The sequence below is a fragment of the Vulpes vulpes genome, chromosome 5 (genome assembly GCF_048418805.1).
Source record: "Vulpes vulpes isolate BD-2025 chromosome 5, VulVul3, whole genome shotgun sequence".
NCBI lineage: Eukaryota > Metazoa > Chordata > Mammalia > Carnivora > Canidae > Vulpes > Vulpes vulpes.
Window position 1 is genome coordinate 83,545,806 of NC_132784.1, and position 144,179 is coordinate 83,689,984.

The 144,179-nt window shown below is 39.0% G+C and overlaps 2 protein-coding genes across 3 annotated transcripts; one reads left to right on the top strand and one right to left on the bottom strand.

Annotated features, from left to right (window-relative positions):
- Positions 1 to 6,761: 6,761 nt before the first annotated feature.
- Positions 6,762 to 28,092, bottom strand: APIP (APAF1 interacting protein). Of its 2 annotated transcripts, XM_072759110.1 has the most exons (7): positions 27,825 to 28,033; positions 18,435 to 18,535; positions 13,855 to 13,903; positions 12,560 to 12,677; positions 10,453 to 10,588; positions 7,677 to 7,844; positions 6,762 to 7,079 (listed from the first exon to the last, which is right to left on the bottom strand). In XM_072759110.1, the coding sequence occupies exons 1-7, from the start codon at positions 27,879 to 27,881 to the stop codon at positions 6,980 to 6,982; spliced, it is 729 nt and encodes a 242-aa protein (XP_072615211.1). In that variant the 5' UTR covers positions 27,882 to 28,033; the 3' UTR covers positions 6,762 to 6,979. The 2 variants fall into 2 exon arrangements, with proteins under 2 accessions (XP_072615211.1, XP_072615210.1); XM_072759109.1 differs by lacking the exon at positions 18,435 to 18,535 and having other exon boundaries at positions 27,825 to 28,092.
- Positions 28,093 to 28,374: 282 nt separating this feature from the next.
- Positions 28,375 to 92,793, top strand: PDHX (pyruvate dehydrogenase complex component X). Its single transcript, XM_026012753.2, has 11 exons — positions 28,375 to 28,620; positions 43,695 to 43,775; positions 55,610 to 55,710; positions 61,616 to 61,815; positions 64,575 to 64,673; positions 72,495 to 72,669; positions 74,430 to 74,577; positions 81,118 to 81,176; positions 84,710 to 84,868; positions 88,955 to 89,019; positions 91,656 to 92,793. Exons 1-11 carry the CDS (start codon positions 28,461 to 28,463, stop codon positions 91,912 to 91,914), a joined length of 1,506 nt encoding a protein of 501 aa, XP_025868538.1. The 5' UTR covers positions 28,375 to 28,460; the 3' UTR covers positions 91,915 to 92,793.
- The last annotated feature ends 51,386 nt before the right edge of the window (positions 92,794 to 144,179 follow it).

The following is a 144,179-nucleotide window of genomic DNA, read 5'->3' on the forward strand; positions in this document are numbered from 1 at the left end:
AGGGTAGTGAGAAATTGAAAATATGCTATAATAAATTCATCTATACAAATTAAAATTTGTTGAATCATGAAAAAATAAAATAAAATGATGGTCCTTACCACAGTGCTTAGACTCCTAAAAATACAAACTGCTATGATTACTACAATTGCACCTGGCTATTCTAATGACATGAATACATTCATTTTATCCTCACAACCTTTACTTGTAAATGAGGATGCTTCAAGAATAATTATTCAGGAAATTAACATAGTATTTATGATAAGAATTTCCCTGCTTATTCTCTGGCTTCTACAAGTCTAATAATGAAAATCCCATAGAATTTTAAATAAAGAGACAGTGTTAAATAGAAAACCACAGGCCCCATAACCAAATGATGTGACTTAGGCCAAGTCATCAAAGTGGGCTTAATACCTACCTAACCTAATTTCAGTTTCAACCTCCCCAGAAATATAGTCTTAACTACATGAGTCAGGAATGTTCTGACCAACATCAGCGAGGCAATCTGTCACTTGGACCCTCTCAACCTTGCCTGATAAAACCTATTGCCCTTCTCCCTAAGCAAAGATGATCTTACCTGAAACAATCTTTTCCTTTGGCTAATAGCTTCTTGCCTATCCTTCCAATATAAACCTGCTTTTTCATACAACTCCTGAACTTCTCTCTACTTGCTAGATGCGATGTTGCCCAATTCATGAATCGATTAAGAAAGCCATTAAGTTAGTCCTTGAAATTTACTTGATTGAATTTTTATAATTTAACAGTAGTAAATGGTGGAAAACTGTATTTCTTTTTTAAGCCAAGTTTATTGAATTTTCAGAAAATATACTTTCCAACAACACAAAATTCCAAAATTATACAATCAGAACTGTGACAGTGTAAGAGGTGAACACTGCTTATAACTTATAGCCACATAAAAGGATACTTATTTCAGTGATTATCACTGAAAATGTGATGATTCGATGATTTTAGATTATAGATCAATGAAATAAAACTAAATTCTCTTTCTCTTTCTGTTTTAAAGGACCTTGGAGGGAGAATTCTAATTGTTTTTCAAAAAATGCTGCCAATTGTGAGTCCCATATCTGACCACTTTGACTAGAATTGCTGATGAAATATGTTTTCTTCATCTAAGGCGGAGTATTTGAGCAAACTGAAATACAAGATGAAAACTCTCGTTTAGGCAATAACTTTACCTTTCTACTTGTTTGGGACATTCTCTGGGGAACTATATTATTTTGAGGTACTTCTCACAAAAGAGAGCTGGGTGGGACAAAACAGCTCTAAAATCAGTTGAAAAACAAAATGACATACTTTTGATGAAAATATGTTAATCCCTTATTCAATCTGAGAGCCAATGGAATGTCCTGCACTTAATGAAATAAAAGTGTTTGATCTAGATCTCTTACAAGTTTAATCCTTCATTCATAACTAACCTTTTCCCTCCTTATTTAAAGAAGTAGGAATAATAGAGAGAACACTAGTCACAAGGGCATTTGAAGAATGCCTGTTGCCCCTGTGCACAAATATTCACTCAACACCCATGTGTCAGATGCTGAGAATAAGCTCCCCCAGAGCTGTATTTGTATTTACTTTTGGACCTCAGCTCCTAGCAATCCACATTATAGGGATCTTAAAAAAAAAAAAAAATCAACTGGGTGATACAGATTTCCACCAGCTATTTCTCAGCCTCAAAATCAGGTTTTGCAAATCTTTTCTGCACTTCCAGTGATAAGAAACATACAGTGGGAGAGGTGCTACAGTGTAGTAGGACTTCAATGACTTCCTTGTATTACAATTACCGGGAGGATAGCTAAGTGAGGGCTGTTCAGGAGACAGATTTTATAGTTTGAGTTAAATGCCTTGGGTGCATTTATAGTTTGAGGCACTGTGGTAAGACATTGATATACTTTTTCTTATATTCTATGTATTTATTTTTCCTATCTGAGCTTCCATTTCCTCATCAAAAAAAAAAGGGGGGGGACAATACTTCCCTCAAAACACTCTTATGAGAACTAAATGGGACTTACAGAAAGAAGGATAATTAATATTTATTGAAGTATTGAATACCTACTAAAGGTCAAACACTGTGGTTTGCTCTTTAATGTACTTTATCTCATTCATTAGCTTCATTTTAAAAATGAGGAAAATGATATTAAGCTGAAGTAACCAAAAACTATAAAACCTAGGACCCAGAAAATGAATAGTTACTGGGGGCTTAACATGTGTTAGGCATTTTCCTTGGTTGTAGTGAAAAAGACAGGTCTGCCTCAAAGAGTTCTTTAGCATAAGCATCCAGAAAATGTTTGGGGGTGGGTAGGGAGGGTGATGACTTATAGGGAAGAAAATCAATAGCACTGTTTTGGGCCATGATGGGCTGAAGATACTTGTTAGACATCTAAGGGGTAAGGAGTAGGAGGTGGAGACAAGTCTGGAATGTAAAGGAGAGGTCTGGGCTGGAGATAGAATACTGAGTCATCAGCATGTAGGTAATATTTAAAGCTGTGGAGCTGACTGAGATTTCCCAGGAAAAAAAGTAAAGATAAAGAGCATGGTTAAGGGCAGACAGCCCTGGGGCCCTCCAACACTGTGGTCTGATAGAGGAGAAATACTGAAGAAAAGAACCACAGACCTGGCTAATGAGGTGAGTATAAAATCACGCAAGTTGCAAATCCCAGGGTCATGGAAGCCTAGAGGAAAACGTTTCAAGGAGCAAATAATCACTAGGAATTTGCAACTGTAAAGTCAGACAAAATACAGAGAACTGATCATGGGTATTGGCAAAAAGTTGGTAACTCTTAGTCAACAAATATTTATTTAGTACCAACTCTATAGTCGATCCTGCTCAAGGGACCAGTAAACAAAACAGATGAAAATCCCTATCCTCCATGGGGTTCATATTCTGGTGAGGGGGGAAAGGTGAACAATTAAATCACAGTGTTGACCATAAAAGTAAAAGCTACCAGTTATTTTACCTGCAAGAGATAGGTTTACTCCAGGGTGAAGAAACACAATTGCAATCTGGGACAAACAAGCTGCAGCAAAACCATAGGCAAGGGGGCAGGGATACAAAGGAGAGACATGCTTGTTTGAGGAGAAAAGGGGTAATTCAGAAGGGATGTTAGCAACTAAAAGTCCATTGGAGTAAACTGGGAGTCTAAAGTGTGGTGGCTCCTCATTGGCTGAGCTGTTGCTGGGGGGACAAGGAAAGCTTATCCTCTCCCAGCTGGAGCAGTAGAGTAGTATTCACGTGTAAGGTCAAGTCCATTGCTTCCTGTTGGGTCTGCAGTTGACTACCAAGTGGTAGGGTGTGATCACTCCCCCTGTGGAAACCTCCTGACTTTTTTTTTTTAGTGAGGGTCCCCCTTATTAATTTTTACAAAAACACGCTAGTTGGTTATAAGTGCTTTACAACTAAAACTAAAGCAGGGAAGAAGAGTTCGAGATGAGGTGGGTAGGGCAGGGGGTTGTGATTAAAATAGGGTGGTGGGTGGGTGTGGGGAACCACACAGGTGACATTTGAAGACCTGACTGAGCAGAGGGTGTGAATGAGCTACGCAGATGTCTGGAGGAAGAGCATTGAAAGGGGGAAGTCACCTGCCAAAGAAATTACCTGTAAAGTTTAGACTCACTAGGATACCAATGTGGCTGGAGCAGAGTTAAGTGAGGAGGGTAATTGAATGAGGCAATGGAGACATGGGGGAGACTGGGTGGAGCCTTCACTGTGAGACAGGAAGCCAGGGTTTTGGGCAGAGGAGTGACACTGGCTGACTTCCATGTTGACAGGATTGTGCAGGCTGCCGTGTTGAGAGTAGACTATCGGGGACAGGAGTGGGGTGCCGAGCAAAGGTTGAAGTAGGAAGGTGGTTAAGAGGCAACTGCGATCGTTTAGGTGAGAAATGGTGTTCCAGGCAGCCTGGGTGGCTCAGCGATTTAGCGCCTGCCTTTGGCCCAGGACGTGATCCTGGAGACCCGGGATCGAGTCCCACATCTGGCTCCCTGCATGGAGCCTGCTTCTCCCTCTGCCTGTGTCTCTGCCTCCCTCTCTCTCTCTCTCTCTCTCTCTGTGTCTCTCATGAATAAACAAATAAGATCTTTAAAAAAAAAAAAAAAGAAATGGTGTTCCTTGGGCACCATTAACAGTGGTGAACAGTGAACCCGGTGAGAAGTTGAGAGATTCTGGCTGGAGCCTCTGGAGACACGTCCAGTCGTGGCTTGACAGCTTTCATTTGCGGTGCCCTCGCAGAGCCGACGGGGGGTGTGGGTTCAAACGTGAGCTATCGGTCAGGTTCAGGTTCTGTGACCTGCACTTCTTCAAACGGGTTCAGGGAGCAGCCCTGTCCAAAGACAACGGCCACAGTATCCTTCTCAGATCGTTTCCCTAGGTCTTCGTCAGGCCCTGGCTGGTCCTCCCTCGGTTTGACTTTGAGAGAGTCTGAATCTAACGCACATAGGATTTGATTAGCTAGATGGATAGCATGTCAAACAAACTACCATAGCAAGATTATGAGCCTGAGCAACTGGAAGGATGGCTTTACCATTAACTGCTTGGGAGGACTTCAGGCAGTTGGAAATTCTGTTGTGGGTATTGTCCTTACTTGTGAAGGAGGTGGAGATCTCTTTAAGTGAAGAGGCTAGCCTTAGTGGGAAGCATGGACAGCTCATCATCAGAGTCCAGGCAGACAGGTACAAGCCCATGCAAGCTCTTCTGTGTAATTGATTTTTTTTTTTTTAAATAGAAGTATAGTTGACATACTGTTACATTAGTTTCAGGTGTACAACTTAGTAATTTGACAGCTCTATATATTATGCTATGCCCTCTCATGATGACTTCTATTTTTTTTTCAATGAATAGCACTCAGGGTCATAGGCCAAGAGTGAATATGCAGGGAGGAAGTGTTTAAAGTTTGAAGAGACCTTTGTCAAGGAGAGTGGGGGATGAGTGGATGAGGATAGGGAAGTAAAATTCCCCGGGCAGCATTAAAAGCCCACTGGACCTTAACATGGTTAAGTGTTTTCCTTCAGCCACCTTAAGGCACACAGGTGCAGATGTGTAGTTGGAATTAGCTGTGACTAAAGGTTTGCTGAGTATGATGGAATGAAAGAAGGGGAAAGACATTTCACATTCAAGAAATTCACTTATCTCACCCTAGGAGTAGAGGAAGTGGGAAGTAACACCCTTTGAAAGGAGAGCCTCAGGGGAAGCTGGGTCTTAGGGAAGAGACAGGTTTCATTCAGAGCAAAGAAGTAAAGGAAGCTTTCAAAGAGGCTGAGGATATGGTGGTGGTGGGTGGGTGGGGTTGTTACTCCTGGTAAATCTGTTTCAGTGGAGTGCTGTGGCCTGGTTGGAGGGAGTGGGTCAAGGAACAAGTGAGAGAACAGTTGATAGAAAAATGGACAACTCTTTACAAAATTTTTGCTCTGAAGGTGCTGGATGAGCTGAAGGTTGAAGGCAAAGTTTGTGTGTGTTTTAAGATAGATATTTTAGTATGTTTTTATACCAAGAAAAAAAATCCTGTTAAGAGGGTAAACAATTGCCAATACAAAAGTGGGATAAATGTGGTGATCCTTGCAGAAGCAAAGCCCCTGAGAAGGTCAGAGGGCACTGGTCCGAAGGCCTAAGTGGAAGAACTGGCTTTATTTATTTATTTATTTTTTTTAAGAACTGGCTTTAGAACCAACTCTGTACAAGGGAAGTGGCAAAGAAGGCTGCAGGCAGGAAGTTTGGTGGGAACGTGAGCTGGAAAGATTAGTTCTCTTTGGAATGACTCTCTTTTTATCTTTTCAAGTATGAGAGGTTGTCATCTGGTGGAGGAGGAGAATGCTGGAGAGCTGATGAAAGGGTTAGGAGGAACAGTCATGAGGTTGGAAAAATGAATTTACTAAGGAATTACAGAAAGTTTGTTTGGCAGGATCGAGTGCCTGAGATTTGTGGTTCTAAATCTGAAGTGAGATCAGTCAACAGAATTGTGTAATGTTTCTCTATCAAGCCTTGCTGCACAGGTACAGGTGCCAAGCACGCGGCTTCACAAGGGCTGAGGGCTGTCCAGGTGAGGGAGCAAGGTACAAGGGGGTTAGGATGTTTGTGGTAAAGTGGTGCCAATGTGGGGCTGCCATCCAGGCTTCATAAGGGAGGAAGCAAGGACAGGAACGGGGTTCTGGATAATGACAAAGGGTATGATCAAGAGGCTGGAGTGAAAGAACCAGTGTAAATGAACTCAAAGGGTAGAGGACTGGGAACGGAGAGGGGGTGTATGAGATTAAGATTGTGGACATGGTGCATTACTGATTTTTCTCCCTCAAGTGAAAAAAGCCTTAACCAAGTGAAACTTTTATGATCAAGGTGATGTTGCTTTTGGCTACCCTAAAGAAAGCACTTTCTGATTATATCACTGGTTTAGTCAGGCTTTGTTTGGCTACGAGAGTTAGTGGGAACTTCACAATTGATTCCAATATAATGAGTGCTTTATGTTTTATCACAGGGAAGCACTAGATCATACAGGGGAAATCTATAAATTGTTTTGACATCAATACTGAGAGATACATTTGGCTTTAACTTTCCACCTAAGTGTTACGATGCCAATACTAAAATATGAAAATGCTTATTTCATAACGAATGGAAGTTTTCTCATTAATTCTCTATTATCAGTAACTTTAAAGAGTAAAGCAGAGTTCTCTGGGAGTGTACATAAAAAAGGAATTAGTTTAAATGATACTGTTTCACTGTTAAGGATTTAAAAGGAAAAGTAAAAAAAAAAAACCCATTCATTATGAAATTCTTTATTTCACTGCATTGTCATTTAAAATTACAAGAATATAAGCAAATATCATCCAATGTCAGAAGAGAGTCAGGGTGGTCATCTTCATTAGTGACAAGTTAGTAGTATCATGGAAATGTTCAATTCATTAAAAATAATAGTCAAGTTTCATTTGAGTAATAATTAAGATCAACTTTGTGTATATCATTAAACTTTCATTTGGCTTATACAATTCCATTTTCTCCAACTGGAAGTTGTGTAGGATCCAGCCCTACTTTCTTCATTGATATGGCAATATCAAACAAATAGTCGTAACACTCACACCTATAAAGAAAAGGCAAAGATCTGAAGGTCTCACAGAAACAGAGTTCTCCAATCCTATCAATCACATTTCTCCTGTCCATCAAGACAACTTTGTTCCTCGTGCATTTTTTTTTCTCGCTTCCAGGCCAAATTCTTCTCATTTTGCCTCCAGCATTAAAACATAGAAAGAATCATACTGAACCATGCAATAATATTACATGCTTCTCAGGAAATAAAAAATATACTACTTAGATAAGTTAAATTTTTTTTGCCACGTGTCCCTTTTTGAAATTAGTGAAGCAAATCATTATATAACTTGGGTTAAGTTTATTCTTCCTTCTAGCCCTAAACTTGGAGAATGAGATCTGTGTTTACTTCTTTGTCAAGTGCATAGCACCTTGCCAAATACTAGCTTGTCCAATAAATATTTCTTAATAAATGAATACACAATTCAAGTCAGGTGTCTAGAAATAGTAAGCTTTTAAAATTTAAACCTATTTGACCAATAACACACAACCAAAAATCATACTTCCTTTAAAATCATAAAACAGACTTCATTCCCTTTCACATTTAGAGTATGTGACTTGTCGTCCCAAGTATCCTATGTTTGATACTTACATGGTTTTAGCCTTCTCCCAGGTTTCTCCCCAGACATACACCCCATGACGCCTGACCAGGACCGCACAGGAGTCTGGGTATTCATTTATCGCACGAGCCATTCGTTCTTTGAGGTCTTTCTCCTCAGGTGTATTCTCAATAATGGGTACCACTAACATATCATCATACCTATGGGGCAAAACAAGCAATTTCTTCTCCATTAAAACAAATAAAGGTATTCATATGTAAAGTTTATAATTTTTTTCAAGTAAACAGACATTCTCTTTATATCTGAAAGCCACTCCAAATTATGGACAAGATGTTGCATGTTACTCTGTATATCTTGCATAAACAGCTGTATCAAAAGACGCCTTGGGAATTTGGCAGGTATTATTCCAATTCTAAGTATAAGTGGCAGAAATTTGTATAGGATACCAAAACCTAACAAAGAAATTATCAAGATCATACAAGTATTTCCTTGAAGCAATGACAATATTTTCAATAGGAGAGGAGAAATGATAGATCCAAGAACCAAAAGCATAGAAAGGATTAACAATTTAACTACTTATTAAGTATGAATTTCCCCAAAGATACAAAATCATTTTATCTCTGCAAGACCCCAAAGTGTCTCAGGCAAAAAAAATAAATAAATACAGGTGTAGTTTGTGGCACTGGGATAGCAAGAACCTTCTGGAAATAACTATTAAAAGTATGGTATTTTCAGAACATTCTCAAGTTTATGGCATTAGAACTTATTTTGTTTCCACCTTGTTTTCAGGAAATACATGTGATAAAATTGGCATATGCATTTCCTTTCTGTTTGTTTAAGAATATCTAAGTGAGTAACTTAGTTACTGGTAAAATTAAGTCCATCTTCGAGGTTGTTTATACCCAGTCAAACTCGGACATGTTTTCCCTTTTACATGAATTGCCTCTTTAATACAACATATGCCTTTTTCACTACCTCTGTAATGGCCAAACTTAATAAAAAAAAAAGGTCTACATAGAGTTTTATCAAAAGTTGCAACTGTAGGACAGGTATAGGTTAAGTAGCTGTCATATGATAAATAACTTGGCCAACTACTGTCGTTAACAGTATGGAGATTTTATTTCATTTAACTAAAACAGAGGTAATCAAAAAAAATTCTTAAATATGGATATGAATTGCTAATCCCAAATCTTTCCTAATATTGGCCAAGAGAATCACAAACATATGTTTTCCTTGGGTCTATACTGAATAATCAGATATCTTTTCGGGGATAAAATCATATCGCAGCAAATAAGACCTGCGATCCAATCCAAACCACCCACTTTACAGAGAGAACACTGATCCTTCTGAATTGAATGAGGAACAGAGCCAGGATGGTCCTTTGATCATTACACGGTGAACTTTTCACACCACCATAGGTGTGCTGCTGCCAGAAGCAAGGACAACTACACTTATATATGGGAACCTCCCCTGAGAATTAGGTATGTATTTGAAAGTTTTATTTTTCAAGATGGACTGAAAAAAAAAAGAACTAGCTCTGTGCCCTGAGTGGTGATAATGACCAGCCAGGCTCAAATAGAATTGCAAAGGATATCTCAAAAAAGTTTGTATTCTTTAAATTCTGAAACATTTAGACTAATCTATGAAATGTGTATGTTATGGTGCATAAGCAATGGCATCTTTTCCTTCATGACATTCTTTTCCCCACAGAATTCTAAAGGCGGTGGAATTCTACTGTGCTGTTCCTCTAGGCACCCTTTCATACCTCCTTCTGACCTACTTTTCTTTCTTTACCAAAGCCATCAAATGCTGAGGACGTAAATAGCACACATAATGCTTCCTTCGAGACCAGGAATGGAAAGGCAATCTGGGGTTATACTTTCTTTAGTATGTACACTTTCACAATTTAAACATTTAACTTTTGTAAATAGGTATTCGACAGTGCTAAGGAATGCTGTAGGCATACAATAAATATTAACCAAAATCAAACCATATTAAGTTCTCGGCATACTAGTTTAAACTTGTACATTCTGCTACGTGGAGTAACAATAAGATATTGCTGTTAGAACACTTTAGAAAAACTGGCACCCATTTCCTCTAAGCAAGATAAGGTCCTTTAGCAAATTAAAAAGCTCAGAAGTAAGAGTGCCAATACATTCAAGTGAACTACTTAGCTTGTACCTGAGCACTGAGGACACGTTTCTTCCCATCTCTATATTCTAGATTGGTGAATAATTGCTACATTTTGGTAGACTGGTGGATTTATTTGATTTTATCTAGAAGGTTCCATACCATCTATGTCACTTTCCATACTGAAAAATTATAAAAATATAGAGATCTACATAATTGAAATAATTGTACGACTTGAATAAATACGAAAATATTCTAGAAATACTAAATTAAACAAAATGAAGCAGAAACTTCAGTCAGGGCTGAAGCTTCACGGATACCAAGTGAAGGTGAGGGGATCTTGCTCTCTGGGTGCTTCCTTACAGAACATAATCTTTCCGTCTCTATAGAAAGCTCAGCCAAGGGTTTTTCACTGTACTCTGACAAATATTTCATTATTCATGTTGCTAATAATTTACCAAGGTTGGGGTTGGGACTGGGGTAGGGGAGGAGGAGGAGAGGCATCCGATTTGTGTCACTGAGAAGAAGAGATGTATATAATACTATAATAGTAAATGGGCTACTATTTAACGTAGATTCCACAATATCTCATTAAAGGCATGAAAAGATCAATAGCCTCTTTATCAAAAGATATAAAAATACTTTACAAATTACTTAAGCAAAAGTAGAAAAAAATACCTATAATACCCTCCCGAAGTACATTTCCTTATTCCTTTGATCATCTCTTGATGTGTAATTTTAAACTCTCGTCCTGGAAAGAGAAGGGTGGCCATGACAGCAGCTTTAGAGTGAGTATGAATCACTGCACCTGCTCCTGGAGGAAGAAGAAAAAAGTTACATGATCAGTGAAAACTAAATGATACCTTTTAAAGAAAAAAAAATCTATATATAATACACATATATTTATTTGTATATAATTTGGAACTTGTTTTTCTTGGCATGGAATCGTAAGTTGGCAGTAGGCAGGAGGGTAGGAAGGGAGGGAGGAAGAGAGAAATAGTAAGAGAAGAGCTGCAAAGCAAAAGGCGTTTTAAGATTTATCTGCATCAGGGTAATGCCCGGTACTTTACACGAGCTCAAGATGTAGCTTTAGGTGGTCTGAAGTACAGCTATAATAATCATGGAGATCAGGGTGCCTGGGTGGCTCGGTCTGTGAAGCGTCTGCCTTCAGCTCAGGTCATGATCCCAGACGGAGCTCTGCATTGGGCTCTTTGCTTAGCATGGTGTCTCCTTCTCCCTCTCCCTCTCTGCTGCTCCCCATCCTTGTGCTTTCTCTCTCTTCTCTCTCTCAAAAAACAAACAAAAAAAAACTTAAAAAAATCACGGAGATCATAGTGAAAATGTTACCATTTAATTAGGGGTTCCTCTGTGCCAGGCACTGCACAAATCCCCTTTATATGTTACTTCTTGATCTTGAGTCATCACAACAATCAGAGAGGTAGATTCTATCTCCCCGCCTTAATGGTCAAGGAAGTGGGGAGCTCAGAGATGTGAAATAACTGTCCATGGTTCACAGACAGTAGTGGCAGCACTTGGATTTGAACCGAGGTCAATGTGACCCATAATCATCAAGTCAGGCTTCTTAGTGCAGACCACGTCCTGGTAGCATAAGGGGTGGTAGAGATTTTAAGTTTAAGTGTAATGGATTTACCTGAAAAGGATTTGTATGCTATAAAATTCAGTAATGGCCATTTTTGCAATTGGATGTTTATTTAGCTTTTTGCTGGGAAAGGTGCTTCATGATGTTAGAATCTGTCCCTGAGGTTGTACCCTCTTAGGAGCAATTGACAAAGTCCAGGAACAGAATATAGCATGATCACATACTCAATTCATTCAGTGGCTATATTAAAGCATGGTTCTTATGGCTTTATTGCTATGGTTGAACCAGTTGTAATTTTCTATTTTCACACTGTCCTCTAGGTTTGACCTTTCCAGACTGATTTTCTACCAAAAATTCTGGGAATTAAAATAAGGCTCCTACTTTTATTGTATAGTACATTTTTAATTTATTTTTTAAAATATTTTTATATATTTATGTATTCATGAGAGATACAGATAGACAGAGTCTCTGTCTTAGGCAGAGGGAGAAGTAGGCTTCCTACAAGGGCGGACCCTGGGATCATGGCCTGAGCTGAAGGTAGACACTCAACCACCCAGACGTCCCTGTACAGTACATTTTTAAAAAAGATTTTTTATTTATTCATTTGAGAGAGAGAGAGATAGAGGGAGAGCATGAGCAGGAGGAGGGTCAGAGGCAGAGGGAGAAGCAGATTCCATGCTGAGCAGGGAGCCCCACATGGGGTTCGATCCCAGGAACCTGGGATGGTAACCTGAGCCGAAAGCAGATGCTTACCTAAGCCACCCAGGTGCCTCTTGTACAGTACATTTCTAAGAAAGAGAGGGCCAGTCCCACTAAAGGCTACAATATCCCCTCATTTGTAATTTGGCTTACTTCTACTATAAGTTCCCAGAGGTATAACTTCAAACTAGAAGGGGGAATCTGATTATAAATACAGTATTTAATCAATCAGACAATCTAGTGGAGTCATACTAGGTTGGAATTCTGGCACTCATGAGCTATTTATTTTAGGAAAATCTCCCAGTATATGAAACTGAGTAACAATGGACCTTCCACAAGGCTGATTTTGAGGTCTGAATGTGTTAATATATTTAAAATTCTTATGCATAGTAGGTATTCAAGAAATGTTAAATACAACAATAATTACAATTTAGGGAACCTACTCTGTAGCAAATATTCTTTACATTGAATCCATTTTCTGCCTACCTCTCATTGTGTAAGCATTCATGAAAAGAGGAGTACACTGGCTTTTTTTAAGATTCTTAGATGGTGGAGGTCCACTTATGTCCTGTTCATTGATGTCACAAACAAACATGTCTTCAGGCTGTTTATAGAGGGGGGAAAAGAAAAAAAAAAGGCTTATACATTATCAGTTAGAAGTGTCCCCTTTCTTGTGTGTGCTAACATATATGTATACATATTTAACTCATATTTTAAATATCTATAATTTCTCTTTCAAAATGTTTTAGCCATTTTGAGAAATAAAATGTTTTCTGATAAAAATAATCTCGAGAGAGTTAAAAGTCTTCCTTTAGAATTTGAAGAAACAATTGATATGGAAAATTTCATATGTATGTAATGATATTGCTGTTACTTCGTTAATGTAGCTTCTTAGATTCTTCCCTACATTTTCACAACTATTATTTCAGAGAAGCTATACAAAGAAATCATCATTCTGAGATGGGTGCTACAGTTCTTGTTCATATTTCATGATATGAGGAAAAATATAGAGTAGAATTTCTAATCTCCTGAGAAATTTAACTGGCACTTAGAAATGTTCACCTCAATAAGGTATATTATTTTAAAGTTCAAGCAGTTAAGTATATCCACAGATTTTTCTTAGTAGGGCATGCATGCTTCCGACTTGTGACTTTCCTTTGCCAGGGTTTGTTACAAACTAGAATATATATATTTCATTAGTGAAGAATTATGCCTTAGATCAAAATTAAGTGTTATATGTCTGTTTTAACTAGATTTTGAGTCTTCTAAGCATTAATATGGAATGAGACTTCTCAAAAATTTGAAATGTCTTTATAATTTTAGATTGGAATAGTTTTGCTATTATTAAAAATGAGCCAGTTCGGTCCATTTGAGACTATCAATGTGATTACCCTACTAGCCTGATACAGATGGTGTTACAATTGCTGCAAAATTATAATAACTGTGTAAAGATTGCTATTCACTTGTGCCCTCTAGAGGCCGAATGAGAATTCAAAACATTAGTTTCATGGAGGTTACTTAATCACCTTAAAATTTTTTTAATAGTTAACGGATGTTTATCGATTAGTTACTTAAATTATAACAATATTACCCCCCTCAAAACTTTTTTAAAAATTAATTTGATTTCACAAAACAACAGTCAAGTAGAGAAGAAAAGATACTTGGGGTCAACAATATTACCCCCCCCCCCTTAAAACTTCTTTTAAAATTCAATTTCACAAAACAATAGTCATGTAGAGAAGAAAAGATATTTGGGGTCAAGAAGCATCCCTTTAACATACCTGAATCCGTTCCTTTTGCACTCCTGAAGGAGCAATGTAGATTTCATCGCTGGTAACACAAAATACAGAAATTGCATTTATTTAGCTCTACTGTTCTGCTTTTGACCAAAGGCAAGTATATTCTTGCAGTCCAATCATCAATATTCTTTTTTTTTAAAGATTTAATTTATTTATTCATGAGAGACACACAGAGAGAGGCAGAGACACAGGCAGAGGGAGAAGCAGGCTTCATGCAGGGAGCCCGATGTGGGACTCGATCCCGGGACTACGGGATCACGCCCTGAGCTGAAGGCAGACGCTCAACTGCCGAGCCACCCAGGCGTCCCAATCATCAATTTTCTTTATAAATCAAGTCATAGAGAGAGCTGCTTGATTTAATTAACAGTATAGGCTGTATAGAAAGAATACCAAATTACTGTAATGTCTTTATAATGCTGGTGGCACAGTAAAATGTTGATAGTTTTCACATGTATTTCTTTTTACAGGGCAAAATCAATGGTCACCAGACTTACCTGGTGAGGGGAAATAAGCAACTCTGAAAACACAGGTCTTTATCATCTTTAAGCATGAGTAGCAGTTTATCCTATTAAATGTGGAATAGTTATTATAAAATCCAATCAGAAGAAAATATGCTCGTGAGGAGTAGATCTCTGTCTTGCAGGGGATCAAGTTTAATTTTATTGCTTGAAATGCTCTTCTTATAAAACATGAAGTTCAGGGACCCCTGCTGGACAGTTTATTAAATTACAGCATCAACACAGGGCTACTTTTTGGGTGGAACAAACGCTTCCTCTTTGAAAAGCCCATCTTTCTTGTAAAAATATTTGGTAATGAAGCTAAAACAACTGCGGAAAGTTAAAAATATAAAAGCCATGTTACATCTGGAGATCTCTGTTACAGAATACCGTGCTAAGGGAGATCTATAATGTACCATTTATCAGACAGTACTCTCAAATAGGATTTGGAAATTAACTTCAAAATCTTCTCTAAATTCTCTCCACCCTCAATAAAGGTCCTTTGGCTTCTTTATCAGTTTCAGTTGCTGCCAGAGGGTATTAAGAAGCCGCCACATACATGCCAATGAAGGAAATCTCAGCACCTGCAAACTCCAGCTTCTGCCACTGAGGCATGGATATAGGGACAACTGAATATTAACTGTTTCTTAGTGAAAATGAGGATGATGGCTTATATTGAATCAAGCTATCAATCCAGTTGGGGTTATTATTAAACCTAGACTTGTGACTGATAAAAACGAAAGTTCCTTTAAGGGTCCACTTGTAAACTAAAGTCTACAAAACAAATGCCTGATAATGGGAATGAAATCCAAAGCATAGCCAGCTACGTTCAGTCATTTTTTTTCAGGATGTAGCTTGCTTTAGAGCTTTGTCGCCTAAGAAAACCATGAAGTGACATTCCTCTGTAAACAGTGGAGTTGGTAGCGATCATACTGTTAAAAAGGGCCCTGTCCAAATACCAGGTATCCACATCTTTTGTCCTTGGGTAATGTGGAAGAAATTCGAGAATCATGTGTGGTATGAAGTGAGTGGACTTGTGGGATAAGTCTCTTCTTGTGTGGGGAGAGATTTATGCAATCCTAGGAACAGACCCACATAAAGCTCAACACAGACTGTTGGTAAATAAAATCCATCCACAAAGTGGAAAAACCCAGGATATTCTGTTCATTCAACTGATTTGGTAATCAAAAATGTTTTTATTGCTGCCTTTGTGAAAACAGAAATCAGTTTAGACTGATTTGGGTAATTAAAAGATTAGCTAAATAAATAAATAGGTTGTGGAAAAAGTATTTTCACACCTACAAAAGAGATATCTGGATAAAAATAAGAAGGCGATAAAGCCTTTATTTTAGGAGGGAAACATGCCAAAGACTAAAAGTCTTTACTTGGTGCTGTAAGAGGCAAATACAAAGCACTTTGAATTTGAAGGCATTAAGTTTTGGAATTTGTCTATACTCCCTGCTCTTTCACTCATTGGTAAGGAGGGGGACACATGAACAAGAGTTCATAATATATCGGTGGTCAGTTGCTTCTATTTTTATTGACTGTCTAGTTATTTAAAAAAATTTAAATCTTAACTATACCTCAATTATCTTGTCTACAGTATATGTTTATTAATTTTAGTTCTGACAGCATGCCACATGATTAGTGTCTGACACATGCTGATATCATACCATGAAAACAGGAAATACTAAATGTGAATGTCAGTGACCAACCTAAACACAATGGCTACTGAGTATCCTGGAATTGCTTATGATTACTGTCATTTTCCTGGCCTTCCATTTCTTCCTTCTGATTTAACCCTCATATGTATCTTAAGCTTTTATATACATCTTTTGGGACTAGTAGCATAATCTAGAATGGTCTGGGCCAAACCTTGGAATCAGTAAATAATTTTCTATGCCCAAACATAATCTACTGGGTTGATCCTTCATTCCAAAATAGTTTGCTTTAAGCATCAGACAAAGAAAACCAGAGTTTCACTAACAGTATGAAAATAACATAGGGAATAAAGTTAATGATGTGGGTTTATGAAGTCATTTAAATATTAGGGAAAGAATTAGACATTTTACTACAAATTACCCATCTTACTCTGTAGAGCACAAATTTAAGGATTCCAAACCATGCCATAAAATTGTGGCTGTTTCCACCCGTGACCTCCAGGAGGAGCTCCTCACCCATTAAGAATCTAAGTAAGGGCAAAGCATTTTAGCTTATGCAATGTCCCCATAAATTTATTGTAGTGTTGTAAAACCATTTCATTTTAAAAGGTACCAGTGAGTGTTTTAGAGTGACCACACACAATTTCAGTGCATGGGTTAGCAAAATTCTAGAAAGAACACAGTCTTTTATGTCTTCATGATTAAAAAAAATAAATCCCTTTCCAGATTTGCAATAACCTCTTATCTAGATTCCATTTTTAAAAGACCTACTTAGCAAATGGTTATAGTAACTCAGTTTGGTAGAAGGCTCTATTTTGTACCTACATAAACTTTCTGTATATGCAAATAAAAAGCAATTATCTAAAGACAATGTTCAGAGTATGATTTATCACAAATACAGCTGAGAAACCAAATTATTAGGAACTCAACTACATGGATAAATGAAACAACAAAGACAAATGCTGTTACCATAGGGCTTTGCTCTGAACAAGTCAACTTGGAAGTTTTGGCAGCATCGCCTGAAAACCTGTGAAGTGCTGACTTGACAAAGGAGCACTGGGTTGATGGTGAGAGAGGAGGCACGGAGGGATGTACGATGTCCCATGAGGAACATGCTTCTTCTAGATGGAGTGCATCCCTACATACGTAACTGCCACAGTTAAGGCCGCTACCGGTGTTGTCCACAGATAAGCATATATTCCAGGAGTTACTTGTTAATTTGAAAAAGATGAAATTTCATTTGGGGAATATAAAAAATAGTGAAAGGGATTATAGGGGAAAGGAGAGAAAAATGAGTGGGAAATATCTGAGAGGGAGACAGAACATGAGAGACTCCTAACTCTGGGAAATGAACAAGGGGTAGTAGAAGGGGAGGTGGGTGGGAGGTTGGGGTGAATGGGTGACGGGCACTGAAGAGGGTACTTGACGGGATGAGCACTGGGTGTTATACTACATGTTGGCAAATTGAACTCTAATAAAATATACAAAAAAAAAAAAGATGAAATTTCACTGGCATCATCTTGTGGTATGCTGGAAAAAACCCTTTTGTTTTAGACGTTCTGATTAAATTTTGCATTCCGTTCCTTTCTGGGAAATGCAGCCTCCTAGGGGCTGTTACTTATATATGTTCAATATTAGATCAGTGTTAACAGTAATTCAATTTTGTTAAAGAAAGTGAATTAGGGCAAAAAAATAAATCAAGTTACTCAGTTTAACATTCAGCCTTCAGACAATACTATTCCTAAAACATTTCAGGAGAAAAAAAAATCATCCTCTTCCAGAAACACTGCGAAGAATGAGATTCCATAACCTGCATTTTCATTGTCAGTAGATTACATACTACTTCCCCTTGGAGGAAAAATACTAGATGTAGCTCATGAGCAATCAGATGCTATTCATTCCTGGTTTTGTCCTCTAAGCAACAAAGGCCAGCAGGTGCTATCTATTAATGATGACAGATGATGCATGTAGAAAGGCATATTGCTTTTTGACAATAAAATGTATTGTTTAATATTTTTGATGGTTCATAATCTATATTTAAGTGACTTTAAAATATGTATTTGAACCTTTACAACAAATCCTGTCTACCTAGAGGGGACCTTTTCTAATTCTAGCCATATGAACATACTTGCAGCATGTTATTTAACTTTGGTACTCCAAAGACTGAGGACTAAATTATTCTGATTAGAAACTGTGGTTCTTAAATCCTTAGGTATTTATTGTATCTACAACTTCTGCACACTTATTTAGTTATGCAAATATTCATTACTCCATTTAGAAACTAAGCATTTTTAGTATCACATAAAACTGGGCACCAGTTGTTCTTTGGATAGAACTCGTATTAGGCTCTTCATGTGCTACTTATTTGGACAATTCCCAGAAGTGAAATTAGCCCCAAACTTACCCATGTTTCAAGCTAATTCCTCCTCCAGTCCCAGTGACCCAACCCAAATGGTAAAACTGTTTGCAAAGCTCTGGGATCAGGTATCTTGGATGTTCTTTGTCCTTAAAAAGAAGATAATGATTTTTCCAAGAGACATTATATTATCAAGTGAATTTTCTAGCTGACGTCTCTGTTAAGAAGTTGATGTAAGGGGTAGCTGGGTGGCTCAGTTGGTTAATCATCTGCCTTTGGCTCAGTCATGGTCCCAAGGTCCTGGGATTGATCTCTGTCTTAGGGGGCTCACTGCTCAGCGGGGAGTGTGCTTGTCCTTCTCCCTCTTCCCCAAACCCCACTCATGCGTGTATCCAAGTCCACCTGTGCTCTCTCAAATAGATGAATAAAATCCTTTTTTTTTTTTTTTAAAAAGTTAATGTAAGTAATTTTAAGGAAATCTACCATAGAGAAGGTACCATCGGGGAGAAAACTATTATAAAACATACTTTGTTTTTAATGTTTAGAAAGTGGATCTACTATGTTGCAACCTGGAATTATTAAGAATAAGGCCATTTAGTCCAGCATGAAGGGACAGACTGTAAGAACAAGGTGGAGAAATGCCCAGTATATATAAATGTCTACTACAGTGGCTGAAATAAAACGGAATCTAGGGCAGAGAGGAACATGCTTCAGTCTGTCCAGTGAATTTCTTTACACAAAACATTCAATTAAGTCACGATATACATATGAGAGCTATGTGTTCATATTATTGTGTTAGTTCAGTTTTATTTTTATTCTAAAATCTTTTTTCCACAGTGATTACATTGTTTTCTCTTATTACAAAAACAATGTATACTCACTATGGAATATAAAGTCAAGAAAATAACATGGAAAGGACTCACTCAGAAGCAATCATAATGAGTATTTTCTGGGCCCATTTCAATGAAGATATGTGTACACAGGAACAACTGTATATATGTTGGGATAAATTCTGAGTTTTAATTACATATTTTTATTGAGGTAGAATTGACATATAGCATTACATTAGTGGATAATATAAAGAGTAGGTATTTATATATATTGTGAAATGATCAGCACAGTAAGTCTAGTTAAAATAAGAGGTTATTTTTATTAAGGCTAATGATTACTTCTTTCGGAAAAAAAACTCAATGTTTCCCCCATTTTTAAAAATCAAAATTAATGAAAACAAAAAACAGTATTTTTATTTTTAGCAATATGAAATATGACTCTTAACTTGAAAATAACAAAAATGCTGAATACAGTTTTTAAAAACATTTCAAAATAAATTGCAGAGCTGGCAAGAAGTACGGTTTCACAGGGGCCATAAAAGAAACCAGGGTGAGAGTCTACCTGGGAGGGAAGCTCTGAAGTCATAATTTCCCTGAAGGTATTTGCAGAACTCCGGTGAGCTTAAGCTTCAATTCTGATAGCTATGCAAGCTGCTAGAAACATGAGATTAAACCTAGGATGTGCTCAGAATGGAATATCTAATAGAAAATCCCTCCATAGGTTTGAGACAAGGAGCTACACACTCCAGGTAAGGGTGAACAAGAAACAGACCCTTTGTGCACAAAAGCACAGCAAGGAATCTTGCCTAGCTAAATGTTGGCACTGAGTAAAGGGGAAAAACATTTTTGAGTCCGAACAGGGATGATTATCGAACAGACCAAATTTTCAGCTACTTAACTGGCTTTCTGAAATTATGGTGTTTTTCCAAATTCACTGTTAATACTTTACATATACATACACTGCATTTTGTTATAAATGATAATTTGATGGAGTGGACTTCAAAATATAAAATTAAGGACATGGGAATGTTAAAAATTTTTAAAGTTCTTTTTTTTTAAAGATTTTATTTATTCATGAGAGACACAGAGAGAGAGAGGCAGAGACACAGGCAGAGGGAGAAGCAGGCTCCCTGCGGTGAGCCTGATGCGGGACTCAATCCCAGGACCCCAGGATCAGGACCTGAGCTAAGGCAGACGCTCAACCACTGAGCCACCCAGGCATCCCCAAAATTTTTAAAGTTCTGATTCAACACAGGCTTAGGAGTTAATGGACATAAAGTCAAACCTACATTACACCATTTATTGCTTATATAGGACTTTGGATTTCAGTTTACTAATCCATAAAATGAAAACATTGTGAGAGGTAAAATGAGATATAGTGCTACAGGTTTCCAGGTATGGGATGAGTCATTTTTTTAAAGAGAAAATAATGAAGATAAAGCATCCAGGATAACATGTGACAGTAAACGTTAGTTTCCCTCTCATTTTTTTTCAGTATTATATTAGTTCAGGTGTACAATATACTGTATTTGACAATTCTATATATTACTCAATGCTCACCACCATCTGTTACCATATAATGTTATTAATACTATTGACTATATTCCCTATGTTGTACTTTTCATCCCCGTGACCCATTTATTTTATAACTGGAAGTTTTACCTTCCTTCCCATTCTGAAGTGTTAAAAATTCTTGAATTAAAAAAAAATAATAATGCTGTATTGGCTTTCCTTATATCTGTCCTTACAAAATCTAGCCAGAATTATCCATGCCCTGTATAATTTACTATTTCCTTTTTTAGTGATACAAATGATATTTTAATTATATATTAAAGTACAGCTAATGAGAAGACTCCTGCAGTCTTCCAACTGTTAAAACCGTCAATTTGCATAGCAAGTTGCAAACATTATAGAAAATGGTCTGTTATTATGGGTCTCTCCCCTTTTCCTTTTGTCTTTTCCAGTACTGAGTTATTACAGCAATTAGCCGGCTCATGCTACAGGAATAACAATGATAAGGCAGCTGTTAATAAAGTTTCATTCAACTGTTCAAACCCACAAAATTATAATTTCCAGGAAAATAATCACTGAGCAGTGAGAACTAACAGATATATTGGGTAAAATGCAGTCATCTAAATTGTTCAGAACAGTAAGAGAGTAAATACCAGAATACTTATTTCAATAAGAATAGACAAAAAGGAAAAAGGGGGAAACATTTAACAGTATTTTGTATACATTAAAAACATTAAAGCCTAAAAAGTTGTTGAGTCAATACTTTATTTTTCTAATCTTTCAACCTAATTATTTTAAGGAAATCAACTCCACGTCACTGAGATACCTGCTCACAGCTAACAATGACTCTAATCCCCTCCCCCATCTTTTCTTTCAATTTAAGCATAACAGAGACATGTATTGCTTGGACAGAGGTTTTCCTGGGAGGCTCTCACACAAATACAAAATAAACAAATCAAAGATATTATTTAACCCATCAACTAATGACGGAATCAGAAAGATGATACAGCTGGTCCAAAGAGAATGCAAAACACAAATCCCTATAAAGTAATCAGGAATCCTGGATTTACACATAAGGAAAAACTGCACAATATCCACCAGGCAGCAACAAATGGAAGGGTAGAATATTGCTCACATTTCTACGATCAATGATCATCTGCATTGTCAGCATTCTACAGTTTACGGAGTGCACAACAGCTCAGAGATGGGCCTAAGACACCTAGTGATCTCGTTTTGCTCATTTGTCTTTCAAAATTCTTGATACTGGTCTAAGGAAGGGATCTGATGCAGGCACAGCCAGGTTGTCAGCATCTTCTCCGTCTCTGGGCTTTGTTTCTCTGTCATTCTCCTCTCTGTGCATACTGGTTTTCTTTGCAACTTTGCCTCCACTCAGAGCCCTATTTCTCCCTTCTGCCTTCTTCACAACAGCTGAGCACTGATTAGAAGAAATGAGAGGACCTGGAGCCTGGCTTCAGATTTGACCCCCTCCAATAGCTGGGTGCCCCCAGGCAAATCAGTGACCCTTCCCGGCGATCAGTTTCCTTATGCTGAATATCTGAATCATTGATTCCCAGACTTCCCTAGATAGGCCAGCAGTTTGTTGTTTCAATTTTAGGGACCAATATAAGGTTGCCAAGTTAATCACATTTGTTACGTTTATCCATCTATTATCACCTTTTTCAAAAAAGAAAGCACATTTTTAACATAAAGTAGGAAAGATCGTCTCAGAATAAAAGGCAGTCCTTTAAGGTGAATGCATTAATTTTGTGAAATTCGCTTTTTCATTGTCCTTATTTTTCTTTTTTTGCAACAGCTGAGTAAAAACTCTTTCAAGGGACTGATGTTTGGGGAAGAATAAGGTTATCTTTCCCTAATTAGTCTTCTTGCCTAAAATTTCTCCTTCTTCTCTTTTTTCCTCTAGCTTACCCTCCACTCTCCTGTTAGTTAGCTAAAAGAATATACTACTTTGATCACTGAACCCCATTCCTCCAATCACATAATGTTCAGATGCCACATCCTTGGTCTGTTTATTTCAGTCCTTCTGCTTTCTTGCCCCAATTTAGTCTTTCAGATATTTCCATTCAGTTTATGTTTATATAAATCTCTCAGTTCTAGTCAACCCAGCTGGGGTAGTCAACTTCCAGGATGGCTCTTAATGATACCTGCCTCCTGGTATTCACACCCCGATGTGTAGTCCCTTTTCACATTGTACCAGGGCTGGTCTGCATGACCAACAGACAGTGCAACAGAAGTGAAAGTACATCACTTTCTGAGATCAGCTTAGTGTTTTATAAGCACTACAGCTGCTGTCTTGGGTGCTCTCTCTTGAATCACTTGTTCTGGGGCAGCAAGCCAGGTGTTACATAGTAAGGGTACTGGGCCTACGCAGAAGGCCACGTGGTGAAGAACTGGAGGTGTATGGACAAATATCCGTGAAGAATGGAGGCCTGCCAACAACTATGTGAGCAAACTTGCAAGTGGACGCTCCAGCTGTAATCAGGCCTTGAGATAAACAGTAGCTCCAGCAGACGGTTTGCTACCTGATGAGAAACCTGGAGCCAGAACCCTGAGCCAAATGCTTCTGAATCCCTAATCCTCGGAAGCTCTGTGAGACAGTAAGTACTTATGTTCTACTCCTAAGGTTTGGGAGTATTTGTTATGGAGCACTAGTTAAATAAGACATATTTTCTTGCTAACTAAGTGCATCTTTTTTTTTCTTTGCACTATTACTGCTTATGCTGGATTATTAATGATCCCAACTCTAGCTGTCAGATTCCTGCTTGTCTGCCTTGATACCACACTCCCTACCCACTTCACCTGTGAGTCCTTCTCTCATCATCCCAGCAGGAAGGGATCACTCACACCCTCGTCTAATTCCATACCACAGCATTTGTTCTATGTACCTCTCCTTTGGTACTTATAGAACCTTCTCACTCATTCATTCAGCAAATTTTTACTGCAAGCCCTGAAGAAATGAATATGACTAAGATAAAACCCTTATTCTTGAGAAGCTCACAATCTAATAAAGAAGTTATGAAAGGACAAAGCAACAAAGCAATATATAATACAAGGCAGTCCAAAGAAGCTACTGGAGGAGGGTTGAGAAGCTAGTGAGGGAGCAGGAGTTGGGAACAGCTTGGGGTGGGGGTGGGGGGGGATGGCTGAGCACAGTGGGAATACGCCATGCATTTCCTGGCAGTTCAGCCATGAATACTTGACAAAGTCCCTGCCCTAAAAAAATTTACATTCTGAGGGATAGTTTTTAAAAAGCAAAGAATAAATTATAATAAGTAGGAAGAAGGAACTTTAAAGTTCCAAACAAGGAACTTTAGAGAAACAGCAGAGACTGACTTTGATTAAGGTGATTAAGGAAAGCCTACAGACTGTAAAAAAAAATAAAATAAAACAAACAAAAAAACCTGAGTGTGTGCTGAATGTGTTTGCGCACACAAGGTTTTGTATCGGGGAATGGCAAGTAAGTACCCTAGGTCGAGAAGACAGCAGACGTAAGGGCCCTGGAGTGACACAGTGCTTGACAGGCTTAAGGAATAGAAAGGCCGGATCACCCATGGACTTGGAAGCCAAGCTGCTGAGAACGCTCTTGCTGAGAAGGAACTGATCCATGGTAGGACAGGTGGGGAGAGGGAGAGAAACAATTTCTGAATGTGAGAAGGGAAGGAGATCTTGAGCATGAGTGGAGGGACTGGGCTTCTTCAGTCTTGAGAAAGGAGAAGGGTTTATGTTTAAGCAGATCGATAAGCTTTGTAGAAGAAAGGTAAATTCATATCCAGTGCCTTCTATTTTCTTTTTTTGTTGTTGTCGGGTTTTTTGTTTGTTTTTAAAATTTATTCATGAGAAAACAGAGACAATGGCAGAGACCTAGGCAGAGGGAGAAGCAGGCTCCCTATAGGGAGCCCGATGTGTAGCTCCATCCCCAGCCCGGGATCATGGCCTGAGCTGAAGAAGGCAGACGTTCAACCACTGAGCCACCCAGGCGTCCCTGTCTTCTATTTTCTTAAGTATAAACAAAGTTATCAGTTGAGTAACAATGTGGGGACAGGGTATGGGAGGCCTGAAAAGATAATAAAAGGTATAAGTCATCTCGGGGAGTGGGGCAGCAAGGTACTGGGGAAACCAGGATGGTTGTTGGGCAGTGTTACATGCCAGTCTGAGGTTGAAATGTTGAATATGAAGCAAGGCTTCATATATAGGTAGTTTTGTGGGTTTTCTCTAGGAATGCAGCTCAGTGCAACTGCAAAAACAATGGCTACTAGAGTTCATTTTGCGTTGGGGTTCTGCTAGGCCAACTATATTTATAAATTAGGTCAATCATGACCTTAAGAATTGTTTCAAGAAAAAGTAAAAACTTAAAAAAAAAGAATTGCTTCAAGAGACTGGGTGTAGTAGTCAGATCTCAGTGGGTTAAGAAGTGAATAAAACTTAGAGGCAGAGAGTTCTTTCAAAGTGTTGCTGTGAAAGGCTGGATAGGGAAACAGAAGGGAAAACTGGTTAAAAAAAAACTGGTTAGTTTTCTTTACACACTAAAAGGTAAAGTTGGAGGAGGGGGGAGAGATTAATGACGTGGGAAAGAAAAGCCTAACTAACAGGTCAAACTTTGTGGAGACAGAATGGCTGGAATTGGACCAGGGAAGTATTTACCTTAGACAGGAGGAGAAAGAATAATGCAGGAAAATATGTAATAATGTAAGTAATTACAAAAATAGTTAACATTTATGGAGTTTTTATGCCAGGTACTATTCCAAAGGGTTTATCTGCGCAATTAACTTAATCATTATAACAACTGTATTACTCTAAGAAAGATTATTGTGTCGAAGACCACCTGGATGGCAACCGGCAGAACTAAAATTTGCACAGGCAGCCAGATTCTAGAGGTCTTGTGCTTAACCTTTACATTATAACATTTGTGGAAAGAGGCAGAGATTGAAGTTAAGAGGTTCACACCCAATAGCTTAATTTTCTTTGTGATTTTGGAGCCAAAGTTACCTTCGAAGTTGGCTTAAGGGGAGAGGATGAGGTAAGATGGTGAGGTTTGGGGGATAGTCAATTAAGGCTATGTGAAGGGAAGCTCCTCAGGGGGCTGCCACGAGGTGCTCAGGAGCTAGCTGCAAGTAGGACACAATAATATTTGTAGAGACACAAATGTATGTAGTTGAGTGACACCCTCCCCCGTCCCTTGAGGGTTCTGAGTGGGAGGCATTTAAATAAAGGTGATTATTTGTAATATAGGATGGAGGATCCTAAGATAGAGGCTACACAGAGGGGACTGTGTGAGTGAAAAAAGAAAAGTTCTTCACCCTAAAAAAGCGTGGGGTGAAGGGGCAGTGGTTGGGCAGGGGAAGATTTTGCCTGGGAATAGGATGCTAGAGTGGAGGGGAGGGTGGAGAACTGATGAGGTCAAGGACAACAGAGGGAAGGGTATTGTGTTGTAGTAATAGCAAAAAACAAAGATTTATTCAGGGTGAATATATACAGGACACTGTGACAGCTAAGGTGTAATTACAAAATAGAAGTAGTTCTTGGTTTATTTCCCAGCTAAGCATAGCTACCCCTAAAGGGTAGGGAATAGGGAACATGCCCTTGCTATAAAGATACACCTGTCACAGTGCTTTGCTCAATAAGCACTGTTTCGATTAAGATCACATCTCCTGGGCAGCCCGGGGGGCTCAGCGGTTTAGCACTGCCTTCGGCCCAGGGCGTGATCCTGGAGACCCGGGATTGAGTCCCACGTCAGGCTCCCTGCATGGAGCCTGCTTCTCCCTCTGCCTGTGTCTCTGTGTGTCTCTCATGAATGAATAAATAAAATCTTAAAAAAAAAATTACATCTCCTACGTTACAAAAAGTCCTACATCACAGGTTACAAACCGTGGCCCACGGACTGAATCAAGCTTACAGAAGGATTATTTAAGTGCATATGCAAATCTGCAAACCTGTGAGTGGTGGAGCTGTGGTACCCTGGCAAGCGCATACATGTCCCTGGTACTCACTGGTCAGCTCAACCCAGATTGCATGAAGGAATAGATGAGCCCAGGGCCATTAGATGTTCTAAAGTTTTAAGAGCAGCCTGAAGTGTTCCCCATGTTGAAAGGTCGGCTCTAAAGACAATTTTTTTTTTTTTAAATGAACAATGATTGAACTAAAAACAGGCCTGTTCGCCCAATTGCTGCCGGCTATGCTCGGTTTGAGAATTCCTGTTCATTCTCAGACCCCTTGAAGAAGACGACTCTCTTTGATGCTCAGGTAGATGGTTATTTCACCAAGATTTATCTACTGGGGGCATCAGCACATGTGCTGCTGAAACCCCTGAGCAACGATCCTACTAACAGGTTCCCTTCCTCACCTGCCCAGCTAGGTGTCCTATATGCCAGGTCTTCCTCCTCCCCATCCAACCCCCCCCCCCCAAGTCCAGCACGCCAGCCTCACACAGTCTTTGCTAACCTGGGGAGTTACTTATTCGCACGCGATCTGACAAGTGTTTCACTACAACATATCATGTTATTCTTACTCTTTAATTGGGACAGACCTTCAGTCTTAAGAAGGAATAAAAGAGGAGGGGATATGTGGGGGTGGGGGGGCTTTCCCTGCTTCTGAAAGCAGGGCTCCGCACACTGTAGCTGTGTGTTCGCCTAGTCTTCCCGCGGACCCCAGGCCATTTGTCTTCACCGTTGCTGTGTCCCTGAGCACGTGGGTGTTCCAGGACACCGTGGGCTAGGAGCGTGCCCGGCGACCGAGATGATGCAGCCCGAGGCTGGGTTTTCCGCGATCATCCCATGAGCACTGGAACCCGAGGCAGGCAGAGCGCGGGGGTGGGGGGGGGCTGCAGCCCGCCCGCTGCCTGCGAGCCCCGAGCCCCGGGCTGGTCGCCAAGGGCGCAGGAAATCCAAGGCTCGTGCGGACGGTCTCGGCTTCACCTCCGCTCCAGCGCCGGCTGCTTCCCTTGGCATCTCCCCCTGTGAGGTGCCTCTGGCCGGGAGCCCCGACCCCGCGCCCCGACCCCGGCCCCGCGCCCGCCTCCCGTCGCCGCGCCCACCTGCGCCGCACCTGCCCGCCAGCCCAGCGGCCGCGGCTCCGCCCCTACCTGCGCGCAGCACCCGCGCGAGCCGCGGTCTCCCTCCGCAGCGTGGCAGCCCGACATGGCCCGGACGACGCGAGCCTCCTAGCTTCGCGCGGCCTCGGGACCCGCGCTCGGTGCCACCTGCCACCGACCGTCCAGTCCGCGGGGAGGCCGCAACGGCAATCAGGCGGCGCCGAGGGCAGCCCGGGGGCGGGGCAGACACGGCGGAAGGCGGGGCTCGGAGGGTCTCGCGGACCGGACATCCGGGCGGGGGACGGGGCCAACGAGGGTGGGGGCGGGACTAAGGAGGGCCTCGCGCCTCAGCAGGCACCGCCGGCGTCCTGGGGGCGTGGCCAACATGGCAGAGGGCGGGGCCTGGGAGGGCCTCGCGCCTCTGCAGGCACCGCCGGCATCCCGGGGGCGTGGCCAACATGGCAGAGGGCGGGGCCTGGGAGGGCCTCGCGCCTCTGCAGGCACCGCCGGCGTCCCGGGGGCGTGGCCAACACGACAGGGGGCGGGGCCTGGGAGGGCCTCGCGCCTCTGCAGGCACCGCCGGCGTCCCGGGGGCGTGGCCAACATGACAGGGGGCGGGGCCTGGGAGGGCCTTGACGACTGGGCGATCAGGCTCCGCGGCGGGCAGCCCGCGACGCGGCCGGGAAGATGGCGGCCTCCTGGAGGCTGGGCTGTGACCCTCGGGGGCTGCGCTACCTCCTGGGCTTCGGCGGATGCCGGAGACTGGCGCTGGCGAGGGGCGCTTCTGGGTGGCCTCTCGGCCGCGGGGCCAGTTGGAGATGGCTTCACAGCACGCAGCGGCTGCGGGGTGAGTGGTCGGGGTCGCTCGGCTTCTGGGCAGCGGAGTAACGGGCCTGTGGGTCGGGCGCTCGTCGGTTCCGGGCCCAGCTGGGTGTGTGATGCCGGGGCCTCTTCTCGGGGACGGGGTCCGCGGGACTTGGCCGCGGGGGCTTTCCTGGAGGCCGGCGGGGGGGAGCGGAGCCCGCCCCCGGGCCCCCGGGCCGCCGGGCCGCCGGGCCGCCGGGCCCCCGGTCGGGAGGGCTTCTCGGTGACCTTGCCCCGGGGTGTGGTGACCTGCGCCGCGCGGAGACGAGGTCCTAGGTGTGCTTTTCTTTTCGAGCCACTTCCCAGCCTCGCCTCCGGCCCCCCCGAGAGCTGTCCCGCTGCCCGGGGTTGCTGGGGTTCGGACGCCCCCGGGAGCCGCTCGTCGCCGTCCTCTGGGCCCGTTTCCATGGGGACGTCTTTTCTTCCAGGCCCCTCGGGTTGCCCCGGGCGACCACTCGCCGCCGACTTAATTTGCAGGTGTCCGGGGCGTCACCCGACAGGGGTCCGGAAGGATGCTTTAGGGAGAAGCGTGCGCCTGAAAGAGTGGAAATTTAGGAGAGGGAAGTTATCATAGAAAATTGGCATTAAGTAATGACACGAACGCTATTAACAGAAGCCTTTTAGTATTTAACAGTATAGAATACCGGGCATCATCATCATCATCATCAGGCCATCATCATCATTTTTTTATTTTTATTTTTACATGTGGGCAGGGGATATGGCTGACATTTTTTGTGTCTGTATGATGTATTACATGCTAACCATCCTGGCACGCCGCAGTACGAGTTTTTTTTTAATATTTTATTTATTCATGAGAGACCCAGAGAGAGAGGCAGAGACACAGGCAGAGGAAGAAGCAGGCTCCATGCAGGGAGCCCCACGCAGGACTCGATCCCGGGACCCCAGGATCACGCCCTGAGCTGAAGGCAAGACACTAACTGCTGAGCCACCCAGGCGTCCCCGCAGTACGAATTTTAATATAAAAAAAAAAATCAGGTGCCCTAGGCATGCCTTACATACTCTGAGCTACCTGAGGCTCAGAAAATAGATAGATAGATAGATAGATAGATAGATAGATAGATAGATAAATAAATATCAGTTACACAGAGTCGCATGGTGAGATGGGTACCCTGAGATTTTAAGATTTGGTAATGGGAGCAATTTATTTCAGTTTCTTCAGCTTAATTTTTCATTAAAAAATACCTCTTGGAGTGGTACTACTTTCACCGTGTATAGAATTCCCTGTTACTGCCTTTCCCCATTTTATTAAATATTGAGCTTTCCTCCAGCTCCCAGATACTTGGTCCCGGGTGGAGCTCAGCCGTCTTCATTTTACAAACAACCTTTGGAGAGTCTTGATGTTTTTGTGTTGGTGTCTGATGGGCTACCCCTTGAGACGCACCACCTTAGAAAATCATGAAACGGTAAAAGCTTAGTGTTGGGAATGATTTAGGAAGAGTATTTTTTTTTCTTCAAATTTTTATTTAAATTCTAGATAGTTAACCTATAGTGTAATATTGGTTTCAGGAGCAGAATTCAGTGAATTGTTATTTACGTATGGCACCCAGCACTCAGCATAACAAGTGTCCTTCTTAATACCCATCATCCATTTACCCCATCTTCCACCCACCTCCCTCCATCAACCCTCAGTTTGTTCTCTAGAGTCTCTTATGGTTTGTTTCCCTCTCTTTTTTTTTTCCTTCCAATGTGTTCATCCATTCTGATTCTTAAATTCCACATATGAATGAAATCATACGGTATTTATCTTTATAGAACTGACTAAATTCACTTAGCATAATACACTCTAGCTCCACCCGCATAGTTGCAAATGTCAAGATTTCTTTTTAATGGCTGAGTAATAATATTCCATGACATATATACGTATATATAAAAAACATCTTTTTTTTTAATTTTTTTTTTTTTAATTTATTTATGATAGTCACACAGAGAGAGAGAGAGAGGCAGAGACACAGGCAGAGGGTGAAGCAGGCTCCATGCACCGGGAGCCCGATGTGGGATTCGATCCCGGGCCTCCAGGATCGCTCCCTGGGCCAAAGGCAGGCGCCAAACCGCTGCGCCACCCAGGGATCCCTAAAAAACATCTTTATCCATTTGTCAGGCAGTGGATATTTGGGCTCTTTCCATGCTTTGGCTATTGTTGATTATTGTTGTTGTAAACATGAGTATGCATGTGCCCCTTCAAATCTGTATTTTTGTATCCTTTGGGTAAATACATAGTAGTGCAATTGCTGAGTCAGGGTAGTTCTATTTTTTTAACTCTTTGAGGAATCTCCATACTGTTTTCCAGAGTGGCTACCCCAATTTGCATTAACAAGAGTGTTCTTAACCTTGTTTGTAAAATAGATTCTTTAGAGAATCTTTGAATGCCTTAGACCCTCTCTACAGAAAAAGGGACAGACAAAAAAGTGTATGCAGTTTTCAGGGGTTTTCTTTAGAACCAGTTTAAAGGAAAATGGAAACTCACTTAGGCAATCCTCATTTGAAGCATCACGACATTTTACCTCCTTTCCTGCACACCACGAGCAGCATATCTAACTCCACCCGAACGTCATCTGCTAGAGGGAGGACACTATCCCAGCGGAGCCGTCTTAGTTTCCTAGTTCCTCCTCTCATGTATAAGAATCCTGGTGATTACATTGGGCCCACCAGGATTCTTTTCCCCATCTCAACGCCTGTTCTTTAAGCAACCTATTTCCTTCTTCAACCTTAATTCCCCCTTGCCACATAACATAACATATTTACAAGTTCTGGATGTTAGGATGTGGGACATCTTTAGGGGTGCCGAGGGGGCACGCAAGGGTATTATTTGGCCTACCCCAGTAGCTGTTGTTGGGTGTTTGGACATCCTGTTTCATTTTGTGGGTTTTTTTCCCTAATGCTGAATCCAAGTTTGTTTCCTGACCTTTCATGTACAGGTTTTTGTTTTGCCATGGTGAATACATGTGGCAGTCCTTGAGCTACTTGTTTTACAAAGCATGAATTACATGGTGTTGGCTCATTTTTCTCTGAGCTTGGTAGAAATTGTAGTTTCATAAAATGAAGCAACTATTTGGTAATCTGTAGACTATATGAATTAAGTGCACTTACTGAAAAAATTCTACTTTCATCCATCCATCCAGGATCTTAAAGTCTGCCCATGGGAGTCACCCTTGGAGTTTTGGTTTCCTTAAATGGTGTGTATTGGCAGCATTTTCATAAGCAATGACCTATGCCCTGTACTTAGCACCATCTGTGAATTAGGAAGTGGACCCTCATCAGCCACCGCACCACATCTGCCAGCATCATGATCTTATACTTCCCAGCCTCCAGAACTGTAAGAAATAAATGTTGTATAATTATAAGCCACCAAGTATTTTGTTACAGCATTCTGAAGGGACTAAGACACTGGGCAATGGGGTCCTAACTTAGAGCACGTGTTCACAAGAAAGGTATACCACTGAATAAAATTTGATCTTTTCTAGCAAGAAAGAAGTTGGGGGAGAGGGTTTGAGTGTAACAAATGGTACTGACCACTAAGGATGTACCATTGTACCCTTCCTTCTCAGCACTTTACATGACAGCTTGGTTAGTCCTCCCAGCCACCAAAGCTGTGCTCTGATGATAGAACATAGAACAATTTCAGCCCAGTGCTGCCTGACACCGAAGCCTGTTTCCTCAATCCCAGTCTACCTCAGTGTCTGTGGTGGCTGAGCCATAGCCATCAGCAGAACAGTGTCAGCATGGTGAAGCTTTGTTCACCATGTATATATTCTGTGTGAACAGCTTTTTTTTTTTTTTTAATGAAGTGAAACATATTTTAGTAACATGCATTATGAAATAGTATTTCAGTGATAGTTGTGATAATCTGATAATCATAAGTTTTTAAGAACAGTTTAAATTCTGAACTGTGTATAAAGGGTGGCGGAACCATTTAAGAGAGTTAGAGCATGTGTTAATGCCCTCCCATCTGTGAGTTTCTAATTGATATACAGTTGACCTTGGAACAACATGGGGGTTAGAGGCATTGACCGTGTATACTTTTCTACTGTAGATCTGTGTATGATTTTTGGCTGCCCCAAAACTTAAGTACCAGTAGCCTACTGTTGACCAGAAGCCTTACTGAAAACATAAAATTGATGAAGATATATTTTGTATGTGATGTGTATCATATACTGTATTCTTATATACCTAACTTTTTCTTAAATTTTTTGGTTAGGCTATGTGGTTTGTCTCTGAGTTTTTTCAAATTGTTGCAAATCTACAAAAAATTTCCCAATATACTTATTTTTTAAAAACCTGCAATTAAGTGGATCTGCAGAGTTCAAACACGTGTTGTTTGTGGGCCACCTATATTCGTAAGTGTGCCTTGTTGTCTTGAGCTTGATTTCATTTGCCTTTTCAGCAAAATGTGTAAACCCCCAAACTTAGGCATGTGTTCATTTTTTTTTTTTTTTGCTAGACTCTTGAATGGTGATTTCTTTTTGTCCTGTTCCAAGATTGCAGAATAAATGGATTCAAGTAGAATTTTAATTTTATAATTTAATAGCAAGAAGACTGGTATTGGAAGCTGAAACCTCTTCTGTCATGTTTGGTTTCTCACACTTAGAGGAAGTAGTTCTACACCATGGGCTACCGACAGTTCTGGCCAGCCTCCTTCCAGATGCACCATTGGATACTAAGTGTATGAAAGAATCAGCAAATTCCTTAAACAAAATGGAAGGAATAGTGATTTTATTTTATTTTATCTTTGTACTTGGTAGGCAGTACATTTACTATAGCTAGTGATCTGCTCAATACTTTACTGCAATCAAGGGCTTTCTTGTATTACATGAAACATTTTAGGGAAGAATTCAGGTTGGCATATTTATAATTCAGGAGAGCTTCTTTGGCAATCTCTAGTGCTGGTTTTTTGGGGGGCACAAATCTATTTGAAAACTGATAAAAGCTCTACCACTTTCTGAGAAGAATGTGTACATGCAAAATTTTCTGTGTAGTTCCAGGAAACTCCTGGGTCTCCCTGTAATTTATCTATAAACACTGCCTAGTCTCCAGGCTATTTCCATAAACATTTCTGTCATTTCCTGTCGAAAATAGTGCTTCTTTGCAAGGATATTTACCATATCTGAGAACAAGAAATGTATGATTTTGTGTAGGGATTCCCATTATAAACAAATGGCTAGAAAATACGTTTATATAAAGACAGTAATTTGAAAATCTGGATTTATACTATTTCATCAAATGGACTGACCTCCCCTGTGGTTTGAAATTTTTCTCATTACCTAAGTGCTACCCTTCTGAGTCTTTTTGTAGGGTCCTGAGAGAATAGATGGCAGTCTAAAAATGGTAATTTGGGGAGAACTTACCGACAACTTTCTGTGAATTCAGGCTGTAGAGATGATGCTGTACTAAGGGGCATTTAGAGCAAGATGCTGTCCCCACTCCCAGGCATGAAGAGGCATGGGAAGGGAGAAGTCGCCAGAGCTAGAAAGGATGGAGCCTGTGGGCAGGACCTGTAGTGGAGGGGTATCCTTCAGTTAAAGGATCCAACAGCCAGGGTGACCCCATAGGGAGTGAGCTGGGGAAATAAATTCCCTGACCTCCCTCTCCTTTCTCCCATCTCCTGCTTATGCTGCCCATTGGCTAAACCCAGGTGGAAGCCTGAGCACAAGCAAGCCTGTTGATGAAGTACACACAGTGGTATCAGGAAAGCTGACAAGTAGTTCTAGAATGGCAAATGGGAGATCTTTTCCCTACCCTCCTGACTCACACCTTTCAGTCATTGTACTTTATACTTCAGGTGAGTGCTGAAGCAACCAAGTACTGTATTGTTTATAAATATGATGGTTCTTATGCTGAGATGGGGGGAAAGAACGAGTATGATTTTTATTCTTGGAAGAAGCAAGTGTAGTTTCCCTGGATTGTTGCCCAAGGCTAGTAGTGCTGTGCCCAAGATTAAGCACGGGGTCTATATAACTGACCTGGTGTTTAATGGGATTTTTCTGTATGCATTTGAGAATATCAAGTCTCCATAGTTTATAAGGCTCTTTGGGCACTTTTGATAGGAAGAAAGATTTTTTTTTTGGAGCTGTGGCATTTAATTTTGGTTTTTGTTATTTCACATGTGCTCATTAGAGTCATCCCTGACTCCTGACTTTCATATGGTGCATCCAGTCTATCAGAAATCCCTGTTGGTTCTACTTTTTAAATGTAATGTGACCACTCCTCACCAACTAGCCTGGTCCGAGCTACCACAACCTCTACTCTAGATTATTGCAGGAGTGTCCCAGTACGGGTCTTACAGATCTCTACTATCATCACCCTTGGCCCAGTACAGACTGTTCCCCGTACAGCTTTGAGTGCTGCTGCTGCTTTTTTTTTTTTTTTTTAAGTAGGATCCATGCCCAGTGTGGAGCCCAACACAAGGCTTGAACTCAGCACCCTGAGATCAAAACCTGAGCTGTGATCAAGAGTCGGACACTGAACCAATTGAGCCATCCAGAGTACTTTTTTAAATTATAAATCAGATCATGTCAGTTCTCTGCTAAAAACCCTCCAGGACTTCTCCGTAAACTCAGAATGAGATCTGAAGTCCTGACTGTAGTTTACAGGGTCCCATATGATAGGAACCCTCCATTCCCCCAGCCTCAGCTCTGACCTCACACCACTTGTCCTCACTTGCTGACTCCACTCCCATATGCTGGCTTGCTCCGTGTTTGAGACATACCAGGCATACTCTGCTCATTCTTTGTGCTTGCTTTTTTCCTCTGTTTAGAAAGCTCTTCTATCAGATCCTGGGATGGCATTCTCCATTCAGCTCTGCTCACTTTATTAAAGGAGGCCTCTTCTGGTTAACTGATAAAATAGTTCTTCCATGTTAGTAAATTGAACACCAATAAAAATTAAAAAAATAAAAAATAAAAAAAAAAATAAAATAGTTCTTCCACTATCACTGTGTCCCCTTACCTGCCTTTCTTTTCTTACTCCTTACTACTGCCAGACATGTCATATTTATTTTCTGTTTTCCCTCTTAGAATGTCAACTCCATGAAGGTAGGGGTTTTGCCTGTTTTTATTCACTTTTGCTATCTCCAACCTCTGGAAGAACCCCAACACCTGGTAGGCACTGAATAAATATTTGTTGAATAAATGAACAAACCGATCTCCTTGTCTTTCTCCTTCTCTACTTCACTCCTGTGTCATGAAATTGATCTTCCAGAAATGTCTCTCATTTCTCTGTACCACTGCTAGAAGTAAAGCCTACCATTTGGAAGATCTAATGGAAGATCCTAGGTGCCTTTTCAATCTCTCAAATCAAATAGTCTAAGTGGATAGAGAAGAATAGGTAATAAACATTTGTACTTAATGGTACAAATGGGTAGCTTCACTTTGTGCTTAAAAGCCTTTATTTCAATTCTTCTGTGAAGCTTATACTTGCGACTGTCCCAAAGCATGTGCAGTTTTTTTTTCCTGTAAATTATAGATTTGTGAACATTAGCTGTTTATATAGAAATGCAAGCAAGTTCTGTTTTTAATTGTGGTTACTTCTCTTGCTCAAAAAATTTTTGTGGCTTTCCGTTGCTGTTTAAACAGCATCAAACCCATTAATGAGGTATTAAGGTTAAGTTACGACAGTACTGTAAGGTACTATAGACTACTATAAGGTATTAGTCCCAACATATTTTTTAATTTACCTGCTCACTTTTCATTTTCATTATATTTTACTCTCCAGCTAAACTGAACTATAATTCTCACCTTCTTTGCAAATAATGTTCCCCTCATCTGGAATATCTGCTCATTCCCTCACCTTGTTCTCTTTGCCTAGCACAAATTTTTAAAATTATTGTGGCAAAATATACATAAAATTCATGATTTAAATTATTTTTATACATTCAGTTCCGTAGCGTTAAATACATTTACATTGCTGTGCAACCATCATCACCTTCTACCTGTAGAACTTTTTCACCACCCAAACTGAAACTCCGTATCCCCTAATACATCCCCTTTCCCCCTCTCTCCCCAGCCCCAGGTGACCACCATTCTACTTTCTGTCACTATGGAACTTGCATATCCTGAGTACTTCCTATGGGTAGAATCCTGTAACATTGGTCTTTTTGTGTTTAGCTTATTTCACTAGGATTCATCCGTTTTGTTGCAGGTATTTGAATTTCTTTCCTTTTTAAGGTGGAATCATGTTTCATTGAATGTATCTACCACATTTTGTTTATCCATTCATCTGTTGTTGGACATTTGGGTTGCTTCTACCTTTTGGCTGTGACAAATAATGCCTCTGTGAACATGGGTGTACAAATATCTGTTCAAGTTCCTGCTTTCAGTTCTTTTGGGTATATACCCAGACATGGGAGGCCTGGATAAAATGGTAATGGCATGTTTCATTCACGGAGGAATCACTGTTCTCCATAGCAGCTGTACCATTTCACTTTCCCCACCAACAACGTGCAAGGTTTCTAATTTCTCCACATCTTGCCAACACTTGTTTTCTGTGTTTTTTTTTTTTTTTATGATAGCCCTTCTAATGTGTATGAAGTGGTACTAGCACAGATTTTTTTTTTCCTTTCTTGATCAGCTAGTATTCAGCTCTCAATCCTCTGCAGTGTTCCTAGGGCATTTCTATCTACTACCCTCTAGTACATGTGTGTATATCTTGACTGACCCTTTAAACCATAATCCTTTTGAGGTCAAGATTCTGGCCTCCTATTGGTCTGGGGCTAGGATAACAGGAGCTCAGACCTAATTGGCTCCTCAGCTGTGGTAGAGAATGTTCTGACAGCACCACTGAAGGTACAACATTTGCTGATGATTTTAATGAGAGTTTGGCTTTCAATGAGAGTTTGGCTTTCAGATGTGTACTACAGTTAAAGCAGATCAAGACTTAGAGCAGCTGTGAGAATGAGGCGGGATTAGGTAAAGGAGAGAGTAGAGTAGAAAGGAAACCTTCACCTTTAGGCAGGGGATTTGAAGGGAACTGATTCAGTCTTCCATTACTTGAGGAAGGAGTTGTAAAGTGGGATATTATGATCCATCTAGCCACCTCTGGGTGTCTGCAGAGTCCACCCGCTTCACCTTTTTTGTGCCACCTGTCAGTAACAAATAGCTAATGTTTTGAGACTGACTGACTTTTTGTTACAATGTACATTGTAAGAAATAAAAGAAATAAAAAGCACTTATATAATATCACCAACCAGAGAACGACTTTTGCCATTTTGGAGTATATCCTTTCAGTCTTTGTGTGTGTACAAGCTAAGCAGGTAGGAAATGGATTATGCCATATATACGTTTGTGGGCTACGTTTTACCATGGTAGGAGCTGTAAATGCTATTTTTACAAACTATTATTAGGCATGTATTTTCTGCAGTCCTTTGACATTTTAATTTATTCTTATGCTGGTACTATACCAAAATCACTGTTTGAATAAAGAAGACATGTGACAAGCACTCATTTTTTTAAAAAATTTGCTTTAGCCACCTTTATTCAAAGATCAGTGTTAATACTATTTTTGGGCCCTGGTGATGATTTTTAAATTACTTGTACTTCATTGTGCTTTATTTCCTCCAGCCTGCAGATGGCAGGATTGTTTTATTTTTGACAGATATTTTAAAGATTAATTATATTTAATGAGTTCTTGCATTGGAAAGAAAGGTGATTGAATGAGTAGCATCTCTCCCTATTAGTGAAGAAGCAAATTAATGTGAAGAATAGAGAGGCACACTAAGAAAATATTGTATAATTCTTCACTTGGTCTGTCCAGAATTTTTTGTTTATTTGGGTAATAGTCGTATAAATGGACTAGAAAGCCTGATGCTCAAGCGGTGTCACATGTAAACTGATGAATTTCCTTTATTTTAGTCACAGTGATAGAATTAGATCTGCTTCATATTAACCATAAAGCAATCTGTTCTGCTTTTGTATTTTAAGAGTTTGCTTATGTTGATTTTTTTTTTTTTAATCTGGAGATCTTTTAGAATTGATGTATAGATCATCATTTTAAAGCTTTGGTATAATTGATTTTACTGAAGTATGAGTGTTTTGTTCATAGGATAAAAGAAGTTTTTTAGGGGACAAGAAGTAGAATTAGATTAATATATTTGAAGTTGAAGATAGAATTATTCTGCACAAAGATTAAAAGAGCAGATTTGGAGAAATGTAGAAATTCCTTTGAAACTTAGAAAATTCAATGACTGGTAGATTGCTTGTGTGCGTGATAGGACAAGGAGAGCAGCAATACACAAAGCAAAAAATGTTAATTTATTGTGTCATTCTGTTAAAGAATGAAAAAGATTAGGACAGTTTTAGTGACTTTTGAGACTCTCTCTACTTTTAAAAATCATTGTTTTAAATACAAACAGGAAATGTACATTGCTGTAGTCATCTTAAAATTTTTAAAACACATTTTTAACTACAGAATGACAGACTTTGTAAGCCATTAGCTATGAATTTGTTAGTTTGATAGAAAGGAATAAAAGGCTAACACTAAAATGATTACCAAAGAGGTAAATTCTCACTAAAATTGGAGTGTATTTTTGAGTATTAATTGAGTATAACTGGTATGATTCGTGAAGAATAAAGCACATTTCCTTTATTCTTATTCATAGTTGTCCTCAGTTATTAGTAGGAAATATAATTGGTGCTCATTTCAAGGCTGCCTCAGTTTGACAGGAGGAAGATAGTAGGACGCACTACTTACTGGAATGAAAAGGGAAGTTATATTTAATTTCTAACGAAATTAAAAATACCAAGTGTAGGCCAAAGTTCCAAGAAGTCTAGAAAAAAGCCCATACTATCTGAATAGAATTGACAACAGCTATAAAGGGGAGATATTAATTTTGTTCAGCCTGTCACTCAAAGCTGATTTGATTGCATGCTTACTTTCCCACTAGAAAAATATATTTGGAAAATATATGTATACTCTTCCAGTCAAAAGAGAATATACTAGAATGCAACATGTACCATTATTAGTAAACTAATGTTTATGTTTTGAAGTGGTTTTCTGGTATGAAAATCTGAGGGTAGATTGGCTAGATTAATCAGAAACTACATTGCACATTTTACTTTCTGTAGTAAGCTAGTGTAATCAGTCAAGAGATAGTACCAAATTAGAGAGATGTCCAAAATGTCTTTCTTTGGTTTTTGTCACCTTCATTTCAGAGTAAGGATAGTGATCTATTACAGAATTTTTATATTTTATTGTCATTATTCAGAGAAGCAATTTCAATTCATCCTTGAAGGGTGGCTGTATGAGGAATGATTATGTTCTTTTTATTTTTAAAATATGAAAATTTTTGAGTTCTTGATGTGGTAATTTGGAAAATATTCCTTAATAAATACAGAAGTTTCATAATGTAGTCCGTAATGTCAGGAATAATGGAAAAGTGAAGGTCTCAGAGGTGAGAGACTATAATAGAGATAGAATCATAAAATAAATATGAATTGTATCATGGCAACTGGAACCAAGGTATAAAAAAAATGAAACGAGATTTTGTTTTCAAAGACTTGATTTAGTGTTTGTCATAGATTGTAATCTGGATATAGAATCATTGAAGTTCATTTATTTTGTTGCTTTAAAGTAGAACTCTATTTGATATAAATTTTATATGTGTGTGATTATGAAATATTCTATCTCATAACACCAGCCTTGAACTTTTTGATGGAAAGAATATGGTGGGCCTTTTTTTGAAGCTGTGTTTTTCAAGAAAAGGTTGACTTCTTATCATGGTGCTAGAAGAAGGTAATTTTTTTGTTTGCTTTTTTTTCCAACCCCATTTGTCACTATGAGCTTTAAAAAATTAAGTGTGGAGGCTTGGACTTGCTAAATATTTTGAAGGTAAATGTTTTTATTTTCTACATCAAGCCATGAGAAAATGAAAGAGGCATATAATGTAGGGGATAAGAAAGCTCATTTTATTATTTCTAAGTGGGGTTAGTTTATCAGGCTTTGAGAACTTTTTAAGAATTCTTGTAATTAAGCAAAGGCTTGTTATGGTTTAGATTTGGAGATGCATCACTAATGTTAAGTTTGCCTGTGTGTATTGTGTTTTCCTAAAATGCACATCCCTGAATTCTAATTCACTTAGGAATCTTGCACTATGGATGGCACTGCACCAAGGTCTTGCATAGTAGTTTGCATTCTTTTCTACTCATTCAGGATTTAATGTGCCTATTTTAGTCCATGAGGACTTATTTTACTGAAGAAAAAAATGCGAAGATGTTTTTAAGCCATACTACAGTCGTGGTTTGAATTTCAACTAGGTGTAGCTGGGAAATTAAATGAAACTGTTGAGAAAGTGTTTTTGTTTTTTGTTTTTGTTTTTTTAAGATTTTATTTATTCATGAGAGACTAGGGAGAAGCAGGCTTATCGCAGGGAGCCCAATGTGGGTCTCGATCCTAGGATCCCAGGATCACCCCCTGAGCTGAAGGCAGACGCTCAACTGCTGAGCCACCCAGGCATCCTGAGAAAGTTTTTTTTTTTTTTAAAGATTTTATTTATTTATTCATGAGAGACACACAGAGAGAGAGGCAGAGACACAGGCAGAGGGAGAAGCAGGCCCCATGCAGGGAGCCCAATGTGGGACTTGATCCTGGGTCTCCAGGATCACGCCCTGAGCCACCCAGGTGTCCCCTGAGAAAGTTTTTGAGGGATATAAAACACAGGAGTTGATGGCCCATGTTCACCAGTCTCTTCTGTGATAACTGTGTTTTAACAATAAATCAGATTTTAATAATAAGTATGGCTTACTGATAATACGTTAATTATTAATAGATAATAATTAAAGATTTATCAGGAATTAGGAAAGTCACTGTGGCTGTTTTTCCACCCTTATTTTCAAGATACGATGCACCTAATGAGTACCTGCTTTCTTCTACATACAAAATATTCATTGTCAGTAGTATAAGTGGTTTAATACAAGAATTTTTGTGAGCCCAAGATAGGGAAAGTGTTTGTTGGGACATTTGACTGAATATATGTTCAGATGGACTTGAGATACTGGATTTTCTGTGTTTGAATTTCTGGGTGTGTTGACTATGAATAATCAGTGATTAATTGATGATCCATATTTGTAAGGGTCCATATTTGTAAGGATCATAAATTAATGGTGAGAAGTAGTGCAGTGTATAGAGTATAGCCTTGAGAGCTAGGCAAGAAGAATTCAAAGCCCTTAATTGGTGGCTTGTACTTGTCTCATTGACAAAATAGGTGTGTTGACTTAGAATTTGGTTTGGGCTCCACCGATTTTGGGGTATTAGGAGTGATAATTCTACTTTTCTGTCCTTAGAGTTTGATATTCATTGAGAGAGAGGCAGAAAAGTCAGATGGAGCTCAAAGTCACAGTTCAGTGTGATGGTTTTGTTGGATTAGAGGATGTGACGTAGATCTCTGGCCTTTTACAGTTGGGCTTCCCAGTATAATCCCATTTTTAGAGTTTGAGCTTCTGTTGAGGAGAGTTTATGTATAGAAAGCAAACACACATATCTGAATTGCTTCCTCACACCGAGTGGGCCCTGATGGCAGGAACAGAGGTAGGCCTGTTGTCTGCCTTTGAAAGGCAGGTCCACTTATGCCTTGGGCATGGAAGAGCTGAAAGGAAAGTGCAAGTTCCTCAAGGGGGGCAATTTTTTTTTTTTTTTAAAAGATGGTATTTATTTACTTGACGAGAGAGAGCAAGCTAGAGAAAGAGCATGTGTGTGGTGGTGGGGGTCAGAGGCAGAGGGAGAAGCAGATTCCCTGCTGAGCAGGGATCCCAGGACCCTGGGATCATGACCTGAGCTGAAGGCAGACACTTAACCGACAGAACTGCCCAGGCACCCCAAGGCAGGCAGTTCTTAAGAGAAAATGAGAAGGAGACTGAAGCAGGTTTGTGTGTGTGGTGGAGAGAGGATAGAAACTTTTCTCCAAATGTTTCGGAGATGGAACTCCTTTTACCATGAAGCCATAGGAACTGTCTGCTTGAAGTTACTGTAAATTAGTTTAGTTTCCCAAAGGAAATATTGAACCTCCTCTAACATTAGTGGTCAGTTCCCTTGCTTTTAATCCTAAAATGTCAGTGGGAAAAAAAGAACCCCTATCCTGTGCTCTTGCACATTTGAAATATGTTAGATGTACTATATATAGTGTTTTGCTTTTTTTGGGTCAGAGAGTTGAATAATCTGAGGAGAGAATAAATAGGTTCTGTGGAAGGTTTCAGGGACTGTAATTTTTTACTGTGACTACTGCAAGGAGCTGGTATATGCTATTAACTGCTTTATTAGTATAAACGTTATATGAGTTATGAGTTATACCAGTTATGTGCTCTTGGAGTATGGTCCTGGACACTGGACAACTAACTGTTGGGAAAGCACATCTGGACAAATATCTAGAGTGTGCTTTTTTTTTTTTGATATCTAAGGAGAAAGTAGCTGTGTTTCACTGAGGGGTCACCCTGGTTTGAATCTACCTTTTTGGATTCCAGTTGAAATGTTGTATGGAACACAATCTGAGATTAATTTAACCATGCAGGTTTGCTTGCCTGGTCCTGTTCAACAAGGCAAATCTTTCACACTTATGGCAAGAACCTTTGCTACTTGGATAGTGTAATAGTAGAGGAAAATAAAAGATACAATCAATTTCTTAAAGTCTAATCTTGATTACTTTGTTGTAGGTTATCAGAACCCTAGTTGTTTTTCTTTTTTTCTTATTTGTCTTTTCCTTTGTTCCTTGTAAATATTTTTTTGCAGTGACAACCATGAAGGAGAAGGAGGTAAAACATAAATCAATTTTTTTTTTTAATCTTACAAGCATCTGGCTTGAAAATACATGTAAAGGATTGGGGAACTATGAAAAAGAAATTGAAAGTATTCCAAAAAGAGTTTTAATTTTTAAAAAAATGAGAATTTTACATTTCCTTACTATTTACTGGATGCTTAGTTTGACCACTTGAGTCTTTTAGATTTTGAAATATTTTCTTTCTCAAACTGAATTTAATGTTAATGTATTTGAACTTTTTATTGATGCCTCATGAGGTACATTCTTTTTTTGTGGCTAATCTTACTTTTCTTCATTTTCAGCTGATCCCATTAAGATACTGATGCCATCGCTATCTCCTACGATGGAAGAAGGAAACATTGTAAAATGGCTGAAAAAGGAAGGTGAGTGGGTACATTACTAACACCTTGTGTTATTTCATAGTTTTGGATTCTTTTCCAATCAGGTGTATTGCACAACACGATATAAATCATATCCTCCACTAAGTTTGTTTAAATAAACTTTCCCCATGGTAATACATAATGTAGCAAAGGTTTTCTGGGTTTAGCCTCTGTCTTTTCACAAGCAGAGAATGGTAAAATATTTTGAGACATTTGTTTTAAGTTTTTATACTTAGCTTTTAGTTTCAACATCATAAACTTGTTGATCCCCTTAAGTTCACTGTGGCTTTATGATGATGCTATTTATATATGTGTGTGTGTTTCCTGAAGCAAAGCAAGTTGATTATAAATTTTATTGACAAGAACAAATAAGTAAGCATAATAAAACTCTCAAAAGAAGAGCAGTAGACAAGGATTCTAGCACAACTCGATAGTGAAATGTATTATATTTCTATCATACAGAGGGGCAGAGGAACAATTCATGTGAAGGCATCTCAAGAAGGAGGCTTTATATTTCTCATGGCTGCTTTTTCCCCTTTTTTCCCCACCTCTGGTCATTGCCAAATGTGTCAGAGTAACCTTCTCCCATGCAGGTATTGACTGGGGGTAGCTTTTTCAGCATTCGATACAACCATCTTTCCCTGTGCTTTACTCATTGTGCAACATGTTAAACTTTTGTGGAAGAAAGAGGATGAATCTCTAGTCCCTGTTAGAGATTGTTAGATATACAGAAAAATGGAGCAGATGGTTCCCTGTAGTCTTTATTATACTTCAGCTTAAGAAGTGGTGAACCAGGTGTTAAAAACAGAATGAGGGGAGCCTATGGATGACATGGCTTAGGATGCCATGTCTGATTCCAGAGAGTGGGCCTAGTAAGGACTTGTATGTGACTCACCAGGCACAGAGGTCATCCAGACAAATGCTGCTATTGAGTGGTCCAGTCCATTGCTTTGTAAAATAACATTGAATGAGTTTAGGTAGTGGGCAAGAATTCAGTCTAACAGTTATGCTGTGATTCCAGGAGAGAGAGCCATTCATGGTATCACTTTTCCCAGTGATGACAAGTATGGGGACTGGGAAGAAGACTACAGATATTAACTTCTGAACTGTAGCTAAATGAACTTGAGAGTTTAGGAGAAGGCCTCAGTTCTTTGAGGGAGACTGGGATGCTAGGAAAGGCAGCAAGATAGATTACAAAATGGACCTCACAGCAGGAGCTTGGGACCATGGATTAGACCAGCATGGAGGTTAGGAGTATGATACAATGAGGCTATCCAGATGACTATGACTCTTGCTGTGCAATGTATCATGTCTGGTTGGAAGCATTACTTAATTTTGTTCCTCAGGGAATATAGCTTGGTATGTCTTTCTCTTTTATGACTAGCATAGTAATTGGAACACACCTGGCAACATGAGTGGTTGATCAGTAAATATGTTGGCAAGGGAAGAGTAAGCCAAAAGCAAGAAATGTGACGGATGAGATACTATTTGACCTGGTCCTTGTAGAATACATGGATTTTGTTTGTTTGTTTGTTTTTTAAACAGTGAGAAAAGACACCTTGAGTAATGTAAACACTTTGGCAAAATCTTGAAAGTGAGATGTTATGACATATATTTTGGCAATAGTAGGTAGTTTGGGCTGGATTAAGGCATAGTATGTGTGTGAAGTCAGATAGATTATAGGAAGGATCTCGAATACCATTTGTTAGCTTATCAGTCTGTAAGGGTCCTTATCCTAAAGCCAAGGTGTATCCACACTCATGATTATTTTATAGGAGGTGATTTCTGTGTGTTTTCTTGAGTCTTGTTAGATTACACTGAATGGAGCAGGCCCTAATGGCACTCTGATATCAAGAGCAAACTGTAGATGATTTAAGTAGTCCCTTTTGCTCATTCACAATTCCCTGAGGACTTTGGGTCAGTATGACCATCGAATTAATGAGGTAAGGCTTCTGCTCACTACTGGATAGAAAATTATAAAACAAATTTCTTAATAGTAAGTAAAGCTTAAATACAAAAAAAGGGGAATCATCAAATGCTAGTAGCATCCACAGTGATGAGTGGGAGTTGGAGCCATGTGCTCCACTGGGCCTGAGATAAAAGAAGAATAAATGAAATTAGGACCAGGATTTTTCGGGGGTGGGGGTGCGATTAAAAGAATTAGGTTTAGGCTTGGATGTGGTAAATTTGAGATGTTTATTAGACATTGAAGTGAAGGTGTTGAATGGACAATTGGTTTTGGGTTTGAAGTTCATGAGTGAAGTCTGACTCGGAGATAGAAATTTGAGAGTCATCAGCATATGGATGGAATTTAATGCCATATGATAACAAGCAGATTCTTTTTTTTTGATTTAGGATCTGTATGGAATAAGAATGCCTACTTCCTTGAAAATATGCTCTCATAGGCCTGTCCTCATGAGGCTTTCAGGTTCACATTTAGAATACTTGCATTTTCTGGGAACCCACAGCAGAGGTAAAGTGGTTCTGGGCAGATAATCTTCCTGAGTTACCTGGCAAAGGCCATTATTATGGAAGGACACAGCCTCCAGTCCAAGCCATACAAGATTCCCAGATAAAGTTCCACTTACAAATAGTTCACAATATCAAATTTAGTAACATACATGGAAGCAGTCTTTTAGGAGCAAAAGTCATGAAGCATATAACAAGCAGCAAGACTAAACCTACTAGAACTTCAGTTAATTGGAATTATTAGATACATGAAAATATATGTTTAAAATGACTAAACATGTAAGACAAGGAATGGAAAATCTGAAAAGAGACAGATATTCTCCAGAGAGTCTAGGCAGATTTGAAAAGGACAAACAGAACTTCTAAAATGAAAAATACTGTCTTTAAAACTAGAAAACGAACAACTCAAGGATGGATTAAAGTTTGAGAAAAGAATTAGTGAACAGAAGTTGCATGCAACTTAGTTTGCATGCAGCTTAGAGAAAGCAGTAGACAATATGAATAAGAAGTTGAGACATGGGGAATCAAATGAAAATCATCCAGTAATCCAGTAGCAAGAATTCTAGGAGCAAAAAGAGAATGAGAAAAAGGTAATATTCAAGACAAAAGTGCAGAGAATTTTCTAGAATTTGAGGAAGACATAGATCACATAAGTGAAAGAGCCAGTGCTTCATTAGGAAGCACTCTGAGCAATTGGCTCTGCATGGCTGCTATCTTTAAAAATAATTATCAGTATCTAAGAAAGTTTCACCTTTATAAATAATGTAATCAATTGGAGTCTATTTTTAGGTTTCTTTTTTCTGATGAATTACAGAGCTTTTGCTATTTCCACATTCGATATGACAGAGTGTTGGTGTCATTACATAATGATTCAGACACGAACAGCCTTTTTGGGTTATTATAAAAAGATTAAATTTTTTCACATTTTGAGGCAAGTAGATAAGAGGGATTCTTTGGACCACATTTATCTTTTAGACTTCTAGCTCACTGGCAACTGGCTCACTGGCAATCTGATAAGTTCTTCACATCCACTAGAATATGGAGACATATGGTCTCATCATCCTGTTCTTTTTTCCTTTTGATTACACTGTGCTGTTTTCACATAGGGTAAGCCAGGATGTGCTTAAGCCCCTGGAGCATGTTTCCCTGAAGGTTGCTCTTAAAATTGCGTTCTGCCAATTGAAGAGAAACATTTCTTTACTAATATATTGTAAATGAGAGTAATCTTAATTTTTGGTCCTCAGGAATTCACAGTATTCTTTAAGTTCACCATGTTTATGATTTCATTGTGAACTTTTGAGCATGACTTACTTTTTTTCATTAACATTTATGTACAGTACAGTACATTTATGTGACTGTATGTCTAAGTTTGGTGCTTGATACGTTTCTGATAGCTTGGTTCAGTCATTCTGTATTAAAGACATTTAAAATCTTGCCTCAGACTATGCTATTTTCTCTTATTAGCTGCATTTTAAAAAAATTTGATCTTGAGATCTTTTTAATGCATGGTCACTCTTACTTGAAACAATTAGTTTAGACCTTCAAACATTAAGAGGATTGAATTTTTCTTCATAAAGAATAGTGATATCTAATTAGAAGTCTAGTTTATTTTTAAGCAAAGGCTAATGATTTGATAATCTTTAATGGATAGCAGTTCGGTCTTACAGACTTTAAATGTTTCCTGAAAGTTGGAGACTCTAATTCACAATTACTAATGTCATCGGGGGAAGGGGCAGTTAGGGGTGTGTATGTTTTAAGTTAAGGTGATAAAGATGCAGCAAAAGGAACTCTGGCCTGGGAATCATGGTTTGTCCTTTGGGGTTCCCACTCTGCCCTGAAATATCCGGGGGTGAGTTGAACTGGTTGAAATCTAAGATATATCCCTGACTTCAGAATTCTATGATAACTCAGTTTTGTTTTGTTTTGTTTTGTTTTGTTGAAGTCTTGATAATATGCAATAATATATAAATTTTTCCCATCTTTGCTGATCTAATGAATGTTGTTAGCGAAGCATTTTTATAACAAGTATTACAATACCTAATTTCAGTCTGGGGTTAAGAAAAGAATATGGATTATAAAATTTGTGAAGAAGACACAATGATAGGTAACATGCACAATGTTAGAATCTCTTGAAAGGTGAACTGAACTGTAATTCCACATCTTTGTTTACAAGTGTGTTATTTGGAGAGAAAAATGTGTTTCAGATATTTTCAGTTTAATTGACATGGATATAGCTTATTTTTTCACCAGTTGAAATAATCTGCTAAAATGACAAAAGGAAGAAGACATTTTGGTTCCCCTCCTTTGTGAGCGATTACTTGAGGGTATGAAAAACATTGTTTTCTTTCTTGAGCTATTTCAGCGCATACCATGAAATACTGGAACAAAACTAGGTTGAGGCAGTATGGCAAGTACGTACTTAGTTCCAGTACTGGAACATAGACAAGGATGTGTGTCGTCAGTGATATTTACGGCTCTTGATGTTTTCCCTCAGGGACTGTCATTTTATGTGGACGTTCCTTCTGTCATGTGACTGGAAATTACGACTATCTCAGATAGTTTTTGCGTAAGTCTTTAGACTGTATCTCATTGTAGAGTATAAGATTCTGAAGTAAAGCGTTTTGAGGGAGTTTATCAGTGTTGGAAGTGTTATCCGTAGGTACCATTGTGGTGCTGTAATGGGTCTGGGTTCTCCTGTAGAAGAGCTCTGATATCTGTTATTTCTGGGGATTTGTATCCATGTTGGTGGTGCTAAAATGGAAAACTTTTGAAACATGCATTTCATAGGTAGCTTCACCATTTTTTCCAGTATATTACAATTTTAACAGCTTTATTGAGATACCGTTTACATATTGTAGATTTTGGTGATTTTGCATGGCACAATTCCATGATTTTTATTTTTAGTTAAAGTAGAACGAGTGGTGCAACATCACCAAAATCCAATTTCAGAGCATTTCTGTTACTCAGAAGATCCTGGGTGCCTGACTGCAGTCACTTCTTTCTCCTATCCCTAGTGTGATCTGCTTTCTGGCTCTCAAATTTTGCCTTTCCTGGGCATTTCCTGTAATGGAATCCTATAATGTGCCGTCTTTTGTGACTGGCTTCTTCCATCTACCATGTTGTAGCCTGTTTCAGCAGTGCCTTCCTTTTATTGCTGAACAGCATTCCATCTGTGCTTTTTTACATTTACTGTTAATATTTCTCTTAGGTCAGTATTTTAGAATTAGTGAGTGCAATTACTGATTGCCGATGGAAAGGTTCTCTGTCTGCCCTGTCCCATATAGTGGGAAATCCTTAGCCGCGAGTGTGTTGAGCGCTTGAAATGGGCAACATATAAAATGTAAGGGGTCAGAAGGATATAAGGGAGGTTAACTTTGACCAGCTGTTCCCTTCTCAAAGTGCTACTCCTGCCTTTAACCCTCAGGGTAGGACCTCACGTGGCCTAGGAACACAGTTGCCTGGGGTTTTTGATTGTGCAAATAATATTTTGTGTTTGTGTGATGAGTTGAAAAGGGTTGGCAAACAGTGACTAGGGGCCCCTGGTCTGTCATCCCACACTACAGTAAGCCCTGGTTGGGTGGGATGGCCATGGCCTGCTTATTTGTACTCTTCAGTCCCATTAAAAACTTCTTGAAGCAGGTCTGTCTGATTTTACTATTTTTTACTATACTGTCTTGTACAGTGTCATTTACCTACTTACCTAGTATTTGTTGTGTAAACAGTTGAATTATTTTTCTCAAATCTTAGCTGCTACTATACTTCAACGAAGCACTAAGAAGAGGTTTTTTCCTTTAATGTTCATGTAGGTGTGATTTTATGTGGTTTTACTGATAAAAGCTAGCTCGCTCCCACCACTACCACCATATACACCTTATCAATAAAGACTTTTGTTGTTAATTTTTGGCAGGACCGAATTATTTTGTTAAAGTCACAGGATGTGTTTACTTCATAAACATGACCATTGTGTTTGATCAGGACTCTACTTCATAGGCAGAATTTAAAAAGAGAAAGGGAAGCCTCTGTAACTCCAGGCCTCAGCTCCGGCAGCCACCCATCTGGACAAAGGAACCAACGATGATGCTGGCTTCGGTGCTGGGGAGCGGCCCCCGGGCGGGCCTCTGCTCTGGCCCCTCCTGGGGCCCGCACTCTCGCTCCGGGCCCGCTCCACCTCGGCTGCTGACATGCGCCACAAGGAGATGGGGCAGGGACACTGCAAAGCTGCCATCTCTGCAACATGGCAGCTCCGGAGCCGTCTGTCACCTCACATCATCCATGATGCTCGGGCCTAGCTTTTCGGCCTTCTCCTCTAGACGCCAGGCTCTTTGTGGACAGCACCGTGTCTTAACATTGTGTTAACAGTGCTTAGTATAATGTCTTCTATACTAATGTTTGCTGAATGATCTGTTTGAAATGACAGTATGGGTTAGGGAGTGAGAATGAGTCTTGGTTCTTGATGGTCCTCAATAGCATACCTAATGTTTTTATCTAAAGATGTTGTGAAGTGTTTTATTTGAAGATGTATGTGATGAGTTATTAACCTAACATTTCCAGTTCCATGATCTTTTTTCTTTAACAGCTGTGCATTCAAAACCTTCCTGAGAGAGAGATTAAGTAATTTGGTGAAGATTGCTTGCAAGTGTCAGAGCTTGGAATCAAACCTGTGTCTGAGTTGGAAAAGTTCCTTGTAACCACTCTGCTTTGCATCTTTTCTCAATTATAGCACCAAATTGTTAAGGCCAAAACTGAGGCTATTTAGAGTCATCATGGCTTATTATTAGACTCAAAATTTTCTTGTGATATTTATATTATGTTTGATTACTGATAGCTAGAACCTTAGTTTCATGAAATTAGGGGTAATGTGCCCTTATATAGTTAATGCAATGTTTTAAACTTTGCTCTGGTTTCTGGGGAAAGCTCACTGTATAATGGATCGACCCTTCTCTGTGTTTTTTTCCATTTTCTCTCTCTCGACATTCTCATATAACTAATCTATATGTCTATGTTATGTGAGTAGGTGTACATATAATTAAAACACAGAAAGGAAATAGGCCACCAAGATATTTACTGTTAGAAGCATGCTACAAATCAAATTTTAGAACCAAATGAAATACAAGCGATAGTTTGATGTATACCTTATGATGACATGAGGATTTGTGAAATTACTGTAGTTTTTTTCCTCAAGTGTTTTAATCTCAAACTCATTATATATGAAGCACTAGTTGGAGTCCAGGGTAATGAGGTAGAATGTAAAACACTTAAGAGGTGTCTTATTGCTGTTGTGAAGAAACTCATAGCCTGGTAAAAAGTAGGAAAACCCAACTGAAAAAAACAAGTAACTGTAGCAGTATAACATTTTATAATGCAATTTGTGATTCATTTCAAATTAATTACAGCTGTTGTAGGAATTCAGGAATAGGAACAAAGTCATTTAGGTTGACATCAATGGTTAATCTGGTTCGGTTTTGTGTGTGTGTGTGCGTTTTATCTATGGTTCTTAAAGGGTGTTTAGAATTTGCAGGGGGTGAGCACAAGTGATGAAACATACTGTTTTCTTATGGACAGAATTTCTAGGTGTTAACTATGAAAACATCTGTCATTATAAAGAAGTGTGTAAGATGATATAATCTGCTTTCTCTGTGTGACATACAAGGTTCCTTTTTGGTCTGATTTCTGCTTACCTCACCAGCCTAATCTCTCATTGCTTCTCTCAGGTACTATTAGCCAGCTCCTCCAAAGTTTCCTGTTCTCTTTTGCCTCCTGGGCTTTGGGTATGTTGTGCCTTCTGCTTGGATCACTGCTTCTTTACTTGATTGTCTTCTTTTCATCTTTTCAGGCTCAGATTTATATATGTATTATATATAAATAATATGTTTATGTTTATATTATGAGATTTATATATAATATGTATATAATATACATAATTATGTAAATATATATTACTTTTTAGGAAGCCTTTCACCTTGCAAAAACTAAATTAGATACCCCTCCTGAATGTTCCTATAGCATCCTAACTTTATCTAATCCCACCATAATTTCTAATTTGTCACTAGGAAGTAAGCAAGCTTCTTGAGGTTAGAATCTTAACTAACCACCCCCACCACTACCACCACTGCTGTATCCTCAGTGTCCTAAAGCATTTTTAATAAATACCTGTTGAGTAGGAAAATCTGTTTGAGGTTAGGCCAATAATCACCTTGTAGGTGTTCCGTAAATATCATCTAACAGATGTGTTTATTTCATTAAAATAGTTTATATTGACAGTTCTAAACTGTTTTAACTGAGATAATATAACCATCTATGTGACCATCTTGGTATACAATGAAATAGTTTCTGTACAGTGAACTTTCAGAGCATATTTATCTTAGCATTTTAGATTTTCCTTTATGTCTTTTTATTGAGTGTGCCTATGAATACTGCTATACCAGCTGTTTCTGGTGTATGTGTGAGGGAGTGTATTTGTATGTTACATGCTTTTCTATACCTGTATTTTTATCCTGGTTTGTTTTAGGTCTGTCTCTTGTAAGCCACATTTATTCAGATTTTATTTTTTTGATCATTTCTGCTGCTTTTAGTAGGTTGTTTTAATCTGTTTACATTTATAACAATGACTGATACATTCAGACTTATTTCTATAATTTTGGTATGGCTTTTAAAATTTTTTTTCTTTTCATGTGCTTGTCTTCAGTTGGATAATAGTTTTTATTTAATTTTTCCTCTGCTTTGTGGAATGCTGAAGATTATATTTCTGGTTTTTGGAGGGGTGTACATCAGTAAGTATTTTGGATACATAGTTAATTTTGCCAATATCTAGAGTTCTTAAACATTTTTTGTGCCTATTTATATCAAAGTCCTTAGCATGCTTTACCCATCAACTAAACATTTCCTTATCCAGCTTATGCTGTTTTTAGAGTTTGAGTTCTACATTTTTTTTAAAACCCTCAGAAATTAACTTTTAAATGATTCATAGTTACCGTTCTATCAATTTCTGTAGTAGCTTGTTTCATATAGTCCATGGGTCTCCTCTGTGTCCATTTTTCTTCTTGATGAACTGCATTTTTTAATAGCTCATTAATAGATGGTGAATTTTCTTAGCCTTTATATGTCTCAGGAATCCTTTTCCTTTATTTATTTGCTTATTTTAATGAAAGGGAGGGAGGGTGAATAGGGGCAGAAGGACAGAGAGGGAGAGAGAGAGGATACTAAGCAAACTCCACCCCAGAGCAGAGCCCATCCTGGGGCTCAGTCTCACAACCCACAACCCTGAGATCGTGACCTGAGCCGAAATAAGAGTCAGACATATAACTGACTGAGCCACCCAGGTGCCCACTCTTCCTCCACTCTTGATTGATGGGTTGGCTGCATATAAAATTCTAGATAGTTACTTTTCCTCAGCTTTTCCCTCCATTGGCTTCTGACCTTTATTACACCTTCTGAGAAGTTGGCTCTCTGTCATTCCATCGAAGTAATCTGGTTTTTTTGTTTTTTTTTTTTTTGTTTTTGTTTTTCCTCTGATAGCTTTTAATATTCTTTTTATTGTATGGAATTTCACTACAGTGTATCTAATGTGGATTCATACAGTCTGATACTTTTTTTTCTGCTAAATTTTTTTAGTGAGGTATAAATTGCATAAAGCATAATAAGGTCAATTAATTTTTACTTGCACATATAACCAGGTTACCACCCCCAGTCAAGATACAGTTATTTTCAGGCAAGCTACAAGGCTCCCAGTGCCCTCTTCTAGGCAATACATCCTAGGTTACAATTATTCTAAACTCATTCAGAGCTCCTTCATGTTGAGGATATGTATTTCTTTTCCATTGTAGAAAATTATCAGCAATTTTCTTTTCATGTATTGCTTTGCCACTCTTCCCTCCAGTCTTGCCCTGGAAAATCCATTTGACAGAATAAACATTGCAGCTTCTGTCTGTGTCTCTTACTGCGCTCTTCTATTTTTAACCTTTTTCTCTGCCTGTAGTAAGTTCAGGGTAGTTCCTTAATGCTGCCTTTAATTTACTACTTCAGTTCACTATGTCCAGTCTAGATAGTACATCCCCATTGTTTCTTTTTATTTCAATGACTATATTTTTCATTTCCAACATTTTCTAGTTTTTTTCTTCCTATGTGATGTCATTTTGTTTCACTTCTGTACATTGTTTTTTATCTCTTATTCTTGTGATGGATCTTTTATTTCCATTTTGTATTTCTAAACATCCTCAAATACTTATTTAAAAATCTCTGAGAGGTTGCACTCAGTAAATTGCATCTGAAACAAATTTCTGTTTCCATTATTGGTTTTTGTGGTTTTCTTTCTTAGCATTAAATTTTTTGGAATGTTTTTGGAACTTTGTCATTTCTTTTTCAGCAGAAGGCTTTTCATTTGTGTTTCAGTGTCTTCCCATCCACCTCCATTCTCACCCTCTCCCCACACCCAGTCTAGGGATTTTGCTATTGATTTTGGAGATATCCGTAGGTGCAGTATAATGGAGCCAGAGGGTGGCTTGGCTCAGATCCTGGAATTGAGGTGGTGGTTTTATTCCCCACCTTCCTAGACCTACAGTTCTGATTAAAGTCATAGTCTAGTCAACAGGTCTTGATTGCCGCCTCTGTCAGCCTCCTGTTATGAGTGGGGGCACTGACCCAGCCCGAGCCTTAAGGGGAGGTTCTGATTTGCATCCCTGTCTTCAGCAAATCACTTAGCTCTCTTTATTCCAAAAGAAACTGTTGCATTCTCCCTGCTAACCACCCCCACCTGTTTCTAGATCCAGAAACAGCTAGTCAGGTCTTGCTTAACATTTTTGAGTTTCCATACTGCTTCTGTTGCACAGAAATGTTTCTTATTTGACCTCAGTTGTGTCTTTGACATTGTGTGTCTTTGTTTAATATGCCTTATTATTTATGTTTTACAGTGCCAACAGGGTTTCTGAACTTACCCTACAATGTTAACTCAGAAGTGCTATTAATTGTAAAACTTTTCTCTTTGTGGAATAATAGTCAAAATATATTAAAAAGAAAGAAATGGGTCCAGAATTGATTTGTGGATGAAAATATGCATTTGTTGCTATTGTTTCTAAAATGTGATTTCATTTTTAATACCTGCTCAATGATCTTTTGTAGTTTTTTTTTTTTATTATAACAAATGTAGTTTATGTCCATTATAGACCTTTTGGAAAATAAAACAAACCATACATAAAGACACATACAAGCACATACTTACGTAGTGAGAATTACTTATAATTCTACAACCCAGAGCTAGCTACTGAATATTTTGGTATTCATTTTTCGTGTTTTACGTACTTAACACACACTCCAGCCCATATACTAATATTCATATTTTAAAAAAACAAAACAAACCCAGTCTTGTTTTGTAGGTGAAGCTGTGAGTACTGGAGATGCCTTATGTGAAATAGAGACTGACAAAGCTGTGGTTACCTTAGATGCAAGTGATGATGGCATCTTGGCCAAAATAGTGGTAAGTTTTCATTTTGATTGTCTTCCACGGGATGAAGATCTCTAACATGTGAAGTTCCTTGAATTAAAGTCACCTTTTATTTTTAATAGTGTATTTATAGTGTTGTGTTATCTGAATCTACATGGTATATTTTTAATTCAGATGTTTAAAATATTCTAGTCTGAAGGTCTGATAATAGCCAGTGATGATCAGGCAACATAGAAATATTTCAGCCATGACAGAGGTGCTCAGTATTTTGGGTTCCCTAGTGGAAAATGAGAACCATTCTGGCCTGGGAAGAGAGAAGGCTCTTTGTGGGAGAATTTGAAGACAAAGCCATAGATTAAAGCTTAGAGCTAGCAATTTCTAAATATGTAGTTGGTAAAATCAGAAAGAAAGAGTGTTTTAGTCTTATCACATGAAACCAAGAAACCCTATCTTCGTCTATACCCAGGACTCCCAGGATTAGAAGTGTGTAAAGTGACCATCTGTTCAGCTTTTGTTCTCTTAAGTTGTCCTGTGCAGGTTCTTGTGTGCAGGTTTCATAGCCACATTCAATGGCCCTGTCCAGTTCTGACTTATCCTTACAGTTTGGACATTTTTGTAATCATTTAAAAATCTATCAATATAAAAATATATGTTTTAGAATATTCCACATACTCGAGTATAGTTGAATGTCTTGTCTGTTGATAGTATATTTTCTGTTTTGTGAGCTTTTTAATGGAAAAATAGGCTTGTGGGTTTAGCAAGACCAAAGTAATTTCCTTTGCGATCTAAATTTAAAAATATGCAGTAATTTTAAATACTCTTCTCTGGGTAATCTTTACTTTATAACTGATTTAAAATATGGAGCTATACCTTGATCTGCAATGGTATAGCTAGAAGCAGAAGCCATTAATACAGACCTTTAGTCAAAATATCTAGCAATAAAAGAAAGGTTAACAGAAGAAAATGTGGAATATCATGTAGCTGTTAGAAATTGTTTCTAGGAAAAAATGTAATTTCTTTACATGATGTTATACATCAATAAAAATTCAAAAATTTTTTGAAAAAATGCATTTAAAATTGTGTATGGGTAATGATTATAATCTCATAGGATTTTAAAGAAAAATATGTATAGAAAAGATTAGAATAAAGTTATAAAAATGTCAGTTGTTCTTGGAAGATGGAACTAAATGATCCTCCTACCCTATATTTTCTATTTTACTGTATTGTCTAAATATTCTATAAAAGCTATTTTGTTTTTATAATGAAATAATTAGAATTTATATGAGAATTGAAATGCTAAACCCTATTTAGGGTTGCATGGTATATTCACTGATGGATTATGTTTCTTAACTTCTAGAACATGTAATAGTATGTTATAGGAGCTAAGATTGTAGGCTCTGGAGTTACCCCACTGCCTGATTCATAGAGTTAATAAGTTCTGCTGGTTATTAGTTATGTAATGATTGGCAAATTCTTTTTTTTAAGGTTTATTTAATTTAGAGAGAGAGCACAAGCAGGGGGAGGGGGTGGGAGAGGGAGAGAGAGAATCTCAAGCAGACTCCACACTGAGTGTGAAACCCAACGTGGGGCTCAATCGCACAATCCTGAGATCATGACCTGAGCCAAAACCAAGTTGGACACTCAACCGAGTGAGGCACTCAGGTGCCACCCCCACCTGTGATTGGCAAATTCTTTAATCTCTCTGTGCCTTTTTTTTCATAATAAAATAGAGATTATAATATCTGTGCCATGGGGCAGTAATAGAGATTGAGAATAATCTGTATACGCTCATTATAAGACCCGTCACCCACCAAGCATTGATAAATATTGCTACTTTCATTATTATAATTACTCAGCTCTTAGTGACTATTAATCCCCATGTCAATTTGTATGTTCATCTAAATAATTTGTAATTGGTTGTTTGCAACTGAACAGTAAGTATCCATTTGTGTCTCTGTAGTTTGATTTGGAGGAGACACTGCATATCTCTTTTTAATTCTGATTAAACCAGCTCACCTCTGTTTTGAGAATGGATACAGCACCTTCCTTTGTACATTTTATCCAAAGACTACAGTTTGGAATGTTATAGCCTAATTAGATATAGATCTATATACAGTTTTTCATTTGTGTTTCTTACTAGAAAATCCTTTCCGTTTTTTCTAGTCACTTATATGTTGCTTTTTACCTTCTAATTATCAAAACTTCTTTGTAGATTCTCATCTACAATATTAACAGCCATGTTAAAACATATTGTTGAAAATACTTCCTTAGAGGAAATACGAATGGAAAGCTAAAATTTCTATACCTTCATAACAAGGAAAATATATTCATACCAAAAACAGTTTCAACTAATTTATGCAGCATTTTGAAAAAAGGAAATGATTGTTTGAATCACCATGTGTAATGCACCCAGCTACATTTTATTGTGTGCATTCGGCAAGCTGTGTTCTTGGCCCTAGCTCTGGGTTGTTTGACTATGAAAGTCTTCCAGAATTGATAGCTTTTCCCAGTTAGCTGCTTCATAATGCATTTCAAATTGTTAACAGTGTTATAGGTCAGTAGTGCCTATTCATCTGGCCTCTAATGCTCTGAAAAGGCAGGGGGCTGAGAGGGAGATATGATTGATAAGGGCTTTAGCAACACAAATGGCTACTTCCTTGTCAAAGAAAAGATTGTTTGTGTATTTTAGGGCTTTATGGCTTTCTTATTATTCCACATGCATTTTATAATAGGAATGGGAGCATATTCATGTCACAATGTAACAGTTTTATGGATTAAAAGAAAAAATCAAAGTGATATTAGGTGATATTATTGGGTTTTTTAGTCTTTTACCATACTCTGCACTCAGCCCTTCCACTGCCGTGCAAGTTACACCTTTGTCTTTCTTTGTGGAATATTCCTCATTTGAGTACACATAATAAACTGATTTTAGTAAGAATATAGAGAGAGATCTATACTTTGAAAATCAATGAGTTGGAGATTGATCTTTTTAAAAGGCAAGTGATCATATAAAACTCTAGCTTTTAGCTTGTACACATTTTTGAAACCATTAGAAATTATTATGTATCTTGCTCTTCATGGAGATTCATTTACATAGGCTTTGAAAGGTTTTAGTATTATTCACCTCCCCCTGCCCAATTTCATATCTCTTTGTTCTCATTAGTAATTTTTGTATCTGGATTTCCATTTTAGATATAAAATATTTATTACATTTCAGTTAGATCCAGAAACAGGCTTAGAAGCTTTTAATAATGTTAATAAAGAATAATTGCTGTTACATTATTTTATGATTCATTTCCAGTTTAGTTCAGTTAATGAGAAAGCTGTTAATATCTTATTTAGCCACTAGTACAGATAACCTTAAATTTTTACATATGTACCAGTTCATAAGCTTAGTCTTAAATTTATTCAGAAAATTGTATAGCAGGTGTTTTGGGGTGGGTTTTTTTTTTAAGATTTTATTTATTTTTTCATGAACGACACAGAGAGGCAGAGTCATGGACAGAGGGAGACGTAGGCTTCCTGCAGGGAGCCAGAGCCAGGACTTGATCCCAGGACCCTGGGGTCATGGCCCGAGCCAAAGGCAGATAGACATTCAACCACTGAGCCACCCAGATGCCCCGATAGCAGGTATTTTAAATGTTAAGTCAATAAAGTAGAATATTAGGATGACATATCTGGAGTTTTTGGTTTTATTTTTTGGTGGAGAGGAGGGGCAGAGAGAGGGGAAGAGAGAACCTTAATGATTGAGCCCAATGCAGGACTCAATCTCAAACCCAGAAATCATAGCCTGAGCTGAAGTCAAGAGTCAGACACTAACCGGCTGAGCCACTCAGGCACCCCTATTTGGAGAGTTTATTGAGGATTGTCTGGTTTGGCTTCTACCATATGTAGGGTTACTATATGATTTATTACAAACGAGGATGTTTTTGAGGGTGAAAAGGGTTAAGATTATTTAAACTTACGTAAGTTTCTGAAAATTTATTGACTGGCAAAACATTCATTGATAGGTTTTTATTACATTGATAGACCATTATTATTCAGAATAATTTTCAAGAATAGAATTCTTTCTGAAAACTAAAATCCATGGATAGGAAAACAAAAAACTTCCATTAGGAGCTCCTGGCTGGCTGTGAGTTGGTGGCACATGTGACTCTTGATCTCTGGGTCGTGAGTTCAAGCTTCATGTTGTGCATAGAGCTTAAAAAAAGAAATGTTTCCTTTTGTTGATCATCCTAAAATTAAAAAACAGCAAAAAATATATATTTTTGGTAACTTTCATGTTGTTCAATCAGTTTCTTAGCTGCATCTCTATCACTGGTGTTTCTCTAAAAAATGTATTTTTTTTTTTTAAGAATGTATTTTTTCAACATGGCTTATTGTTAGGTCCCTTTTCCCCCCTTATTTTTCATTAAATTGCCTGGTCACCTTCAAAGTTGCATTTCATTGTTCGAAAGTTTATGGTTGAAATTTGAAGTTGTGCGACGACCTTCAGTTGATTCTCCTCTGTAGATTATAACATTCTTAATTGAGAAAACCCTCAAAGCTCAGAGCAAATTCTACTAAGTGGGAAATATTCTCAGTTCTAATTTTTTCATGTTGAACTGAGTAAATGACATTGAAGTGGTAAATGAGTCTGTGTTTCCCATGAATTAAAAGCTAAATAAATTATAATCCAGTCTATATCTTCTTCTCTGTTAAGCTTGTTTTTTAAAGTAGGAGCATGATGTTGAACTGCTATATGATCATCCTTTTTCTGTGAGTGCAGTTTTTACAGATTTGGTACTTGGCATGTTGAATGCTTACCTGTAATGTCGGACTGCACTTGAATCCTGGCTTGGATACCTACTGGCCTTATAATCTTGAACAAGTCATTTAACCTTTCTGTGCTTCACTTTCCTCATCTATACGTAAATAGTGCACATACTAATCATCAAATTTAATGTTAATCAGGAATGCCAAACCCAATTTAGGAGTCATACTCTTATTTATAATTACTTTATTAGTGAATATCCTATAGCCTCTCATTCTAGTATTCATTAAATTACATCTGCAATGAACTTTATTTAATGTAATTGAAAGAGAATAATAAAAATTTTAAAGATACGACATTTTCTTCTAGAGCTGAACTTAAAAACATTGTCATCTGAAGGTTCTCTAGGGACTTCTCTTACTAAGCAAATAAAAAACAACCCTTTATAAATTAGTGCTGCTGAAATGTTTGAAATACATACATTTTTTAAAGAAAACTTCAATCTTATTTATCCTTTTAATTGGCATTATCTATGAAAAATTGATTAGCTGAGACACCACCGTGTTTTTGATGTACTTGTAAAAATTCATGGGATTGTATTTTATATCTCAGGTTTTGTAAATAGATACATAGGAAAAAAATTAAGTATAAGGAAAGAGAAATCAACATTAGCCAGAGTAGTTAACCAAGTCTGTTTATATGATGGGATATATTTTTTTCCAGCGACTAAGTTTACTGAACATATTTAACATTAATGTTAGTAATAGGATTAATTTTGGGTACTTAATTTCTTGTGAGCTCTTGGAATTCCTGAGCTATCATACAGAAACTATCTGGGAAAGACAAATAGTTGAAGTATGAAACCACAGTCTCCTGTTTGTCCTGATTGACATCAAAAGGAAGATGGTAATGATTGCTCTTAAATATTTGAAAACTGTCAGAGGAGAAATTCTAGATTTTTTATTTCAGGATGTACCATTAATAACTGGGATAGGGAAAGTGGTGAAGAAAGGGGGAAAGTAAGCAAGGATAGTGGCAGGTGGAAGGAGGAGGCAGGCTGACTTAAAAGCAGATTTTACCTCAAGTTAAGAGATCTTTCTAATTAATTAATACAGAATTACCTAAACTACTTCATATGGTCATAAGCCTTTCCATCTCTGCGATTATTTTCTTTTTAAAATATAGGTTGAAGAAGGATCTAAAAATATACGGCTAGGTTCACTAATTGGTTTGCTAGTTGAAGAAGGAGAAGATTGGAAACATGTTGAAATCCCCAAAGATGAAGGTCCTCCATCACCAGCTTCAAAACCATCAGTGCCTTCCCCCTCACCCGAACCACAGATTTCTACTCCTGTCAAAAAGGAACACATACTGGGAAAACTGCAGTGAGTATGTTTATTTGGATGCTGATTTTAAAAAAAAATGTTAAAGCAGCTTTTAGGATATTTTAGTCATTACCATATTTAAAACATCTTTGCACCTTATGTAGGAAGTGGCTGATCTTCCCTTTTTCCCTTAGGTGACTGAGATCTGGGAATGATTATTTTCCTTTCGTTCATTCAACAAACAAGTAGTTATTGAATACCTGCCATGTTCCAGGAGGTATGAAAGCCCTGCTCAGCCAGCTGAGATCAAAGCAAACAGTCTGTGTCCATGATGAATTTGAAGTCAGTTTTAGGATTCCAGCATGGGGTTCAATGAACCAAACTTCATAGCATGTTTCCACCCATGGAATTCTAGTTACCGCAGTGTGAATTCCGGTTTTATACATATAACTGACAAAATGAAGTTAGCATCTTACCATGCATGCCTTTATGGCCATTCTTCATTTGAGTGTCTGACATGGATTGGAGGATTTGAGCCCAGTTTTGTCCCTGTATAACACAGGTACTTGGTGCATACCATTTCACTTCAGCTTTACATGGCTTTAATTGACGGAGTCTGAAGATTTTATTTTAATAAGTTCATGCATTTAACATTCTCCACAATTACACAAAATTACTTTTCCTTTATAAGAAGAAGCTCTTCATGGAGGAAAGTCTTTTGAACTTGAATAAAAATGCATACGCTTTCAAATCTTTTCCTTCAGTTTACCAGAGTCCGTTCTTGTCAGTGTTCTTGAAATACTGAGTTAATAAATTTCCATGCCCACACATAGCATTTCTCACTGCATTGCTTTAACTTCCCTTTATTTTCTCTTCTTTACCATGGAAATCATAAGGCGGGGTAATGGATGTACTTAACTACTCTTCTCCTTTTGCAGAGATCATAGTGTGTGCTCTGTCATTCTATGAAGATTCATCATTAGAGACTTAATGAGTGTGTGGCCCCAAAGTGTAGGTTTAAAAAGGAGCAGACCTGGAGTGCCTGGATACCCCAATTGGTTAAGAATCTGACTCTTGATCTCAGCTCAGGTCTTGATCTCAGGGTTGTGAGTTAATGCCCTCCATTGGGCTCCACACTGGATATGGAGCCTTAAAAGAAAGCCAGCAGACCCGTGAACTGCACACTATTGGCCCATACAGTGATTTTTTTTAAATAAATTTTTTGAATTGTTTGTAGTTAATTTTACATTAAAAAAATCTAAAATTTCAGTTTCATCTGAAAAATCTGCCCATCTGATATGGGCACTGAGCCCATATCACCTAGAGCTATTTATCTGAAATGCAACAAGTACCACATTAGTTCCTCTCCATTTCTTGGTTATAAACTTCTGGACCCAACCCCTTTGACTCATTTTCTTTATTTGACTGTATAGTCATTTGTATTTGCTGCTTTGCCTAAAGGTCTCAGTCAAAGAGTAGATACTTAGTAGTTGTGTCACCTTTTGGTATATTTCAGTTTCCATGTCTAACAATCAACCTAAGTTTCTGCCTCTTACTCTTTTGGAGTATATGTAATATAAAAATGCTTTCATGTAAATAATAATGACTTTTTAAAATATATGAAGGCTACAGTTCAGCAACAAAACAACCCAATTAAAATAGGCAAAGTACTCAGTTAATACATTTTGTCCAAAGATGATGCGTGAATGGCCAATAAACATGAAAAAATGCTTAGTGTCACTAGTCATTAGGAAATTGCTAATCAGTATCACAATGAGCTACCACTTTTTCATTGGATTGGCTGCTGATAATAATAAGTGTTGATGGATGTATCAAGAAATTAGAACCCTTGTGCACCATTGGTGGGAATGTAAATTGGTGCAGTCACTGTGGAAAACAGTTCGGCAGTTCCTCGGAAAATTAAGAGTAGAATTACCGTATGATCTAGTGATTCCTCCTCTGGCTATATACTCAAAAGACTTGAAAGCAGGAATTCAAAGAGATACTTATATAGCCACATATAGCAGCATTATGCATAGTAGCCAAAGGTAGGAACAATTCATGTGTCCAAAATGTACTATATACATACATACAATAGAATGTTACTCAGCTTTGAGAAACACACATAACAAGACATGGATCAACCCTGAAGACATGCTAAGTAAAATAAGCCAATCACAAAAGAACAATTACTGTGATTTCACTTATATGAGTTACCTAGAGTAGTCACATTGGTAAAGAGAGTAGAGTGCGAGTTGCTGGGGGCTGGGTAGGGGGATGGGGAGTTATTGTTTAATGGGTACAGAGTTTCAGTGTGAGAGAAAGTTCTGGAGATGGATGGTGGCGATGATTGCACAACAGGTATAGTACTTGATTCCACTCAATTGTACACCTAAAAACATTTAAAATTGTAAATCTTTTGTATATTTTACCACAAAAAAGTGAAGGAAGAGTACAGTTATTTCCTTATTGATATATTTAATGAAGAGTCATGTGAAAAATTATTAGTAAAAATAGAAGCTCTGTCCTTTTGAATATTTACTCTTATTAAAAGAATATTTTGAAATAGTAACTAAGTAAATGTGTATGAAAATGTTTTGGTAGTAAAATAAACCAGATTAGTACAGATTAATTTATTTGTTTTTTTTTTTTTAGATTTTATTAGATTAATTTATTTGACTGCGACTATCAACAGGAGTCATTTTAACTTTATTATAAGTTATATTTTTCTAATTATCAGCAAAACCTTTGATGTTTAGGTATATTTGATTCAAATATGAGTGTTTATTGGTTTTGTTAATCTTCTGTTTTCTTCTTAGGTTCCGTTTAAGTCCAGCTGCCCGTAATATTCTGGAAAAACACGCCCTGGATGCTAGCCAGGGCACAGCCACTGGCCCTCGGGGTATATTCACTAAAGAGTATGTTTGTGCTTTTTTATAATAACCATTTCCATTATTTATCATGATCATCTTTTTCTGAAAGTATTTAAAGAAGAGCTTATTCAGTGTTAAGATTTAAAAGGATGTATACTGTTCTTTTGTATTTTTAATTGCTTTTGTGAGCACAAAATTGTATTCTGTGCAAGGGTTGTTTTGAAGTAATTACAGCATTAATGAAGAATGGTTCTAATTTGGTCACTAAGCTGGATCCTTAGAAATGGTGATAAATGCAGAAAATTAGATTACAGAGCAGTGAACTTTTTATATTGTTTTTATGTTGGTTTGAAATAAGTTTGCAATCACATTTAAATTTTTTAAACCTGGAAATATACTTTTAAAAATAATTTCATTCTTATCTGTTTGGATTTTAGTCACTTGGATAATCAAACTGATTTCCATATGCTGTTGGCATTTTTTTGGATTTTCTTTTCTATTCCACTATCTATGAGTTAGCACCTAATTTGTTTAGTACCACACTCAAAATTATAAATATTTTATAGTAGGTTTTAAAATTTGTTAGAGTTATCATTGTTCTTTTTTTTTTTTTCCAATGGACCAGTTTTCTTGGCTTATTCTTATTTTATAATTTTTCTAAATGAATTTTAAACAGCTCAGGCACAGAGGAATGATGGTGTTTTTACGGGGTTGCATCACATTTTACAATTAACTTGGGGAAGAATCGAAATCTTAATGATGCTAAGTCTTCCTATTCCAGAGCACTGATCTGTTTTTCCATTTGTTTACATTTTGTTTCTTTCAAGAGTTTATGAGAACAGATGGCCCCTGCTCTATTGAAATTTAGTCTAGTGGGGAGGACAAAGATTAATCCTTCAGACATATGACTAATGTAAAATTGCCATAGTGGTATGTATTATTTCAGAGAAAGAGAGAGCGTGGAGGGAGGGGGATGGGGCAGAGGGATATAGAGGGTCTTAAGCAGACTCCGCCCTGAATATGGAGCCCAAAGCAAGGCTCAGTTTCAAGCCCCTAAGATCATGACCTGAGCCAAAGCAAAGAGTTGGACATTTAACCAACTGTACCACCCAGGCACATTTGTGTTACATTTCTATTGGAAGTAATATTACATCTTCAAATTGAGTTAACATTTTAAAGCAATATGCTTATTCCTCATTTACTGTTGATAACTGTGATCAGTAATATTGGCTAAAAGTTTTTAAGTTGAGATTAGTGAAGGTTATGAAATTATTAAGTGGCAGTGCTGGACCAAGGGATCTTTTCTTTTCTTTTCTTTTCTTTTCTTTTCTTTTCTTTTCTTCCTTTCTTCTTTCTTTTTTTTTTTTTTTTTTCTTTTTTCATTGGGTTTATTTTACTCTTCATTAAAGCATTGGTTTATTTTGGGGCATTTCTTTTATGATGAGCAATCCAGGTTTAATTCTTAGGTAGCTTCATTTATCTGTGTTACAGCCTTATTGATTTGTTCATCAGACCTGTGTATGTTGTTTTCTTAAACACATACTGTGAGTCCTGCCATACTACATGAGTCAGAAGTCAGCTGTCCTGATCTCTGACTGAAAAGTTGTATACTAGACTGTGAATTTTTAGTTAAAGGACTTAAACAGTTTCACTTAGCCATAAAAAGTTAAAATTAAGTATTCTCATATCCAGTTAAGCTTAGTCCCCCACCCCCCATGTTCATCCTACTATTTGTACCTTTATTTTATTAATCTACCAATCTATGTTTTTTTTTTTTTTTTTTACAAGATTTTATTTATTCATGAGAGAGACACAGAGAGAGAGGCAGAGACATAGGCAGAGGGAGAAGCAGGCTCCATGCAGGGAACCTGATGTGGGACTCCATCCTGGGTCTCCAGGATCACACCCTGGGCTGAAGGCGGCGCTAAACCACTGAGCCACCCAGACTGCCCTCAATCTAGAGTTTTAGTAAACTCTCCATAAAAATGGGATAAAGCACCTTTCTTTATAACCAGGTAGACTTACCTATATTTCTGAGGGATAAGACAGAGAGAGAGTCTGTATTTAATTCATCACGATTTGGTGAAATCTTTGATAAAGTAATCATAGCTGTACCTTAGAAGGATTAATTTTGCAAATTGTGTAAGACACATTGGAGCAGAAAAAAACTTGAGGTTAGGAGATAAAATAGGCTTATAAAGTAATTCAGGTAAAAGGTAAAATGCCTGAATGTAAATGGAAGAAATAAAAGGGAGATTACTGATCTAGGTAGTATTATAAGGACAGGATCCAGAAGTCTTCCTAAAGGATAGAATGTGGAGCATAGACCAGGATAGCAATGAATCAAGGAATGAATTTGAGATTCTGGTCTGGGTAATGAAATTTTGGCTCCATAAATACAAATAATAATAATAATACAAATAATAGGTATTAAATACAAATGATAAATATAAATAAGACCTTTGTCTTGGTGGAGTGAATGCATGTTAGCTCTGAAGCCTTTTGTCAGTGCTGACAATTCACGTAGGCATCAGGATCAGTGAGGTGGAGATTATTTGCAGGAGACAGTTCAGAACTTAAGAGGGAGGTTTGGTAGGCAGAAGACCAGTAGTTATAATTGAGATAATCAGGAGGTAAACTTTTAGAAGGCAGCTTTTCTTGTGTTGGAGGATTATCTAGGAGCTGGATAAAAAGTTAAGGTGTGATCTGAGAAAAGTCTTTGGAAGTCAATTATTAGGTGATATTTTAGAAGACATTTTGTGGTGTGACAGTAGAGGAATGAAATAGCCCTTTTTTCCTTTTTCCCTTCTCTTTCCATATGTGTTTATATGTTGAACAAATAAATATCTTTTTGTTAACCTGAATTGAAGTTATAATAGTAATGTAACATTTATTAAGGAGAACAAAATGGTATTTGTCTTGCTGCATACACCAAGGAACCACTATTAAAATAGTTTTATTTTTAATATTTTTGCCGTCTTCCTCCTCCTAATTCAGTTTTCTTTCCTTATTCTTTAACTCTGCACCATAAAAGTCAACCTTTTGTCTTCAAAATCTGACACATTTACAAAAGGTTTCATGAGAAACATAGATCCTGAAAGCATACATTATTTAGGATTTTCGTTTTATATACTACTAAAGATGCCTGTGTTTTAAGTTTAAAGTGGACTTTGGAAAAAACCGACCTGCTGTCACCTACAAAAATGTCATTTTCTGATAAGATTGAAAAATTGCAGGCTAAGCTTCCCCTAAGTACCTTAGCACAAATTCTTGAAATTTGGAGGGACGTCCTTCCTTCTTCCATTCTCAACTAAAAATGCAAGTAGAATAGTTTCAGCTGTTGAGGAAGTGCCTCTGATCGATTGTGTTTATGAAGTAAATCCTCAGTGTTAGGGTTGCTATTTTAAATATTGCAGTGGAGCAAGTATATTGTCCAAACATATTGCTCAGAATATATGTTGCACAAAAGCATATAGATTTGACTTTGCGTGTGTATTTTAAGAAAGCTAGTGCTGGGGCCACAGAGACAATACATTTTCGTTCTTTGTAACCTAACATCTTTGGTATATCTGTGTCTTACATCATAGTTGTAGTAAATGTTTGTATTCATATCACAGCATCAAAAATTTGATAGGTGTGGTAGGTGAGTATGTAGCATGTATTATATTAGTATAATAAATATATAATATATATTATAATTAATATATAATTGTATTAAGTATTAGTGCTATTTCTTTTTAAAACTAAGTCATAGCTCACTGAAATGAATTACTCTCTAAGGGATCCTGGTAGAGAAGGTTCTACCTTGAGTAAATTACCAGGGCATTGTCTGCCTTTGTGCAGAAATGTGTGGCATATTTGTTTTTCTTCTAATTTTTAGAGCTTTTAATGCCTACCTAAATCTTCAAGTAGAATCTGATTAATTATTTCATGGACAGAAATCATTAAAAGCATTCTCTGCATTATAGAAACTAAATTGTTGGCTGTTATTAAACAATAATTAACATTTACACTTTATTAGGTATGTAAGTGTAAAGTTAGCAGTAAAAATTTACTGTGAAGCAGTGGCCAGAATTGATTTTCTGTTTACTTGTTTATGATTAATTACTTCTTACTTTTATTCTTACCAAGAGCCCTTTTACCCAAGAATCTTAATCACTGCAACCATAAAACTAAATTGCCTGTTTCTTGATAAAATAGTTATGCTCATAGTGAAATATAAATGTGTCCGTTAGTGTGACGAATCTTTTCTTAAATAGACATATTCAGGCATTAATATTTTAATCTTTAATCTCTTCAATTGTTATTTTTGTTTGTTTATTTTTAACTGATGCCTAAGAGTAAATTAGTGATCCCCATATAAAGGTATGGATGTGTTTTGGATCTGCCACTCTCATGCTAAACTCTAATTTGATTGATTGATTTTTAAAGATTTTATTCATTTATTCATGAGAGACACAGAGAGAGAGGCAGAGACACAGGCAGAGGGAGAAGCAGGCTCCCTGTGGGGAGCCTAGTGCAGGACTTGATCCCAGCACCCTGGGATCATGACCTGAGCCAAAGGCAGATGCTCAACCACTGAGCCACACAGGTGCCCCTTTAATTTGATTTAAAAGCCAGATTAGTTTTGTTAGATGTATTTAATTACCTTATATAATGGAAAGGGACTAGTAGTGTTAGGCTATGACTTGTAAGAGCTCTTAAAAGCTAAATATCTTTTGGTGAAGGGATTTTTTTCTGAATCAACAACAGAAGGCCTTATTATATATCAATACTCTTTTTTTTTAAGGTTTTATTTATTTTTAGAGAGAGAGCATGCCAGCAGGGGGAGGGGGCAGAGAGTCCTTAAGCACACATCCCACTGAGCGTGGAGCCTGATGTGAGGCTCTATCTCATGACCCTGAGATCATGACCTGAGCCAAAATCAAGAGTTGGATACTTAAGAACAGGCACCCCTCAATGCTCATATTTTTATTTATCTGGCAAGGGTTTTGGCTCATGGCATAAATCCTCAGAAATGATATTGGCAGCCATTTATTTCACATGTAAATGTTAATCATAGTTAACTGGAAAATGGTACTTTTGGTTACGAATATAAGTAAATTAAAAATTAATTTCCAAACAGAAGTAAGCTTGTCAAAAGCGTTAACCGTGTAAGGTCATTCCCTAGGCCACGCACCTCTTCTTCTCCCTCATTTTTTCCACGATCACAATGTTGTGCTCTGAGAACCAGCACTGTCTGGTTATGCCCCTGTTACTTTTTTGAGTGGTGGATTCGAGGCCAGAGTCAGGAGGTCCTATATTTTGCCTTAGATTAGGTAGATCACACTTTTTCCTTCAATCCCAGACTTGCTGTTAACCTGAGATGTACTTTATTCTAGTCTGTTCACGTGAGAAAATATGTGTACTATGTGCACAGGTGTGAGTAGAGTAGTAGAAAATGCACAGGGGCTCTGGACTTGGCCATCCCTGGGTTTGATGCCAGCCCCCATTTCATCTTTTAACCCTCTCCTTGTTCACTCCTCTTTCTACATTGGCCTGCCTTCTGTTGTTAGAAGAAGCTGTTATTTTCCCTGCCTAGAAATATACTTTCCCCAGCTCTTCTTGGCTGCTTGCTCATTCACGTTATTCCACACAAGCACCATATCCTCAGACCTTCCCTGACCATCCATCCTATTTTAAAAGAAGCCCTCCTCTCACCTATCACTCACATCATTATTCTGCTTTATTTTCTTCATAGCGCAGCTATATCTGCCATTTGTTTGCCTGATTAACATAGACTGTCCTGTGGAATAAAGTGTCTTGTTTAACAGTGCATCCTCAACACCTAGAATAGAGTAGGTAACTGAGAAATACTGACTTAGATTTGAAATTTAACCTCTCTGAGCCTATTTACTCACTTATGAATTGGGAGTGATAATACCTCCCTCACAGGACTGATATAGGATTACATAATTACACAATGTAGGCATAAGAGGTTCATTTTCTCACTTACTCCCACTCTTAATGTTTATTAGGGATCTGAGATGGTAAAACATGTAAGACTTCTTCTTCATCAATCTGGCCTCCTTTGTTAAATGTCACCCCTTTAATTTTGAAACAAGTAAGTTAGTTGTAGTTAGGGTTAACTCCATGCACCCCTTTTTGGACCAGGTATAAGGAAAGGATGAACGCTCTTTTCTAAAACCAGTATCAATACACATGGGGGGATTCCTGGGTCAATTTTCTATTACTGTGTAAGAAATTACTACAAATGTAGCAGCTTTAGACCTATGTAGCATCTAACAATTCTGTAGGTCAGAATTCCGGGCCTAGCATGGCTGGGTTCTCAACTTATGGTCACAAGGTTGAAATCAAGGTTTTGGCCAATACTAGGGTCTCATCTAAAGGTGGGTGCCCTCTTCCAGGCTCGCATGGTTGTTGGTAAAATTCAGTTCCTTGGGGGCTGTCAGAGTCTGGCCCCTGGCTGGCTCTTAACCAAGGACTAGTCCTAGTTCCTAGAGGCATCCTTCAGGTCCTTGCCTCATGGTCATCTCCACAGGCTGCTCACAAATGCCTACTCCCTTCTCTAGTGCCAGCAGGAGACTCTGTCCATTTGGATCTCTTCTTCCAGGAATTCCTGGTTCCTTTTAAAGGGCTTATCTGATGTCTAATCCCACCAGGGTAATTATACTTCTGCTTTTTTATTAACTTAATGTCAGCTGATTTAGGACTTTAATTATGTCTGCAAAATCCATCACCTTTGTCTTGTAATGTAACCTAATCATGGGAGACATCCATCATACTCAGGCCGACCCATACTCACAAGAGATTATATGGGTGTGTACATCAGGTAATAATTCTGTATATACAAGAATATTGGGGCCATCCATCTCAGAATTCTGCCTACCATGTTGCCATAAGGTATTAAGGAAGAGGTTTTGTGTAGGAGAGGATGATTGTCATTTCAAACGTGTCCAGCAGTTGCTAGGTTTTTCCCCTCATAATTCTTTTAAAAAACCATAACAAAATTAACTATGTTTGAGGAATTTAAGGAATATTATTTGCCTTTAAATTTGTGTCACCATGAAGTTGTTTTTATATTATGTAGAACCTTTTAAAAAATTTAGATTAAAAATAGTTTTTAAAATATAAAATTTTGTTTTTGAAAAGAATTTTTGAATTAGCAAATATTACAATTTTTGAAAAAGCCATTTTAAGAGAATATATTACTTCATACCCACTGTAACTTACATAGATCAAAAGCTTGATATATATATATAGTAATCTAATTAAATCCTTTTAAAAAACAAAGATACCGTTAATGCAAGGTAAGTCTATTACTAGTTTAGTTTTCTTTCATTCTGAGTGATGCTGTGGGTTAGGTTTATTTCATTAGATGGTGCTGATAACATATTGAGCAATACTTAAAATGGTGTGATTTCCTGGCCATAAACAAGGTAATTTGTACTAGAAAATCCAGTAATTTAGTGAATATCGTAGTAAAAGTCGTAATAAACTTGACATTTTCTGAATGCCATGTGAAAATTACTTGACCAAGTGTAAAGAATGAGAGTATGGCTTAATTTATGAATAGTTCATCTACCAAATGATACTCCCCCCCAAAAAAAAGACAGTTTCTTTTTAAAGATACCTACACCCTATACTTTGATAAATTTGAATTGTTGTTCAGTTTTTGCAAATGTCCAAATATTGTAGTGCGTGAATAATATGAATCAGCAAAACAGATAAGATTTGCTTATCTAAAATAATTCATTTTGTATTTTAGCCTTGAGATCTCTAGTTCAGTACCTTCCCTCTGTACCTCATACCCACTTACTAAACATTCTATCCTTGTTGCTAATCATGGTTCTCTCTTATCTTCAGGGATGCTCTCAAACTGGTGCAGTTGAAAGAAACTGGCAAGATTACTGAATCCAGACCCACTCCAGCCCCTCCAGCCACTCCCACAGTGCCTCTGCCCCCACAGACCACAGCTACACCACCTTACTCACGGCCGATGATCCCACCACTGTCAACTCCTGGACAACCTAATGTACCGGTAATACCGTTTGAGTAGATTTCTATTTTTCAGATTTAAGTGAGAAAGAAAATAAAACCATTACTGTCTCTTTTACAAGTAATTCTACGAATCCATTTTAGTAGTAGCTGAAAGTGATAAAAAAAAAAAAAAAAAAAAAAAAAAAAGTACTCCATACGCTTTGTTTTGCAGATGCCTAGTTCAAACCCGATTTGTTTGTGTGGTGCTAACTTCCAGATTCAGCGCCATGTGTGTATGCTCTGTAATCATGGTACTTCCTTGGGTGTGGTACTAATTAACTGGTAGGTGCCACTAGCCATCTTCTGTGGGTGCTTTATTTTGACTGAGGGAATTGATAGTCTCCCTGTGAAGAATTATAGAAGCCACATACCTAGATGTTCTTTCTCAGATACAGGTAGGATAGCAGCCCATTTTTGTTGTCAAAATACTCCATTTTGCCTCTTTTTACCTCCCTTTCTTAGTATCTTTCATGTCATTTGCTTCCCATTGGAAGAAATGCAGGATAATCAGGTTCATGTAAAACTGAATGGACACTTAAAAAATAAACACACAAACCTATCCTGTTCTTTCTAGTGGAGAAATGTATTCCAGTATGATATTTCAAAAATAGTTGCAGATAGTATAAATTTCATGGGAAGCAAAATTTTTTAATAAATTCATACTTCATTACTGCACATACAAAAAATATATGTGTAATCAAATCTTATACTTGTAAGAAGTAGGCTATTCAGGGGATCCCTGGGTGGCGCAGCGGTTTGGTGCCTGCCTTTGGCCCAGGGCGCGATCCTAGAGACCCAGGATCGAATCCCTCTGCCTGTGTCTCTGCATCTCTCTCTCTCTCTCTCTGTGACTATCATAAATTAAAAAAAAAAAAAAAAAAGAAGTAGGCTATTCAAATTCAGAAGATAAATCTTACTTTCAAAGTTTTATGGTATAGAGTGAGCATTTATTCTATTTGAGCAAGTACTCTGTCAACATAAAATGTTTCCTAAGAAATCAGGTGTATTTTTAGCTGCTTAGTTATTATTCTCATATGATTGTGATCTAGTCCCAGAATGGAGTGAAGGGTAAGGAAAGAATCACATGTAGTGTAAGGTCCATCTTGCTTTTGTCAGAGGCTCAAGGAACAGAACGGAAAGCTACAGTAAGTAAAGTTACAAGAGAATTTTAATATCTCACTTATACTTCATGTTACGAATTTTTGGAAAATATGATACTTGTGCAATTTCTATATAAATTACAAACCAAAATGGAAATAGTTTGACAGATTATTTAATATATTGAATTATCTTTTTCTACTGTGTACCATTTTTATAAGTAAGAATTGTCTGCTGTTGGTTTGTTGAATTATTGTATGCTTTGAGTTTTATTAAGGCATGGTATTTGTGACAGAAGCTGCTTACAGGTGGTATGTGTGTGTGTCTATCTCTTTGTCTCTGTTTGACACACACACACACACCAATGGAAGAATTATTCATGACTTGGGAGATTTCTTTTTGATCATCTTAAACATAGTAACATAAGATGACCCACTTACAACTAAAACATGAGTTTTACTATTTCCTACAGTCATATACTATAAAGTTAAAACTCTTTGGATTTCTTATATTCCTCCTTATACTAAGAAATTTTAATGGTACTTTCCTATATTGATCTTTAACTATTAACAAAAGCTAAGTCACTGAATATATTTTAGTTATGGAGTTTGTTTTTCCCCCTTCCATTTATGGTTTAATGGACAGATTGTAATTTCTTTGCAGGGTACATTCACTGAAATCCCTGCTAGCAATATTCGAAGAGTTATTGCCAAGAGGTTAACTGAATCTAAGAGTACTGTGCCGCATGCATATGCTACTGCTGACTGTGACCTTGGAGCTGTTTTAAAAGCTAGACAAAGTCTGGTCAAAGGTTAGTAAAGTTAAACTTAGTTAATACATGTGCTAACTGTCATGAAGTCCTTTACTTATAAAGGTACATGTATAGCTTTTTATTTCAATTTTGTCATCTGGATGCATTTTAGTGCTAGAGAAAAGAATTGGCTCACTTTGCCTATAAGAAACAAACTGGTTCCGTAGTACTGAGTAAATCATACTTTTTGGTATGATATCCGAACCAAGCAGTCCTTAACATTTTAGTGTAAAATCCCCCAAATGATTTAAGAGTGTTTTAGATTTTACATACATATTTTAGATATCCCTCTGCTTTACAGTTTTTTTAATTTCTTCTTCAAAATGAACTTTCAGGTTATGAAATTGGTAATGTACCTCCCAGCAATCACTTAAAACTAAGGTTGCTGGGAGACATACAAATTTTTATGTTTTCTTTCTCTCTTTCCAATCTGTATGGCTTTCATTTTCTTGCTTTGTTGTACTGGCTAAGACCTGTGGTACAATAATGAATGGTAAGTGGTAAAAGCAGATTTTTTGCCTTATTCTTGGTCTTAGGAAAAATATTCAGACTTTTATGTCAGTTGTAGGTTTTTTGTAGATTCCTTTTTTAGGTTGAGGAAATTCATATTCCTAATTTGCTGAGTTTTAAGCATAAGTGGATGTTAAATTTTATCACATGCTTTTTTGTGTATATACCATTTCACTCTATTATTTTGGTAAATTATATTGGTTGATTTCTAGATGTTGAGTTAACCTTGTATTCCTCATATAAAACTCATTTGTCATTAATTTTCTCACCTATTTCTTAATCCCATTTTCTAAAATTTTTCTAAGAATCATTATACCTATACACATGAGAAAACCCTGTAGTTTTCTTTTCTTGAAGATGTTTATTTCTGGGTTTGTTACCAGATCTCATAGAAGGAGTTGGGAAATGTTTCCTTCTCCTGTATTTTCTGGAATAGTTTGGGTAGAATTAGGTAGTTTTTAATTGTTTGGTAGAATTCACCAATGAAGCTATCTAGGCCTGTGATTTTCTCGTGGGGAGATTTTTGACCATGAATTCAATTTTTAAAAATAGGTGTAAGTTGGGCAGCCTGGGTGACTCAGTGGTTTAGCACTGCCTTCGGCCCAGAGCCTGATACTAGAGACCTGGAATTGAGTTCCACGTCAGCCTCCCTGCATGGAGCCTGCTTCTCCCTCTGCCTGTGTTGTCTCTCTCATTCTCTCTCTCTCTCTCTCTCTCTCTCTCTCTGTCTCTCTGTCTCTCATGAATAAATAAATAAAATCTTTTAAAAATAAAAAAATAAGAAAAATAGGTATAAGTTTTCTGATTATTCTTGAATGAGCTTTAGTAGTTTGTGTCTTTCAAGGAATTTTTTTATGTTACCTCAGTAAGGAAATTTACAGTAGTCCCCCCTCATCTCCACAGAAGTACATTCCAGGACCCCCAGTGGATCAACCACTGATGGTACAGAACCCCATACATACTATGTTTTCTTCTATGCATATGATAAACTTTAATTTAAAAATTAGACACAGTGAGAGATTAACAACAATAGTAAAGTAGAGCGATTATAACGATATGCTGTAATAAAAGTTAAGTGAATGTGGTCTCTCTCTAAATGTCTTACTGTATTGTACTCACCTTCCTTGTGATGCTGTGAAATAACATGCCTATGTGATCAGCTGACATGAGGTAAATGATGTGGGCATTGTGACACAGTGTTAGGCTTCTGGTGGCCTTCTGACAGTAAGTCAGGAGGATCATCTGCTGGGCTACTGTTGACCACAGATGACTGAAATTGTGGAAAGCAGAACCACAGATAAGGAGGTCTACTGTATTGGCATAAAGCTATTCATAATGTTACCGTATTATACTTCTACCTCTACATAATCTGAAATGGTGTCCCTAGTTTCAATATTAGTAATTTATGTCTCCTTATTTTCTTGATCAGTCTGGCTGGATATTGATCAATTTTATTGATTTCCTCAAATAATGAGCATTTGATTTCATTAACTTTCTCAATTGTTTTTATAATTTTTGTTTGCTTTCGGTTTAATTCGCTCTTTTGTTTTCTAGTTTCTTAAGGTGAAAGCTGAGATATATATAGTATAATGTGTAATATATATATTATACTATATATAATAAATATATTTATACTATAATATATATTATAATCATATATAGTATAATGTGTAATATATATTATACTATATATAATAAATATATTTATACTATAATATATATTATAATTATATATATTATATATAGTATAATAAACCTTATTCCTAACATAAGTATATAATGCTGTTAAGGTCCCTTTTGGCAGTGCTTTAGATGAATTCAACAAAATCTGATGTCTTATTTTTCTTCACATTCAAGATGTTTTCTATTTTTCCTTAAGATATCTGTTTTGATCCATGAATTATTTAGAAGTATAATTTCCAAATATTTGGGGAGTTTTCAGCCTTTTATGATTTCTTGCTTAACTCCATTGTGCTTAGAGAACATGCTTTGTATGACCTCAATGTTCTTAAATTTTTTGAGACTTTATAGTTGTAATATGGTCTATCTTGATGAATGTTTCATGTGTACTTGAAAAGAATGTGTGTTCTACTTTTTTTTAAAGATTTTATTTTGAGAGAGAGTGCATGAGTGAGGGGAGGAGCAGAGGGAGAGGGAGAAAGAGAGGGAAAGAATCTCAAGCAGATTGAGCTGAGTACAGAGCCTGACATGGGGCTTGAACTCAAGACCTTGAGATTATGACCTGAGCTAACATTGACTCAACGCTTAACCGACTGAGCTACCCAGGTACCCCTGAAAAGAATGTGTTCTACTTTTGAGGAATGTTCTTTAAATGTCAGGTGAAGTTGACTGGTAGTAGTGCTCATGTCTTTTATATTCTTACTGATCTCCTATGTGTTCTTCCAATTTTTCGAAAAAGTATTGAAACCCCCAATTATAATTATGGATTCATCTATTTCCCCTTTGAGTTCTATCAGTTTTTACATCATTTTGAAGGTCTGTTATTAGGCACATAACACATTTAGGATATTGATGTTTTCCTGATGAATAGATTTGTCATGGATGTCCCTGTCCACTCCTGATGTAATCTTTCTTACCCCAAAGCCTTCCTTATCTGATATTGATACAGTTATTCTTTCTGACTAATCTTTTTATATCTTTTTGTATCTTTTTACTACTGACTTATCTCTGTCTTTATATTCAAACTAACTTTGCAGACAGCATATAATTTTTCTGATTTTTATCTAATCCTATACTCTTGTCTTTTAATTATTTAGATCATTCACATTTAATAATTTTGTCCTTTGTTTTCATTTGTCCCATCTCTTCTTATCACACCCTTTCATGTATAATGTAAGAACTTCACAATATATTACATTTTCCGCCCTTTATTCTTTGTGCTCTTACTGTCCTGTTTTATTTCTACATATGGTGCAGTGTGAGCCCCAGGATATATGTTCGATGTGTTTTTGCTTTAGCAAATCAACTATGCTTTAAAGAAATTTAAAAATGAGGGGCTTCTGGGTGGCTCAAGTTGAGTGTCTGACTCTTTATTTCAGCTCAGGTCATGATCTCGGTGTCATGAGAGCAAGCCCCACATCTGGCTCTGTGCTGATCCCCCTCACCCTCTCCCTGCCGTCCCCTTGCTCTCGCTCACTGGCTCTCAAAAATAAATAAACTGTGTTTATCCTCTTTGGGTTTCTCTTAGCTTGTTGGATTTATGGTTTGTTGTCTTTCATTAATTTTGGAAAACTAACCATTAGTTTTCACTTCTCTCCATGTGTTTTTTTTTTTCTTTTGGAACTCTGGACAGTTCAAACAGTTGAACATTTATAATCAAAGCTCTTAGAGCCCCAATTCTTTTTTTTGTTCATCCTTTTTTTTCTCTTTGTGTTTTTGTTTAGATAAGTTTTGTTGATCTAGCTTCAAGGTCATTGACTTTTTCTCAGCTATGTTTAGTCTCTGAAGCTTAACAAAAAATTATTTATCTTTAACTGCATGGCTTTTTTTTCCTCAACTGTCCATTTGAATGTTTTTTATGGTTTCCATATATCTGCTGATATCCCCATCGGTTCACGTGCCTTGTCCCGTACGTTGTCGCATACTTTCTCATACTTTGATAGTGGTTAAATCATTTCATGTGTTTGTCCATCCTCCGAGGGGAGTCATCACCCTTGACGTTCAGTCACTTGTTTGCCTTATAACCTTGACTTCCTAACAGACTTATGTTATGATTTTGTAACCCCTACTTTTCCCCCTGCCCTATTAGGGTGGGAAAAATTTTCTCCTGTGGCTTTCTACATCTCAAGCAACAACAGACTGATATTTCAGTTTAGATACAGACTTTGAAGAATTCATATGAAGACAACCTGACCCCTTTTAAAAGTTCAAGGAAATAAATGGAAAGCTTACTTCCGAGAAAATTATCAATATTCAAAAAGTTAATCCTGGCACCTTCCCTATAGGTTTAAAGTGTACTTGCTTAGTCATAATATAGAGATTACTATGAGAGTATTTTTTCTGGTTTCTTCCTTTCATGAGGCAGGAAACAGTACTATTTCAGTGGAAAGGTGAATTAGTTTAGTATCAAGTTTGGTATGTCCTTGCAGCTAGGAAGTTTCTAGGGGGTCTTCAAAGAGCCCACGTTATTTATCTCCAGTACTCTTTCTTATATAGTTATATAACATTCTATAAGTGTGTCTTTATTGTTTTATAATGATATGTAAGTGAAAATGTTTGATATTCCCTCACAAACTATTTCCTATTCTTCTCAATGTCACCAAGAAGTCTCTTTTCTATATACTTGAAAATTTCCATAATAAAAAGTTAAAAATAAAAGATCTTAAAAAAAACTCCTTTGTACTTTTTTTATTTTCAATGCCTGTTAGAAGTATCATATGAGAAATTGGATATAAAAGTCTGAAGCTTCTGATGCATCAGGATAAGAGTTAGCATTTGAAGGATTCATCGTTGTACGAATGGTATCAAAACCATGAAACAGACAGTTCTTGCCTGAGATGGTGCCACCATTGAGAGGAAGGGAAGGAAAATGAGTGAGTGATAAAGAGTGGAAGAAAACAGAAGAATACAGTGATATAGAAGCCAGTAAGAGAATTGTGTTTCACAACAAAGAAAGTGACAAGCTCAGGAGTACACAATGTTAGGGTATGTTGAGGGCAGAGAATTTACGTGAGCATTATGCACTCTGGCAGTAAATAGGTGGTCTGGCATTGGCTAATGGTGGTTTGGGAAGTCTTCACTGTGGATACCTCTGGGTAGTAGATAAAGTGCAGAGGAGGTTAAGGGAGCTATGAAAGGTAAGCATAATAAGTTCATAAAATATGTCAACATACTTGAATTTATACTGACCATGTCTTCAGTGGCTATCATTAAAATTCTGTAAGCACTGGAAGTCCACTGATATTTCTACTCCTGAAGGGGTTTTAAATAAGCAAACAAAAATATTTATGTCTCTGGAAATCTGAATTAAAAGAGCTATAAATTGGATGAGCAGGTGGTGGTTACCATGACAGTTTGGCAGTATTTGGATTTATGATAATTCATTTCATGTCTTTCTGAAATTTCCACCATGCCTTTAGAATGAGCTATTGTTCATGTTAAATTCCATGATACTACAGTAACAGGATTTGTGTATCTTGCCACATACCATTGAGTAGATCTTGATCTTAAACTCTTTTTCTAGAAGCTCTTGCAGTAGAGAATCAATTGTAGTTTACATTTTGCAACACTTTCCTACCCGCTGGGAAAAGCAAAAGTGTAAATCAGATGCTTTCGTTATGATCAGCTCTGTGGGAAGGGAGGGGACCTTAGCTTTATCTTGAAATCATTATGTATACTGGAAGGAAATTGATTCAAATGGAATCACCATAAAACTAGACAGAAAACCTCATTTTGTTCAATGCACTAGGACCTGTGCCAACATTGCTTCATCTTTGGCCTTTGCTATATCCTGTTTTGTTAAGTTAAAAAGCAGCTCAGTGGTCTTAAATTTTTTTTGGTATACACTCCATTAGTAAAAAAATCTCTCTAGATACAGGTAGATAGATATAGAGATCTTTAAAATGTATGTTACCACTGTTCAAGTATAATCAATAATATTATAAAGCATATGCAGGATAAAGACATTTGAAAAGGGTGAGAGAGGAAAAAAAATGAATCACCGTAGAGAGACCATTTGTGTTTTTAGAGACATAGGAGTTGGTTCTTTTCTTTTTATTTATGCTTATACTGTGTCCTTCAGGTTCTCGTGTATGATATCTGAGCAATTTAAAAGAATTGTAATCAAGGTCCAGAAGTAATCTTTTACATTTGTGGTTAATATTATTTATGCAGGACCTCAAATAATATAGAAGTTTTTGTAATTAGGAGACTCAGTACCATCTAAGCAAGCAAACAAAAACCTGTAATATTTTTCATTGTAATTTATTAATGAACAAGTTTGAAATCGTAATGGCCAATGTTAAAATTTCATTATGAACGCTAATTTTGATATGCTTGTTTTTCTTTCAGATGACATTAAAGTATCAGTGAATGATTTTATAATCAAGGCAGCAGCTGTTACTCTTAAAGTAAGTAGTAGACCCCAAATCATTTTGGCTTCTAAAATGGACTCATATCTTGGGATTTTTATATGGTAAATAGAACTGTCATTTTTAAGTCCCCAAAATTATATAATCTTATTGCTGAAAATATTATGTCGTTTAATCTCATGCCCTCAGTTTTACAGATGAAACTGAGAATCATTGGGACTCAGAGCTAATTATAGCAGAATAAAGGTCATTTATTCAGCCAATAGTAAGTAACTGATTTCCTGTCATGTACTGAGTGCATTTAGGAAAACAGTGGTGAACAAAAGCTGACACATTTTTGCTCTTCTGGGGCTTATAGTGTCGTTGTTAGAGACCAGTATTTGTCAGATAGTGAAAGTACTGGGAGAAAGAGAAAGCGCTACAGAATAAGTAGGGGTATCACGGTGCACACAGTTTGGCCAGGAAGGCCTCTCTGACAAGGTGGTGGTGGAGCCAAGGCCTGGAAGAGAGCATGTGAGCCACAGAGCTCTCGGCTAGAAGAATGCTCCAGGCAAAGGAAACTGCAGGCAGAAGGCTGGGAGAAACATGCTGCGGTGCCAGGGACACAGTGTTTCTGGAGGAGGAAAGGTAGCAGATGAGATTAAGCAGAAGAAAGAGGAAGGAGTTGCGAGGGCCCTAAAGTGGATGAAGCCTTGGTGGCCCGGGAAGACTAGGGAGTTTCTTTCGATGAAGAAGGAAGCCTTCAGAGGATTTAAGAGAGAACTGATGGAGAGGGTCCTCTGGTGGTTTGTGGAACACAGCCTGTGGGGAGGCCAGGGGGCAGCCGTGTGCTCTCCTGGGAGGCTGTGGACAAGGACAGTGGTTTGGACTAAGATAGCAGCTAGAGGTGAAGCTGGGGTGAAGGCCAGATTTGGGATGCATCTCAAAGGTAAAGCCAACCAGATTTGCTAATGGATTGGATGTGGGATGCGAGAGAAGGGGTAAGGACTTGGGCCCGAGCAGTGGGAGGAATGGAGTTTTTCACGTACTGACATTGGGAAAGTGGGAGAGGAGCAGGTTTGAGGCAGGTATCTAGAATTGGGTTTGGATCTGAAACCCAGGCTTCCTGCCTTCTCGCTCTGCACCATTTTCTGCCCTGTCTTTCTGTGACTGGACTGTTTTTCTGGATCACTGTGTTTGTTAAGTGCTGTATTTAATATATACTTACAAGATATTTCTTTTTATTTCTTGAACAGTACAGTAATAGAGAATTTTAAAGTCATGCCTTTTCTTAGCCATTCATATCTAAGTGTTCATATGGCTTTTGCCTTTTGACCAGATAATATTTTGAATTACATCATGAATTATGAACCATTCTTGCCCTCCTTAAGTGAATCTCTAGTGTTCATTACATTTCATTTCATAATTTTGTATCAGGAGAACATAAGTAATTATAATTTAAATTTTGTGCTAGTTTTGTCAAGCTTTTCTTTTTTTAAATTAGTGGCTTCTTAAGGTGAATTCAGGTACTTCTCCCCTTTCCTTTCTCTGTGCTTATTTCAATATTATAAAGGTTTTTATTTCTTGAAGCTTTATAGAATTCACCAAAAATATGAGTCTAGTTCTATTTTAGGGGAAAGAGCCTTGACAACCTTCTCATTTTTCCCCTGTAATTATTGAACTGTTTAATTTTCAGCTTTTTCTTGAATTGATTTTGGGAACTTCTATATTCCCAGAAAATCACTGACTTCATCTGGATTCCCAAACTTATTATCCCATCATTTAAATTTGCTTCTTATATTATTTTAATGTTCTCAATGCTGGCATTGTTTTAAACTCTGTCTTTTATTATTGCATATTTGTGTCCTCAGTCCATTTATATTGTTGCCTTATGTGTTCCTTCTGTCATTTCCTTAGCTTTAGAATGGGATTAGGTTAGACTTTTCTTTGAAAATATTTTGTTAGAAAATGTGAATGTGTAATTATTATAATTAGGAATAGGAATAAGAAGGTTTAAGAATATGAATTTTTCCTTTGACTGCAACTGAGACCCATAGGTTTTTGTTACGTAGTTCTGTAATTACATTTATTTACCAGATATTTCTCACTTAGGCAAGATTTTTTTTTTTTTTTCCTCTTTTAAGGCCCATAGTGTTTCCTATGAATAATTTAACATTTTCTGGGGGTTAGGGACTTCAGTCTTTATTATTTTAACATAAACAAGCTTTGATTACTTTGAATGAATGAGCTGAGCCTTAAGAGACAGAGAAGGGCCAAGAGCAGTTGAAAGCAATGCAGTAGAGGGTGCCTGCGTGGCTCATTCGGCTGAGTGTCCAGCTCTTGATTATGGCTCGGGTCATGAACTCAGGGTTGTGAGATGGAGCCCTGGGTCAGGCTCTGCGCTGGGTGTGGAGCCTGCTTAAGATTCTTTCTCTCCCTCTTCCTCCGCCTGGCCACTCGCCCATGTGTTCGCGTGCTCACTCTCTTGCTTTCTCTTTAAAAATAAGAAAGAAAGAAAGAGAGAGAGAGAGAGAGAAAGAAAGAAAGAAAGAAAGAAAGAAAGAAAGAAAGAAAGAAAGAAAGAAAGAAAGAAAGAGAAAGAAAAGAGAAGAAAGAAAGAAAAAAGAAAGAAAGAAGGAAAGAAAGAAAGAAAAAGAAAGAAAGAGAGAGAGAGGACAGAGAGAGAGAGAGAAAGAAAGGAAAGAAAGAAAGAAAGAAAGAAAGAAAGAAAGAAAGAAAGAAAGAAAGAAAAGAAAGAAATGCAGTGGGAGTGAGCATAGCAGGACGGTGAGAAGCCCATGTATGGTGGGGAATGCATCTCCAGGGAGTGGCCATAAGTATGATTAGGTAGGCTGTTATCAAAGCAAAGAATTTTTGAGAAAAGAAATTAGTTTGTAATTTGTTTTTCACCTTAATTTCTCTGATACTTGGCAACAGTGTCAGTTTATACTGTCTCCAGGTGTTTACTGATTTCTTCTGCTCTTTTCATCCTCCGTGTATATATGTTAAATACAAGCATGCTCATACGTTTGTCATATGTTTATGAAGTCTAGGAAATCTCTTTTAAATAGAGAAATCACTTATTAAGGCCAGATGATTGATATCTCTCCCAGGGCTGTGCTAGAAAATAGAGCTTCCTACATGCCATAGGAGTAATGTGGTTGAATGTCGCTACCCTGTCCCCTCCCCTCTTCTCCTCAAGGCCATTTCGGTCAGCATATGAGGCAGGAAGTATAACAAATGTTAAATGCTTTTTAGCAATCAGGTTTAACAAAGGGAGACCTTTTTTTAACCATCATCTGTTGTAAAGAGATCAAAACATGTACATCAGCATTTCTTGAAGCTTGCCTCAAAAAACATGGTGTGTTTATTTTTCCTGAACATAGAAGACATTTAACACAGAGATCCAAACCATTATTTCAAACTGAGTCTTCATTTATTTGCTTTTGTCCACCTATATTCACTTTCAGAAAAGCGTAATAAAGTTATTTTTCTGTAACCACCTTGGTCTACTAAAGCTACTGCTTAAAAAAGAATAAAAATAAATAAATAAAGCTGTTTCCTTAGAGTGACATGTTTTTTCCTTTTCCTAGCAAATGCCAGATGTTAATGTAAGCTGGGATGGAGAGGGCCCAAAGCAACTGCCCTTTATTGACATTTCAGTGGCTGTGGCAACAGATAAAGGTTTAATTACACCAATCATAAAAGATGCTGCTGCTAAGGGTATACAGGAAATTGCTGACTCTGTAAAGGTATGTCTTAAGAAATATTGTGCTTTCAAAGTGTTAGTATTTACTTTCTGGTAAAGTCTTGACATGAACTAGTCACACTGTGATGTATTTCCAAGTGACCATCAATCATATGAAAGTTTTTAAGTTTTTATTCAAGTATGACTTACTTTAAGAACATTTAAGATTCAAAAATTCAGAAATAATATACAGATAAATGAGGATCAACTATATTCAAGTTACAGGTGAATGCTTTATTTCCCAAAGTCTAAAATTCAACTCTATTTAGATAGTTTTTGTTTGTTTTTTTAGATAGTTTTAAAGTTAAGGCTGAAACCATATTTCTATGAAGGTTGTAATGGAGAGACTTCACTGCTCAGTGTTTTATTCTTCAAAATTGATTTTATTCATTTCCTCTCTAGAATGGAAACCACTAAAAGTACTTAATATTCCAGAGGCAAAAGTACTGAATTTTTTTCTGAGTTTCTTTAAAAGCAGTTTTTATAGCTCCCATATGGAGGAGTCTGATTTCTCCCAAAATATCCCATTGAATAGACAGGAACATAGGCAGTAGGTCAGCTCTGACAACCACTATAATTTCCAAAGGTATTTTTTGACAGAAATATCATGGCTCTTATAGTGTTAGAATTGAAAATTTCAGATTCATTTAGTTAAGTGATGCTTTTCTTTTTTCATTTACCAAAGACCAGTTATATGCATAGTGGATGAACAAGTTATAAGGAGGAATTAAAAGTAGAAGATAAGATTTCTTTGGAGAGTGGATAGTATATACACATATACATAAACTTGCCCAAAATACATGAACACAAGTTAATCTACTTTTTTTTTTTTTTAAGATTTTATTTATTTATTCGTGAGAGACATAGAGAGAGAGGCAGAGACACAGGCAGAGGAAGAAGCAGGCTCCCTGTAGGGAGCCCGATGCAGGACTCGATCCCAGGACTTCGGGATCATAACCTGAGCCAAAGGCAGATGTTCAACCACTGAGCCACCCAGGCATCCCCAAATTAATTAACTACCCACTGAAAAGATCTGCAGTATGTTTTTATAGATAAAAATACAACTGTTTTTCTTAATTGAGCGGTAATTTGACCAGTTCAAAAATCAAAGTAATATAGATTGGTTTACTGAGATAGTTATATGCCTTTTATTCATCAGAAGTCTTCAACAGCAATGAGAATTCATCTATTTTAGGGTTTTTGTGAAATTCAGATGAGACTGCATTTAACTATAGAGTTAGAATTTACTTTAATATTCTTTATATATTTTTCTTGTTTTTTAATGTTTGTCTATTTCTTATATTAAATTTTAAAAATTAACCATTACAGGAAGGTTTCTTTGACTTTGACCAAGTTACTAATTTTACTATGCTAATACATTCAGGAAGAACCTAGGATGCGGTGGTAAGGAGGCTATGTGAGCAGCTTCTCAGCGATGGGAAGGACAGTCTTAACCCTTTGGAATGTCCCAGGGCCTCTCTGGTGGTCCTTGAAGCTTCCCTCGGATTCCCACCAATCCTGTGGTTCACTGTGCTCTGGCTACTTCTCTCTGCTTCCCATTCTCTCTCCCACCCTGCTGTCTGTGAGGAACACTCCACTCTTGTTCTTAGGATATACCAGATACTAGGCCAAGCACTTGATTTAATTGTCTTAGTCCCATGTTACAGTTGAAGCCTTCATTTCCCCATTTCAATATTGAGGAAACAGAGTTTTAGTGCCTTTAGGAAATTTGCCCAAGGTAATGCATTTAGAAAATAGTAGAAGTGAGGATTTATTTAAATCTGGGCATTTCTCAGTTCAGATGCCCCTTTCTTAGGCCTTCTATGGCTTCCATAGCTAAAGTAGCTTTCTGACATTACCTGTTTTACTATCTTTATGCAACTGATCAGTCTTTGAGGCTCCCTTGTTTATTTATGATCTTTCTCCCTTCTGTCTGATTTTGAGGGTCTTTTTTGTTCTTTCCATATAGCCAATTTTACAAGAGTGCATAAAAATCACAGATGCCCAGTGAATTTATTTTTTTAATTTTCAAAAAATAACTTTACTGAGATTAATTTTTCAAGGAGTTTGTAGGTTTCTGGAACTCCTTTTATGGACCTGAGTTAAGAACACCTGCTCTAAGTTTTTACTTCTTGACCCTCGATAATCTCAGGGATGTCATTGTGTGGTGCTATAGGCATGCCTCTGCTGAGTTCAAGTTTGTATCTCTAAACATAAAGTAATATAGTAACAAACCTTAGATCCCATGCCATTCTTAATTCTTCACTAATTGTAACAATTTTAAAAGTAAGGCAAAGTTTTACTTGATTTATGCAGTTAAATTTTTTAAGTGAATTAGTAAGGAATGTAACCTATTGTAAAAATATTTGCTGGTCATCTTGTATTACATCCTTTCAAGCTGGAGGCTTCAGGTAACATGTGTTTTGATCTTAAGTTTACATTGCTGGGAAATCCCAGTGAGAATTAACTATTTTCAAAACCAGTGATCCTCCTCAGAATTACTCTTATTCCAGGCCTTTAAAGTTCATTGCTAAGAATGTCCTGCTGGTATGTTTAGGGTCTACAGAGATTTTTTTTTTTTTTAAATTTTATGGGGACTTGCAATCCAGTTTTTTAAATGAATATCTGTGCTATTTCTTTTAGCCTGGTAACTCATCAGGATTCTTGAGATCATCTGCCTTAAAAGAAATGCCTTTCAGAGTTCATATGATACATGCCTGTTTATATCATGTGAGCAGTCACATTGCTTTAGGCAGAAAAAATACGTTTGTAGATTGTCTTCTATTTCTGATAATCCAAGGACCATACAAGTCTAAGTTCATCTTTTCAGTTTTCATTTTGGATCTAAGTAGTTTTATAAATAACTACATCCAACTGGTATAAATATGTAGTTATCTCAGTTGTCAGAAAGTCGCAGTGATACGTTGAGAACATTTTTAGACTTTTAAAGAATGTTTTTCTAAAAAATTAAGTCATCTCTGGTTTAAAGTTTAACAGTTGCCAACAGTGATTGTAATTGTACCTGTGTTAGCTATATAGTACAGAAAATTAAGCCTCAGATTTATTTCATCTCCCCAAATGACAGTAGTTTCATTTCTCTCTTCCGTTCATAGTAAGTTAGCTCATTATTAATTTTTCATATATAACAACTCAACCTCCATTCCTTTGTTTTTGAAGCATTATTTTAAAAATAAAAATTAGCATAGGTGTGGTTAATTGCAAGTGCAAGTAAAGGAAATTTTAACTACTTAATGTCACTTTCAGTGTCATCTGTCTTCTGTCAGCTTTTAGAAATCAGTTTTGCCAATAGTGACACGAAATTACTACGTTCTTCTATATCTCAAGGCAGTGCAAATTGTACTAGCTCATTCAGGAAATGTTTCAGCTGTAAATCAAGAACCAAGAAAATGTTTATGTTCTACTACTTTGTAATTCCACTTCTGAAAATTTATATAAAATAATTGAAAAGTCAGTGAACCAAAGTAAAACACTGGGGACATGATTGAATTATGGCAGATGTAGTATTTAGAATGTTAAGCAGAAATTAAAAAAATATATATAAAGACTAACAACACAAAAGATTCTCAGAATACTGAGAGTAAAATACAAAACTCTACTTTTTTTTACAACTGTCTGAAGTTATATATATGTATATGTCACATGTAAAGAAATACTGAAAGATGGAAACTAATATTGGTTATAGGATTTTTGCCAATGGACAATTATTTAAAACCAACTGGGTTGACAGGAATGGCTTCTTCTACTACTGTGTCTTAAAAGAAAGAAATTCTGTAAACAGAATAAATTTCATTGTTTTCTATAGAAAACACTGAAATGTTCTACATAGTAATGGCGTACAGGGTAATTCTAACACTTGAAGAATTTTTAAAGGGAAGTAATTTTTGTAGAGCTGTGATTTACATTTTTAGCTTCTTAGACTCTCTGCACTTATTCATTTTTTAATTGTATTAAAGTCAAGTCAAGGCATATCAGAGATGAAGGCATACCCTATCCAAATATTTTAAGTGACAAAATGAACCCTGTAACATGATGTTGGTTGTCATGTTGTATTTGTGTTTTTCTTTCCCAGGCTCTATCAAAGAAAGCAAGAGATGGGAAACTGTTACCTGAAGAATACCAAGGAGGATCTTTTAGGTAAAATTTAAACTCTTAATTATCAGTAGCATCAAACAGATAACAGACCTAGAAGTCTGTGTCATCAATCTGTTTAATTCATTTTTTTGAAACACTTTTTTTAATTGAAGCAACATATCAAGGCTAGTAGGAACTCACTAGGGTTAGCTAGTTAATTCTTCAGGTACTCTCAGAATGACATCCAGTTTCTGCAACTTTAAAAAAATATATTTACAAATACAATACATTTATAAACCTCAACTTTTTTCTACTTGTGCTCTCTTATTTTAAGGTACTTTGGAGGAAAATAGTGACACTTAGGCCCTTTAGTTATTATCAGCTCTTTTCTTAAGTGTCACACACAGTGTGTATACTGAGTATAGCATGAATGTTTCAAAAAGTGGAGAAACCTGTGTATCCAACCAAAGCAAGATATAGACCATTTCCAGCATCCCAGAAGCTTCCCTTACCTTGCCAAAGTAACCACTATTCTGAAAATCATCACCATAGATTTATTTTGCTCCCTGTGGTCTTTATATAAATCAAATATATTCCTTAGTGTCTGACTTCTTTTACTTAACATTAATGTCTGAGATTAACCACATTGCAGTGTGAAGCAGTTTTTATTGCAGTATATAGTATTTTATCATATGTTGTATGAGTATGCCACTATCCATTTTACTGTTGGGCATTTGTTGTTTACAGTTTGGTGCTATTACAAATAATGGCGCTATGAACATTCTTTTATTAGTGTCTTATGGTGAGTATATTTGTTTATTGACCTGAAGTGAAATCCCTGAATTAAAAGCCTTAATGGATACTGCCCAACAATTTTCCAGAATGTTTTCCCAAATTTATACTTAGAATAACAGTGTATGAGAATTCTCATTGCTTCATATTCTCACCAACACTTAGTAATGTCAGGTTTTAAATTGTAACAGTTCTTAGAGCATGTTTTTGTACTCTTTGTGGTTGGGGAAATGCAAATTAGTGATGCTGAGTACTATTTTCATTTATAGCCTTTTGGATATCTGGTAACTTATCAGATAAAGTACCTGTTGATGCCTTTTGTCCATTTTTAAAAATGGAATGTGAGGGTTCTTATTTCCAGATACACAGACTTTTATAGGATACATACTATTTCAAATACATTTTCCAACTCTGTCCCTTGCTCTAGGAACTTTCTTCAAGGTGTTTTTAATGAACACAAGTTCTGAATTTGAAATTTTATTCATTAGTATTTTTTTTTACAGTTGGTACTATTTGTTTTATGTGTGGAATTATTGCCTATCCCAGAATCATGAAGTTATTTTTCTGTGTTATTTCCTAGAAGCTTTATAACTTTTCACATGTAGATCACAATCTATCTAAAACTGGATTTTGTGTGTGGTATGAAGATAAAAGGTCATGATTCTCCCCCCCCACTCCCCATATGGATATTATGTTGACCCAGCCTCACTTATGGAAAAGCTTATACCTCCATGGCACTGAAAGTGACTGTGTATGTGTTTGGTCTCTTCTGTATTCTGTCTTTAATCGGCTAGTTTGTCCATCCCTTGCTCAGTACCACCAAACTGTAACTGGTGATATCTGGCGAGGAAAATCTAATTTTTTTCACCCTCACAGTTGTCTTTCCTGGCTCTTTATATTTCTAAATAAATTTCAACATATCACTTTCCGCATATAGACACATACATAGAAACTTTACTGGAGGTTATTTTTTTAAACATTTTATTTATTTATTTATTTATTTATTTATTTATTTATTTATTTGTTTATTTATGGGGGGAGAGAGTGTGAGCACAAGCATGAGTGGGGGGAGGGACAGAAGGAGAGGGGGAGAGAGAATCTTAAGCAGACACCACACTGAACTCCAAGCCTGATGCAGGGCTTGATTCCAGGATCGTGAGATCATGACCTGAGGCAAAAATCAGAGTCAGATACTTAACTGACTGAGCCACCCAGGCACCCCAACCTTGCTGGAGTTTTGATTGGGATTGCATTAAATCTTTTGATCAGTTTGAGGAGAATTGACATCTTTACAGCATTGAGTATTCTAGGTAGTGAACATGGTATAAACCATTGTTTATTCAGTTCTCTGGTTTCTTTCAGTTCTGTTTTGTAATCTATATAGAGGTCTTATATTTGTTTCATTAGATGTATTTCTTAATATTTGGTTTTTGCTACTGTTGTAAATTTTAAAATTTCATTTTCTAACTACAGCAACGTGTATATAGATATAAAATAGTTTTTTATATTGACCTTTTTATCTAGTGACTTAGCTAAATTCACTTATGAATCCTACTAGTTTATCTGTAGAATCTTCAGTTTTCTGTGTACATACACTCAATTCATTTGTGAATAATGACTTTTATTTCTTTTTTCCAGTCCTTCTTATATTTTATTATTTCTTTTTCTTGTCCTAACCCACTTCCAAGGACTTCCAGTTCATGCTGAATGAATGTTCATATTAGATACACTATTTATAAGTGTGTTGTTTTTGATACTGCTGTAAATAGTTATCTTTGTCTTTGGCCTTGGAATAACTTGGTAAGATTCTGTATCACAGTGTTTTAGTAGAATGAGAACATGGGCTTCTGGAAAAGGATTCTTTGATTAAGGACATGCCACTTTCAGAGCTTTTTGTTTTCCCCTAGTATTTCCAATTTGGGCATGTTTGGCATCGATGAATTTACTGCAGTGATCAACCCTCCTCAGGCCTGCATTCTGGCTGTTGGGAGATTCCGACCTGTGCTCAAGCTCGAGCAGGATGAAGAGGGGAATGACAGGCTGCAGCAGCGCCAGCTTATAACAGTCACAATGTCAAGTGACAGCCGAGTGGTGGACGATGAACTGGCTACCAGGTTTCTTGAAAATTTTAAGGCAAACCTGGAGAATCCTATCCGACTGGCCTAGTCCTCCAAAATAAGAAGTTGGCTTTGGCTTAGTTAATTGTATAGCTGTTAACAGAATCTACACTGTAGGAAAACAATTAGGTATATAAGCGTGATGTGGGTGAGTTGTTTATTTATTTAAAAAAGGTGAATGAGTTTGGCCCAGGTTGTCTTCATTTTCAGTTTGGGTTTAATGGTGTAGAAATAAATAAACTGTAACTAATAAAAAAGAACATTTGGTTAGTCAGATCCATTTTTAACCTCTGGTGCTGTACTAAAGTGGAATTAAACTTGATGTAAATTAAATGTTTGGCTTATTTGAGCATTTTAGACAATATGAGAATGTATAATAAATTATAAAGTCAAAAAATTGTTAGAACTAATTATGTTGAAGTTAGAAGTGATCTTCAAAGAGAAGCCCATTAATTTAAGCAGTGGGACCTCACTTTTTATAAGCCCTGCTCTAGATATACTTGAACAATTTAATATATGTACAGTTTATTCTGGATAATAGTAAGTAAGGATCACATTGTATTAGGGGTTATGGCAACATTATTGAATTTTTTATGTATATAAAGCCATAGGTCTTAGAGTGGTTTCTATCAATCTTATTTTTCACTTCTATGACACTGTGAACTTCTAAAGAAGAATTAAAAAGTCAAAAATAAGAGCGAGAGAGAGACCAAAAAATTTGTTTCAGTAATAAACTATAGTTAAGATATCTAAACTTTCTGAAATAAACTATTCATCTTCATATTAAGTTGGAATATATTAAAATAAATTATGCTATTTCCTACCAAACATTTTAAATTAGTGTTACTTTCAACACAAAATGTTGGTTTTTTTAGTGCATTTTAATCAAGTTTGTATTGTGCAATAAAATGTGAGAAAAAAATAAAAATTTCTACTGTATTTTAAATGTTAGGACATGGAAGTTTAGCAGAACCTTGAAGTAAGTTAGTAATTTGCCTGAAACAGCTTATAAGGAATTCTACAGGAGGAAAGATATGATGATATTAGGAAAACAATGGATATGGAATATAAAACTTTGAAAGAGAGTGGAAGGGAAAGTTTACAAAGTAGGCAAAGGACTCTTCTTTTTATTCTGTCAGTAGTATGAAATTTTCACTAATTATTGTAAAAATTAGAAGGGCTTATTTTTCTCTTTTAACAACTTTGCTACAATTTGCAAGTTAACCGTACTGAAATTGGGTAGTAATTTAATTCACCACTCCCAGAAAGGCTTGTGTTAGTGTCTGCTGCCAGAAATCACAAGAAAAAAGGCCATGTGGTACAAGTTGCATGGTAGACACCACACTACTTAGACTCTGACAAAAGAGCTTCTAAAACAACTAGGGCCCCAATGTATCAATTGTTAAGAATACACGTAACCCAATTACTCAGGGTTAACAAGAGTAGTAGTCTTCCAAAGTAGTCTTCAAAACTTTTGTTATAGTGACAGTTACATTGAAAATTATAACCAAATGCTTTTTTCAAAATAACTTTTATAAGTTACATTACTTATGCTTTTAACTGAAATTATTTGTTTTTTTCCTAATTTTTAAAAAGGATTTTATTTATTTATTTAGAGAGCATGAACAGGAAGGAGGGGCAGAGGGAGAGAGAGAATCTCAACCAGACTCCGAGCTGAGCATGGTGTCCAGTGGCAGGGCTCGATCTCATGACCCCAAGATCATGACCTGAGCTGAAATCAAGAGTCAGACACCTAGCTCACTGAGCCACGGAGGCGCCCCATTGTTTTTTCCTAATTTTTGTATCTGAGGAACAGAACATGAGACAGACATATATAAGTGCTGGTGTGGAATTCTGTTTCCCATGCACTGTTGTGCATAAGCAGTGGTGCATCCATTTACCTATCAGTAAAATGGGCGCTAATGCCTGGTGCAGCCTGCTTTATTAAGTTGTGAACTACACAGGAGGAATACAGTGTACATTTGAGACATTTTGATTTTTCATAGGTTGACATCTTAGCTTTTGGTACAAATGCTCATTTGCTTGAATATTTATATTGATTATGTAAGGAAATTGCCATAACACTGATTTGAGAAAGAAGAACGGTAAGCTTGGTTTGGGTTACTATGCAGAACAAACTATGCACTACACAGGCAGGCTCCCTTCCCACCCCCATTTTATTCATTTATTTATTTGTATTTATTTATAAATAGTTATATTTTATTGTATGTATATAATAGATATTTACTTGTACTGATAGTTATCACATTGAGAGAACATAAACATTGAATTTAATATCTGGTCATCTTTTTTTCTCATTTAAACAGGGAAAATGTGTAAAATATTGGGAAGACTTCTAAGAAAAGGGTGATAACACATTTCAGTTAACACTTGGGCATGAAAATAAATATCAATGAATATTAGAATTTGTAAGTCAAATGGCCCTGCTTCTCCAATTACAATTTCTGGTTGACATTAACAAATGTAGTTTTGTTCACTATTCTGTGAATATCAATATAGTGATGTGGAATCAGTATACTGTGCATCAGTATACTGCTCACCCAGCTTTTTTGTTTGAAACATTACTAAGAGATTTATATGGACTGGAACAGATACCTTGGTATATCGTGTCAAATGGAACTTTTATTTTTAGACTTTTTTTCGTTTGTATTTGCATTTTGGACTTAATTTCACAGTAAATTGTGTAGGCCAGACATCATTTGGGCATTCTGTTAAAAGTAAACCTAGTTTTCTAACCTTTTAATTGAAAGATAGGTGGTGCTGTGAGTTAATGGATTGTAGTTAGAGTGTGAGAGAAGAATTAAAATAGCATTTAAATCTTCATGTTCAAAGGAAAGGTGTCCTCATTACACACTGCATCACAATGGACTTTGTCTCAGGTGACCTGAAGAAGGAAAAGAAACAAGTATGTTTCAGGTAAGAATTAACCATTAATTTTAATATGACCTTACCAATGGGAAAATTCTGTTGATTTTTAAAGAAGGAGGTAACTGCACAATTCCTATAAGTTTAGTCTGGCCACAATGTGCAAGGCAGGTCAAAACAAGGAGAGGACAGCAGTCAGCAAGAACCATCTGGAAGCTATTGCGTTAATGAGAGCGTGAATTGACTAAATTCTCCACTAGGTCAGGGGGCTTTAAAGAAGAGAGAATATGAAGAATATTGTAATGTTAGTTTGCTGTGGTGTATTATGAATATATGGGGTGGGCATGTGCTGTCAGGTGATGCAGCAAGAATGATGTAATTTCCTGGGCCAAAACACAGTCCCCCATGGCCCATGTCACCGGTCTCCAAAAGGTTAAGTTTTATGTCCAGCAGATGGTATATCTCCAATCTCCATTTAAACTTTTTATAAGTGTAAAAAGTAGCAGTCTTCCAATAAAATAATTTTAAATTGTTTTGTGGACTTTTATGTTGTGTTTTCTAGCACTTCCATTGGTTTCAGCAGATGGGGACAGGCGCAGGGTTGGAGGAAAGGTGTGGTTTGTCTAGACTTGTAATATTGAATGAAATTATAAGGCATAAAGATGTGTTTTGAAAAATAATGATTAGCCTCTGTTAGTAGCAGCCTTTTATTCTTTGATCATATGAAAAGCTTACTTTCACATTCTATCACTCATCTATATTTTTTGCAACATGTTCAAGCAGCCTTTCCTTCCTCGGGAAGCAGATACTTTTAAACTTCTAACTTACCCTCTACTACATATGGCATATACAACTAAAGGAAACCTGGACTTTTTTAAAAAGATTTTATTTATTTATTCATGAGAGACACGGGGGCGGGGGGGGGCAGAGACACAGGCAGAGGGAGAAGCAGGCTCCATGCAGGGAGCCCGATGTGGGACTCGATCCTGGGACTCCAGGATCATGCCCTGGGCCAAAGAGGCAGGCGCTAAACCCCTGAGCCACCCAGGGATCCCCGGAAACCTGGACTTTTGTTAAAAGTTGAGAAATTATTCACAAAGTCATTAATTAGTGGTGATTTGCCTTTATTTACACATAATTTATTTTTCTGAAATTCCTTGATTTGTGGAATTCTTTATTACTAAAGAATTTTTATCGCTAAAAAATCAGTCTTTTAAAGATAAGGCTGTTGTGATCAAGTGAAATACTAGTCATAGCACTTACAGAGTATTCTATAAATGTAAATTGTTAAATGTTTAATGGCATAAATTGCATTTATTCTATATTTTCAGTGGCTCATCAACAGTCTGGTAATGAATGACATTTGTCAGGAGAGTATAGGATAGCACTTAATAAATTACTCTCCTCCATAGAACTGCTTTAGTACATGTTTTGTCCCCTGGTATGCACACTTAGCACCTATAAACCGCTATGCTCTTGGCAAGAATTTTATTTATTTCTGTGCCTCAGTATTCTTACCTATAAAATGAAGAAACAAGAGGGAAAACTAACCACAGTGGTTGCTGATCTTGTTTAACATCTTCTCAATTCTTTAAGGTAGGTGATCTATCCAATTTTGACATCATCATTGCAAGACGAGGTAATGAAACCAACTCAGAGCTTATATCCTTTAGCTAAAGGCACAAGGGTGGCGCAAAAAAAAAAAAAAAAAAAAAAAAAAAGGCACACAACTCAGATGCTACAGCTGAGATGAACCCAGGTCCGTGCAGCACCCAAATTCAAGCTCGCCACAGTGCAGTATATAGCTGTGTGAATTGTAGTACTGTTGCCGAGTTAGTTCAGTTTTCACATGTTAACACATCTTCCACTTGGAATAACTGAAGGTCCCATTCCTCAGTCCTGACACTGGCGTGTTTGCTATGTGACCACTCTTAAATCAGCATCTAATTTTTCTGTAGTAGTTCACTTTGTATGTTTCTGGTAATTGTTGCAGAAAGTGCTGAGGTATTCTTGTTTTTATATGGACAACTCCTGTTCACCTGAGGTGCTGAACTTCAGTATTATAACTTCTCCCTCTGAACGGAAGGCTTAGAACAATACAGACTTAAACTTGGGGCTGAGTTCCTCTGAGGATAAAAACATGATCTAGAGAACATTTCACTTTTAATAAATACCTTAGAATCTGGTCCCAAGTTCAGAAGCAAAAGTAGTTCTCCCATTTTTCATGTGGAGGCCCCAGACTTCTGTGATGACAACCATATCAGTCAGGATCCAGTCTTGTATATTGACCTGATTAGTCGGGAACACTGGTTGCAATTCACTGTCTGGCAGAGTCCATCGGGCTGTCAAGGCCAGATAGGCCCACATTAACCAGAGAAATAGGAAGCAGCCCTACAGGGCACAGGTGAGGCTCACCCAGTGGACTGTTAGACCACGGGGGTCAGGGTGCCACGGTATCTGAATATTGAGAGGACCATGGGAACATGGTGTTGGCAGGGCCATTCTGGACAAATGGCAGGGGCAAAGACACCTGCTTGTACCTCGTGTGTCTTCTGGGTAAGCCTGACATCGTTCTTGCAGTTAAAAGGGAAATGCTTAAAATAATTGCTTTCATTATTTTAGAGCAGGCATTGAAGGGTAAATTTGAAGCTGGGAGACAATGAACTAGTAACTGACAAGCCCAACCAGAAAGGGGGGCGGGGGGGAGGATAAAATGTGATGTCGTTATTTTGGTGGTGGAATAACGCCAAATAATAAGACAGCTCAAGCATAGCAGTCTCTGTTAGACCTGCTTTGTGGGCAGGAATCTGTGTAAGCTAGAGGTAATATTGAAAATATTTCATTTCAAATAAGTTCCCCTATTTCCTAGAGACCATTAACTAAAGTGTGAAACAAAAGTAAAATGTGAAATTGAATATTCATGCGGTAGTGGTGAGCATCTCCTGTGCATCAGCACTTAGGATTTACAGCTAAATCGCCCTCAATCAACTTAAACTCCTATAAGCAATAGGCAACTCGGTCACTTCCATTTTCAAAGTATATGCATAGGGCCTGGGTTGAGAGGTAGACTTTGTTCAGGAGATAACATTTGAAGCAGGTTTTAAGTGCTTTTAGCCCACCTCCCCTTTTGTTTTCTGGCTTCTCAAATTTCAGTAGCTAAATATTTGGCACCTTTTACATACCTAATGTATAAGTGTCAGCAGTCCATCCTGCATGACCTTGACCCAGTACCTATACACATCCTTCCAGTAACTTTAACTCCAACAGAACTTAGAAACTTAGTTGGAAGGAGAGCTACTCCTTGGGCAGTTGTGTGGGCAAAGAAAACTTTACATCCCTTTACCTGCAAGAAAATGTTCTTGCCAAGGTCTTCATGCCTAAAGAAGGTTAAGTGAGTTTAGGAATAAGCACTCATGCCTGGTTTAATTGAAATATATTTTGATATTACCTCTTTCCCTGCCTCTTCTCCAGCCTCTGCTTTTTTGAAAGTATCTTGTGCATGCAAATGCCTTCTGATAATGGAGTAAGTCATCGGCCAGGACACACACCTCTTTAGGTACCTTCAGGCTCATTGTTTCACATCTCAAGGGCCATCTGTTAAATTTATTTTCAGAGAATCATGATCACCTTTGCCGTCTCTAGCTAACTGAGCAAAATGATAGTAACAAGTGAAAATCAAGTTTTATTTTTATCATTCAGTATCTTTAATGCTAAGTATCAAATTAGTAGTTTCTGAGGCCAACTTCATTTGCCCATGAGCCCTATGCAGCCCCCCTCTGCTTCCTCCACAGTTAACTTGATTTCATTACTTAATACATTATGCAATCCGTGGGCATTTCATTTTGACACCAAATCATCTATTAATTACTGGTAAAGTAATAAGAATGCATTTTATCTCAACCTGTTAATTAAATGCCAATCAGAACTGAGTTTCCAGGTATTCTCATACTTTTAATGCTTTGATACAACTTCAGAAAAGTGAAAATATATGCTAAGTTTTATAGATATATCTGTTCCTGAAAGCAGATTCAAACTCTCCTTTTAAAATTTCAATTTTGGCCACTTTTCAGAAGCCATCATTCCTTTATGCTGAGAATATATGAGCCTGTGAGTTCGGCAAAATGAAAACTCAGTATTCATTGGGGGATTAGGGCATTGGTATGTGTGCTTCCTCGTTTCCTAAAGGAATCCTCATAACTTTGGGAAGTATTAGAAGGAATAGCTTCCTAAAGTGTTTTAAAAGTGGAAAACTGATTAAATAAACACATATTAATAAAAACCAAAGTATTCTTTTACTTGGGAAATCCTGTTCAGGACATATGTTTTCCAGGCAGATATTTTGATATAGTTTTTCTAGTTATTAGTTTTCATTAAGTAGATGCAGACCTTTTCTCTTCTTCCAACCACACATATGCTGAGCGTGAAAATATAATATGATTCAAATGGCTAACTTATTGTGTTCCACACATTCTTCTAAATGCTTTATAAAGTATTATTAACTCATTAAATCCTCACAACTGCCTGAGATAGGAATCAGAACTATCAGTACTTCACAGAGGACATGTTAGGTAGCTTGTCTGAGATCAGACACCAAGTGGTGTTGACAGGAGTCAAAGCAGGCAGTCTGGCCCCAGACCCTTGCAAAAGAATTCTCTTGTTAAAGATGCCAGTCTCAGGAAATTCTGGAGCTAAGCACATGACAAAGACACGAGTTGAGGAAATGCCTCTCTGTGAACTCAGCATCTCCTATAGGAATATCATAGAAATGAGTCTGGCTAAAGCCAGAGTAATCTGACATTTAGTGTCCTCTAGATTTTTGTATTAACAAGTGATGTGTTCCTTTAATCTTCTGATTCGTGAAGGGATGGTAGCTCATGTGGATGAGTAATCAAACAGGACGACACCTACACATTCTTATATACAGGGCAAGTTTTTGGGTGATGACCAGAGTTCTTTAGTTTTTCTATGAGATAACAAGTCATGGATAAAGAAATATCTAATCATTAAAAAAACAAAACAAAACAAAACATAGTAAGTGTCTTTGTACTTAAAAGTACATGTTCTTTCTATGCAGATACCAGATAAGATACCAGACAGATACCAGGTAAGTAGAAACATATCTTGATTTTTCCTGGATTGTTTTGCAAGTATCTTGGTTATGTTTTTGTTTGAAGTATTATCACAGCACCCCTCTCATCCTTATTATCACCTTCAAGGCTATTAATTCAAAATACTGTCACACAAGGCTCTTATCTGGTAGGATTCCTGGCTGATTGGATTTCTCACATCTTCCTTCCTCCCAATCCCCGAATGTGTGGTCTGACCTTTATCAAACACATTCCTTTTTTAAGGGCCTGGGGAATCTTGTTGGAGCAGTTCTGTGACTAGGTTTCAAGAACTTACTAATGAAGTAAAAATGTTAACATTCATCAGGATTAACATAACATCATGCTATCTAGAAGATGAGTTCTGAGACCAGTCTCCCTTTCTCGTGGATAGATATGTGAACATTTTATGCTGGTAGCAGTCTTCTACTTAAAGGTCAAGAGGGATCTCTTCGTGCATTCATGTCTGCAGTACTGTACATAAGACATTCAAAAGCAACTTACTGAAAACTCCTTATCTGCATCAATTGTGTTTCTTTCATAAATGAAAAATTACACTCTCTAAATGGAGGATGACTCTTTTACCAGAGGTTTCTAGCTCATGGTACCTAGACAATAGCAACAGGTATTTGGTGGGCTTTTGCTTCTTTGGTTTTTAAGAGCAAGATCATTAGGGAGAAGGTGAGATGGGGCGGGTAAGACTAACAAATGGAAAAATAGTTTTGGAATTAAGTAGACACTTAGACAAGGGCCAAGATTAATATATGGACAGTCAGGAATCTGATTTGATTAGAGCTAGGACAGGCCTTTTTTTTTTTTTTTTTAAGAAAGCTTTTTTGTTTCAGGTTTTTATTTAAATTCTAGTTTAAAGAAAACCTGAAAATTTAATTGCAATCAATTTTTCCAACACTAAAGGAAACTCCTTAGTGATTAGTGTTGGCTATTGGCATTGGCCTAAAGTTACCAAACAACAAAACTACCAAATAACAGAATTCTTAATTTTTTTTTTTTTTTGAGAGAGAGTGCACCAAGGTGGGGGGGGGGGGGGGGAGGAGAGGGAGAGAGAGAATCTCAGCAGACTCCACACCCACACAGAGCGCATCTCAGACTCTGACACAGGGCTGGATCCCATGACCCTGAGATCATGACCTGATCCAAAATCAAGAGGTAGACCCTCAACTGACTTGAGTCACCCAGGTGCCCCCAAAGTAACAGAATTTTTAAGATTTCTGTACATCTTGGCTTGGTAACTATGTTCTGTTTCACCTTTAGAAAGACATTTTTAAATCACAAGCAATGACAATTTTAATATGTAAGGAGGCATGGCACGCATGTGTAAATGATGAAAAGTAGAAATCTGGTTGATGAAAAGTGGAATTCCTCACTGATCCTTTTGTTATGTACCCCAAACATATACCACAGTTGACAGTAAGAGTCAAATTCCTCTTCTTCGCTACCTACTTGGATGCCTTCATATTCACCTCTCCTCTGCTCCCAAGGAACTATCTGATGTAGCTTCAAGGGGGATGATATGTATTAGGCTATGATGCCAAAACTGCCATTTGTTAGGGTTCTTCTTGTGTTCCACGTGGCAGATGTGGTCAGATCAGCCCAAAGCTGTCCCTACTTGGAAAGCAGCCTTCTTTGGAAGAGTTGGATTAAGCAGATTAAATTATGTTTTGAATCTTTAGGAAAATCTCTTTTCCTTTTGATTTGTATTCTTGTACAGTTCTTGGTGTTTTTCTTGACAGGAGAATGGTAAACTAAATGGCTAAGATAAGGGTGTGGACCTATAGGATAGAAGCCAAGGAAGCTGTTCAACCTGTTTTTGTTCTTGGCTTAGGCAGTGGTGTGTTGTAAATGTTTAACAACTGGCTCTCTGGGGGAGAATGTATATTTACATATAATCAAATGTAAGTATTATAAATTTTACTGAGATACAAATACTAAAATATACAATTAAATTGAATAGAATATATATACTATGAATTATAATAATGTATAAATACATTAATAATATGCAATAAAATATGCAATTCATAAATAATAATAGAACATACAGTCCTCTTTATTATAAATTTTATATAGCTCATTGGTTCTCACAGACTGCATTCGTTGATTTTTATGGAACTCTTTTATCCATAGCCAAACTATAATTGCAGTTGATGAATAAGTATGATTTCCAGCAGGAATGTTGCTTGATTTTACTTTATATGAAAGACTAAGATGAAAGTTAAAACAACAAAGGGATATGTTGGAATTTCACTTGTTTGTCAATGAAAAGAGAGCCACTTCTTTACCGAAATTGGGCCATTTTCAGATACTGGAAGAGTATTTCCTGAAGTTTTGTGCTATTTGCAATCTGCCAGCTGTAGATGTGACCTTTGCTTTTTAAAGAATTATTTTTTTATTTTAGAGAGAGTGAGCGAGCACTAGTGGGAGGGGCAGAGGAAGAGAGAATCTGAAGCAGACTCCTGACTGACTGAACCCGGGAGCCAGACACAGGTCTCCGTATCACGTCCTGAACCGAAACCAAGAGTCAGTCTACTCAACTGACTGTGCCACCCTGAACCCCTACGTGTGACATATTTTTAAGTTCAGTCTACATTATTTACATTTTCCTGTCACTTTCTTAAGCCTAGAGATAGTCAACAATAAATCAAGCCCTGATTTTTAGCTTTTGCCTATTGTATAAATGCTCTGCCCTTAAACTACCAATGTGATGTAATTGAACGCAGAGTTGGGAAGAGGCACGCGGCCGTACACCATTATATAGCATTTCCCACCATTGGTACAGATACAAAGATGTGAAAAACCTCAAGAACATAGATAATAGTAAATGAGTAGGAGGTGATGAACTGTGGGTATTATTTTTGGTTTTGATAATTAAATTATAATTTATTATAATTTATTATTTATAATTTATTTTATATTTATATTTATAATTTATTAATTAAATTAAATAATAAGCTTGTATGATTTAGCTTTTAAGAAGGCCTTGCAAAATTCTTGAAACAGTCTGCTGCTTTTGACAGTCAGCTCTCCCAAGCTGGTATAAGGCAGCTTCCAGACATCGCTGGCTTTCCACCCTCCAACTCCAACCCATACTTCCTTAATGCCCATGGTAGTGGGGACAGGGGAGACAGGGTAGTGGGGACCGTGGCCAATATGCCTTTTAAAATACAGAATCCAGGGCCCTATGCCTGGAGATTGGTCTGAGGCAAGACTTGAAACTACAAAACCCAGACCTCCATAGGTGATTAAGATGCTTCAGGAGAATTAGGAACTAATCCTTTAGTGAGAGTGCTGACATTCCAGGCCAGCTCCCCAGGGTTTGATGCAGGAGTCCCACTAACAAGATGTCTTTGTTGCCTGGCCTTCTCTGCTCATATACAATGTCTGTTTGGAACGCCATGGGGCAGAGATTAGAGTGGGGGGCTTCAGGTAGGGGAAGTGTTCACGTGTTTGAGATCCTGAAACTCCCAGGGTATCATGGCTAGTACCACTACTTACCCTACGGAAGTTGAAACCAAACCAATTTTTCAGTTCCTAACTAGAAATTCGACTGTAGAGACCACCAAAAAAAGCGGAACTGGGTACGAAAGGTTGTGGGCTGGTTAGTCAGAACCATGAAATCTTTTGCTGGGGTCGGCTACTGACTCATGGGGAAGTTTTCTGTTTCAGTAGTCTATATTGCAAATATCTTTGTTTAGTAAAGCTTAACAGCCAAGCATGATTGGCTCTTATGTGGGTGTGAAGTCAGCTCAATCAAGGAAAAGAATGGTGGCCTCCATCAGTTTTTGTAATTAGTCCATGAAAACCTGAAATTAGAACACATGAAGTAGAGATGGATATTTTTCTAAAGGGCTTCTTGTTTTTTGAAAAGATCCACAGAAAGTTCCCTAGAAAATACCCTTCCAATAGTTTTAAATGGTGCTTACAAAACCCTTGTTCGTGCATATTTTGTAGAAATACACCTATTGCATTACACGTAGGAACCCTTACCTTTACCATACAGTTTCCAGAACCTGTCTGTATAGCTGTGAAATAGGAAATGTGGCCCAAATAAGAGGAACTAGGGGTTACATCTGAGCAGAAAGGGTATGTTTGAGGACAGTAACAACATGAAAGACTTTTCTTCTTTGCTATGCTGAGAGTCACTGAGCCAGCAATTTTGAAATCGCTTTTGTCGCTGTAACACATCCTGGCCAATGAACTTACTGATGAAAATTGAGGAACCTCAGCTCGGGTGAAAGTTTTAAACTTTTAAATTTATGATGAAAAATCTCATAAAATGTGTATGTGAGAGGAAAAAAACATGGCTTCCTGTGGAGCATGGAGCCAGTATTCATGAAACCAGATAAACTAATTTCCACATGCTCATAACATTTCTGGTGTGTATATTAATTAGCCGTACCCAAAATTTCTCAAGGAAAATATATAAAGTCAGTGTCCAGAGAAAAACATGAAAGGAATTATTCAGGGATCATTAGGCATCAAATTGTTCTCCCGAGCAGTTTCCAAGGCCTTTGGTGAGTCTGAAGTGCATTAGTGCACAGGCTATGCTACAGATAGGAGCAATAATAGGAGGTGATTAGGACAGGACTTGAGACCTTTTTTTTTTTTTTTTTCTTTAAAGTAATGACATTTCCATTTGCAAGCTTCCTTAAGCTCTGTGACTGCATGATTTCCAAGGCAGAATGTTTAACTTGATGTGACAGGCAGACTGCTATGGGCCTGGAGAACAGAGATTGGAAAAAGAAGCAAGCAAACCCATGTGATTTGTTTTATTTGCTACTGCTCCATCTTTGCACTGAGACCGTTTATCTCAGTGTACCTTACCTTCTCCTATGTGGAAATGCATAATAGAACATGCAGCAGTGCTCTCATGGAAGAGAACCAATGGATCTTCTCCTCTCGCTTTTCCCCACGTTTCCCACCTCCTTTCCTGCCTCCCAGTTTTTGAGATGCACATGTGGGGCATGCTGACTGTCTGCCTCTGCACACACATTCTCTTCCCGTCTCCAAGTGCCATTTACACTGCTCTCCACCGTCTGGATTCCTTATTTTGTGACCTTATGCAAAGAGGTCGTGTTCCAGGAAGGCGGCTGCCCGGATGATCACTGTACAGAGCAGAGTACAAAACAAGCACAGCTCTCTCCGAGTTTGAAGAAGGTCATTGCGGTAAATCTCCCGGAGAGGCAGACTGGCACCACGAACTGGCATGGAGCCCGGACTAGTCTCCACATGCTCTGTAATGCCATCCCAAGGGCCAAAAATCAATGTCAGATGAAGCAAATGGGGACACAGAATCTTACTGACTTTTGCGAACTTCCCAGAGTTCTCTTTCTTTCATACACGATACCATTTCTATATTACAGTTCTGCTGTCTCTTCCCTTTACTGGTTCATCTCTTTTTTTAAGATAAAGGTCAAATTTCTTAGCCCAAGGGATGAAGCCCTTCATGATCTGGCCATGATTCTCCAGCCACTCTCTTAATTATGTTCCGCTGCCCACCTCAGTGCCTGGGCGCTTGACGGGATGAGCACTGGGTGTTATTCTATATGCTGGCAAATTGAACACCAATAAAAAATAAATTTATAAAAAAAAAATTATGTTCCACTGCTGCACCCGCATCAGTCTACCTATTTGGACTCTTCCAAAGTGAGTGCTACTCATCCTTTAACATTCAGGTCAGGCATCGTTTCTAGGCCTTTGGATGGATTTTCTGGGATCTGCACATCAAGGCCTTGCAGACCTTGGAGCACATACTGCTTTTGTAATCATGATCTGATCTTGTTCACCATATTGTGAGCTTCCTGAGAGTGGACCACTTTTATTCATCTCTGTATCCCCAGCAAAGTGCCTGGTTGCTTGTGTTCCCTCATTTGTAATTCTTCAATTAATGTTGGAATGAACAAATGATCTGTTGCATTACTTAGAAATTAAAACTAATGAATAAAAGGGGGGGGAGGTAAGAGACTGCTTTTAAGTTCTATTCTAAGAAATTCAGAACTTTAGCACTGTTCAGTGACCCATGGAAAAGAGGCAAGGAAATATGGTCCCTTTGCCTGTACTTGACGAATGCCACAAATCTGACAACTGACTCAGATAGTCCTAGGAATATAAAGCCTTGAGAAAGGACAAGCTTACTATTCATAAAGAGCTTGAAATAAAAATTATCATGAAACACTGAGGGAGAGCTGCCTTCAGTAAGAAATAATGCCCTAAGAATGCATCAAGATTCAGAACAAATAACTCTAGATAAAGAAGAGATTGTATCTAAAGGAACATGTTTTGTTAGCTGAAAAGTTAGGAAGGATGATTCATAGATCTGGGCTACAAAGTACAGTAGGTAAATCAGTGACATGGTGGCAAAGAATCTATATAGCTTCTTATAATGGTGTCCTTTTAGCTCTAGGGAGAGAAAGGTATTTCAGTATGATAGCATGTATGCCGCATAGCTGGTGGGTAGATAAGGTCAAAGAAAGTATCAATATATAGAACTCTTACCCAGTTGGCCGTAGGCCTGTCAGTGATCATGAGCGGTCTGAAGCTGTATCAAGCAGCACTGTTGAGTTGGTTTCTCCCCAATAGTGGTGTTAACTTGTGGATGTGCTAGATTGCACAAGGACGATTGCAACCTGATTTATACTAGTTCCCAGCTCAGCCCCACCCTGCTCCGAAAGGATTTAAGATGGAAAAAACCTGAAGGGCACAAGACTGAACACCATTCAACACTCAACACTCAGTAATGTTTCAATAAGCATTGAAGAGAGGCCCAATTCAAAACCTCAGGCCCTACTGGCAATGCGTTTATACTCAAAATATCCTTACAAATTTTCATTACTACCTTCCTGGAGTGAACTGGCAAGAACTTTGCTGGGTAGAGTCTTGTTGAGTTTGGGGTTCTTAATGAACCTATTTAAAGATGAGTGAGCATGTCATCTTTCCTGTGCAAAGATCTCTGTGGGCTAGAGTTGGCTTCAGTGAAAGGCACTTGCTTTTGAGGAGCACAGCTGGGGCATCAGAATAGGGCACTCAGGACCTCAAGAGTGGCTGTGTTTTCAAGACCCCGGCAGACCCAGCTTATTTCCCTAAACTAGTCTTGGGGGTGGGTCTCTTTGCTTGGTCTCTTGTGTTCCTCACCCGAGATCGTTTGAGTATTTTCTACCTCAAATAGCATCAATTCACTGACAGGTCAGTAGATGGCAAAGAAATCCCAAACTGGTCATTTTCATCTTTGTGATTCTAGATTTTTGCTGCCAGAATCATCCTGATTTACACCACTGCCATGAAATACCTGTGTTTGTCTATGGTAACATGTGCCCTAAATAATGCAGGAGAATCCAGCAGGTGGTAGAGAGGGCACTGGCTAGCTTTAGTCTTGGCTCCCTTGTAACTGCTACTGGCCGGCAGATAACTTGTGATTGATTCTCATCCTGTATCTGCTGTGGTTCCTAGTGTAGCTTAAAGCTGGGGTTCATACCCCATTGTGACTTCATGACCCAGTTTAAGCTGCTCGACCTCTATGCCTTTTTCCTCACCCAACAAATAGGAGTCATAATTATTAGAATACTCATGGGATCATAGAATTCAATGACTTAATACATGAAAAGTGTGTGTTATGTACTATTATTTTTACGCCCTTTGTGGGTGCGCAAGTTCTCTGATCTTCAACCTCACAGTTACAAAGCATAGAACATACAGCTGAAAGAAATATGACTGATATCGACTAGCCAGCTTCTCATTTTAAAGAGGAGAAAACTAAAATCCAGAGAAAAGACAGATCTTTCTCCAAAGTCAAATGACTATTAGGGAAAGAGAACTAACTATTCACAGGTCCTGGGCAATGCAAGGAACAGATTTCCATGGAGCAAACTGGCCTTCTCCTCCACGAACTAGTCTTACCTACTTATAAACCTACTGAATGGCCATAATGTGGAGGACTTTATAGTTTAGGAATATAATGCCCAAACCCAAGTGTGTGAGCTCATTTTAGGGGGCAACATTACAAATAGCAAGTGGCCAGAGCTCCCATACTTTGAAGGCCATGGAACTTTACTTTGGAGGCAACTGATGGCTAACTAGTGAGCGAGGGAGGCTGCCTAGAAGGAGCTAGAAGTGGATTTGCCAGCAAGGACTAAAAATAAATAAATAAACAAACAAACAAACAAACAAACAAACCTGTGGTTCATACATATATAAAGTGTGACGGCACAGTAGTGAAACTGGCTTCACCAGCCAGGCAGTGAAATGGGAGCCTTTATTTTATGATCCTGTCTCACATATTGTCTACACAAAATCCCCCCAGCCCACCCCAAGATCATGACCATCTTTGTCAACCAAAATAGGCATTCTCACCCCTCTTTACTGCCTTTTCTTCCTTCCCCCATCTGTGGCTCCTTGATGATGCTCAGAGTTCATTTCCATGTAATCAAACCTGGATACAAAGATCGAAATGGGGCAGAGTGTGCTAACCATGGCAGGAGGAGAAGCATGTAAAAATCACCCCTAGAATAAAAGCAGTCCATAGGCCCCAGTGGTAAGTGGAGCAAGGGTGAAACTACTGCTTTCACCGTTCTAATCTGTGCCTGCTTTTGTGAGGAACTGTCAACTTTGCTGGTTGGATGGTCTCCTAGAGCCAGGGACACAGGAGTACCCCCAGGACCTGAGAGGACCTCTCCAAATCTGCAGAGCACATCATTCCTTTATTTCTACTGCTTCAAGATAGTCTCCTCATGGCCCTGAAGGTTGAGGGTACCCCTTACTGTTTCTCAAGTTCCCAGGAACTGGCAATTGCCAAATTTTGTCAGTTAATTTACTTAATTTATTCTTTATGCTCTACTGAGCCCCAGCACGCTGGGAAGTAAATGGTGTTTTCTTCTAGAATTGAGTCTGCTGACATTTTGAAATAGCCTAGGGCACCCCTCGTGTTGATGATCAGGGTCCTCTCCCTCTGAGGTTGGGACAACTTCTGGTTGACCTGCCTCCCCCTTTCTTCCAAACTACAGCTTCCTTGCCTCTGAAGATGAGGCTGGGTAAGGAAATGAATAGCCTGAAAAAAAACATAGCAGGATGTGAGTAAATTAAAGAACTGGGTTTTTTCCCTTGGGTTTTTAGGCAGAGGGGAACCTACTATAAAAACTTAAATAAAAAGTACCAACATGAATGAATGTAGGGGCAAGCCCAACACTGAAGTACCATTTTTGCTCTAAGTGGATTATCCACTGAGGGAATTTCCTCCCTTAAAAAAAGAAAAAAAGGAGGGGATTAGAAACTACTGCTTTCACCATTCTAATCTGTGCCTAATTTCCTACTTTTCTAAGATAGGGCTGTGGAGGCTAATCAAGGAGAATACTATCACTGTGTTGAGTGGTTGAGGATACTGATGACTTGACACTTGGAGCCTTTATTTGAAAAGGCAAGCACACTGCTGCAGTTGACCTGGGCCAGGCTCGTTGGGTGTGAGGCAGAGGGGACCCAGAAGGATGAGGTTGCAGTGCAGAACCTGACCCAACTCAGGTTCCTGGTTACTTTGAATTAGGTGGCCTGGAAAGCCCCAGAGATTTCACTATCTGATTTCTGGGAGTCAAATGAAAGAGAAGCTTAGCGACAGAATCCCCAAAGAAAATATAAAAGATAGTACCTTCCAGGAGTAGCTTAGTCTCTGGACTGAGCATCTACATGCAGCCAATGCCATTACGTATCATGCCACTTGGTTTGGGGAAGGGCATGGCAGGCAATGTGACTTTTACTTTCCCTCTGAGGTTTGCCTGTCTGAGACAGATGTTGCTTCTTTTACTGTTGTTGTTTTGAAACACAATTGTCTTTTATTTTGCTCTTGCCATGGAAACCAATAAACAAAGGGAAGTGTGATTTCTTAATGGTCTCCATCTTCAGATGCATTTCTCTGCTTGATTACCTGAGAGAGCAGACAGCTATTTGGGATAAAGGAGAAAAGGGCGAGAGAAGGTGAGTTTTGGAAGCACTGGTCAATAAAAGTCTGGGCTTCATGTCTGGTAAACGATGTAGTCTTACGTTGCTTTCTGACATTTGGTGTGCCTTTGTTTGCAAAAGATAGTGTGTATGTTATACTTTTTTTTTTTTTTTTTTTTTTTTTTAGAAAATTGAGTTAAATCCAGTTGTTTTTTTGTGTTTTGGCTATCCTTCGTGTGGCTTTCTTTAGGGGAATCGTGCACAATTACTTTGACATGGTGTCACACAGACTCATTCCAATGGAATCTGGTTAGACGGTCCTAATGCTTTTGCTCCAGCTGTGGACATGTGTTTTGATTTACATTGTGCTTGGATGGACCCTGAGCATGCTTCGTTCCTGTGGAAGACGTAATTTGCAACAGAAGATTTGGAATAGCATCATCTTGCTTGCAAAGTCATTTAAAAAAAAAGATTTCCTGATTAATTCCAAAGTCTTCAACTACCCTTCAGATAGGTACCACTTTAGGTAGTTAACCCAGTGTGATTCTCCACCCTGGATCTCCGACAGCCTCTCCTGGGTGTAACATTAATCCCTTCCACTTCATCCAGGAGATGAAGATTCCAGTCCCAGAGATTCCCAGTATGGCTGGGGTGGGGGTCTTGGGATGGATGGATGGATGGATGGACGGACAGATTTTTTTTAGAATACTAATGATTTTTGAGGCTCAGCCATGGTTGAGAACCACTGTGTTAAACAATGTGATCTTTTAAAGGCAATTTGCTTTAGAGATAAATAATAGATACATCTAAGGACAGGAAGAGAAGATGCTCACAGAAATAACAAATAATGCCCATGGTCACAAAGAGGCTTGCTTCATGGTTATAACTAACTGCTCCCTTACCTTATGGGCTAATTTTGACTTTCTATAAAGGTAAATGCTATAAAACTCTGTTTTATTTTTGAGAGCAGATGCATGGGGCAAAGTCACCCCCAGCTGCATTTTACTTGCTAAATCCAGGCTCACATGGAAAGTCAGTATGCATTAATCCACAAATAAGTTGTTAATTATCTGGTTAGTGGTTGGCTGCTTCAGGGTAAATACAGCCTCAGAGATAGACCCATTGTTTATGGAGTTGATTAGCCTGTACAACAGATACACAAGCTGGTAACAGCCTCTTACCCTCAGCTAGGTACCTTCCAATGCTTTACTAACATCACCTCGCAACATTTCTACAAGGTAGATAGTAGTATTCCCATCTTATAAATGTGAAACTAGGTACAGACATCTGCCCACCCCTAGGCTGGTCACCAGGATTGGAAATCAGATTTGTATGGCCCCAAAGCCACACTGCAGCTACTACACCATCTGGTCTCATCCTTGGCCTGCAGACTGGGCCATATTGGAACAGCAAAGACCATGGGGCTGACAGCAAGGCAAGCACTTCAGAGAAATATGTCAGACTTCCACACGAGGATGTGTTCATATGCTACGTTATAACTAAAGGCCAAATATTCTTGTAAATGTGGCAGTGATGACTTAACAGCTTTATTAAAAATACCACATTAAGTGTGTACAGGGGAGTGTTAACACCTATTAAAGCTAGGTGATTTTATTTACCTATTTTTCTGTATGTTTGAAATATCTCATTGCTAATCATTCTTGGGCAAAGGGAAATGGAAGCAACCTGATAAGCTCTTCTGCATTATGAATTAATCAGATAGGTTTGTATAGATTGGACCAGACATTTGCTAATACAATCTCAACAAAGAGATAAGGTAGAGAAAGGAATGTTTGCTAATTACCATGGAAAAAGAAATGTGAGAAATAATTAAATCACCTGGTTCTCTGTGCACCTCCCAAGCCTTCTTTCTCCCCGTGTGTCTCTTCCAGCTAATGGCTGAGAGCAATTAGCCAACAATACACTCAGTGGAAAAGAGATCTTGTTAAGTGTTCAGCTCCATGCCAATTGTGGGTGTACTGTTTTCGCAAATTACATTAGTGCTCATGGACTGGAATTGCAGTGCTTTAAATACTCAAAATTATGAGACCAGCTGTTCCCAGTGGTCATTTTGTCTTCGAGTGAACTTCAAAGGCAATCGTTGGCTAGGAGAAGAGTCTTCAGATTCCAGCAGCTTTCGTACATTGCAGGACATATCTTATACTTCCTTCCAAGTTCAGTGTGACACAGGAGGCTATGCTTTGATTTTGACCCTCGGTCCATGAAAACTGTAGATGAAGTTTACATTCCTACCCTTGCACTTCTGAGCAGCTGGCACATCTCAGCCAATGTTGTTGCACATATATATATAAAAGGAAGGAGTAGCCGCTTACTCTTAACGTGGGCACGTTCTTCTTTAAATCCCATCTAGGGTTGCATAGATGCTGATGTGTCTTCAGCAGCAGATTTTTATCTTCTGGTTTCCAGGTGGTTGGTGATTTCACTGTGACCCTCTGCATGGATAGTAAATGCCAAACATATTTTGTGCACCTTGTCATCATCAATTGTCTTGAGACACAGAAGTTTAGTATTTAATTTTTCATTAAAGGTACACTTTTAGTTTAGTTAAAAATGTATGGCTTTTTGTTGCCTAAAGAATTTATTGTAAGGGCTCCTGGGTGGCACAGTTGGTCAAGCATCTGCGTTCTGCTCAAGTTATGATCTCAAGGTCCTGGGACCCAGCCCTGCATCAGTCAGGGAGCCTGCTTCTCCCTCTCCCTTTAGGCCTCCCTTCACTCGTGCTCTCTCTCTCTCTCTTTCTCACACACTCTCAAATCTTAAAAAGAAAAGAATTTATTGCAAAATTAAAATATTGCCAAACAATAAATAAATAGTTGTAGATTTATACTGTATGACTAATGACAAAATCGCAGCACAAGGCTATTCCGACTACCCTGTAGATATTCTCCAGGAGAATTAACTGGGTGACTGCTATTTCCCGCACATTATTCATAAATACCTAATTTCTGATTTCCATCTTCCTCTGACCCCAGCAAATGGAGGCCTGGCACAGTCATCCATCTTGTAGACTGTGGAAAGTCCTGCACACAGCTAGCTTGCTACATCAAGTGGCCGGAAGGCATGGCAGCACCATTAAATGGGTGTCCCACTGTCTCTGGAGACCAGAAGGAATTAAATTGTCCCTAAACCACTCTGAGCTCTTGAGTAAGACATGTTAATTACGTTGAGTAGAAGCCTGATTCTACTTGCATGAAATTCCGCAACAGGTAAAACTAAACTAAACTGGTGGAAAGAAATCTGAGCATGTGTTGCCTCTGGAGAGTGAGGGCAGAGGTGGCTGGGAAGGGGCAGGAGGGAACTTTCTCGGGTAATGGTCAAGAACTATAGGTTGGTAGGTTTGGATTAAACAGCTCTATGGATTTGTCAGATCTCAGTGAATTGAAGATTTATGCATTTCACTGTATATAAATTATGTGTCAAAACACAGTAATATGCATGTTGTGAAGTATTTGAGATAATATGTATGGGCATCTGCAACTTTACAAAATAAGGCAGATTTTTGGATGGAGAGAAGAATAGATATATGTGTGATAAAATAAGCATAATAAAATGTTAATGGTAGAATGTAGGTGGTGGATGTTCAGTGCTCACTATGAAATTTCAACTTCTTGTTTGTTTGGAAATGTTCATAATAAAATGTTGGGGGATTAAGCAGCTTTTCATAGTGGTCCAGAGGGTCGAAAGGACCCCTTTGCCTATTCAGCTGCATCTATATCCATGGATAACAATTCTAATTGGTATGTTTTTACACACACACACACACACACACACACCATATTTAAAGGATATACACCCAAAAAAGCCATAGTTATATTTGGATGGCAAACCATAGAGCTTTTAATATTTTCTTATTATTTTTGTTTTCCTATATATTTTTTTTATTTTCTACAATGAACATTTGTTTCTTGTACCATATTGTAAATTTTCAGAGGTGTTTTTTTTGTTGTTGTTGTTGTTAAAGCTTTTTAGTAAAAACATCTTTTCCCACTTAGGTAGAAATACTTTATGTTGACCTTTTTTTAGAAAAAAGATTATATTTATTTATGTATATATTTGAGAAAGAAAAAGAAAACAAATGGGGGAGGGGGCAGAGAGAAAGAGAGAGAGAAGCCGACTGCCCACTGAGCAGGGAGCCTGATGCAAGTCTTGATCCCAGGACCCAAGATCATGACCTGAGCTGAAGGCAGACTCTTAACTGACTGAGCCCCCCAGGTGCCTCTAAGCTGACCTTTTATTTAACCTCTGCCTCTCGAATTACTTTTTTGTGGAGCGTACTTGAATAATTTTTCAAATTATGACAAAATACATTTAGCAGAAAACTTACCATCATAACCAGAAAAATTAAGCTCAGCAGCATTAAGTACATTCACATTGTTGTGCCATCATCGCCACATTCGTCTCCAGAATTGTGCAGTGCTAAAACTCTGTGCCCATTAAATAACTATTCATTTTCCCCTCCCCACCCCCAGACAACCACCATCCTACCTGCTGTCTCTATGAATTTGACTCCCCCAGGTACCTCACATAAACAGAATCCTACAGTATGTGTCCTTTTGTGACTGGCTTACTTCACTTACCTTATATCCTGAAGGTTCATCCGTGTTGGAGCATGTGTCAGGATTTCCTTCCTTTTGTAAGGCTGAGTGATATTCCACTGGATGCATTTGCTCTATTTTGCTTATCATTTCATCTTTCCACAGACACATTGCTTTCACCTTTCGACTTTTGTGAATAATGTCGCTATGAACATGGATGTACAAATAGCTCCTTGACTCTCTGCTTTCAGTTCTTTTGGGTATAAACCTGGAAGTTAAAATGCTAGATCATATGGTAATTCTATTTTGAATTTTTTGAGGAACTGCCATACTGTTTTTGAGGGTGCCAGCACCCCTTTGCATTCCCACCAACAGCACACAGAGTTGCAATGTCTCCATATCCTTGCCAACACTTGTTATCTTCTATTTTGTTTTTGCTTTTTAGAGTAGCATCATAATGGATGTGAACTGTTATCTCATTGTGGTTTGGACTTGCATTTCCCTAATGATCCATGATGCTGAGCACCTTTTCAGGTGCTTATTGGCCATTTGTATATCTTCTTTGGAGAAATCTCTTCTTTCCAGTCCTCTGCCTATTTTTAATTGGGTTGTTTGTCTCTTTGTTGTTGAGTTGTAGGCATTCTTTGTGTATTGTGCACCTTGACCCCTTATTGGATATATAACTTGAAATTTTTTTTCTCTCATTCTTTGGGTTGCCTTCTTACTCTGTTGATTGTGTCCTTTGATGCACATAAATTTCAAATTTTGATGTAGACTCATTATTTTTTTCTTTTGTTATCTATGACCTTAGTCATATTCAAGAAATCATTACCAAATCCAGTGTCTTAAAGCTTTCCCCCCTATGTTTTGTTCTAAGAGTTTTAAAGCTTTTGCTCTTATATTTTAGGTCTTTGACTCATTTTGAGTTTTTTTTTTGTAGAAGATGTAAGGTAAGCGTCCAATTTCATTCTTTTGTTTGTGGATACCCACTTTTTATCAGTACCATTTATTGAAAAGAATGTCCCTTCCTCATTGAATGGTCTGAGAACCCTTGTTAAAAATCATTTGATCTTCTTTGTGAGTGTTTTTGGACTCTATTCCATTGATTTTATGTCTATCTTTACCCCCACCCCACACACTGTTTTGTTTACCGTAGCTTTGTGATCAGTTTTGGAATTAGGAAGTATGAGACTTCCAGCTCAGTTCTTCTTTTTTCAAGATTGTTTGGCTCTTTGGGGGTCATTGAAATTTTATGTACACTTTATGGATTTTTTTCTATTTCTGGAAAATACGTTGGGACTTTAAGAGGAGGGATTCAATGAGACATTGAATCTGTAGATCACTTTGGGTGGTATTAACAACATTATGTCTTCTAATTCATAAACACTGGATGTCTTTCCACTTGTTAATGTCCTCTTTAATTTCCTTCAGCAATATTTTGTAGTTTTCAGTGTATAAGTCTTTTGCCTCCATGGTTAAGTTGATTACTAAGTATTTTATTCTTTTTGGTGCTATTCTAAGTGGAATTCTTAATTTCCTTTGAAATTGTTCATTGTCAATATATAAAAAGGCTACTGATTTTTGTGTGTTGATTTTGGTATCCTGCAATGTTGCTGAATTTGTTTCCTGGTTACAATAGTTGTGTGTCTGATATTTAGGTTTTCTACATAAAAGGTCATGTCATCTGCAAACAAAGATAATTTTATTTCTTCCTTCCAATTCAGATACCTTTCATTTATTTTTCTTGTCTAATAGCTCTGGTCAGGACTTCTAGTATTGTGTTGATTAATAGTGGCAAAAGTGGGCACATCCTGTCTCATTGCTGACCTTAGAGGAAAACCTTTCAGTCTTTCACTTTGAGTATGATATTAGCTGTGGGATTTTTATATATACTCCCTTATTATGTTGATGTCATTTCCTTCTAGTCCTACTTTGTTGAGAGCTTTTTCTTTATCATGAAAGGGTGTTAAATTTTGCCAAAGACTTTTTCTATATTATCTGTGATAATCATGTGAGTTTTTCCCCCTTCCTTCTGTTAATGTAGTTTGCTGATTGCTTTTCATATTATTGAACCATCCTTACACTTCAGAAATAAATCCTATGTGGTCATAGTATAAACTAAACCTATAATATGCTGTTGGATTCTGTTTATTAATATTCTGCTGAAAGTTTTTGCATTAATATTCAATATTGGTTTGTAGTGTTCTTTTCTTGTGATTTTGGTATCAGAATAATTCTGGCCTCATAGAATTAATTTGAAAATGTTTCCTCTTTTTCCAATTTTTTGGAAAAGCTTGAGGAAGATTAGTGTTAATGCTTCTTCAGTGTTTGGTAGAATCAACCAATGAAGCCATCTGGCCCTGTGCTTTTCTTTGTTGAAAGGTGTTTGGTTATTAATCCAGTTTCTTTTCTAGTTATGGTTTCTGTTCAGATTTTCTGTTTCTTCATGATTCAGAAGAAACAGATTTTGTGTTTCAGAAATTTGTCCATTAAATAAAAATTTTAAAGAGGTAATCAATGGTATAATTGGTGAGAAATTTTGCTTGCACTCTTATCCTCATCTATTCAGCTCCTCCCTCCACAGGTAACCAAGATATTCATTTGTTGGGTAGCCTTCTAGTGTTTTATATACTATTACTATAAACTGAAGATATACCCTTTTTCCCTCTTTCCTAACATAAAAGGTTTTTTTTTTTTTTTTTACACTTTTGTTTTTTACTTAAGAATGTATTATAATGCTCTCTCCATTGTGAGCTTCTGCTGTGTGAATGAACTGTACTTTATTATTGAATGAAATGTCTCTGGATTTAGAATTTTTTAAAGAAATGTATTTACTTATTTTAGAGAGAGAGCCGGATGAGGGGGCAGAGGGAGAAGGAGAGAGAGAATCTCAAGCAGACTCCCCACTGAGCAAGGACCCTTATTCGGGGCTTGATCCCATGACCCTGAGATCATGACCTGAGCTGAAACTAAGAGTTGGATGCTTAACAAACTGAGCCACCCAGGCATCCTTGATTTAGAATTTTTAAATGACAGAACTGCTACCTCAGCATTTTAAAGATATGTCATTATTTCCTGGCATATGTTGTTGCTGATAAAAAAAAAAAAAAAAAAAAAATCAGGGATCCTGAGCCAGGTGCTTTGCCTAACATTGTTAATTTTTTTTCATGCATTATACAAACCTCATTTTATAAATTAGGGGGACCAAGATTTAGAAAGTTCAGCAGGTTTGTTCACAGTCACACAGCCAGTAATCCTGATTGCTCATTACTTTTCAGGTAATCTCTTTTATTTCTGGTTGTTTTTCTTTGTTTTTGATGTTTTTCATTTTCCTCGCAAATTGTTTAGGTGTGCATTTATTTTTATTTATCCTGACTAGGACTCATATACATTTTCTGAGAACTGAATATTTATATCTTTCTTCAATTTTGGAAATTTCTAATCTATTATCTTTTTAAAAAATTATCAGTGTATCCCCATTTTTCTGTCTTCTCAATTTCCACCTTTTGGAGCTCTAATTAAATAAAGGCTGATATATTGAAAAGTCAAAAAAAATTTATATTGGATTCCTGGTGATTGGAATGACCTTTAGAATTGTGCATTGTGGCAGCCTGATTTTATATCTGCTGGATTTTCTCAATCTAGGTGTCATATTTCCTATCTGTTCATTTGTATTTGCCATCTGTTCTCTGTGATATAATCAATGTACTCTATGGTCTGTCTTCCATCACTAATTTTCTCAGCAGCTCTAATGTTCTGTATATTCTTTATTTTACTGACTGCATTTTCTTTTGGTTCTTTTGCAAATCTGTCTTCTTTTGCTGTACTTTTCTCTTTCTCTATGGATCTTATTACTTCCTTCCTCCATTCTTAAAACTCTGTAGTTATTTTAAACATACTTATTTTGTTGTCTCTTCTAGATTGATCTACCAAGTCCAACACCTGAGGTGCTCTTTTCTTTATGGAACCCAATGACCCTCTCCAATGGTATTTATTTACTCACATAGTTTATCATTTTTCTTCTTTTGGTGTTGTGAGCTTATCTTCAACAGAAGGCCCATGTCCTCTGGATTTTGGAAGAGCCTATAAAGAAATGTTTTGTTTTAGTTTCTGCTTCTAGGGCTTTCACTAGTTCTACACCAGTTTTATGCTAATTCCTTGAGTAGGATTTTCATACAACACAAGAGGTATAAATTCAAATACACCTATGTTTTCTATAGGCTGAGAGTGTTTATATGTCAAGTGCACCTTTTTTCTTCAGCTATGACTTGGCACATGGCGGACTTCTTTGATCTGTTTTTTGTTTTTTTGTTTTTTTTTAATTTATTCATGACACACACACACACACACACACACACACACACACAGAGGCAGAGACACAGGCAGAAGGAGAAACAGGCTCCATTCAGGGAGCCTGACATGGGACTCGATCCCGGGACTCCAGGATAACACCCTGAGCTGAAGGCAGGTGCTAAACCCCTGAGCCACTAAGGGATCCCCTGTTTTTGTATTTTTATACAAATAATTGTATTTTTGTACAATGGATAAACTCTTGAAAATTTTCATGAAAATCAGTCATCCTTAAATCCCATGCTAGATGTTTTCAAAAAGTAAATAATCACCTTCTCACTGATCCAACAAGTAGGGTGTTATTTTAAATTTAATTTGATATTGTCCGTTTACCTAAGAGGGAAAGTGATTGGCCTATCTTCCTGGACCCCTCTGGACCCACACCACCTACCCTCAAACAGCAAGTTCAGCAAAAGTTTGAATGTTCTAGTGACTCTCACTTATGGCATGGTAGATGTTCTCAAAAAGTTAATAATCACCTTCTAAATGATCCAACAAGTAGGGTGTTATTTTAAATTTAATTTGATATTGCCCGTTTACCTAAGAGGGAAAGTGATTGGCCTATCTTCCTGGGCCCCTCTGGACCCACACCACCTACCCTCAAACAGCAAGTTCAGCAAAAGTTTGAATGCTCCAGTGACTCCCCTGTCATTAAAACTTACTGCAAGGGGCAGCCTGGGTGGCTCAGTGGGTTAGTGCCGCCTTCAGCCCAGGGCCTGATCCTGGAGACCCTGATCGAGTACCACGTCAGGCTTCCTGCATGGAGCCTGCTTCTCCCTCTGCCTGTGTCTCTGCCTCTCTCACTCTCTCTGTGTTCTCATGAATAAATAAAATCTTTTAAAAAAAATAAAAAAACTCACTGCAAGAAAAAAAAACGAGCTAAGGTTTTGGATTTGCATATGAATTCAGAGATAGCTTGGGAGTTTGAGATTTTCTAACTGTGGGTTCCCTGAGCCTTCTTTTTGGTGGGACTGACAGCTTCTTGTGAAAAGTTAAGATGCCTCTGTTTTGGGTGTGGCTCCCAAATTTGCGTCTGTAAGTAGTGGTGACTCATTTGTTGGGCTCACTTAATATAAAGTGGTGGGAAGTTGTGGGAAGTGAGCTACTTACCAGGAGAAAAATATAGTACTTTGGGGGTTTCTAATGGCTTTCCTGAGACAAGGTGTCTGCTGCGCTGAACCGGCATTAGCACTTTGCATGGGTGTGTTCTGTGTCCGACAGAAGACCTGGAGCTGGTATCATCTGGTGACTTCCACTAGAAAGGAAGCTCACACTGACTGAACACCCATGTGTGGGATCCTGAGCCAGATGCTTTACATGCATTATTTTTTTTTTTACATGCATTATTTTTATTTATTTTTTTAATGTTCATACAAACCTCATTTTGTAAATAAGGGGACAAAGGTTTAAAAAGTCTGACTGGCTTATTCACAATCACAAAGGCAGCAAATAGGTAATCAAGCTGGAATTCTAAAATTCATTCTCCTGAATCCACCGGACCTGGAAGGATGTTCAGTAAACTCATAAATTTAATTCACTGCTGGGAAAGTATGTGAAGGGCTTAAATTAGCAACTGTACCTCCTTAAGAAAAATTAAAGAGAACTTGTGTGCGGTGAAGGGAATTTTTTTCTAGCAAAACTTTTTTATCACTTTGTCTTTACTTCCTGTGTCTGATGCTCTGTCTTCCTGGGGAGATTGGGCCCAGCATGAATATTCTCGTGCTCCATGAATCTTACTCGTCTCTATTAAATTGTCACAGTCCTTGTACAAGGCTGAATTCTGATGTCCAGGATGAGCCCAACAGACGTCAAACTGTCATTTTATGAGCGAGAGCCTCTGAGCTAACTCCCATGAGCTGTGACTCACTGGGCTTCTAATTATAACTTGTCCTGGCTCCTCAGATAATGGGATTGTCTCAATAGTTTCCAGGGACAGATTAGATCAATCCTGTATTTTGTTGAGTCTTGAGTCTTCAGCTAACTCATATTGTTCTTTGTGTAAATAGAGGAGAGACTGACATGCAGCCCAGAGTTTGAGTGGTGCCTCTCAAGAGTTCACAATAACGTGACAATACCTCTTAGCTGGTGTGGCCAGGGTTCAGATGTCAGTGGTAGAGTTTGTTAGTTCTGCTTTAGGTTTCAGCCCTAGTGTGTAGAAGTCCTAAAAGAGCTTTGGCACCACGAGGACATGGATACCCCGTGGCCGTGACGGTGGTGATAAGTAAAGAGACTTTAAACCCCACAGAACCGGCAATTCGGGGAACACCATAGGCAACAGCCATGGAGAAAAGAAAGGGCAGACCTGGGGCACCTGGGTGGCTCAGCAGTTGAGCAGCTGCCTTTGGCTTAGGGCGTGATCCTGGGGTCCAGGATCGAGTCCCTCATCAGGCTCTCCTGCAAGGAGCCTGCTTCTCCCTCTGCCTGTATCTCTGCTTCTCTCTGTGTGTCTCTTGTGAATAAATAAATAAAATCTTTAAAAAAAAAAAGAAAAGAAAAGAAAGGGCAGAGCCACAACAGGAGAGATAAGATGTCATCTGACCTATGGAAACTGACAAAAGCCCCATCAATATTTGTAGAGCAGCTCTTGGTGACCCTTGGGAGTAACTGGGGAGAACACAAGGACCTCTGGAACTCAGGCTGCACTGACACAGAATGCTGAGACTGGAAGGGACCTGAGAGGCCCTCCACTTAATTGTCCTGCTTCATGGACCAACCACAGCTCAGAGAGGCTTAACAATTTCCCAACATTCACAGCTAGTTAGAACCCATTACTTTTCAACTGCCCCCCACCCCAATTAATATCTTCAATGCTCGACAAATATCCCAAGTTTTTCCTCCAAAATGAAAAGATTTTCTTGTGTTTACAATTCAGTTGACTAAAATGGAGGGAGCATTTTTGGGCCACGTAAGAAGATATGGACAGGATAATTCAGTGGTATGTTTCCAACTGTAGGAGCTTCGGAACAGGACACCATGCCTAAAGCTCTGTATCTCTACTGTCCATACAGAAATCTTTGTAGCACAATTGGAACTGAGGAGTCAGAGGATGGATCCCTTTCTGTCCTGCCTATTGCCACTACTTTACCTCTGCACTGCAGATGCCTTATCAACACCAACAATCACTCCCTGAGATAGCCTGGGACACGCTGCGAGTGAGGAGGAACCAGAAGGGTAGAGGGACCTGGGAACAAGTCTCAGCCTGAAACAGACTTGTAAGAGTCCAAGGCCATATGCTGAGTATAGAGGGCCAAAGTGGCACCTGGAGAGCAGGGCAGAGATAGGGTTTGAGAGAGAATAGGAACAACCAAGGGAGGAGGGTGTCACCCTAGAAGAGCAGAGAGATTCCCTTTCTGGTGTCAACCTTCATCAGCTAGAGTTTCCAGAGCCACAGATTAGGGACCAAGTTTGGTAGGATGGTTCTGTGACAGGCCACTGGCATCTGCTCTGGACAAGAAAGGAAGAGTAAATTCTGTGTATTTGCAGTGTATGGTAGCATTGCCAAATGGTTAAGAGTGCAAGCTCTGCAGACCTCGTCATTACCCCTCGTTACCGGTGACCTTGGACAAGTCATTTACCACTTTGTTGTCTCATTTTCCTAATTTGTAAAATAGGACAAAACCCCATGCATATGTTGCATATGTTGTGAACATCATATGCAATAACGGAGGAACATGGTCTAGAACAATGCCTGAGGCAGTCAGCGCTAAATAAGTGTTGACTTTAATTGCAATGCTATCCCTGATCTCAACTATCGCCATGAATAGTGTTGGGGGATCTGCCATATGTAAGGACGAAGATCACATTTAAAAGGAAAAAAAAAAATATGAAAACAGAAGGGAAAGGAACCCTTGAGACAATTAACTCTAGGAAACAAACAGCATTGCTGAAGGGGAGGGGGGCAAGAGGATGGGGTAACTGGGTGATGGGCATTAAGGAGAGCACGTGATGGGATGAGCACTGGATGTTGTCTGCAACTGATGAATCACTGACCTCTACCTCTGAAACTGATACAGCGTACGTTAAATTGAATTTAAATTTTAAAAATTTATAAAAAAATAAATAAAAGGCCACAGCAAACAGGGTGTTAATTGGACAACTTCTCTCTCTCTCTCTCTTTTTTTTTTTCTTCTTAAGGTATTTTGAATCTAGAGTATTTAAAACAAAACTTAAAAGTATGTTTTGAACTGAAGGCTTTGTGTGTGGGGGGGGGGGCGCAAGAATGCTCTCAAAACAAGGTGGATTTCATAAAAACAACCTCCACCTAATCCACATTGGTGCTAAGTATGGACTTTTGTTTAAACCACTGGTGCTGCTTAATTAGCTTACTCTGTGGTTATTTAAGCAACAAACTTTTGAAAATCTTCCCCCTTCCTGGAAGTGGGGAGTTGGGGGATGGGAGTGAAGAGGCTTTAACCAAGCAAGCTTGGACCTTGGGTTGTGTAAGACTTCGCCGTGTACAAAGCAAATAGGGGTTGGAGCTGACTTGACCTCTTCCCTGAACTCCACTTGGTGGCCCCAAGGCCTGGCAGCTCACGAGTCCACCACTCACTTCCAGGTCCTGTCAACCAGAGGCTGTTTGTTCGCTCACACCCCCACGTACTTCAGTCCAGGTGGGGAGGAAATGTCCTCTCGTTCTCTCCTGGCCCTTTACGACGTGTGCTTTCTCACTAACCAAACTCTCTCCTTCTCTCTCTCATCCCTTCTTATCTCAGCTTGGATTCCGGGGCCACCATTACAATCAGGCTCTTACAAATCCCCATGTCCCCACCCCACCCCGGGCCTTCTTCATCTGGCAAAAGCCCAAGTCCTCAATGGATCCAGCGTTCGACCTCCTGCCTTCTCTGCACTTCCGTTGGAACAACCAGGCACTGCAGGGGAAGAGCAAGGAGTAAGGTTCACTGGGGTCACTTAAAATTCATGATCTAAAGTCTCAAAGCAAGCCTCCCACTTTTCTCTAGAAGTCTAGCCTTCGTAGTTCCCAAGTGACCGTTTTGTACTTGAAAGACACTCTTCCTTTACTTTTCCCTGGGGGTCCTTTCCGGCCCTACTTCACTAGAAAATTTAAATGGCCAGACATGGGCTACCTGCATTCCCCTAACAAAAAAACCTACAAACCTGTCTACACGGCATCCACCTGCTGTCTCCCATCTCACCCAAGACCACTCTCTCCTGCCTCCTCTCATCCTTGCAAGGACTTTGGTGCGTTACCTATGGCCTTCCCTCCTGCATTGCCAGTGTTTCACCTTCTATCATGTTATTCCCATCAGTATATAAATAGAATGTAATAGTGTTTATCTTAAAAAAACAATGTAATAAGGGCACCTGGGTGGTTCAATGGTTGAGCATCTGCCTTTGGCTCAGGTCGTGATCCTGGGGTCCCAGTATCGAGTCCTGCATCGGGCTCCCTCCAGGGACCCTGCTTCTCCCTCTGCCTGTGTCTCTGCCTCTCTCTCTGTGACTCTCATGAATAAATAAATAAAATCTTTAAAAAATATATATCAGGCCCCCTGCCAGTTCTGCTCTTCTTAGCCAAAATTCCCCAAAAGTTCCCAATACTCTATTGCATGTCTTCTCCCCCTTAAGCTTCAATTCAGTCCAGGTTGGCTTCCATTCCCACTTCTTAACTGAAGTCATTTTTGTCAATGTCACTGTTGGTTTGTAACGTCCTGGGAGTTTCCCGGGTTTATTTTTTATTTTTTTAAACGAATTTCTTTTTAAAAGATTTTATTTATTTTTTCATGAGAGACAGAGAGAGAGAGGCAGAGACACAGGCAGAGGGAGAAGCAGGCTCCATGCAGGGAGCCCGATGTGGGACTTGATCCTAGGACTCCAGGATCAAACCCGGGGCTGACAGCAGATGCTAAACTGCTGAGCCACCCAGGGATCCCCAGCTTCCTGAGTTTAATCTGAAGCTAGCCCCCCCATGCAGAGGGCAGGAAGAGATCAAAGAAAGAGTGGGAACTGGCAGTTCTAATAAGCAGAGGACGTACTGGGGCAGCAGCGAGATGAATGGATCCCTGCTGCCAAATCTTCTAAGTCTATAAAGAGGCTTTAGTTGGGTTCAGTCACCTCCTCAATACCGCACACATAGACCATTCTCGACACCACGTCACAATCTTAAACTGTGTCTTTGGAGCAGTCTCTGGGAGCAGGGAAGGCATGTGGAACCCACATTCCATGTTCCACAGACAGGGAGGGAGGTGAGGTGCCTCCGATTGCTTGGATCCGGCTCATGGGTGAATCGTGATCATGTCTTCTCAATTACCTTCCTCCATAGTCACCTATGACCTTGAAATTCAAGAGATGCTTTTCTATCCTCTTCTTAACCCGGTTGAGCACCCACTTCTGGAAATGCTCTCTTTCCTTGACTTTCCTCTCACCACCGTCTGACCCTTCTTAGTCTGCTTGGCTGGTTTCAGCTCATACCCCCAATATCCTAACAACAAGGTATTCAAGGTCAGCCCTGGACCTTTCCTATGTACAAACTCACCTCAAGGCTTTAAAGGCTGTCTATGTTGGTGGAGCCATCTCTATGCTGATGGCTCCCAAATTCCTATGTTCCACTTGAATGGTTAGCTTTCATGGGGTCTAGGCTGTAATAATATTATTATTAGCAATAGTAACAACAACTAAAACCCGACTGTTGACCACATGGCAGTCCTGTTTGAAACGCTTTACATGGTGGAATCATTGACCTTCATCACATACCTTTCGAGTAGGTACTTTGTAATCCTCATTTTGTCAATAGGAGGACAGTGACAGAATCCTTGTGTGTTTTGCAACCCACTAACATGTTTTCATGTTATGTTGCTCAAGACAGAAATCTGAAAGCCATTTTTGGATTATTTCTTTCTCTCATTCTCTTCATTTAATCTCTGGAATTCTTTGGCGTTTCAGCTGACAAATGCATCTTGAATCCAATGACTTCTTTTCATTTCTCCTAGTCATCACCTAGGGTTTGTCTACATTGGTACTTTTGATATTTGGGCCCAGATAATTGCTTGTTTGGGGGCTGTCATGTGCATTTTTAGGGTGTTCAGCAGTATCCCTGGCCTCTACCTAGTAGATGCAGGCAGCATACCCCACCCCCAGGCATGATCATCAAAAAATGTCTCCAGACACAACTGCCAAGTGTCCCCCAGAGGGCTGAATCGACTCACTTAGTCCAGGTTCTCATCCTTTCCTCACTGAACTACAATAATCTCCTACCTGGACTTCTTGCTTCAAATTTTATGTGTATTCTTATTTTGTTGTCCATAAAACAAACACAGTGGAATCAAGATCATCATTATTCTGGTCTAAAATGTCTTATTGCCTCCCTATTGAATTTGGAAAAACAAGTTTAAGAAAAACATATCAGATTGTTGGAAAGGCTTTGTGTGATCGAGCTTCTGTCCCATTCACCTGTCTCATCTCGTATCATCTTCCCCGTGCCCCAGCCAGGCATACGTCTCTCCTGGATGTCTCTCCAGTCTTTTCATCAGTGGAGCTTTCTACCAGCTTGCTCTTCCCTCTGCCAGTCGGCGGCTGTTCTCCTCCCTTCTTGATGTGTCACACACACACACACACACACACACACACACACACACACCACATGCCACACACATCATACACATACTCCATGCACATATCCACACCACATGCACAAATACACATAACACATGCCACCACATCAGACACGTGCACACATTCAGAGCACACACCCCACACACACTTTCTGTACACTGCTCCTACTCTATCGTGTGTTTCATAAAATTGGCTCCTCCTTGTCATCCTTCACATCTCTGCTCTAATGCTGCCTTCACAAAGAGACCTCTAGTTGCTCTATGCAAATATCTTCCCATTTGTCCCCCCATTATTGTCTACTGCTGCACAGCACTCTGCTTCTTATTTTATGTCACTCGTTGTAGATTTACATTTATTTGTATGTTTTCAACTCCCCTGTGAGACTGCAGGTCCCATAAAGGCACAAGCCATGTCAGTCTTGGTTTACTGTAATATTTCTGATGCTTGATACTGGGCCTGACACAGAAAGACAACCAGTCACTCAGAGAGGCTGGTAAATGCATGTCACTTAGAATGGTTGAATAATTTCAAAGACTTCCTCAAAAACCCCTGATGATGGAGCACACTGCAATCTTGGGAATACTGATTGAGGGAGAGGTGTTTAGCCACAACCAAGAGATTAATCAGAGCTGACATGGTTTGTCTTGGAAAAAAAGGAAATCCTAGCTGGGCTACCATGGTGCATTCTCGAGCTGTGAACTAGTCTGTCCAGGTCAGCCTTATTATTTCTGGCCCCAGTTACCTACTACTGGCTGAGTCCTCGGGTAGCATGGTTTTCTCCCTTTCAGTTTGTGGTTAGTAACTTGGGGGAAGTACCCCATTATCGGTCCTGCTGGGCCCTGCAGCCAGGATGTTAGGAAACAGGAATTAAGTACAACTCCCTTGGAGCCATTTCAACAGCTGTGGTTTGTGAGGAAGTCCGCCTCTTCCAGAGCCAGCTTCAGGGTAGAGATGATGCACAGCAACGTTAGTGTTTTGTGCCTTCCTTCTTGGAGCACACTTACAGCATCACCCATGGGGTGTGTGTGTATATGTTTGTGTGCGCACATGTACACTCAGGCACTTGAAAGTAGACTAGCAATATCTAAAGCTAGGAGAATCTTTAGGCAATATTTGGCCCAATTTCATTTAATAGAAGGAAATTGAGACCCTGAGAAATTTGACTTACCTAACATCGCACAGCTAGTTAGTGAAAGAGCTGGATTCAAATAAAAGGTCTCCTACCATATCTAACGGTCCGGAAGTTTCATTTCAAAACATAACATTTGTGTGTGTGTGTGTGTGTGTGTGTGTGTGTGTGTGTGTGTGTGTGTTTGATTAAAGAGTAATATGTAGATGAAGATTCAGAACTGCCATTCCGATGGCTTTGGGTTTGGTTAACCGTTGGAAGAACCACTTCCTGCTTCCCTTCTAAGGATCAGCACTTGTCAGAGCCCATTGCCAGAAGAGACCTATCTCTGGGTGAAATCCCAGCCTTGTCCTCTGACCTCAACTCAACCCTTGCATCCCTACCCTGTTGGATTCAGCCATAACTTATTAACCACCAGTAGGCCTGTGGGGTTCCTCCTGCAGCCCATTGTCCATGGTCTTGCTTTAGCCACCTGGTCAAGCCCTGCCATGACTCTAGGCCCCTTAACTGGCCTACTTCTTGCTTGCTCTGAATACATAAGAGCCATGCTCCATACCTATGGACCCAACCAACCCATCTCCGTTTTCATAAAACCTTGCCTATCAGCCCAGAGCACTGCCATCGACCCATCAACAGAATGCAAGAGCCCAGACAGCCTCTATATTTCTTGGTTAGCCTCCCCCTTTCCTGGAAACACTGAGAGGAGTGGCTACCACACAGGATCCCAACTGGTTTGTTCTTATTTTTCATTGACCTGTTTTACAACATATTAAAGTTTGTGAGCCACATCAAATTTTTATTGGAAGTGTCTGAGGGTATAATAGGTATGAGCACAAACAATGTATTTACCAGAATTTGGCAGAAGAGACCAAATAATGTGAGAGAGAAGTTGGGCTATACTCTGTGGCCCAAAGTGGGTCTTTGAGCTAAGAGTTTTGTGGGTTTTTAAAAAGATTTTACTTTATTTATTTCTGAGAGACACAGAGGGAGGCAGAGACACAGGCAGAGGGAGAAGCAGGCTCCCCACAGGAAGCCTAATGTGGGACTCGATCCCAGGACGCCAGGATCACAACCTGAGCCAAAGGCAGATGCTCAACCACTAAGCCACCCAGGCGTCCCAAGCTAAGGGTTTTTCTTATGTATAAGATCAGGTTCTTAAAAGATCTGATTGGAGAGAGAACTGAACAAGAAGTGACTATAGATTTGGCTTTTTTTGGAGGAGACTGAAATATGTGGTATATTCCAACTAATTTTTTTTGGCTGTCCACCTTCCTACTCCCTTTTGGGGGGGATTTCGCCCACCTCAATGTGTTTTCTGTTAGAACCCAGTGCCCTACCTCCTCCTATAGAAGCTGGAAGAGGGAGCTTCTGAGTTCTGGCAGCATGGGCTTGTAACCTCCACTTACCCAATCAGATGCTCCTCCACAGGTCATGGAGTCTTCTTGGTCATGGCATGGGCTGCAGGGACTCACAGAAATACATTTATCAGCAGAAATGACAGGGACAACAGGAGGTGATAGCTACACCAGGGGTAGTATCAAGAGCATGTCTTGAATGAGTTCTTCATAAGACATGATCTCGATGGTGCTTACTGTTCCCTTATCCCCAGAGCTGCTCTAGTTGTTGCATTTCCCCAAGTCTCACTCTCCCGCCTTCCCGTTTATTCTGCGAATGTCCCTAAACCCTTCCAACAAATGTCCTTTCTGCTTCAGCTAATCCAGCATTGATTTCTGTTGCTTATGCTCAAGGATTCTGGATCATACAATTCTGGATCATTCTGGATCATTCGCCCCATATGAGGGGCGAATTAACCTTCAATTCTCAATAGCACTGGTAAGTCACCAGCTTTAGAAAAAAAATAAAAACAAACAACAAAAACCAGAGAAGTGCCTGTATAATCTTCGTTTTCCAAGGAGATGAGAGGAGTTGTGGGCACCGATGGCTGTTTATTCTCAGATCTGCATGACCACAAAGATAAAGTTAATTGAATGAATGAGTGCATGAATGAGTGAAATCATTCTTTGGAGCAATTTAGCTCATCTTTGAGATTCCTGCCCAGGTGGGGAACTGGAGTTCGAGAGGACTGTACCTACTACTCTGAATTTTGTGATACCATTTACCTAAGAGCCTCCGAGTCTTCTTTGACATCATGAATGCTGTTTGGTCACTGTCTTGAGATGCAGTAGAGAACTGGATTCTGGGAGTCCTGATTCCTTAAGCTCTTCTTCCTTCACATGTTCTGGAGGAATGGCATCAGAAAAGGGAACAGAGGCAGCCACAGAGAGTCCTGGCTGAGAACCCTGTTTGGGAGGTAGATGAAGGCAGAAGAGAGATTGATTTGCCTCTGGTTACTTGAATCACTATGACTACCTAGCACTGGGCTTATGTCATATTTTCGGATCAACCCTGAAGCAGGCTTCTGTGTTACTGGGAAACCTCTGAGTTGGATGCTAATTCCCCAATATGATTGAACATGTCATGGAAGGAACACTAGATGATCTGCAGGGCACTATCTGGAGGCCCTGTGAAATGCAAGTTCTTCTTTGAGACCTGGTGACCAGGTGAGCAGACCCCTTGCAGGGATCCTGTCCCAATGGCAGTCCCCCTAGCATCACTTCAGGGGCAACACCCTATTTTATTCACAGGAGACATTTTACACACCCTCCTTTTTGTGTGTGTTGGTTTGGTTTTGTTCTTTTTCAGTGATCTGATAATGAGCATGCGTTTCTAAGTGTTCTAGGTGACATTTTTCTCTAAAATCTAAGCCAAGACAAGCAGGAGTTCCAAAGAACAAGAAGGCACTTCCTCTTCTGGAAAATGAAGGTGTGGTGGACTAAAGAATTCTTCAATAAATTCCTCCAGGAAGGCTGGGGCAGAGCTGTTCATTAACTTCGAGGGGTTTTAAAGGCACGGCCTGCTTGTTACACATGCTGCCCCCTGCTTCCCAAACAAAAAGCTCTGAACACTTGGTAGAGGTGAAACCTGAGAGCTTGTGGGATCAGTGTTGGAAATCAGTAGGGAACAGGCTTGATCATGACAGTAAGGGTGTGGGGGAGCATCCTTAACTAATTCTGAGTCACCAGGAGACCAGTTTTCTGGCAGGGGGGAGGATTGAAAGAGGTAGGAACACCCAGTTCAAGCTGCTTCAACTTGGGAACATTTAAAAGAGCAATCTGATGGATTTTGCTGTATAGCATCATTCTCCTTTCAGACACGCAGCCCTCAGATCAGTGTCTTATAAAGGAGTTGTCTTGCGTGGATCTGATCAAGGGATAAATATACTTGTATTTCACATAAAAAATTGAGAACTTTCATCTTCAACTACTCACATTTAAATCTCTTGCTATTTCTCGCTGGAGCTGAGAGAACAAGAGAACAAATTCATGTAGCTACCCACTTCAGTGAAAATCATGGCTCATCTTTAGGTTACTCTGTTCCTGCCCAGGTGGGGACGCTAAGATGGAACTTACTGGGGTACCATCCTGTCTTCACAGTGCCATATTCTCTAAGGATCTCTGAGTCTTATTTTAACAGCAGAAGCATGTTTTCCTCTGTGGATCAAAAGTGTGAGATACAGAGAAGGATAGATTCTGAAGGGTCCTAGTTCCTTAAGCTCTGCTTTCTTCAAACTTTTTGGGAGGACAGTCATCAGAGGAGGGATGGGGAGTGAGAGGGTGTTGGGAAGATGAGCAGGGAATCCCCCATTAGGAGTCTGTTTATGAACGTGGTGGCCCAGACTCATGGAGATCTGGGTAGAGACAAGGGTGAAATAAGACTGTGTTTTGGAAACTGTGGTAAGGAGGCAATGAGTCAGTGCTTACTATCCCCAGAAAGTGATATTGCTCACTGGGGAGGCTTTGGGGCAAAGCCTGTACATGTATCTGGAGGTGGGGCTGGAAAAGCAGATTGGCATCCAGGAATTTGGAGGGAAAGGCGTGGTGGTAGGGAGAAACTGAATGAACAAAATGTGTGTGTGTGAGGGGGAGACCCATTGGGGAAATAATACTGAAAATGGGTCCCCAAGGTGGAAAGAGCTGTCAAAACAGAAGCAGAACTGTTGCGTTGTACTGATAGTGAAGGGAGATTTGCAGGTTGTGTGGGAAATCCACAGGCACTTATTTCATTGTCTTTGTGTTTCTAATTTTAATTTCTTTTCAATCCAACATGTGTGGAATAATTGTGGTTTAGAGCAATGTAGTCTTGGGAACCTTAGGGCTATACTTAATGTCCAAGTTTAGGGTTTAGCCAAACATAGCATACCTGGAAACTGTCCTTTATTTATCGGTAGCTAAAATAGAAGCTGAGTCCCAGAAGTGACACAAACACATCTGGTGCCTGTCTCAGGCCTCCTTAGACCCTGGGGTGTTGATGAACCTTGCCCTTGCCTGCTTAGGCCTTGAAATCTCCTCTCCGTTGATATCCAGGGATGCTGCCCTGGATATCACACTGGTCCTCACACTGGTCCTTCTCTAGTTGTTGTCCCAGTTATCAGTGACTGCATGTCTATGATTGACTTTCAGAGCTGAGCTAGAGGCATTCCAGCAGCTCCATTCACTGTTCTAAACATGGGTAACTGAAGAGAGCCCAGTCTTGAAATATCCACTTAAATTGTATTTCATCTGTGCTCAAAGGGAAGAGGGAGGAAGAATCAGTCTGGTTTGGAAAAAGACACATACCCTTTTCCCACCGTGTAGTAATCAACTACAGTCACTATGTACTCTATTCCAGGCCCTAGCCATGGAACAGAGGGGGGAGTAGGCCAGGATGGAGGGTACCACTCACTATCTCAGTGTCTCAGAGGCCATTAAAAGTAGTGGAGTGGATTTACATCTGTAAGCAGTGGTAGGTCATCCCTCATTTCCCACACATTCTTGCTCTTATAGACAAGACTGAGAATGCTCCAGTGTAAGGTGTGTGTGCATCATGGGAAATGAAAATGATCCCTTGGATGCAAAAAGAAAATACTAGAGTCTCTATTATATTTATTTAAAATTTTCTGCTTTTGTGTGCCTGTACACAATGCACACTGTGCATTATACATTATTATATTGGTAAATTTATTCTATTATCTATCTATCTATCTATCTATCTATCATCTATCTATCATGTCTCTATGTCATCTGTCATCCACCTGTCCATCCTCCCCGGAGGAACCTTGAGCAGCATTTTGGAAGCACACATCCATTCCTGGGAGATTCTATTTCAGTAAGTTTCAGGGGAGGCTGTGGAAACTGTAGTTATCTGACTCATTCATTTTCCTCAAGGAACCTTTCTTAAATGTAACCTTACACAAAATCCTAGCATGTACACCAGATAGAGATGGGGCCACTCTTCTGAAGGAGGCTGGAGGCAAGGGGAAAGGATGGCCTAGCCTTCCTTTTATTCCATCTGCCCTCTGCTCTCCTTGGTCTGCACAGACTCTCACTGGGAAACCACCAGGGCAGCTCCTGAAAAATGAATCTTTGGATGTTAACTCTTCCATGTTTGAAGCTGCACTAACAGAACATGCCCCCCACAACTCCCCATTTCTCAGGTTTGATGTGTTAGATGGTTCCCCCCAGCTGGAGCCCTCTCCGTCTGTTCTTCGGGCCACGTGCTCAACGCCCTCTCAGAGCCGGGGCCCAGCGAAGGCACTGACACACAGACTCGACCCCCTCCTGAAGTGCCTTCTCTAGGCCACTTCCCACCGTCCCATGACTGTTTTGCTTTCTTAGCACAGGGACTCCCCCACCTAAGCAGTCAGTGCTCGCGGACTCACGAGTGTTCACGTCCGTTGCAGAGGATGAGCAGATTGCAGCTGCAAGCACCTCTCTGATCTTATTTCACATTTGCAGTGAGCTCCCTCGGCAGAAGGAGACTCTGCTTAAACAACATGCAGCCCCATATCCTCGGGGCACCTCACCTTTTAGCTGATTCAGTTATGCTTACGTACAGTTATAATTTCCTTTCTGATTTTGCTGGTTTAGAGATGGCCTATTTTCCAAGGGCAGTTCACACTGTCATTTATAGAGTTATGCATAACTGTGAGGGGCAAAACTGCCTCACAGAATTAGGGGGAAGGTGGGGTGTCGCAGATACAGATACACAACCCAGATCCCCCTTCAAGGAAGGGCTCACAGCCCAGCTACTGGGACGGTAGCTAGGTCACAGTCTCCTCTGTGAGCAACCTTTGAGCCAAAGCCCCACTCCGTTCTGAGTGGCCCCAGTCAGTAAAGGAACAGGGCCATGGAATAGCGACTTGGCCATTTCCACCTGATGAGGACTTGGATCCAACTGGTGATCTTGCTCTAGAGCAACCTTTTGGGCCAACAGAGACAGTATCCCCATAAGGCGTCTTCCTCATGACCATTCCTGCTTCCTCACATTTCTTCCTATGTGCTACTCCCCCCACCCCCATCCCAAACCTTTTGCACCCCTAATTCTATCTTAGCATCTTCTTCCCAGAGAACTACAGATGGGGGCGGGGGGGGGGCAGGGCAGCGAATGAGAACCAAATACAATTTGCAGCATTCTCTTAGATTCCTTAAGTCTACAGCTCCCAGGCCCTGGGTGTGAATGGCCCTGGGGGAGCCTCAGAGTTATTGCCAGGGGTCTGCAAGTATACACATGTGTGCCTGTGGCCTGAATATATATGTTTATATATTTTGAATAATATATGTGCTATTTTTGAAACATATGAATAACAATTCACTAAAACTTACTTTTTTCAATAGTGCATTTTTAGATCACTGAACACTAAGAGTTACACACACACACACACATCAAGGGAAAGTTTTTGCACTGCAGAGGAGTCCTCACTTAAAAGGCTGAGAAATACTGTTTAAGATGATGTGGCCCTTTTAACTGGGACTTTCCCATTTAACTTCTAAATAAATCTTGAGAAAAATCTGCTTGATGCTCCAGTTAAGCAGCTCTGGTTTGACAAATAGTGCTAGCTGAGGGTACTAGAATGGCCAGTTTGAAAGGAGAATGGGATATCGTGTCCTTTTGGTACAATCTCCAGCCTCCTAAAAATGTGCTTATGTACTGTCAACGTGGGATCTTGACCCTCATGCTTATTTATAGAGACAACCAGGTAAAAAGTATTTGGCTTGGGTGAAACATTTTTGTTTGTTTTGGGACAAATCAGCATGCCTTGACATTCAGTAGTTATCTTTAGAGAACAGGTACCACGCAACTTCGGATTGCTGTGTAGGTAAAATCTTATATCTCCAGAAGACCAGCCATCCTGTCCTACACAGAATATGGAGACTTATTCTAAGAAAAGAGAGTAGCTTGTCCAAAGTCACGCAGGTAAGTGACACACATCTTTCTTTCTTTCTTTTTTTCTTTAAGATTTATTTATTTATTTGAGAGAGAAAGAGGGAGAGAGAAAGAGCACATGTGAGCAAGCAGGGGGAAAGGCAGAGGGAGAGAGAAATCCTGAAGCAGACTCTCCCCTGAGCATGGAGCCCACTATGGGGTTCCATCCCAGGACCCTGAGATCATGAGCTGAGCCAAGATCAAGAGTCAGCCACTTAACCGTCTGAGCCCCCCAGGTGCCCCCAATACACATCTCTCTTAACAGTAGACAGGAACCAAAGTATGGATTATGATTTGAAAGTGGTCAGGAGTTAGCAGCTATAACAGTCAGGATATAATGGACTGTGTTGCTCTAACAAATCACACAAAGATGTTAGTAGATTAACATGAATGAAGCTTATTACTTTCACCCAAAATCCATTGTGGGTCTGGATGGTTCTCTGGGACATCACATGATACCTCAGGAATCCAGGTGCCTTTAGTCCTATGACACCTCCATTTCAACAAATGACTCACAGTTTCCACAACAGAGGGAGAACATGCTGGAAGGTCTCTCGCTGAGAAATAAATGCCTTAGTCCATACATGCCACACATGCCGTCATCACATGACCCTGTCTAAAAGGACAGGATTGATGCATAAAAGCAAGCATGAAAGAGCCCTGCTACACAACCTCCCAGAACGCCAGAAAGTTCCACTAGTTATTAGAGGGTAAATTTCAAAATGTCCCCGAGAGACCTGATTAAGTTACTATCACCCGACAGCATATAAACCATGAAATAGCTTATCAGCTTTGGTTTAGTCACTAGTACTTTGCAGGAATGAACAGCCATAAGGGAAACACACTTTATGATCCCTTCTTATCAAAAACAGCACAGAGACGGGCCAGGCAGGACAGACAGCCAGTGTGGAAGACACTGGAGAAGCCCTGGTTCTGGGGAGAAAGGCTAGTTGGGAGCGATGATTGTCTGAAGAAGACTTTCCAAGAGAAGAACAGGCACTGAGAGATGCTAGAGCTGCCAATGACCAAGGTCTTTGCGCTCACCAGGTTGCCCTCTGTTGCCTGTGAGAGCAAAATACCTTTCCATTGTCTGTGGGTGTCATTTGAATGATACCAAGTCTTAGCAAAGTTTTGATCATATGTTATTCATAAGTTCTTGTCCGACCTGGCCTCCCTCCGTAGCCTCCGGACACCACTTTGAAAAGAACATGTCGCTGGCCAAGGCCACTGGGTTTCCTGCCACATTTGGATGTCTGCCGGGCTGTGCAGACCAACATGGCAGAGATACACACTGCAGAGGGAAGTCAAGTTTGGTTTCAGCATGAACTGATTAGATCCTTGACATTTTCCAGGCTACTCCTTCTGTTGGCCTGGCACCCACAGGCCGAGGTAAGCAGCCAAGGCTGGGGACTTTGTTAGCATTTTTGAGCTGAGTGTTTACTCAAGTCCTTGAAGCCATCTGGGATGGGCTTGGACATCTTCTCCTTTGAGTTCTTGCACCTTTTCACTCTGAGCTGAAAATAATTGTGAAGAGCCACTTCTGCCGGTGGTGGGTATGGGATGTTTACTCTCAAACTAATGAGTGTTACAAATGGGGGTCAGATTAGAACAGAACAAAGCCTCCGGGTCTGGCCAGTTGATTGTACTGGATTTTTTTTTTCCCTTTAAAAATGGGCCAACCAACATGTGGCTTTCTAGTCCGGGGGGTGACTTCAGAGTCAGACTGTTTGAGTCCCTAGGCTGACTCATCCACATACCAATTATGTGGTTGTAGGCAGACTACTTAATCTTCCTGAGCCCCAGTTCCTTTACCATGAAAATGAGGACAATTGCATCTACTTTAATAAATTTGAAGTCCATAGAGAGCATATATATGAACTGCTGTTGTTTCTGTTGTGCTGTAAAGAGATTCTGGGAGAGAGGTCTGATAACTTGACACCTATGACCACCATTGTAACCATCAGTGATAATATCCTATAGGATTGAATGTGACATTCCAGCACTTACTTCAGTTTCCATATCCATAAAATGAGACCACGGTTGCTGGCTTTTCCTATCTTAAGGGATTATGAGGTGCATCGAGTGAAGTAAGAGATGCTTTGAAACCTAAATATATGCTATGGAGATGAGAGATCTTGTCCATGCTGTGCAAAGGAACAGCAGCAGTGGCCATGGTGGTGGTAGGGGGTCATTGCCCATCCCATGCCACCTATGTTGATGTTGCCCCTGCAGGTACTGTGACGGAGGAGCCAGATTCTGTTGAGATGGGTGAGGCTAGTTCTTTCTACACTGCCTGTGACAGAACCCGGTGTTGTCGAGAGCACTGCTTTTCGACATCCAACACCTCTCTCATGGTGTCCGAGGCACTTCTGCTAGAGGTGGTCAATCTCTGAGCTCAATGCCAGAGCCTGCTTTCCAGCTCAAAGACTATAGGATGAGCAAAGTCAGGTCCGACAGCAGCAATACGAGAAACGGGTCCTGGGCAGACCCTCGCTCCCTCTCTTCCCTGAAGGGTCCTTTCGAGATGAGTCACCTGGCTGCCTGTGGTTAGGAAATAGTACGAAGCTTGCATTCGTAGAAAAAGGAAGGGGGAGAAAATCACTGATGCTTTCATAAAACTGAGCATATCACAGCTCCTGTTTAAAGGTGGGGGGACTCGCTTTCCCCTAAGTTGAAAGTATCTGGGCTGGGACATTGGCGTGGAGGAGGCGGAGAGAGAAGTAGACCTTCCATCCAGAGCCAGACAGATTTGCATATACAGTGAAATATTTGAGGTTCTCATCTGAGGTAGAGTTCTTTAATTCCAAGCATAGAAAAACCTACTTTGGCTAATTTAATCAAAAAACAAACGAAAAGTTACACACACACACACGCCTATCATACCACACACACGCACATATTAGGCCACAGAGCAACTCATAGGGTCAAATAAAAAGTTCTGGCTTTGTACAGGCCAGGAAGCTGGGAAGCAGGTCAGAGAAATGGCATGGACTCCCCGTTGGCTGGAGGTCCCTTAGGTCACTTCACTCAGGATCTCTCTTCCCTGGGGAGAGTTAATTGGCCTCACTTGGTGACATGCCAACCACTTGACCAGCAGGAGGTGAGACACCTTGCCTCAGGCTTTGTTGGGAGGATGAACAGAATGCTGAGCATGCCATAGAACAGATGTCTGCGACGGTCTCTGCGTTTCATCATCAGCCTCGGTGCTATAATTAGTTCCCTGAGGCTGCCTGGATTTACGTTCGTCCAACGGGAGGCCACATGTTTCTGTTTCAGAGCATCCTTGATCCCATTCGCCAGTGTCAAAAGTGGGTCTCAATCTTCTCACCCAAGACAAGAGACCTGCCTTGCGTCTGGCCCAGCTAGGGAGCAGGTGCTTGGGCCTTCCCGCAGAGTGCTGCCCACCTTGCCGGGCGCTCTCCCTAAGAGCCCCCAAGATCCTAGAAGCTTGGGCCTCGAGGCCCCTGGTTGCCCAGCCTAACCGTTGTTTAAACAGCGAACTAAAAATAAGTGTCCCCAGGACCGTTGTGTTGGCAACGACAGTTGGCCTGCCACCTCCCCACAAAGACACTTGTCATTTGGAGGTTTGGAAAAGGGAAACACTTAAGTGCTAGTTTATCAGCCAAAAGAGGCTACGACAGAAAAAAAAAGACAAAAACCCACAACACCCGACCCACCCACAGACTTCTGGTCAGAGTTTCAACTTACGGGGGAAAGTTTAGCCTGTTATAAATTAAAGCCATAGAGATGGTGCTTTATTTACACATTTGCGGGGGGCTGGGGGCAGGGGAAAGGGGGGATGATGGGAGACCACAGCAGCTGCCTTTTAGATGTTTCCAGGGAAATGTTAAGAGACCAAAAGTGTTTTTTTTTTTTTTTTAAGTGTGAGAACACTTGCAAAAAGCAGAAGAACAAAACAGAAAAGTCTGCAACGATGTGCACCTTTCATATTTCAGTGTGTCTCCAATCCTGGCTATTACAGGAGGAAGAGCTTGGGGTCGATGGCACGGTGCCCACCTTGACCCCTTTCCAAGCCCGTCCTATATCTGCTCACACTTGGCAATGATGCCCACAATAAAGTGAGTGTCACAGGGCAGCTAGCATGGTTTTCACGCGTGCTGTTCACCGGCCGCCTTTATGCACTTAATTGTAACGTGAGGCTTCCCCCAAGGTTTTGGAAGGTCTTTGCCAGTGTCGTTTTAGTGGCTTTGTCATAGTTCATCAGATGGCTGACCCGTGACCTATGGAAGCAGGCCCCGGCACTGGACAGGAGGTATTACAAGGCCTGCTACGATGGACAGGACATCTTTGTGCATAAAGCAGAGCTCAGGCTGCCAAAGAGGAGTTCGGCCGGGCCACCTGGTGGGCGTGAGGTCTCCGGACTGTCCCCTCTCCCACTGTTAAAAAGCAGTTCTTAATTGAACAATGATCCATTTCGTGGGTGATTTCAACCCAACATTTCTTTGCTCTTTCCCCTCTTCTCATGTCTCTCGAAGTTATTTCTCAGATTGTTAACAAGCATACCGGAAAATTAAAAAGAGGACAAACTTTGTTTTAGGTACTTTTTTTGCTAATAGAAAAACAAGTGATGCGGGACTGTAAGAGCCAGGGTGAGATTTGTTTAAGAAAATCAGACAAGTCTAGACGTTGCCTTTAACCATATATTAAGTACTCTTGTATTTTCTCAAAATACATTTGACATTGCTATTGTTTTACAAGTTTCCGTCAGGCACAAAGTAATTGTGTGCATGGCAATAGCAGTAAGAGCTCTGACTTTCAGGCAGAGAGAAGAATTTACAAGCCCATGTTCCTCTAAAAACAGCTGACCTTCCCCTCGTAGACGCTCCTGGGGGCCCAGATCATAATGTTAGTCCTCTTTCCTACTTCATTAGAGCTAATCACCCACACACACATTCTTAGAGTATCTACTAGAACAATGATCAAAGCAGTAGCAAGAACCAGCGTTAACTGAGTGCTTACTGTATGCCGGGTGCTGGTCTGAGTCTTGGGTGGATGGATTGATAAGTTTAACCTTAGCAGAGGGAGGGTGTCTAATGCAGATTCAGTGGGACTTTCTGAGAAAGTGGCAGCCACGGCCCCAGGTACGGAGGAGCATGGCCTCTTCTCTCTGGCTGGGGGTTAGTTAGAGAGCAGGCCTCAAATCTAATAGAAAGCATCTTAAGCAAGAGACGGACAAGATCAAATCCTTATCTTAAGAAGATCATACACATTTTCCACTTGGAGGTAGATTGCAGGTGAAGCGAGGTGTGTGCTCACAAGGCGCTGCTGACGATGTTGAGGCAAAGGATGGTGGTAGCCTGGACTCACGGGCTGCTGGTGGATATGGACAGAAGTGGATGGACTCGGGGGGCACTTTGGAGACAAAATTGATAGAACTTGCTGGTAATTTGCAGAAAGGAGGTAGGATAAGGGAGTAATAGAGGCCGAATGCTGGGTTTCTTATCTGAGCACCTAGCTAATGGCGGTGCCATACTCTGCAGAGTGAAAACCTGGGAGAGTAACTGATTCATGGGTAGGGAGATGGAAGGTTCTAGTCTCACCTTCAGTTGCCAAAATTGACACGCCAACCAAAAATAAAGAACACAAAACTAGAAGCTTTAACTTTTTAGTCATTTTTTTGTATCTGGAGAAGAGACCAGATAGACCTAGGACTGGGTTCGGACAGACCTAGCTAGGACTGCCGTAGCAATGGCAATCAAATTCCTTGGCCCTTCACTACGTGATGCTTCAATTTTCTCATCTCTAAAAGGGAAGCAATATCCTGTGTCCCATACAGCTGCTGGTATAACACACAGATCCCGGCCCAGTTTCTGCCACTTAAATGTTAGTTGTAGTTCCTTGAAATAACCTCCACAAGATAATGCTGTTATATGCAATAAATTCTTCCTTGTGGGGGTCCTGTACATGCCCTAACCTGGGAGACAGGCTATGATATAGATAAAAGGCACCTAGAAGGCAGTGGTGCCTCCAGATGTCTCTTTTACGCTGTCTGAAGCCCCACATTTAAATGTTTCATTTCTGTAGCAAAAAGCTGTTTTCCTTACTGGTATACCCATGTAATTTTTTATTATTTTTATTTTTATTTTTTAATCTTTATTTTAAGTAGCCTCCATGCCCAGTGAGGGATTGAACTCACAACCCTGAGATCAAGAGTCACATGCTCCATGGACTGTGCCTGCCAGGCACCCCAACCTTTACTGAAATACCAATGGCTCTGAAAAAGAGAATCATTTAAAGCATATTTGTCAATGGTAGACAGTCCTCATAATATAATGATTAAGAACACGGATTCTGGAACCAGGCTGCGTGGGTGTGAATCTCACTTTTGTCACTTATGAGCTATGTGACCTTGGGCACGTTATCTGATTTCTTTGTATCCAAATTCCCTCACCTGTGAAATTGGGACATTAATGATTCTTACCTTATGGAGTCACTAAGAGTTTTAGTGGAGCTAATGTGTATGAAACAATGCCTGGAAAATAGGAACCACCATATGAAAGTATGTGCTGAATAAAATACAAAGAGCTATGATGTTAGAAACAGATGACTTTGAGAAGGTGAGAGCAAGGCAAGGCAAAGGAGGGCTAAGGGGTCCTAGGTCTCTGGAGGAAACAAGAGTACCACACTGTGGGCAATCATGGCAGGAGTGGACAGCAGACTTTTCTGCTTCTCAGTTTTATCCTGTCAAGCCCCCAAAGAGAAAATCCCAGCATGGCCCCAATCCTACCTATGAGAGCTCACTTCTCCCTTCCTGAGAAGCAGCTTTTAACCCAGGGTGGGCTCAGGCAAGGCATCATGCCTTTCTACTGTTGCTTCTTCCATCCACAGAGCTCTCTACCTGGAATCTACACAGGACTTGTCAGGGTGTCCTCTACCCGCTTGATTTGACTTGAGTATGTGGTTTCCTGGCTTACCAAGGCCTTGACAGAAATCTGGCCCCAAGACGACTCCTCCAAAGCCTCAAGCGATGGTCACCATTTCTGATGTTATTTAAAATGGACTGGGGAGGCTGAGAAATATGTGAGTTTTCTCTTCTCTCCTCTCCTCTCCTCTCCTCTCCTCTCCTCTCCTCTCCTCTCCTCTCCTCTCCTCTCCTCTCCTCTCCTCTCCTCTCCTCTCCTCTCCCCTCCCCTCCCCTCCCCTCCCCTCCCCTCCCCTCCCCTCCCCTCCCCTTCTCTTCTCTTCTCTTCTCTTCTTTCTCTTCTCTTCTCTTCTCTTCTCTTCTCTTCTCTTCTCTTCTCTTCTCTTCTCTCTTCTCTTCTCTTCTCTTCTCTTCTCTTCTCTTCTCTTCTCTTCTCTTCTTTCTCTTCTCTTCTCTCCTCTTCTCTTCTCTTCTCTTCTCTTCTCTTCTCTTCTCTTCTCTTCTCTTCTCTTCTTTCTCTTCTCTCTCTTTTTCTCTTAAAGGAAAATGCCTGGTGGGCTGTTCTATCTAGATGATAGTTGGCTTTTATCATTAATTTTCAACTGAGCCAAACTTTTTAGAAAAATAGGGGAGGAAGAAGGCTGACCAGTGAATCCCCAAACTCTAGCAGGATCTAAGGAATACCCCTCGATTTTTCAAAGGGCAGTGAGAATGTAGAGAATCTAGAATCACTCATACACTGCTGCTGGAGTGTAAAATGGTACAGCCACTATGGAAAGCAGCTTGGCAGTGTCTTAGGAAATAAATAGGCAACTACCATACTTGCCATTTATCTTCATGAAATCACAAATTAACTTTCACACAAACACCTGTGCTACGATGTTTATAGCAGTTTCATTGGTAATATCCCCAAAGTGGAAACAATCCAGCTGTACTTCAACGTGTGAATGGTTAGACAAACTGCGGCATAGCCACATCATGGAATATTATGTAGCACTAAAAAAGGAATGAGCCACAGGCATGCCTCAAACTGAGTGAAATGAATATTTTTGCTTCCCAGTGCATGCAAAAATTACACTACACTGTAGTCTATTATACTACACTGTAGTCTATTAAATATGCAATACCATCATGTCTGAAAAAAACAATGTGTAAACATTACAAGATAATGTATTGCTAAAAAGTGCTAATTATCATCTGAGCTTTCAGCAAGTCATAATCTTTTTGCTGGTGGAGGATGCCTTGATGCTGGCTGGTCAAGGTGGTGGGTGCTGAAGGTTGGGGTGGCTGTGGCAAATTCTTTAAGAAAATAACAAAGAATTTTGCTGCACCCATTGACTCTCCCTTTCGCAAATGATTTCTCTGTAGCATGTGATGCTGTCTGATAGCATTTTACCCACAGCTTAGATTCTTTCAAACTCTGCCGTTTCCTTATCAGCTGAGTTTATGTAACATTCTACATCCTGAGTTGTCATTTCTACCATCTCCATAGCATCTTCCCCAGGAGTAGGTTCCATCTCAAGACCACTTTCTTTGCCTATCCATAAGAAGCAACTCCTCATCCACTCAAATTTTATCCCAGCATTGCAGCAATTCAATATAACAAGTTTGTTATAAAAAAAAAGTTTGAAATGCTGTTGAGAATTACCACATGAGACACAGAGACACAAAGTGAGCAAAGACTGTTGAAACAATGGTGCCAATAGACTTGCTTAAGGAAGGGTTGTCACAAACCTTCAATCTGTAAAATAATAATAATAATAGTAAATTAGATATACTTATATTGACACAAGCAACAACTTAGATGAATCTCTAAGAGAAGACGGGACATGGGACAGTGGTTGGGGCAGGAGATAAGTAGCTGTGGCTATAAAAAGATATGAAGAATGCTTATGGTGATGGAAATCTTCTGTATCTTGACTGTATCAATATCACTGTCCTGGTTGTGATATGATGCCATAGCTTTTGTGAGGTGTGCCACTAGAAGAAACAGAATGTGAGTGTAAGAGAACTCTCTGAATCCTCTCAAAATTGGGTGTGAATCTACGATTATCTCTAAACAGAAGTTTAATTTAAAACAAGAGGAGTCAGAAAGACTATCCCCAGACTCACCTTGAATTCCAGCAAGACCTAAATAATGCTCTTCAGTTTTCCCATAGTCCCTGCTCAAAAGAATTTCTAGTCATAGAAAGACTTAACTGAATGAAAAGTCAGGCAAATGGATGTGTTCCTTGCCACACAATTAGGCCCTCAGTTCACCTACTGTTGATTATGTCACTTCTTCATTCAATGAACATTTATGGTGCCCTCTTGGGTACCCAGGACTATACAAGGTGCTATGGATACAGGGGGACATATAATAAACTGTCTGACCTGAATGGAGCTCATGTTATAATGAGATCATTTCATGGAGTGGTAAGTACTAAGGATGCATGGAACAGGGTAATGCAGGCAGTGTTAGGGGAAGGAGCCTCTTTCCATAGGAAAGTCAGGAAAAGCCTTTCCTAGTGAGTGTTTTGATCACAGAGCCGAATGATGGAACGGAGCCCCAGTGCTGGGGAGAAGAGCCCTGATGTATTGCCTCTAGAAAGGTCACTC

What these genes read in the sequence shown, in the direction of transcription:
- PDHX (XM_026012753.2), top strand. Translation starts at nt 28,461, where the DNA reads ATGGCGGCCTCCTGGAGGCTGGGCTGTGACCCTCGGGGGCTGCGCTAC. An exon ending in CAGCACGCAGCGGCTGCGGG is followed by an intron (nt 28,621 to 43,694) that starts GTGAGTGGTCGG and finishes CTTCATTTTCAG; the next exon opens with CTGATCCCATTAAGATACTG. An exon ending in CTGGACAACCTAATGTACCG is followed by an intron (nt 72,670 to 74,429) that starts GTAATACCGTTT and finishes ATTTCTTTGCAG; the next exon opens with GGTACATTCACTGAAATCCC.
- APIP (XM_072759109.1), bottom strand. Translation starts at nt 28,063, where the DNA reads ATGTCCGGTCCGCGAGACCCTCCGAGCCCCGCCTTCCGCCGTGTCTGC. An exon ending in GAATGCTTACACAATGAGAG is followed by an intron (nt 10,589 to 12,559) that starts GTAGGCAGAAAA and finishes TTCTTCCTCCAG; the next exon opens with GAGCAGGTGCAGTGATTCAT. An exon ending in TGGGAGAAGGCTAAAACCAT is followed by an intron (nt 7,080 to 7,676) that starts GTAAGTATCAAA and finishes TTTTCTTTATAG; the next exon opens with GTGTGAGTGTTACGACTATT.